General features: G+C 52.1%; 5 protein-coding genes and 1 long non-coding RNA gene across 12 annotated transcripts; 2 read left to right on the forward strand and 4 right to left on the reverse strand.

The window, feature by feature from the left end:
* Positions 1–2,120: 2,120 nt before the first annotated feature.
* Positions 2,121–7,941, reverse strand: TGFB1I1 (transforming growth factor beta 1 induced transcript 1). Of its 2 annotated transcripts, none has more exons than XM_047779977.1 (11): positions 7,792–7,941; positions 6,405–6,505; positions 6,229–6,281; positions 5,984–6,126; positions 5,733–5,820; positions 5,512–5,617; positions 5,186–5,380; positions 3,883–4,056; positions 3,520–3,601; positions 3,044–3,192; positions 2,121–2,803 (listed from the first exon to the last, which is right to left on the reverse strand). In XM_047779977.1, the coding sequence occupies exons 1-11, from the start codon at positions 7,802–7,804 to the stop codon at positions 2,537–2,539; spliced, it is 1,371 nt and encodes a 456-aa protein (XP_047635933.1). In that variant the 5' UTR covers positions 7,805–7,941; the 3' UTR covers positions 2,121–2,536. The 2 variants fall into 2 exon arrangements, with proteins under 2 accessions (XP_047635933.1, XP_047635934.1); XM_047779978.1 differs by lacking the exon at positions 7,792–7,941 and adding an exon at positions 7,186–7,427.
* A 1,478-nt stretch (positions 7,942–9,419) lies between these two features.
* ARMC5 (armadillo repeat containing 5) lies at positions 9,420–17,483 on the reverse strand. Its single transcript, XM_047779976.1, has 6 exons — positions 16,664–17,483; positions 14,054–14,161; positions 13,168–13,954; positions 11,389–11,849; positions 10,637–10,769; positions 9,420–10,529 (listed from the first exon to the last, which is right to left on the reverse strand). Exons 1-6 carry the CDS (start codon positions 17,142–17,144, stop codon positions 9,707–9,709), a joined length of 2,793 nt encoding a protein of 930 aa, XP_047635932.1. The 5' UTR covers positions 17,145–17,483; the 3' UTR covers positions 9,420–9,706.
* Positions 17,484–21,757: 4,274 nt separating this feature from the next.
* LOC125127248 (uncharacterized) lies at positions 21,758–34,186 on the forward strand. Its single transcript, XR_007134897.1, has 3 exons — positions 21,758–21,939; positions 22,930–23,099; positions 33,544–34,186. It is a non-coding gene; the product is annotated as an uncharacterized LOC125127248 (long non-coding RNA).
* A 13,825-nt stretch (positions 34,187–48,011) lies between these two features.
* On the forward strand, positions 48,012–50,633 carry LOC125127247 (cytochrome c oxidase subunit 6A2, mitochondrial). The gene is made up of 5 exons (XM_047779979.1): positions 48,012–48,121; positions 49,008–49,528; positions 49,954–50,126; positions 50,272–50,408; positions 50,509–50,633. Exons 3-5 carry the CDS (start codon positions 50,054–50,056, stop codon positions 50,590–50,592), a joined length of 294 nt encoding a protein of 97 aa, XP_047635935.1. The 5' UTR covers positions 48,012–48,121; positions 49,008–49,528; positions 49,954–50,053; the 3' UTR covers positions 50,593–50,633.
* A 1,540-nt stretch (positions 50,634–52,173) lies between these two features.
* Positions 52,174–85,013, reverse strand: ITGAD (integrin subunit alpha D). Of its 2 annotated transcripts, none has more exons than XM_047779981.1 (30): positions 84,893–85,013; positions 79,697–79,802; positions 77,849–77,952; positions 77,650–77,720; positions 77,409–77,523; positions 74,334–74,464; positions 73,069–73,214; positions 69,288–69,441; positions 69,033–69,183; positions 68,756–68,829; positions 67,183–67,312; positions 66,954–67,096; positions 66,649–66,789; positions 66,346–66,555; positions 65,113–65,243; positions 64,864–65,003; positions 63,186–63,340; positions 62,795–62,926; positions 61,950–62,023; positions 61,575–61,716; positions 58,860–58,973; positions 58,661–58,740; positions 58,470–58,553; positions 54,585–54,663; positions 54,328–54,435; positions 54,140–54,217; positions 53,635–53,748; positions 53,390–53,491; positions 53,016–53,126; positions 52,174–52,559 (listed from the first exon to the last, which is right to left on the reverse strand). In XM_047779981.1, the coding sequence occupies exons 1-30, from the start codon at positions 84,936–84,938 to the stop codon at positions 52,446–52,448; spliced, it is 3,480 nt and encodes a 1,159-aa protein (XP_047635937.1). In that variant the 5' UTR covers positions 84,939–85,013; the 3' UTR covers positions 52,174–52,445. The 2 variants fall into 2 exon arrangements, with proteins under 2 accessions (XP_047635937.1, XP_047635936.1); XM_047779980.1 differs by having other exon boundaries at positions 74,334–74,482.
* Positions 85,014–94,194: 9,181 nt separating this feature from the next.
* Positions 94,195–116,727, reverse strand: ITGAX (integrin subunit alpha X). Of its 5 annotated transcripts, none has more exons than XM_047779983.1 (31): positions 116,544–116,727; positions 115,870–115,958; positions 115,175–115,277; positions 113,799–113,902; positions 113,289–113,359; positions 113,054–113,168; positions 111,225–111,355; positions 110,950–111,095; positions 110,556–110,709; positions 110,106–110,250; positions 109,826–109,899; positions 108,754–108,883; positions 108,525–108,667; positions 108,220–108,360; positions 107,917–108,126; positions 105,579–105,709; positions 105,289–105,446; positions 104,981–105,135; positions 103,896–104,027; positions 103,748–103,821; positions 103,397–103,538; positions 100,936–101,052; positions 100,760–100,839; positions 100,585–100,668; positions 98,609–98,687; positions 98,407–98,514; positions 98,226–98,309; positions 97,419–97,532; positions 97,174–97,275; positions 96,800–96,910; positions 94,195–95,709 (listed from the first exon to the last, which is right to left on the reverse strand). In XM_047779983.1, the coding sequence occupies exons 2-31, from the start codon at positions 115,928–115,930 to the stop codon at positions 95,611–95,613; spliced, it is 3,498 nt and encodes a 1,165-aa protein (XP_047635939.1). In that variant the 5' UTR covers positions 115,931–115,958; positions 116,544–116,727; the 3' UTR covers positions 94,195–95,610. The 5 variants fall into 5 exon arrangements, 4 of the variants coding, with proteins under 4 accessions (XP_047635939.1, XP_047635938.1, XP_047635941.1 ...); XM_047779982.1 differs by having other exon boundaries at positions 116,539–116,727; XM_047779985.1 differs by lacking the exons at positions 115,175–115,277; positions 116,544–116,727 and having other exon boundaries at positions 115,870–116,006.
* Between the last annotated feature and the right edge of the window lie 913 nt (positions 116,728–117,640).

Here is a 117,640-nt window from a genome sequence, read left to right on the forward strand (position 1 = left end):
CCATGGGTGTGACCCTAAAAAGACCCCAAAAAAAGTTTACCAAGGAGCAATCCCAGTGGGACCCTCTGAGACACTGAAAACTCACCTAAGAATTGACCCCCAAGGATCTCTAACTGGTTAGAGGGTACAGAACCTCTCCACCCCCCACCCCAGGCCTGCTGGGCATGGGAGCCCCCCACCCCCCCCGGAGAGCACCCTCCGAAAGAAACACAGGGAGCAGCTGGGGAGACTGAGCATCTGGGAACCATCTAGAGAAGACTTCTCGGTGGGCCAGGGGGATACGGGCACGCACAGCAGCTGCTTCAGAGGGTGATGTATTTGAAGTGCCTGAGAGAAATCCAGGGGGCAAGTAGCAGAAGACACACTGGGGTTGCAGGCACCGATCCTTGTGACCCGCAAAGCTCTTCGTGCTGTGGCACCTGCTTCCTCTTTGACCTCCGCTCCTACTTCTCTCTCCCTTGCTGGCGCTCATCAGCCGCCCTGGCCTTCCTTCTTTTCTTCCAATACGCCAAGCTCTTTCCTACCCCCTGGCCTTTGCACTTGCTGTTGCCCCTACCTGGATGCTGTCCTCAGCTCTTTGCTTGCCTGGCTCTTTCCTCAACCTTCAAAGTTTCAACATAGACATTACACAGTCTCAGAGGCCTTCTCCGACTGTCTGGTTCAAGTACCCTCCCACCCCCCACCTTCCCCAGCTTCAGTCCTTTATTTTTTTCCTTCTCACCTTCCCTCCTTCCCTTCCCTCCTCATTCTTTCCTTCATTAACAAACTTTTCTCCCCTTTTATCTTTTTACAGCCCTGCAGCATGTGGAGGTTCCCAGGCTAGGAGTCGTATTGGAGCCGTAGCTATCAGCCTGCGCCACAACCACATCAACGCTGAATCCAAGCTACGACTGTGACCTACGCCATAGCTCGCAGCAATGCGGGATCCTTAACCCACTGAGCGAGGTCAGGGATCGGACCCATATCCTCTTGGACACTATGTCAGGTTCTTAACCCACTGAGCCACAATGGGAATTCCTCATTAATATTGATGGACTGCTTACCATGTGCTAGACAGCCTCCTAGACACAGGACACATAATGGTCTGCAAAACAAATGTGTCATCTGGCAAAGAGGCTCCCAGGAGCTTGCTTGTGTTTCAAAAATAAACAAACAACAAAGACCTATTTGCAATAGTGATAAGTGAGGGCCTAGGGGAGTGCTGAGGGTGGAAATAAGGCAGAAGATCCAGCTTTACCGAGACTGTCACCAAGTCCCCATTGCAGCATCACACTTGTCACAGTGTGCGTTTCATCTGTCTCCCCTCCTAGACCACAAGGCGATGGTCTTCCCAGGACCTGGCATGGAGCCTGGCACAGTACGTGCTCAATAATTGGTAACTTGGTAAATGAATGACCTGAGACTGGAGGTGGTTACAAGCCAAGGGGTGGACGGCGATCCCCAGGGAGAATATAAGGATGAGGAAGAGCAGGTCTAGGGAGACCCAAGGAGAGGAGACTCCAAGACAAAAGGATCTGGGGCTCTGCCTACGGCCAGAGCAGAGAACTTCACCTTTGTCCCTTGGACACACATATTCTCTTTGGCTGTTAGCTCCTCCTTGAGCTGGAAGGGTCTCTGAGGATTCACTGCTTCCAGCCTCAAAGGTCCCTATAATTAGGACCCAGGAGTCCAAGCCCTCTCCCAAGGGTACTTCAAGGTCCAAAATACCAGTTCTGGGGTTTAGAAGGGCCCTGAGGCTTCAGGCTAAAGTTCTCCTTGCCTAAGAACCTCTGGCCCCACAGTTCTCTGCTGGGGCTTGGCTCAGGTGTCACCTCCCCCAGGAAGCCGTCCTTGACTTCCAGTCTGAGTTAGAAGCTTCCCTCTGGCTCTTGAAGCCCCCATTGCTTCCTTCAGTCACTGTTCTGACCACCCCAAGGGTCATCCTCTGTCTAGGGAAAATGTTACGTGTCAAAACTAGGGTGAGCTTCATCTATAGGCGAAGGACAGCCTGCAGGGGTTGAAGCTGCAGATCCAGCTCCGGCCACAGGGCGGCGGCCTAGAACCCATAGCCGCCGCCGGAGCGAGTTCCAGGGGCGGGGTGTCGCGACGCCAGATACTCCCGCAGAGACACAGCACCGGTGTGACGTGGAATGTGTGTTTATGTAGGTAGAAAAAAGTGCACAGAACAGTGAGGGGTCGGGGAGAGGGATATCCTGGCCTGGGCTCGGATTTGTGGAAATTGCAAGGGCCCTCTTCCAGTTGGGGGGCTCCCTTAAGGCTGGGAATAAAGTGAAGGGCTCATGCGGGGTCGCTTGTCAGTGTACGACCCACTTTGGGGGACATGTGGCCTTAGGATCTGGGCCTTTTCTGAACTCGCCCACGGAGAAAGTGCCGTACCTTCGGGGCAAGTCTCTCCAGGGGATGGGGCCTCACGGAGCGGGACTGGGGGAGTCCCAAGCTCCAAGAGCCAGGCCCTGGGGTCCCGAGAGCCCAATCTATCGGGAAGGGCGAGGTCTTTGGTGCTGCGCTCTCTGGGCGGGACGAGCCCCGCAGGCGGTCAGCCGAAGAGCTTGAGAAAGCAGGGCTGGCAGTAGGGCTTGCCGGCGCGCTCCTGGAAGGAGCCCTTGGTGAGCGGGCGCAGGCAGAAGGTGCAGGTGAAGTGGTCCGGGTGGAAGCGGCGGCCTAGGGCCGACACGCATCGGCCGGTGACCGGGAGGCCACACGTGGCGCACAGCGACCCACGCCGCGCGTGGAAATGGTTCTCGCAAAGAGGACGGCCCTCGTGCTCGAAAAAGCTGCCTCCCGAGAAGGGCGCGAAGCATTCCTGGGGAAAGGCAGCCGCGAAAGGATGGATCAGCGCCAAGCTCCAAACAAAGTAACTCGCTTTACGGGCTGAATAACCCGGGAGACCCTCGCAGCCTGGCCGCCCCCTCCCCAACCTCCCGCAAAGGCGAAGCCTGGTCTCCGCAGGCTGGGTGCTGGGAATAGTCGCCCCGCCCCCAGGCCCGTAATCCCGCCCCCCGTGGGCCCGTCCCCCCCAGGCCGCGCCCCCACAGCCGCGCACCCTGCAGACGAAGCAATCTGGGTGCCAGAGCGCGCTGAGCGCCGAGATGTAGTTATCCAGAATGGGGCCTTGGCAGCCCTGGCAGCGCGGGGCGAACAACTGCAGGAAGTCCCGGCGGCAGTAGGGGCGGCCCTCCCGCTCGTGGAAACCTAGGAGCGGGAACCGAGTGGGAGGAAGGAAATGGGTGCCAGGTGGCCCTGGGAGCCTACAAGATCTGAGGCTGTGGAGCCAGAGGAGGGGCAGTCCGAGGGAGCAGTAGGCGGAGAGGGACGGGGTCGGGGCGGGGGGGGGGAGGGCCAGAGCGGGAGCGGAGGGCATGGGAACCCACAGGTGAGACAGACTGGGGCCAGGAGAAGGCAGGAGAAAATTCGTGGCCCCGAGGGCATCGAGGTCGCAGTGGGCTGGGCCAAAGGGAGTGGGGCGGGGCGGAGCGTCGTGTAGACCCGCGGCTTTCAAGGTGCGAGTCAAGCTCTCACCCTCATCTCCGAAGGGCTCCCCGCAACTGACGCAGCAGAAATGCTCCGGGTGCCAGTGGGTGCCCAAGGCAGTAACCATCTTCTGCGGGGAATGAAGGGGAACACTCAGTGTGGCCCTCCACTTCTTCACCCTGAACCCCTCCCTCCCTCTGCCGCCCTGAGCCTAGGTTCGATGGGTTGAAGTATGAGTTTAAGGTTGGGGAGACCTAAGCAGGAACTTGGGGGTCAGAGAGAGAGGGCGGAGTCCAAAAGGCCAAGGGACGGGGCTGGGGTGGGGGTGGGAGGCCTGTGAGTGGATGAGGCCCGACCCACAGGTGCCTGGGGTGAGACAGAGGCGGGGCTTGTGGGCCAGGTGGGGCTCACATGTCGGATGGGTTGATTGCAGAGGCCGCATCGTGGGGAGAAGCGTTCGAAGTAGCACTCGGGACAGAAGGGAGCTCCATCCTTCTCAAAGAAGCTGCTCCCTCCCAGGGCCGTGGAACAGCCGCCGCAAATGAAGTGCTCAGGGTGCCAAGCACGGCCAAGTGCTGTCACCACCTGCGAGTGGGGGGTGGGGGTGAGGCCTGGGTCAGAGTGGCCGTCGGGCTGCCATGTGCCCGGTGAGCTAAGGTCGACATGGCACTTTTGGAACCTTATCTCTAAGAGATCAGGGTGCAGAATCTAATGTCCAAGTAAGCGATAGAAATTCAACTCATCTTCCAGCATAATGCCTAGGGCCCTCCTACTTTTAGGAGCCCACGAAAATGTTGTAATTGCTTTTATTATTATTACTTGGGGGCCGTGCCCCTGGCCTGCAGAATTTCCCAGACCAGGGATCAAATCCACGCCGCAGCAGTGGTGGGAGCCGCAGCAGTGATAAAGCCAGATCCTTAACCTGCTGGGCCACGAGGGAATTCGTGTAATTGCTTTTAAAATTAGAACAAAATGAGCTAGAAGAAAATGACTTAATATATGATATTAATATAGACATCTTTACACAAACACAGTCATAAAATACTTATAATTTAATTATTAATATAATATATTATAGAAGTAATATATCATTAATATATTAATATATCATGTGTATAATTATGTTATAATTTTAATTTTAATATTATATAATTTTAATTTTATAATTAATATAATTATAAAATATAATTTTTTTAATGGAGGAAGGGGCCCATGAAGGTGAAAGTGCTTAGGGCCCCATGGAAGTCATGATGTCAGCCTGCTTTGCTGAGACTGAGATTCTAGGATGGCCGGAGGATCTAGGTCAACCACTGGGCACAGCTGCCCATAACATCTGCTCAGCCAATAAGCAAGACCCAGAGCTCCTAAACCAGACTCCGATGGAGGAGAAACATTCTTTGCAGGTGCCTAAGAGATGATAGGTGGAGCTGAAGAGGCTTTTGTGAAGAGTGAACCAGATAGGGGTTTGTAAAGGAGCTGGCATAGTGCCTGACACACAGGAGGACCAGAAAAAAGGATGACGGGGTTGGAATTCTCACTCTGCCACTTGCTTGCTGTGTGACTCAGAGCTTCAGTTTCCTCATCTGTAACATATGAATGACCACACTACCCACTTCCCAGAATTATGTGTTAAAAGGGAGCAGCGCAAGGGCTGGCTCTCAGTAAAGCTGGATCCATGGGTCTCTAACCCCCTTCCTTGCAGGTTTCTACTTACTTGCCCAGCAATGGGTTTATTGCAGGAGCCACAGAGGCCCTTAGCCTGGGTGGGCACGCCGCGGCGGCTGAGGTCAGACTGAAGCAACCCCAGCATGGTATCTAGGCTGCCCTGGCTAGTAGGCCCTGGTGGGGATGGGGAGCCCTCATTCATGGAGCTTGGCACTGCTGGCTGGGTTGGCCCAGAGGCTGGAAGCTGCAGCAGGGAGGACAGGAGAGCTGAGTTAGCAAGGCAGCAGATGTGGGCACGTCTAAAATGGGTTGGGAGCCACACACCCACACTGGCCTACCACCTCCTCCCCTAGCCCCCCCCGCCACCTGACTCACGTGGTTCTGGACACGGAAGTCAGAGAGTGAGGCCATCAGTCTGTCTAGCTCCAGGGTGGCCGAGGTGGCCGAAGACTTTGGGAGAACAGGGGTTGGGCTGGGAGGGCTGTGAAGAACACAACTGTGTCAGCCCAGAACCTCAGAGTCACGCTTCCTGTAGTAACGTGGGCATCCAGGACCCATCACCACTCTCCCAGCCCTGTCAACTAGGCCAAACTCACGGGCTGGGCCTTTTCTTGTCCTCAGAGGGGTCCTCCTTCTTCTCCCCTGCAGATTCCTTGCTAGATGGGAACTGGGACATTATTTCATCTGCAGAGAGGAGAGAAGGGCACTGGGCATGGGCCATGCCCTAGCCTCCCTCCCTTAAATAGGCTTGTGTCCCTTTGGCTGCTACTCTGGGAAGTCTATACCCCTTAGTCTCTGCTCTGCCCTGCCCCCATCCCATCAAATCCAGTCCCACTAACCCCGGTACCTGTGATGTTGAACTGAGTAGCATTAAGTTCCTGAAGCAATCGGTCCAGCTCACAGAGACCCGTGCCCAAGACACCACAGGAAGAGGAGAACGGAGGGGCTGCAGGAGCCGCAGGCTTCGGGGACCGGGGCTTGCATACCGTACTGGGAAACAGGGTGGTAGCCTGGGTTCAGGGGTGGGGAATCCAAGCCTCCTCACCTGGAGTCTCCATTGGCTCCCCATTCCCCAGTTCCCAGCCCCCTCACCTGTACAGATGGTCCTTGTCCCCAGAGGCTCCTGAAGACTCCCCAGAGCCCATCTGCAGAGAAGACATAGGCATGGGATGATAGGCCTGAACTTGGCTCCACTCAGGCCCAGATTCCCTTTGCCCCCGCCAAACCCAGCCCTGGTGGTTGCCCCAGTCCCCGGCATCTGATCTCACCTGTGGCAGAGGAGACGTGAGGGGCTCTGGGGGTCGCTCTTTTAGAGCGCCTGACCTTGGCATGTGTGAGGTTGTGGTCTCCAGGTCAGAGAGCAGGGCATCTGCAGGAAGAGGCCGTCAGGGTGAGAGGTTGAGAGGTCAAGGTTAGGGCAGAGACAGGGCCTTAAGAGATCAGAGAATAAGTGTTCTAAGTGGGAAGTAGTTGAGGAGGACAGAAGCCAGTTTTAAGAATAGACGTCAAGAGTCAGAAGGAAACAAAGGCCAGACCAAGGCAGAGATGTGGAAGGACAGCAAGGAATAAGTATGATCAGAAGAGCCCATATCGCTCATCCTAGGAGTCATTTACAAACTCGGCCACCTGATTCGCTTATTCTCCAAATCTTCTCTAATGCAGTCAAAATTGGCTCTTTATTGGAGTCAAATTTGGCTCCACCCCAAATTGCTCAATTGGCTGTATGCCTGGCACCAGCTTTCTGATTGGATGTCCTTTCTGCCCAACCCCCTACACCTAAAGAGGCCCCTCCCAACCCTGGCCCGTCTCCAGACCCGCTGGGCCCCACACTATACACCTCATTGGTGAGTCTGCTCGGATCTTCTTTCTGATTGGCCTATTCTTCACAGAGCCAGCGCCTGTTACCCTTGCTGAACAGCACCCCCTACTGCATGGTGCTGGAACCCCTTCTCTTCTTCTAGCCCTTCTTGCAACAGACAGGGAGGATGCAGATGCCTGGGTCATCTTTCCTTACCCCAAACAGACAGAAACACACACAAACACACACACCTCCTCATCCACAGATACAGATCCTTCGAACCTTTTGCCTTCTAGAATCTAGAAGTCTCTGGCCCTTTACTCTTCACCTCTGAATACCTTCATGAAACCCTTAACCTCTCCCTGGCATCTTGGCACCCATCTATTATACTTTCTGCCCCAAGGATCTGACCCCTTCCTTACTACTTAAGGGCCCTTAACTCTTTCCTTCCCCAAATCCTAGGGCAAGCCCATTTTCTTCTCCAGAACGTGATGTCAGATTCTCCCTTCTCTACTTTCCAAGTCCCTGGACCCGAGGTCCCTTTAACCCCTCCCTTCCCAGAGCTCCTGAGCTTAGGAGCCCACAGGCACTGCACCTCCCTGCCCATCTGTCTGCAGCCAGTGATGGAGGAGCCGAGCGGGGGGAAGAAGGGAGGGAGCGGCCAGTCTGGGAAAGGCAGGAAGGGAGAGGCAGGAAGGGGGACGTGGAATCGGAAAGGAGGCGCCGGCAGACACCAGAAGCGAGAAGACAGGAGGCAGGGATGGGGAGATGCTGGGAGTGCAGGGGGCTCCAGAACAGGAAAGCGGATCTAGGCAGTGGTGAGGGACTGGGGACAAGGGGACCCGGGCCCCACTCACCCAGGTCCTCCATGACGGGGCGCGGGCCGACCGCGCGCGGGGCGAGCAGGGCGGGGGCCGTGTCCGGTGGGGGCGGGGGTGGGGGGACGTCCGGGAGCTGGAGGCCCAGCCGTGACCATGTAAGGAAGCCGGGACCCGCTGGGATAGGGCTGCGGGGGGAGGGGGGGCAATGAACGGGAGAACCCGGGGTGGGGGCCTGGGAGGGAAGGAGGGCCCTGCCCACCCGGGCCCAGCCTGCCCGCCTCGGAGGCGGCCACACCCCAGCCTTGGCCTCAGCTGCAGGGAGCCCCAGGCGGCCAGAGCCCGAGTAAGAAAAGTGGCTCTTTTCCAGACCAAGCCCAGGATCATCTGCCCAGCGAGACTTTTAGACACAGACTGAGGCCCCCAAACTGACAGCGCTCAAAACTAGCACCCAGGGTCCTAGACAGAGCTCCCCTCCCACCCAGGCTGCTCCTGGAGGTCTACTTCAGACAGATTTTTTTGCAGGCAGAGAAGGATCAGTCAGACCCCAGGTTCAGAGGCCTTTCCTTAGAGACTGTGACAATGACATAAACAGATCCCAAAAGTCAGACACACGAGACACAAGGAAATTTTCCAGAGACAGAGACAGATGATACAACAAACCCACAGACCCCAAGCCATAGAGTTGGAAACAGACATACAGACACAGGAACACAGAAACCCAGGCCCAAGCCCTGTGCAGACTTAGGGCAAACACTTCCTGGCAACCAGACCCCAACCAGACCCCAAGCAGCCTTCCCCAGCCCTGTCCCCAAAGAGCCCTTTCCCAAGATACTGATACACATAGGAAAGCTGAACACAGCCTCCAGCAGCAAATCAGAAAAGCCTGGGAGCTTTTTCAACCTATGCCCAAGTTGCCCTGACCTCAGTTCAATTCAGTCTGAAAGGGCCTGGCATCTGTACATTTAAAAAGCTCTCTGTGTGGTTCTAAAGCTCAGCTGAAGAACAGAGATCTGGACACTCCCAGAGGCACAGGGGTGGCAAGAGGCAACCTTGGCTCCCTAGAAACTGGCGAGCAGGCCCAGTCTGGGCACTTTCTTTGAAATCAGGCTGCCGCCTAAGTGGCCAGTGAGCTGGCAGCCAGGTTACGAAGACCCCGCCTGGGCAACTAAAGCGACACGAGCCCTTCCTTCACCTGGATGTCAGCCTAGGGCTCGGGCTCCCTCTGGGCATGACTAAGGGCCTTAGGGACTTGAAGAACACAGTAGGTCTTCCCTCACCCAAACAGCAGGACAAATGGACCCAGAGACTGTAGGCCCAAGATGGGGGAATGGCACGAGGAAACAGTAAGGCCTGGGTCCGAGATGTACCCTCCCCATCCCCTCGGTACAACCCTCGTAGCTCTGATCGAGTGTCTAGCTGGATGGCTGCCTGAGCAATGAAGTAGCATGAGCTGCAAGCAGGCTTCCCCTGGGGCCCCAAACCATATCCTCAAGGAGAAGCCTGGAAACTTGACCGCATCCCAGGGCTCCAGGAACCAGTGCACAAGTATTTATTAAGTTCCTCTGAGAGCGGTCTGTATGGAGACACAGAGACCTGGAGAAGACGCTGCTCGAGGGGTGAAGGGGTCGGGGGACTCCCCTAGGAAAGTGAGCAGAGACACCACATGATGGGGGTAGTCACCTCCGAAGTTTTTAATTTCAACTCCAGAAAGCTGGGCTAAGCCAAGTGCCCGGGGCCCCGGGCTGTTGTTCTCTATCTCGTGGGCCCCACGCCCAGACCCTGGCCTTGGCCCTCTCACTCCTGAGTCTTCAGACCATCATGCGGGGGTCTGGGTCCATCCTCCCAGCAGTCCCTGATGGCCACTCCTCCTGTCAGCCTCCGCCCGTCCCGCGCCGTTCCGAGGGAGACCTCCTCACAGCCAGCTCCTCCTCGGGTCCCCTCCCAGGGGACATCAAGAGTCTAGGCTGGGACCCTTGCCCCCCAAGTCTACCCCCGTCACCACAGCCAGTAAAGCCTCAGTCAGGGGCCCCGCCTCCTCGCCTGCTGCCTCCACGAGCCCCACCAGGGCCAGGGCCCGCTTCCGTGGGCACTGCCCTGGGCCCAGTGTCCAGCGAGCGCAGTGGGCAGCCAGCCGGGGCCGGCCCAGGCGGAACACCTCGCCCACCGACTCTGGGCCACCCTGGGGTCCCAGGTGAATACGGCCCACGGCTTCTTCTAGCTCCTCCTCCAGCCCAGGCAGCAGGAAACGGCCAGCAGCCTCCAGGGCCTCCTCGGCCTCTGAGCCCAACAAGGGCTGGCCGGGTGGAGGAACAGGCCCCAGGGCCGCCCCACAGCCCCGGCAGCCATGCAAGTGATGCAGGACAGGCCAGGCTGCACTGGGGGACAGGCCTCGAAGTGGCACCAAGTCCATCTGGGCTTCGGCAAAGCTGCCGGCCAGCAAGGCCCGGAAAAAGGGGGAGGCGGTGGCTGAAGCAGCTCGGTGGGCAGGGAGCTGTAGGCCTGAGTCCAGTAGGAAGTGGAGGTCCGGGGCGGGGGTGGGGGCTGGGCCCAGCAGAGGTTCGTAGAGGCAAGGGGAGGGCGGGTCTAAATCCAGGGGTACTGCAGGTAGGAGGGCGGGGCTCACGCCGCTGGGAGACACCAGGCCTTGGAGGCAGGAAAGGGAGTCCGCGGCAAAGAAGAGGAAGAGCGGGTGTGGAGCTGGCCGAGTGAGCGCTGAGAGGAGGAGACGGAGGCCGCCCTGGTCCAGGAGTAGCCGGCGCCACAGAGAGGGCTTCCTTTGGGGAGAAAAGAGAGACTTTCAGGGAAAGGGTGGGACTGGGGAGCAGCAACCTGGCTCCCTTGACGCCCCCACCCCCGCCCAAGGCACCCACAGCTGCCTCACCGACAGATGAAGGGCAGGGTCAGTGCGCAGGCCACACGGTCCTCAGGGCTCCCAGAGAGCAGCAGGTGAGTGAGGGCACCCACTCCGAAGGGCGATTCCGCCTGCACGGTCAGGTTCTGCAGCAGCATCTCCCCTGCAGGGACGGACAGAGCGGGTCAGGCTGGGAACTCGTGTCCGAGGCTGGGATGGGAGGGGCAGGACAGGCCCCTGGACCCCGGAAAGAAAGGAAGCTATAACCTCGGGTTGAGGAAGGGGGGCATGATGGCAGGGCCTGGAGGGGTGGGGTCCTGACACTAGGAACTGGAGGTCAAAGGCAAGAACAGGAAGTGGGATGGTCCGGGGATGGCCCCACAAGGACTGAAACAGGGCCCAGAAGACGGGGCAGTCCCTGGCAGGGTTGGATGTGGGCGTGGGGGTGGGAGGATGCAGAGCCCGAGCCTGGGCTCATGAGCAGTGTGTCCAGTGGCGGTCAAGGCCAAAGCAGTAGTCAGGACGATGCAGAACCAAGAAGAGACTGGGAAAGCGGGATGCAGGCAGACACAATTCTAAGTTGCTTGGGCCAAGCCTAGTGTTGGGGGATCTGGGCCCCAAGGCTCAGGCAGAGGGCAGAGGTTGGTGAACTCCGTGTAGGGTGGGGTGGGGGTCAACGGAGCAGCAGGGAGTCTGTCCCTGCCACCACCTGGTGGCCAAGGGCTGGGGAAGGCACTGAAGGGACAGGCATTGCAGGTGGGCAGAGACAAGCAGGGACCCACCTAGCTCCCGGTGCTGGTGCTGGTGCTGGCCGCGCCGAGGGGGCCGGGCACGCAGCGTGGGCCAGTCGTCGGGGGCGACACCGAGCACGAGCCAGGCGCGCAGCAGTGCGGCCCCGTAGCTGCACACGAAGGCCTCCAGGCAGGCAGGGTTGCAGGTGAGCCGCGCCAGGATGCGCAGCGCGCGGGGACTCGGCGGGCCCGGCGAGCCCGTCACGTAGGCCAGCAGGCCGTATAGGGCCGGGCCGGTTACCAGCACCCCGCTGGGGTTAGGAGCCTGGGAGAAGCGGGACAGCAGCAGCAGTGCTGGCCCCTCGCGGCCCCAGGGCTCCTCGGTGGCAGTGGTGGGGCTGCGGCCCGATGGCAGGCGTGGGGTACGAGGTGTCCGTGGGGAGGTCGGGCTCAGGGAGGAGCTGGCTGGATCCCCAGGCGGCGAGGCGTAGCCCTCAGAGATCAGCCACGACCTGCGAGGAGAGAAAGAGGGCATGAAACCCAGCGCCGGGAAGGGAGCAGGGCCCAAAAAGCCTCATGCAAAAGGCAGTGTCTGAAGCCAGGAGAGAAGGTGAGCTGGAAGGTAGACAGGACAGAAAGAGGGGGCAGAACTCAGCTCATAAGCGAACTCAGCTCATAAGCAATTACTGATGCCGACTGTGTACTGAGCCCCATCTCCGGTGCAGGGGAGAAGCAGCGAGCAAATGTTTCCGTCCTCCTAGAGTTGATACTCCAGGGAGAGGAAATAGGCGAGGAAATAGGAAAGCACAGATATAAAAAGGTGGGGTTGGTGTGCTGCGAACTGACGCATGTGGAGGAAAGAAAGCAAAAGGGAACAGCACGGAGCCACCGGGAAGGGGGGCGCTGACCCTTGAAATCGAGTCATGGCAGCCCCCACTGAGAAGGTAAGAGCTAATCAAGGCATCACAGGGGACAAAAACCACAGAGACCCTGAGATGGGACTTATCTGTCAGGTTCCACAAGTGGCTAGAGGGCCAGTGTGTCAGAGTATAGGGGGTACCAGGAAAGTAGTGGGAGGTGAGGTCGGAGAGTCCCTAAGAAAGCTGACTTTTTTTGGGGGGGGAGTACCTGTGGCGTATGGAGGTTCCCAGGCTGGGAGCTAATCAGAGCTGCAGCTGCCGGCCTACACCACAGTCACAGCAACACCAGATACGAGCCACATCTGCGACCTACACCACAGCTCACGGCAATGCCAGATCCTTAACCCACTGAGCGTGGCCAGGGATCAAATCTGCAGCCTCATGGATATTAGTCTGGTTCGTTACTGCTGAGCCACCACAGGAACGCCCCGAGAAGGCTGACATTTCTTGGGCACTGCTCAGTGCCCGGTGAGGTGCCGCGTGCCCCATTTAAGGTTTACAATAGCTCTGTGGGGTAGGTATTACTGTCCTCCATTCTACCAACAAGGAATCCGAGGCTCAGAGAAGTTAATTAACTTTCCCGAAAAGACTCGGCTGGTAGGTGGTGGTACCGGAATAAGAACTTAGATTCCAGAACAGATGAACACAACCAGCTGGACATACTACCTTCCAGGGAACCCGTAAGGGCCCCAGAGTTCAGAGGTGCTGGGGTGGAGCCGAGATCAAAGGTGGCCCCAGGAGAGAAGAGTATTTAATGGGGATTGGAAAGCGGTCCTGATCGGTGGGAACAAGGAATTAGGAGTCAGAGTCCTACTGAGACAGAATGGGGTTGGGGGGGGGGTGGGTGAGGGTAGTGAAGAGGCCGGAGCAGACACAACTCCCCAGCCCCCGGCGCCAAGCGGGAACTCACCTGAGGCTTCGGAAGCTTCCGGCCTCTGCCCGCTCAGGGGTCCGCTCCTCAGGGAAGTCCCAGGAAGCAGCTTCTCTTCCTTCTTCTTCCTCATCACCAGGCTCCCCGCACAACTGCCCAGCCAGGAGAGGGACAAGTCCCAGAGCCTGCAGCCGGCCCAGGGCCCCAGTATCATAGAGGAAGCCCACCAGCGCGGCCACCACACGAGGATGCCAGGCGCTGGCGCGAGGATCCCGCAGCAGGCCCATCAGCAGCTCCAAACCCCCAGCATCCCGCAGCCGGGCCCGGTTGATGGCTTCCCGGCACAGAAGACACACGGCCCGCACCAGGGGCTGCTGGGAGGCTGGACTAGTCCCGTTGAGGCTCCGGCGCCGCCGGAGTTCACCTAGTAGCACCTCCACGCCACCAGCATTGCCCAGGGCAGGCCGTACCAGGCCCTGGGCACACAGGTTGGCAAGGGTCAGAATGGTGGCCTCCCGCACGGCTCTTTTGGAATCAGAGGCCAGGCTGACCAGGGGCCCTAGTCCTCCACCCAGACTAAGCTGCTCTGCACAGGCCCGGGAGCAGCCGCGACTCAGCTCCAGGAGGGCACGGACTAAGGCCAAAGTCAGCGCGGGGTCTGAGGCGGTGGCCAGAAGCTCGGCCAGCGGGCGCACCGCTCCCTGCTGTGCGAGGGCCAGGCGGTGCTGGGGGGAGTCTGCCAGGTTGCGGAGGGCGCGGACCACACTCTGCAGGCACTGTGAGTCCTGGCAGGCGGTCAGGCTCTCCACGAGCAGGGGAACAGCGCCTGGAGAGGGATGGGGAAGACAGAGGGTGAGCGAGCTCAGACACCCAAGCCCTTCCCCCAGCCCGAGCTCTAGCTGGCTGCCCCCTCGGAGCTGCTCACCAGCAGAATGGATGTCCCCACAGCTCTCAGGTTCCATGGCTAAGTTCCCCAGAGCACGGGCTGTTCGGTTCTGGATGCTGTCTGTCTTCACACACTGAAGAATAGTCACTGCAAGAGAAATTTGGCTTCTTGAGGGTTCCACCTTTTTTTTTTTAATGCACCCATGACACATTGGAGATATGGAGGGTCTCAGGCCAGGGGTTGAATCAGAGCTGTAGCTGCTGGCCTACACCACAGCCACAGCAACTCGGGATCTGAGCTGCATATGCGACCTACACCACAGCTCATGGCAACATCAGATCCTTAACCCACTGAGTGAGGCCAGGGATTGAACCCGCGTCCTTGTGGATGCTCGTCAGATTTGTTTCTGCTGTGCCACGACAGGAACTCCCGGTTCTACCCTTTCTTGTCTCTCTCATTAATCACCTCGAGAATGTGGCCTGAGAGAGTCAGGGAAGGGATCCAGAATAGGCTAACACTTTCGGGGGCTGGAAGGTTATGTAGGTAGGTATTTGCTAGAACGATGGTGGATGGGAGTGTTACAGGGCATTTCAGATTTGGAAGCAACCTTTGCAAAGACCCAGAGCTGAGACCTAGTGTTTATGCTACAGCCTCATGAAAGGGCTTGATCAGGGCAAGGGATCAGGGCTTGAATGTGAGTGACAAGAAGTTCCCTCTGTGGTGCAGTGGGTTAATGATCTGGTGTTACTGCAGCAGATGCAGCTCCGATTTGATCCCTGGCCTGGGAACTTTCATATACCATGGATTAGGCAAAAAAAAAAAGAGTTAAAAAAAAAGCCAATGTGAGTGACATGATAGAGGCTGGCAGTCATAGGGAGAATGGGTTACAGGAGAAAAGAATAAGGCAGGAGGAGCAACAGGGAGGCTGTCACAATGGCCAGAGAATTGCTTGAACCAAATCAGCTATCAGCACAGCCCAGCACAGTCTCTGGGCACATGAGGGAAGAATAGAAGAAGTGTATGGATTCAGGAGATATTTAAAATATACAACAGTGAATGAATATGGGGGTTACACACTAACAACAAAATCTACTAATTTATTGAAGACTTGTTAAAATCCCAGGCCTCTTATCAAATACATTATGATCCAGATGCATTTAATGCAAATTAATTAATTTTTTTTTTTTTTGTCTTTTGAGGGCCGCATCTGTGGCACATGGAGGTTCCCAAGCTAGGAGTCCAATCAGAACTGTTGCTGCCGGCCTACACCAGAGCCACAGCAAGGCCAGATCCGAGCTGCGCCTGTGACCTACACCACAGCGCACCGCAACAGGGATCCTCAACCCACTGAGCGAGGCCAGGGGTCGAAGCAGCAACCTCATGGTTCCTAGTTGGATTCGTTTCCACTGCGCCAGAATGGGAACTCCTTATCCAAAACAATTTTAAGATTTCATCAAAACAGGCATAATTTCCTAGGTGGCAGGCAATGACGTCTAAACTGTATTCGCAACGTTGCCACTAGGAGGCGCCAAATTAGCTGGTAAACAGAAAAGCTTGCTGTCTTTTGTTAGGATTGGTTTTTTTTTTAAATTGAAGTGTAGGTGAAGTATGATATTATATAAGCTGCAGGTGTACAATATGGTAATTCCCAATTTTTAAAGGTTACATTATATTTACATTATAGAACATTGGCTTAGGATGTGTTCTTATTGTGCTAGTTTTTAATAACTAAATACCCAATCCATCTAATTATGAGCATTTTTGTATTTCATTTTCTTCCTATTCTAATTTTTTTTCTCTTTCTTTTTTTTTTTTTTTCCTGCGGGTGGAAGTTCCCAGGCTAGGGATGGAACCCACAACACAGCAGTGATCTGAGCCACAACAGAATGCCAGATCTTTAACACATTGAGCCACCAGGGACGTCTCTCTATTCCTTTTTTTCTTTTTTCTTTTGGCTTCTTAGAGCTGAACACCCACAGAATATGGAAATTCCCAGGCTAGGGGTCTAATCAGACCTACAGCCGCCGGCCTACACCAGAGCCAGAGTAAGGGGAGATCAGAACCGCACCTGCGACCTACACCACAGCTCATAGCAACGTGGGATCCTTAATCCACTGAGCAAGCCAGGGATCGAACCTGCATCCTCGTGGATCCTAGTCAGATTCGTTAACCGCTGAAGCACGAAGGGAACTCCCTATTCCAATTTTTTGAAGTAGCTATTATTACACCATTTTACCATCCTAGCCTCGGATGAGTCTAGCTGACCGCAGAGCACACTTTCTGACCACCAGTTCATCAAATGGGACTTGCCCCTGCACAAGGCCAGACACAAGACCTTAAGTGGAGAGTAAGAATCATCTGAAAGAGTCACTACATAATCCTTTGGCCTCCACCAGCCCAGAGGCGAGAGTGGTGTTCCACAGCCAGTAAGTAACTGCTTGTAATTACCTGATCTAGGAGGGCTAGGGTCTAATTTATAGAGAGCAGTGACATCACGGGTCACGACAGCTAGAGAGCTGGGGGCGCTGTGCCGTCATAAAGCGCACTCTTCCAGGATACCACACACAGAACTCAAAGACTCTGCCCAAGCCCAGAATAGGACACAAGTTCGGGTGGAATCCTTCTAGGAAATGAGGGCGGAGCACTTACCCAATGGGAGTATGCCTCCGAGTCTGCGCACTTCAGCCCGGCACGCCCCTTCCGTACAGCAGTTGGCTAGGATGCTGAGCGCCAAGTCCAGCGTCTTGCGCAGGCGCGCTGGCGGAGAGGGCGTTGGTGATGACGAAGCTGCGGAGGGGGCGGGGCCCGGCGAGGGGGCGGGGCCAGAAGAAGCCGCTGACTCGACCGAAGAGGGGGTGGAGCCTGAGCCAGCCTGGGACAGGGCGGGACCCGCTGCAGCCGCTCGCCGTAGCAGAGCGAGAAGGGGGCGGAGCCCGCCGCGTGCCCGGAAGCGCTCGATTCCCCCCGCTGCCTTGACGTGGCGCGTGCGGAGGGCTAAGAGCGCGCGGCCCAAGGGTGTCTCGTTGGTAGCTGTGTCCTTTCCCCCACCTAGACCCTCCCCGGCCGCCGCCGTGAGCTGCGCGAGGCAGAACGAGAGCGAGTCCGTGGGGGTTGGCTTCGCGGCCGCCATCTTGGCTCAGGCTTAAGGCTCCGCCCCCCCTTCGCAGCGCATCCAAGAGAGCGGAACTGGAAGGAGGGGCGTGGCCAGGCACCTCCTCTCTGACGCTTTTTAAATAGCGCCGCCGCAGTAATTATGCCAGTCGGAAGTTGTAGTTCCCGATCCTCGGTGCTCTGACCTGCACAGTCGCAGAAGGCTCGACGAGAGTGGTGGTTATCTAATCGTTGTGCGTGCCTAAGAGGCGCGTGCGGCGCATGCTTGGATACGTAGTCCGCGCCAAGCGTAACATGCCCCGCGTAGGATAGTAGGCAAAACTCTCCCGGGTGACTCGAATGGGTCAGTGTCTCTGGAGAACCCAGACATCCGACTACGGAGTCTCAGTACTGTACTGCTCCAGGTGACTTGGCTACTCCGCCCCCAGAGTGTCCCCAGCGACAGCCTTTTCCTTCAGGCTCGCTTTGCCGTCCCCCCCCCGCCCCGCCGCCCTTCCAGCGGTGGCCGGGGCACCGAAGTCCGCGTTGATGAGCTCAGAACCCGAGCCAAGCAGAAGGTGTCACGTTCCTCACAGCGGCTACAGATGGGAGCATTTGCTCCGCCAAGTGAACAAGAGGGTTAAAGCTATCGATACCGTTCGCTGCCACTTCCTAGAGCGGCAGGAGCTAGTGGACCTTTCCGTTTCCGGTGCTGGATTCCTGGGTCCTGAGTGTCTCCACCTCTGGTTGTTCTTGTACTTAGGTTTGCCGGGCGAGGACCGGCCAAGGCCAAGTCAGTAAAGCAGGAGTGATTTATTAAGGCATCCCAAATAGATGGGCCGAGCTCAGGATGGCATCAGCAGCGATTGTGAGGAGTTGTTCTTCCCCACCCCCACCCCTTTTAGGGCCGCACCCTCGGCATATGGAAATTCCCAGGCTAGGGGTCCAATTGGAGCTGCAGCTGCTGGCCTACACCACAGCCACAGCAAGCGGGATCAAAACCGCGTCTGCGACGTACATCACAGCTCTCGGCAGGTCGGGATCCTTAACCCACTCAGCAAGGCCTGGGATCTAATCAGCATCCTCATAGACACAATGTCGGTTCGTTACCACCGGACACTACGGGAATTCCGTGGAGATCTATTTATAAAAGGCTGGTTGCCAGCAAAACGTGGAGGGAACAATGCGAGGGAGGAGGGTGGCAAAGGACTATAGCTTTCCCTCTCCATTTCTCATGTCCGGATAAGTGCTGTAACCACCCTGCCTTGGGCAGGGATTGACTTAAGCAGGCAGGGTGGTTAATCGGGCAGGGTAGTTGATTGGCTTAGCAGACAGGGTGGTTGATTCTTGGTCAGCGACTTTCTAATGTCATTGACCCGTGTTTCAAGTCCACCATCCCCCTGGGAACCTATCAACTGAGGCACTAGCAAGTGTGGAAGCACTCTTTAAACACTGAGGCCTGGGTGCGCTGGGAGGGAGGGGGAGTCAGCAACAATTCCTGGTCCTACTTTTGCCTAGTTATGTACATGAGCTTGGACTCCATCCCGTTCTCTTTTTTCCTTTCGTTCTTTTTTTTCTTTCTTTTTTGGCTGCCCCATAGCATATGGAGTTCCTGGGCCAGGGATCAGACCTGACCCATAGTTTTGACCACGCTGCAGCTGCAGCAACGCCAGATCCTTTAACCCACTGTGTCAGGCCAGGTATCCAACCCGAGTCCTGGCGCTGCAGATACCACCTATCTTGTTGCGCCACAGAGGGAACTCCTCGTTCTGCCTCTGATCTCATCCAGTTCTGGGACTCGGGTTCCTCCTCTGAGCCTGGTGGGCCACAAAGAGGCTGGTGCTGTGCAGTGGATGTGTCCATGGTCTGGCAGTTGGATTCCTGCCCACTGGGAGGCTCAGCTGTGGCTGGTGATTTGGGAGGGGCGCTGGGGATGCCAGAACAGCACCCCATCCCTCCACCCCCACCCAAGCCAAAGTCCCTCCCTTCCCTAGACATACTCCAGGAGAACTGGGACTCTGCATTGTCCCTACTGCGTCCCCAGCATTCCACATGGGGCAGGTGCAGAGCATTTTGAAGCAGGTCTGATCACTGCCTGGGTGATTCACAGCCTTTCGTCCCTGGGAGTCAAGCTTCCTTGGCCCTCTTAGTTCCTCCCAATTCAAAATGCTTACGTCTCTTAATGGCCAGCATCCTCCTGGATCCGAATTAGGCTCAACACATTCAAACCTCAGTACAATCTTTGTGAAGTCAGAAACTCTTTGGGCACCAAGAAGTTTCCTGCAGATTTTTTTCCTGCATGCAGCCCACCCATGCCAGCCTCTTTATAGTACTCTTTGCCCCCCGCCCCCCCATCACTTCCTTCCTCTGGGCCTCAGTGTCTTCAACTCTAAAATGAGCAGATAGGATGAGATGATCTTCAAGGCCCTCAGTGAGTTTAGGATTCTACTATGTGTAGGGTGCATGTTGGGGAGCATGAGTTTATACCTGCATTAAAACTTGGTTTTCCTGGAGTTTCTGTTCTGGCTCAGTGGATTAAGAACCCAAGTAGTATCCATGAGGATGCAGGTTTGATTCTTGGCCTCACTCAGTGGGTTAAGGATCAAGCCTTGCTGCAGGGTGTGGTGTAGGTCAAGATGCAGTGTGGATCTGGCATTGCTGTGGCTGTGGCATAGGCTAGCAGCTGCAACTCCAATTTGACCCCTGGCCCAGGAACTTCCATATGCTGCAGGGCCCTCAAAAGAAAAACAAAAACAAAAACTTGGTTTTCCCGTGGTTTAGGTTGTCATTTGACACCCAGAATCTATTCTCACCTCCTTCTGAAGAGGCTCTCCAGACTTTAGTTGCTAGAAAACTAAACTATATTTCCCAGCTTCCCTTGCATATTGGGTGCTTCCAGTGTCCTTGTATGAGATTTAGAAGATGGAAATGAAATCGGCCACTTTTTTTTTGACCACATCTGCATGGTCAAAAACTTTGGCATTCATAAGTTTCCAGGCCAGGGATCGAACCTGAGCCACAGCAGTGACAACACCGGATCCTTAACTGATAGGCCACCAAGGAACTCCCTTGCTGCTGTTTTCTGATGACCAATAAGGTTGGGGAGGCATGGAGGTTTTCTGCAGCAATGTTGCAGTGTCTGATCTTCGACCTGCTGGATGTCGAGGCAGTTTAGAGGCAATGAAGCAGCTTCCTAATCTCTGATTTGCAGCTATGACCCAAATCTCCTCTAGCTTATATGGCACCCCATGAGGAAAAAGGTGCCCCCTCTCTGGGAAGGCACAGTCTCGGGGGTCACCTGAGGCCAAAGTGGACATGACTGGCCCAACAGGATCAGGCAGCTGGTGGCTGAACCTAGATCAAAATCAGAGACCTTTCCAGATGTAGCCCATTTCCAGGTGCCAGGGCAGATCTGTGGCTCCCAAAGCTGAGAGAATGTGGCAGAGGGCACTAGGGTAAGAGGCACCAGCCTCCAGTGTGTAATTTAAGGGGGCAATAGAATGCAACCAAGATAAATAATACATCTATGCGGGTTTTTTTTAAAATCAGAAAACTACAGTTTGTGCTAGCCATCTGCTCCTCTAAATAAAAATTTATTGGAACCAGGGCTATGATTAGGGTGAAGTGAGACAGTGTTGTGAAAGTACAGGGATGATGCCTCTCTTTATTTAAAATTTTGATATTTAGTTCACGACGATTTTTTTTTTTTTAGGGCTGCACCTGGGCACATGGACTTTTCCAGGCTAGGAGTCCGCTGCCAGCCTACACAGCAGCCACAGTAACGCCAGATCCAAGCCACATCTTCAACGTATGCTGCACCTTGTGACCTGTTGCTGCCGCCGCAACGCTGGATCTTTAACTCACCGAGCAGAGCCAGGGATGGAACCCACATCCTCATAGATACTAGTCGGGTTTGTTACCCGCTGAGCCACAACGGTAACTCCTGTTCACCAGGATTTTTTTTTTGCATTCATTTTGAATTTTTGAACTATCACACTCCAAGGTCCTTTACATTTACCTTGAGTTTTGGTGCGCCCCCTTAAATTCTGTGCCAGAGGCCAGCGCCTCACTCGGTTCAGCGCCTACCCTAATCCTGGCCTTGCGACCCAGCCACCCTCTGCAACCTTGCCATCCAGCGCTCTGCAGCCCCGGCCCCTAGTCACAGCCTCCTGTCGGGCCCTCAGCACGCCCTACCCACCCGCTCTGAGTGCGGAGGCGCGAGGCTGCGGGCGCCGGGGGGCGGTGAGAGCGGCTCAGTAACGCGGCTGGCGCGTGTACGTGCGCCGCGGGGCTGGGTAGCCTGGGAGCGAGAGCCGGGCCCAGGTGATCGGGCCTGACGTGGTGCGGTGGCACCCAAAACTTCTCGAAAGGCCGCCGCTAGCCATTTCCTCTCATATTCTAGTCAGGGACCGGAATGCAGTTCCGACACGGCTGTTTGTGGTGTGCTCACTGCTCCGACTGTTAAGGCCTGAGACAGGTGGGTCGGTTTTTTGTTTTTTGTTTTTTTACGAGGTGAGAAGGCAGCAGGACAAGAGAATGGAGCGCCTCCTGCTGGAGGCTGCGTAAGGATGCCCCTCCTACGTAAGACTCCACATCCGGGTCTAGGGGGCTTCAGGGACTAGAGGTCACGGCACCTCCCGTTCCCAGGGCTCCTTGCGGGGACTACATTTCCCAGCAGGCCACGCGGAGGCTGAGTGCTTCCGAGCTCCGGCGGAGTGCCCTCGCTGCAGCGGCAGAGCTTTCCCTCGGGGGTCGGCCTTCGTGAGGCTAGGGCCTTCTGCCGCGCTGCCAGCGGCTTTCCTGGAACTCGGGTCTGGTCTTCTCAGGAGTGTGAGGTGAAGAAGGGTGAGGAGGGGTGGGGTGAGGTGGGAGGGTGGTGACCGGCCCTGGCTGGGCTGCACCCCCGGGTGTCATGCAGGAGACACGCGGGTGGGGGATCTCAGCGGGTAAGAGCTAGCGATGGGCAGCTGTTGGGGTCCGCTTCCTCCACCTGGAGCAGAGGGCGTTTCTGAACACAAGCCTTTGCCGAGCCCCTTTCACGTTGCGCCCCATGAGCCCCCAAAGCACTGGAGACGTAGAAAGGGCAGGACAAGTACCTACACTATCCTTTTCAGTTTTCCACCCTCCATTCTTTTTCTGGAGTCCAGTTATTCCGTCAGCCAACTCATCTAATAGTCCCACAAGCCACCCCGCCTTAAAATTAAGGCCTGGGGAGTTCCTGCTGTGGCACAGTGGGTTAAGGATCCAGCATTGCTTCAGCTGTAGCTGGTCTCAGTTGCAGCTCAGTTTCGGTTCCTGATTCGAGAACCCCAGGTGCGACCAAAAAAAAAAAAAAAGAAAAAAAAATTCAGATCTCTGCTGCTGTTCCAAAGATATCCACTGAATTCTGCCTTTACCCCCCCCCCACCACACACAGGTGTAAACACTTGGCCTTCCCTCAGGTCCAGCTTTTTCAGAACTTTTCGCTAGGCCACTGTGTTCCCCCAACCCAGAGACAGTGATTAAAGCTGAGATGGTTTGGTGAAGTTCAATTTTATCATGTGACATTGAGTCCAGCTCCCGAGAGCTGCACACACCTGCATTCAGGACCTTGATCTTAGTCTCTTGATACCCTGGGCCCATTGCTCAGAGGGGAAGCTCTGTGGTGAGAGGATAGTTGTGGAGGATGCTGAGGCTAAGCCGAGATAGTCTTTTTAGTTCAGAGAGTCTCAACCTTCGCTATAACTTAGTTGTTGTTGCTCCTGGGTGCTAGGCGAAGACTTTTGTAAAACTTCCAGGTAATTTTGATATGCAGCCAGGATTGAGATCATTGCTTTAATTCCTAGGGCAGAACACATGGGATTAAGATGGCGAAATAGAAGGACTGGAGCTCAACTTCTCTCCTAAAAACAACAAAATTCACAACTAAAGGTTGAGCATTTTTCACCCAAATGGACGAGAATCCTTAAAAAAAGATATCCTACTCCAGAAGAAAAAGAGGAGGCCACATCAAGAGGTAGGAGGGGCGATTTCGTGATATAAACAACCCCATACCTCCTGGGTGGGAAGCCCCACAGATTGGAAACTTAATTGGTTCACAGAGACTCACCTACAGGAGTGAGAGTTCTGAGCCCCACATCAAACTCTCACGTGTGGGGATCTGGCACAGGGAGAAAGAGCCCCTGGAGCATCTGGCATTGAAGGCCAGTGGGGCTTGTGCGCAGGAGCTCCACGGGACTGGGGGAAACGGAGACCCCATTCTTAAAAGACGCACACAGACTTTTACGTGCACTGGGTCCCAGGGCAAAGCAAAGTCTCCATAGGAATCTGGGTCAAACCTGACTGCACTTCTTGGAGGACGTCCTGGGAAAATAGGGGTGAATGTGACTTGTGAGGGAAGGACATTGAAAGTAAAGCTCTCGGGAATATTCAGCAGGTGCCTTTCTCTGGAGGGGGCCATTTTGGGAAAAATCTGGCCCCACCCGTCAGTCGGGCTGAGAAGCTCCAGGGCAAACAAGACCCAGGTGGGATCACAGCCTGGCCCCTCAGTAAACAGGCTACCTAAAGACCCCTCAGGCACACAGCTGCCTCTAATCCCATCCAGAGACTAAGCCCCACCCACCAGAGGGATTAGAATCAGCTCCACCTACCAGTGGGCAGGCATCAGCCCCTCCCATCAGGAAACCTACAGCAAGTCCCCCATACCGACTTCAGCCACAGGGGGGCAGACATCAGAAGTAAGAGAGGCTACAACTCTTATCTGTAAAAAAGGTCACCACACCAAAAACCTATAAAAATGAAAAGACGAGTTCCTGTTGTGGCGCAGTGGTTAACGAATCCGACTAGGAACCATGAGGTTGCGGGTTCGGTCCCTGCCCTTGCTCAGTGGGTTAACAATACGGCGTTGCCGTGAGCTGTGGTGTAGGTTGCAGACGCGGCTCAGATCCTGCATTGCTGTGGCTGTGGTGTAGGCCGGCGGCTACAGCTCCGATTAGACCCCTAGCCTGGGAACCTCCATATGCCGTGGGAGCGGCCCAAGAAAAGGCAAAAAAAAAGACCAAAAAAAAATGAAAAGACAGAGAACTATAACTCATGAGGGAGAAAGGAAAAACCTCAGAAAATCAGCTAAGCAATGGGGAGATTCTCAGCCTCCAGGAAAAAGACTTTAGACTCTTGATGCTGAAGATGATGCAAGACATTGGAAATAAACTGGAGGCAAAGATGGAAACTTACAGAAACACTGAGCAAAGAGCTAGAAGATATAAAACTTAAGAAGAGATGCAAAATACAATAACTGAAATAATTCCTAGGGCAGATGGGGGTGGCGCTGGGATGGCCAGAAGCACTGGGCCAGGCCCCTCCAGCCAGAAGCAGCCTCAGCCCTTTTCCCAGTGAGCTAGACAAATCATTTTTAACATTTTCTCTGTGCTGTGAAAGCAGGAAGCTCTGCTCTACAGTATCTGACAGCCTTGGGAAGAAAGACCAAGTAGGAAACGCATAATTTCAGGAAGAGATAAGGAAGGCCTGGGCTTGATGGTGCTTGTAGGAGGGAACAGCTGTGATAGTCACAGAGAGAGAGATGGATTTTGGTGGCTAACTAGATCCAAGTTTTTGGCAACCAGCGGCACTTTTAATTGACTGCACTGATGGTGTCCCAACCAACTCAGAGGAGAGTTGCAGAACCGCTGTGCTTCTCCTAGGGCCCCCAGGTCCCTGAATGGGCCGGGGACATTATGGCTGGTCCAGTCCCAGACGCTAGCAAATCGAACAGCAGCCATTCAGACTGTTAGAAGGGCTTCTACTTTATGAAGCCAAAGGCCCTTTTTTACACAGGGCAGCAGCTGCACTCCTGAGAGTGATGGCTACTGCCGAGACCAGCTCAGCAGGATGGGGCTGAAGAACGGGTGCTGTGAAACTTAAGGGAAAAAGTTAACATCAAACAACACACAGAGACATTTATCTTAAGTAAAGGTGGGAACCAGGGGACTCAAGGTCTCAGGAACCAAGAGCGCCGCCTCAAGAAACCACACTGCTTTTAGTGTGTTTTTTAGGATTACCGTCAAGTGAGAAGGGGGTTGTAGGTGCAGGATATAGGTTTTTTTAAGTTATTTTAAAAGTCACATAGCCGGTGGCTGATTAAGCTTTTACTCTGACCTTTAGGCATTTAACAATCACTAGCATTTGAGGAAGCTTGGCGTCAGCTATCTATGCATAACCTCTAGAGAATCACCATTGTGCTTCTGCAGACGGCTTGCTGGGGTGCCTAGGTTTGCACCTCGGTTCTTCTTTGCTAATGTATATCCAGCTAAGGACCCCTCATGAACCCCTTGGGGCTATGGGGCTCCTCTTTTATTCCTAAGAGGACGTATCATGCTGTGCAAACGGGCGTGCCTAGACCAACGCATTAAGTCCTCTTTGTTCAGCTGGCCCTATGAATAGCTTATGCCTTTAGGTCTTTGTTCTTAAGCTTAAGTCATTCACCTGTTTTCAAGCAAGAAGATGGGGTAAAGTAAAGCAGGACAAGATGAGAGTTTTCAGCAGAGAGGCTAAGAAAACATTGTAGAAACATGTCTTGTGACATCTCCCCCTTTTTGTTTTTGTGAGAGGACAAAAGTAGATCTTGTAACTTCTTTCTTCATTACTTCTTGGATTGTTCGCTTTGTGCATCTATAGACTAAATGGAAAATTATTAAGAATCCTAGAAATGCAATTAATGATCAGATTATTCCTCCACCAAAATCTTTAAACCATTTTGAAGGATTATTTTAAAGTCTTTTTTTTTTTTTTTTGTATTTTTGCCATTTCTAGGGCCGCTTCTGCAGCATATGGAGATTCCCAGGCTAGGGGTCTAATCGGAGCCTTAGCCACTGGCCTACGCCAGAGCCACAGCAACGCTGGATCTGAGCCGCATCTGCAACCTACACCACAGCTCACAGCAACACTGGATTGTTAACCCACTGAGCAAGGGCAGGGATCGAACCCGCAACCTCATGGTTCCTAGTCGGATTCGTTAACCACTGCGCCATGACGGGAACTCCTATTTTAAAATCTTTTAGAATAATATCTAATACCTCTTTATGAGGTATATTTTGTAGAGAGGCCTTCTGAATACTCAGGACTCTTGGCTGCAGTTTTTTATATATCCAGAGTCAGCTTAACCGAGTGACCTCTTAAATGTCTCTTAATTTGTTTCAATGATGTTACGCTGGAATTGTACTCATAGGGAGTAACACAATAAGAAGTAAAAGATTAATTGATTTTCCTTTTTGACTTTTTATAAGTATAATTTTCATCCCAGGTTTGAGTATTTTTAAAGTTAAGAGTGCTCTTCCACAAGTCAATTTGAGACTTGCTATTATCAAATTGAGAATAGGGAGGCACAAGGCCTGAATCTTTCCAACGTGTGGGGCTTTTGGCTTTAATTATTATTTTTTGTTGGTCTGATTGGCTGGAGACCATCCGAGAGAGTAATTCATTAACAGAACACAGAGGTTGATGGCCCATACAGCCAGGAATCGGCTTCCCCTTAGGGGACCAATCCCATACAGTTCCATAGGAACCATTAAGCAGTATGACCTCCCTCCATTGCCCTGCATATATTCCAGTGAATTTGATTTTTCATTCTCTTGAAGGTATCTGTCCTTTTTAAGGGACATAAAGTCCTATCAGGCATCCCCATATTAACTGGTTTCACCTGACGGTAAGCGAAACTCCAGCCTGTAACTAAATGTAAATCTTCACTAGTGTGAATATTTAAATTTCCTGAAAGCCACATTTGAGGTTCAGGAATTAAACATATAAGTTTTCTTTTCTAATACAAATCAGCCAATTTTTAAACTTTAAAATTTGATTAAAAGGTATCCCTTCTTTTTTTAAAAAATAGGACAGTTTGTCATCCTCCAGCTCCAGGGACCCAGGGGAAATCATTAATAGATAAATATATGCACTGGAGCCTCGCCCCATTCCACAGGTCTCAATAAATGAGGATTGGGGCCATAGGCCCAGTAGGTATGATTAATTTCTCCCGATGCTGCTAAGGGAATACTCACTGCAATAGAAACCAAAGTAAAGACAGCTAGGACCAAATTATTTGGTGTGAAAGGCTTTCCTTCTCAGTAGATTTTCGGCTTCTTGGGTTAGATGTTTGATCTGACCCCAAGTGGGAAGATGAGCCCTTCGGGTCTGTGGCAGCGACACACGAGTTGGTGTCACAGACATCGTTGCTATATCCCTGGTGGGCAGCTCTGGATCCCAAATCATGAATTGGGGTCTCTTCAGTATGTTCTTGTCCATCATCCTTCTTCTGGGGTCTGGAGTCAGGGATGCTTCACAGGCTCGTTCATGATATGGTTTGATTCTTCTTGATGGAATCCAAACAGGTTGTAATCCATGACCTGGTGAAATACAAGCATATCCCCTGGGGACCAGACATTTGTTAATGGATCCTGCCACCAAATCAAGGGCTGTTCAGCCTGAGGAAAGTTAATCTTATTTCATTTTGTATTAAAATGTTTTCTTGAAGCCTTTTTTCGTCAGAGGCCAAATTTAAAAAATTTAAAGTGAATAAGGTTTGAAAGGATGAAAATGCAGCCTAACCCTCCAAGACCCCAAGAAGGTAGTAAAGAGCCCTAACTCCAGCTTCCTAAAAAGCCCTAGATGCCCTCAAATTCCAGACCCTGCTCCCTGCCAGTAAATAGGTAGGAGGTCACACTTCTTGCTGTTCCAGGGTCTGCTCTCTGTGTGAAACTAGGTGAAAGGATGTAAAATAGGCCCTTGAGTGCGTGATCCTGGCCTAAGTAAGATAACAGGAAATGAGTTGACCAATCGCTTATCTGGATTCTGTAAGACTGCTGGTGCCATGGAAGAAATGATTACACATTGAAAGCCCTAGTGGCCTATCTCAACTGCAATCTGTCGCTGTGCCCAGGAGCCCGCGCAAATGCGGACCTCCGGAACTGTGGAAAAAGGATTGGACCACGGAGCGCGGGCTCTCGATGTTTTAAAATGATTGGTTTGCGAAGCGCGGGCTTTGTTGTGAACCCCATAGAAGCTGTCCCGATTCCGCACTCGGGGCCACAGTCCTCTACCCCTGCGTGGTGTACGACTGTGGGCCCCAGCGCGCTCAGAATAAAAATCCTCTTGCTGTTTGCATCAAGACCGCTTCTCGTGAGTGATTTGGGGTGTCGCCTCTTCCGAGTCCAGACGAGGGGGATTTTCCTTCTACTGGCCTTTTCATTTGGTACGTTGGCCGGGAAACCCCGCGACCACCCCTCACACCCGAGAACCGACTTGGAGGTAAAGGGAGCCCCTTTGGAACGTGTGTACCGGCCGGCGTCTCTGTTCTGAGTGTCTGTTTTCTGTGATGTGCGCTTTCGGTTTGTAGTTGTCCTCTCAGACCGTAAGGACTGGAGGACTGTGATCAGCAGACGTGCTAGGAGGGTCACAGGCTGCTGCCCTGGGGGACGCCCCGGGAGGTGGGGAGAGCCAGGGATGCCTGGTGGTCTCCTACTGTCGGTCAGAGGACCGAGTTCTGTTGTTGAAGCGAAAGCTTCCCCCTCCGCGGCCGTCCGACTCTTTTGCCTGCTTGTGGAAGGCGCGGACGGGTCGCGTGTGTCTGGATCTGTTGGTTTCTGTTTCGTGTGTCTTTGTCTTGTGCGTCCTTGTCTACAGTTTTAATATGGGACAGACGGTGACGACCCCCCTTAGTTTGACTCTCGACCATTGGACTGAAGTTAAATCCAGGGCTCATAATTTGTCAGTTCAGGTTAAGAAGGGACCTTGGCAGACTTTCTGTGCCTCTGAATGGCCGACATTCGATGTTGGATGGCTATCAGAGGGGACCTTTAATTCTGAGATTATCCTGGCTGTTAAAGCAATTATTTTTCAGACTGGACCCGGCTCTCATCCTGATGAGGAGCCCTATATCCTTACGTGGCAAGATTTGGCAGAAGATCCTCCGCCATGGGTTAAACCATGGCTAAATAAACCAAGAAAGCCAGGTCCCTGAGTTCTGGCTCTTGGAGAGAAAAACAAACACTCGGCCGAAAAAGTCAAGCCCTCTCCTCGTATCTACCCCAAGATTGAGGAGCCGCCGACTTGGCCGGAACCCCAACCTGTTCCCCCACCCCCGTATCCGGCACACGGTGCTGCGAGGGGACCCTCTGCCCCTCCTGGAGCTCCGGCGGCGGAGGGACCTGCTGCCGGGACTCGGAGCCGGAGGGGCACCACCCCGGAGCGGACAGACGAGATCGTGACATTACCACTGCGCACCTTTGGCCCTCCCATGCCGGGGGGCCAATTGCAGCCCCTCCAGTGTTGGCCCTTTTCTTCTGCAGATTTCTATAATTGGAAAACTAACCATCCCCCTTTCTCGGAGGATCCCCAACGCCTCACGGGGTTGGTGGAGTCCCTTAGGTTCTCTCACCAGCCTACTTGGGATGATTTCAACAGCTGCTGCAGACATTCTTCACAATCGAGGAGCGAGAGAGAATTCTGTTAGAGGCTAGAAAAAATGTTTCTGGGGCTGACGGGTGACCCACGCAGTTGCAAAGTGAGATTGACATGGGATTTCCCTTGACTTGCCCCGGTTGGGACTACAACACGGCTGAAGGTAGGGAGAGCTTGAAAATCTATCGCCAGGCTCTGGTGGCGGGTCTCCGGGGCGCCTCAAGACAGCCCACTAATTTGGCTAAGGTAAGAGAGGTGATGCAGGGACCGAACGAACCTCCCTCGGTATTTCTTGAGAGGCTCATGGAAGCCTTCAGGCGGTTCACCCCTTTTGATCCTACCTCGGAGGCCCAGAAAGCCTCAGTGGCCCTGGCCTTCATAGGGCAGTCGGCTCTGGATATCAGAAAGAAACTTCAGAGACTGGAAGGGTTACAGGAGGCTGAGTTACGTGATCTAGTGAAAGAGGCAGAGAAGGTGTATTACAGAAGGGAGACAGAAGAGGAGAAGGAACAGAGAAAAGAAAAGGAGAGAGAAGAAAGGGAGGAAAGACGTGATAGACGGCAAGAGAAGAATTTGACTAAGATCTTGGCCGCAGTGGTTGAAGGGAAGAGCAGCAGGGAGAGAGAGAGAGATTTTAGGAAAATTAGGTCAGGCCCTAGACAGTCTGGGAACCTGGGCAATAGGACCCCACTCGACAAGGACCAGTGTGCGTATTGTAAAGAAAAAGGACACTGGGCAAGGGACTGCCCCAAGAAGGGAAACAAAGGACCGAAGGTCCTAGCTCTGGAAGAAGATAAAGATTAGGGGAGACGGGGTTCGGACCCCCTCCCCGAGCCCAGGGTAACTTTGAAAGTGGAGGGGCAACCAGTTGAGTTCCTGGTTGATACCGGAGCGGAGCATTCAGTGCTGCTACAGCCATTAGGAAAACTAAAAGATAAAAAATCCTGGGTGATGGGTGCCACAGGGCAACAGCAGTATCCATGGACTACCCGAAGAACCGTTGACTTGGGAGTGGGACGGGTAACCCACTCGTTTCTGGTCATCCCTGAGTGCCCAATACCCCTCCAAGATGGGAGCTCAAATTTCTTTTGAACAAGGAAAACCAGAAGTGTCTGCGAATAACAAACCCATCACTGTGTTGACCCTCCAATTAGATGATGAATATCGACTATATTCTCCCCTAGTAAAGCCTGATCAAGATATACAGTCCTGGTTGGAGCAGTTTCCCCAAGCCTGGGCAGAAACCGCAGGGATGGGTTTGGCAAAGCAAGTTCCCCCGCAGGTTATTCAGCTGAAGGCCAGTGCTACACCAGTATCAGTCAGACAGTACCCCTTGAGTAGAGAGGCTCGAGAAGGAATTTGGCCGCATGTTCAAAGATTAATCCAACAGGGCATCCTAGTTCCTGTCCGATCCCCTTGGAATACTCCCCTGCTACCGGTTAGGAAGCCTGGGACCAATGATTATCGACCAGTACAGGACTTGAGACAGGTCAATAAACGGGTGCAGGACATACACCCAACGGTCCCGAACCCTTATAACCTCTTGAGCGCTCTCCCGCCCTAACGGAACTGGTACACAGTATTGGACTTAAAAGATGCCTTCTTCTGCCTGAGATTACACCCCACTAGCCAACCACTTTTTGCCTTTGAGTGGAGGGATCCAGGTACGGGAAGAACCGGACAGCTCACCTGGACCCGACTGCCCCAAGGGTTCAAAAACTCCCCGACCATCTTTGATGAAGCCCTACATAGAGATCTGGCCAACTCCAGGATCCAACACCCCCAGGTGACCCTCCTCCAGTACGTGGATGACCTGCTTCTAGCGGGAGCCACCAAACAGGACTGCTTAGAAGGTACGGAGGCACTACTACTGGAATTGTCTGACCTAGGCTACCGAGCCTCAGCTAAAAAGGCCCAGATTTGCAGGAGAGAGGTAACATACTTGGGGTACAGTCTGCGGGACGGGCAGCGATGGCTGACGGAGGCACGGAAGAGAACTGTAATCCAGATACCGGCCCCAACCACAGCCAAGCGAGTGAGAGAGTTTTTGGGGACAGCTGGATTTTGCAGACTGGATCCCGGGGTTTGCGACCTTAGCAGCCCCACTCTACCCGCTAACCAAAGAAAAAGGGGAGTTCTCCTGGGCTCCTGAGCACCAGAAGGCATTTGATGTTATCAAAAAGGCCCTGCTGAGCGCACCTGCTCTGGCCCTCCCTGATGTAACTAAACCCTTTACCCTTTATGTGGATGAGCATAAGGGGTAGCCCGGGGAGTTTTAACCCAATCCCTAGGACCATGGAGGAGATCTGTTGCCTACCTGTCAAAGAAGCTCGATCCTGCAGCCAGTGGTTGGCCCGTATGCCTGAAGGCTATCGCAGCTGTGGCCATACTGGTCAAGGACGCTGACAAATTGACTTTGGGACAGAATATAACTATAATAGCCCCCCATGCGTTGGAGAACATCGTCCGGCAGCCCCCAGACCGATGGATGACCAACGCCCGCATGACCCACTATCAAAGCCTGCTTCTCACAGAAAGGATCACGTTCGCTCCACCCGCCGCCCTCAACCCTGCCACTCTTCTGCCTGAAGAGACTGATGAACCAGTGACTCATGATTGCCATCAACTGTTGATCGAGGAGACTGGGGTCCACAAGGACCTTACAGACATACCGCTGACTGGAGAAGTGCTGACCTGGTTCACTGATGGGAGCAGCTATGTGGTGGAAGGTAAGAGGATGGCTGGGGCGGCGGTGGTGGACGGGACCCACACGATCTGGGCCAGCAGCCTGCCGGAAGGGACTTCAGCACAAAAGGCTGAGCTCGTGGCCCTCACGCAAGCTTTGCGGCTGGCCGAAGGGAAATCCATAAACATTTATACGGACAGCAGGTATGCCTTTGCGACTGCGCACGTGCACGGGGCCATCTATAAACAAAGGGGGTTGCTTACCTCAGTAGGGAGGGAAGTCAAGAACAAAGAAGAAATTCTAAGCTTGTTGGAGGCCTTACATTTGCCAGAAAGGCTAGCCATTATACATTGCCTTGGGCATCAGAAAGCCAAAGATCTCATCTCGAAAGGAAACCAGATGGCCGACCAGGTCGCCAAGCAGGCAGCCCAGGGTGTTAACCTTCTGCCTATAATAGAGACGTCCAAAGCCCCAGAACCCGGGTGGCAGTACACCCTAGAAGACTGGCAGGAGATAAAGAAGATAGGCCAGTTCTCTAGGATCCCAGAGGGGACCTGCTATACCTCAGATGGGAAGGAGATCCTACCCCACAAAGAAGGGTTAGAGTATGTCCAACAGATGCATCGTCTAACCCACCTAGGAGCTCAACATCTGCAACAGTTGGTCAGAACATCCCCTTATCATGTTCTGAGACTACCGGGAGTGGCTGACTCGGTGGTCAAACATTGTGTGCCTTGCCAGCTGGTTAATGCTAATCCTTCCAGAATGCCTCTGGGAAAGAGACTAAGGGGAAGCCACCCAGGCGCTCACTGGGAAGTGGACTTCACTGAGGTAAAGCCAGCTAAATACGGAAACAAATATCTATTGGTTTTTGTAGACACCTTTTCAGGATGGGTAGAGGCTTATCCTACTAAGAAGGAGACTTCAACCGTGGTGGCTAAGAAAATATTGGAGGAAATTTTTCCAAGATTTGGAATACCTAAAGTAATAGGGTCAGACAATGGTCCAGCTTTTGTTGCCCAGGTAAGTCAGGGACTGGCCAAGACATTGGGGATTGATTGGAAACTGCATTGTGCATACAGACCCCAAAGCTCAGGACAGGTAGAGAGGATGAATAGAACCATTAAAGAGACCCTCACCAAATTGACTACAGAGACTGGCATTAATGATTGGATAGCTCTCCTGCCCTTTGTGCTCTTCAGGGTTAGGAACACCCCTGGACAGTTTGGGCTGACCCCCTATGAATTGCTCTATGGGCCCCCCCCCCCCCCCCCCCCCGTTGGTAGAAATTGCCTCTGTACATAGTGCTGATGTGCTGCTTTCCCAGCCTTTGTTCTCTAGGCTCAAGGCGCTCGAGTGGGTGAGGCAGCGAGCGTGGAAGCAGCTCCAGGAGGCCTACTCAGGAGAAGGAGACTTGCAAGTTCCACATCGCTTCCAAGTTGGAGATTCAGTCTATGTTAGACGCCACCGGGCAGGAAACCTCGAGACTCAGTGGAAGGGCCCTTATCTCGTACTTTTGACCACACCAACGGCTGTGAAAGTCGAAGGAATCTCCACCTGGATCCATGCGTCCCACGTCAAGCCCGCGCCACCTCCCGACTCGGGGTGGAGAGCTGAAAAGACTGAGAATCCCCTTAAGCTTCGCCTCCATCGCCTGGTTCCTTACTCTAACAATAACTCCCCAGGCCAGTAGTAAACGCCTTATAGACAGCTCGAACCCCCATAGACCCTTATCCCTTACCTGGCTGATTATTGACCCTGATACGGGTGTCACTGTTAATAGCACTCAAGGTGTCGCTCCTATAGGCACCTGGTGGCCTGAACTGCATTTCTGCCTCCGAATGATTAACCCCGCTGCTAAAAGCACACCTCCCAACCTAGTCCGTAGTTATGGGTTCTATTGCTGCCCAGGCACAGAGAATGAGAAATACTGTGGGGGTTCCAGGGAATCCTTCTGTAGGAGATGGAGCTGCGTCACCTCCAACGATGGAGACTGGAAATGGCCGATCTCTCTCCAGGACCGGGTAAAATTCTCCTTTGTCAATTCCGGCCCGGGCAAGTACAAAGTGATGGAACTATATAAAGATAAGAGCTGTTCCCCATCAGACTTAGATTATCTAAAGATAAGTTTCACTGAAAAAGGAAAGCAGGAAAATATTCAAAAGTGGATAGATGGTATGAGCTGGGGAATAGTTTTTTATAAATATGGAGGGGGAGCAGGGTCCACTTTAACCATTCGCCTTAGGATAGAGACGGGGACGGAACCCCCTGTGGCAGTGGGACCCAACAAAGTACTGGCTGAACAGGGGCCCCCGGCCCTGGAGCCACCACACAACTTGCCGGTGCCCCAATTAACCTCGCTGCGGCCTGACATAACACAGCCGCCTGACAACGGTACCACTGGATTGATTCCTACCAACACGCCTAGAAACTCCCCCATCCCACCAACACCTTTGCAATAGCACTATGGTTTATGAGCAGGCCTCAGAAAATCAGTATTTAGTACCTGGTTATAACAGGTGGTGGGCATGCAATACTGGGTTAACTCTCTGTGTTTCTACCACAATCTTTAACCAATCCAAAGATTTCTGTGTCATGGTCCAGCTCGTCCCCCGGGTATACTACCATCCTGAGGAAGTAGTCATCGATGAGTATGACTATCGGCCTACCCGCTCAAAAAGAGAGCCCGTGACCCTTACCCTAGCCGTTATACTTGGATTAGGGATGGCCGGTGTGGGGACAGGGACAGCTGCCCTGATCACAGGACCACAGCAGCTAGAAAAAGGACTTGGTGAGCTACACGCGGCCATGACAGAAGATCTCCGAACCTTAGAGGAATCTGTTAGGAACTTAGAAGAATCCCTGACTTCTTTGTCTGAAGTGGTTCTACAGAACCGGAGGGGATTAGATCTGCTGTTTCTAAAAGAAGGTGGGTTATGTGCAGCCTTAAAAGAAGAATGTTGCTTCTATGTGGATCACTCCGGAGCCATCAGAGACTCCATGAGCAAGCTTAGAGAAAGGTTAGACGTCGAAGAGAAAGAGAGGCTGACCGGGGGTGGTTTGAAGGATGGTTCAACAGGTCTCCTTGGATGACCACGCTGCTTTCTGCTCTGATGGGACCCCTAGTGGTCCTGCTCCTGTTGCTTACAGTTGGGCCTTGCTTAATTAATAGGTTTGTTGCCTTTGTTAGAGAACGAGTGAGTGCAGTCCAGATCATGGTACTTAGGCAACAGTACCAAGGCCTTCCGAGCCAAGGAGAAACTGGCCTTTAGCCTTCCCAGTTCTAAGATTAGAACTATTAAGGGAAGAAGTGGGGAATGAAAGGATGAAAATGCAGCCTAACCCTCCAAGACCCCAAGAAGGTAGTAAAGAGCCCTAACTCCAGCTTCCTAAAAAGCCCTAGATGCCCTCGAATTCCAGACCCTGCTCCCTGCCAGTAAATAGGAGGTCACACTTCTTGCTGTTCCAGGGCCTGCTCTCTGTATGAAACTAGGTGAAAGGACGTAAAATAGGCCCTTGAGTGCGTGATCCCGGCCTAAGTAAGATAACAGGAAATGAGTTGACCAATCGCTTATCTGGATTCTGTAAGACTGCTGGCGCCATAGAAGAAATGATTACACATTGAAAGCCCTAGTGGCCTATCTCAACTGCAATCTGTCACTGTGCCCAGGAGCCCGCGCAAATGCGGACCTCCGGAACTGTGGAAAAAGGATTGGTCCACGGAGCGCGGGCTCTCGATGTTTTAAAATGATTGGTTTGCGAAGCGCGGGCTTTGTTGTGAACCCCATAGAAGCTGTCCCGATTCCGCACTCGGGGCCGCAGTCCTCTACCCCTGCGTGGCGTACGACTGTGGGCCCCAGCGCGCTTGGAATAAAAATCCCTCTTGCTGTTTGCATCAAGATCACTTCTCGTGAGTGATTTGGGGTGTCGCCTCTTCCGAGTCCGGACGAGGGGGATTTTCCTTCTACTGGCCTTTTCAGGTTTTGTTTAAAAGTGTTTGTTGTGACTTAACTATTTCTGTGTCTCCCCCCTTTTTGTTTTTGAAGAGGCTGTTTTACATACAAATTGGCTCGATCCACAATAGCCTGTCCTTGGGGGTTGTAAGGGGGGCCAGTGGAGTGAGCAATATGCCAGGTATCCAGGAATATTTTAAATTGAGAACTGATATAAGCTGGACCATTATCAGTTTTAATTGCTTGTGGCAGGCCCATAACTGCAAAACGCATACAATTGACAAATAACATGTTTAGCAAATTCACCAGATTGGGCAGTAGCCCAAATAAATTTACAGCAAGTGTCAATACACACATGAACAAATGACGATTTCCACAAGATGAATAATGAGTAACATCCATTTGCCAGAGAGCATTTGGGACAAGTGCCCTAGGATTAACTCCAGGCTCAGATTGAGAAGGATTGTTAATAATTTGACATGTAGGACATTGATGGACAATTGTCTTAGCTTTAGTCCATGTTATTCCAAATCTCTTTTTAAGGTCTCAAACATTTACATGTGTTAAATCATGAAAACGTTGAGCTTCCTGTAACACACGTGTCACCAAGTGGTCAATTTCTTTATTTCCTGCAACTAGAGGCCCAGGTAAGTTAGTATGTGCTCTAATATGAGTAATATAAAATGGATATCTTCTTTCCCTTACAACAGTTTGTAATCCTGCAAACAAGTCAAATAACAAGTTAGGTAAATTTTGTTTAATGGTAGCGGTTTCAGTCATTTTGGCAGCATGAACTACATATGCCGAATCAGAAAGAATATTGATTGGCTCAGGATAGTCCCTCAAGGCATGGATTTACAGCAGTTAGTTCAGCCTGTTGGGTGGAAAGGCCAGGCGGTTTTTATAGTTTTAGATCGATTAGCCACATATCCAGCCTTCCCTTTAGTAGTCCCATCAGTAAAGATCACAGGGGCTTTAATGATGGGTCAATCCTTCACTTTTTTGCGAAGAATCCATTGAGTTCGCTTTATAAATTGTAAAATAGGGTTTTTTGGATAATGATTATCTATTGATCCTACATAATCTGCAAAGGCAATTTGCCAACCTATATGGTTTTGAAAAAAATTTTGGATTTCCTTAACAGTTAAACTAACAATTACATGATTTAAATCTTTTCCGGACATTTGTACACAACGAGTATGACCTTTTAGAATAAGTTGTGCCATCAGGTCCAGGTATGGAGACAAAGGTTTTGTGACATTTTTGGGAAGAAAAAGCCACTCGAGAATATTTTCTTTTTTCTTTTTTTTTCTTTTTTTTTTGTCTTTTTGCTATTTCTTGGGCCGCTCCCATGGCATATGGAGGTTCCCAGGCTAGGGGTCCAATCGGAGCTGTAGCCACTGGCCTATGCCAGAGCCACAGCAACGCGGGATCCAAGCCGCATCTGCAACCTACACCGCAGCTCATGGCAACGCCGGATCGTTAACCCACTGAGCAAGAGCAGGGACCGAACCCTCAACCTCATGGTTCCTGGTTGGATTCGTTAACCACTGTGCCACGACAGAACTCCTTTTTTTTTTTTTTTTAATCTGAGAATATTTTCTAATTGCATCAATATTCCCACGGGAGAAGGTATAATTACTAACTGAAGGGGCTGTTTTAGATTGATCCGAAGTAGTTAGGAGTTTTGTATTTTACTTTCAACCTTTTTTAGTTGCGCTTCCGCAGTTAGAGAGTGGGGGCTGTTTAATTTAGAATCTCCCCTAAGTAGAAAAGATTTAACAAGTCATAGGTGGGAATCCCCAAACCGGGTCGGAGCCAATTAATATCTCCTAACAGTTTTTGTAAATCATTTAATGTAGAAATTTGATCTCTTCTTAATTCTACCTTTTGAGGGTGAACAGTGGTACGTTCAACCACAGTTCCCAGATATTGATATGGACTTTTCATTGGAATCTTTTCAGGAGCAATAATCAATCCTGCTCCCTTTAGACAGGATTGTAAGCATTGGAAAACCTCAGCCAGCTGCTCCTGAGAGGGTGCAGCACAAAGTATATCATCCATATAATGAACAATATAGCATCTAGGAAATTGTTGTCGGACTGGCTCAGCAACTGAAGCCGCATAATACTGACCCAAGGTAGGGCTGTTTAACATATCTTGAGGCAGGACCTTCCATTGATTATGCTTTCTAGGGGCTATACTGTTTATCACTGGCACTGAAAAGGCAGATTTTTCCCCTATCTTCTGGGTGTAAAGGAATTGTGAAAAAGCAGTCTTTTAAGTCCACGATAATTAACAGCCAGTCAGCTGGTGTCCTACTAGGAGATGGGAGGCCTGGTTGAAGGGCACCCACAGGCTCAATTACAGCATTTACACCTCTTAAATCTGTTGACAGTCTCCATTTTCCTGATTTTTTTTTGTATAACAAACACTGGCGAATTTCAAGGACAAAAGGATTCTTCTAGATGGCCCTTCTCTAATTGTTCTTGGACGAGATCATTTAAAACCTTTAATTTTTCTGAAGAAAGAGGCCACTGCTCAGCCCAAACCGGTTTTTCCGTAGTCCATCGTAATCGAATAGGTTTAGGAGAAGCATAATTATTTTTACAAGCAGTGGCCACTAATGAAAAGGCCGATGTCCCAAACCGGATTTATCCATTTTACCCTCAGATGCGACAGGTTCCACTCTCCCCTGATGATGTCACCCTAACCCCCGTCCGGGAATGTAACCCTGCTTCTGTAACATTTTTTGGCTTTGATGACTATATTGATCTACTGGTGGTATGTAAATTTCTGCATGCCACTGTTGTAATAAATCTCTCCCCCATAGATTGATAGGGAGTTGAGCAACATAAGGTTTCAGTCTAGCTGGCTGCCCATCGGGTCCTTCACATTTAGGCCCTTGGGCACCCTTTTTGAGACCCTCTGCTTTTCCTAACCCAGTGACTTCAATATCGGCTGGCTGAAGAGCCCAGGTTGTCTGGCCAATGTAAATGGCTAATGATTGAAACATCAGCCCCAGTGTCAATCAGTCCTCTAAAAGACTTCCCCTTTATGGTAACTTGACAAGTGGGTCTTTCCTCTAGGACCTTTTCTGATAAAAAACACTCCTGCCCCTCCTGTGGTATTGAATTCCCTTCTGTCTAAAATTATTCCTCTTTATTTATTTGTACTCTAGGTAAAATTAAGATCTGGGCAATCTGACCCCCTTTTTTAACTTTCCAAGGAATCGCAGTGGAAACCATCTCCTATGTTATCCAGTATCCTGGTATGAACTCGAACTCCTTGTTCTGTCAGCCCTGCCCTTCCTGTTATCCATCCTACTGTATCTGTTGGTAATGGCTTTTCCAGTTTGGTTGTAATAGAAGTAGGAGTTTCACTAGGGTGGAGAATTAAATCCTGTAAACTAGGGAGATCTACTGTGATGTTGAAATCTCCTGCAGAGCATAGTCCCAGGGAATCTCCCATCGGTTGAGAGAGAGTTTGGCTCTTGTTATGGATAGGGAGAGCTTCTTGCCCCGAGGAGAGTTTCCCGACAAAGGGGGTTCCATCTTTATGAAAGATGGACCGGCACTGACTAGCCCAGTGATTTCCTTTATTACATCTCAGACATAGTCTGGGCTGTTTATTATTCCTAGAAGGTGCCGAAGCTCCATGAAAAGAGGGTCGGACTCGTGGAGGAGCGCGCCATTGTTTTTTAGTATGTCCTGTCTTGCCACAATTAAAACATTTTTCTGAAAATTTATCTTTAACCTTTAAATTAGCCATGGCTTGGGCTAGCATTGAGGCCTTAAAGGACTCCGTCCCCACTCCCTGACAGGCCTTAATATATTCAGCAATGTTAGCTTTTCCTTTTAAAAATCCTGTGGCCTTTTTGCAATCAGTATTTGCATTTTCATATGCTAACAATTGAAAAATAGTATCAGACACTTCAGAGTTAGCAATTTGTTTTTTTAATGCCTCTTGTAAACGAGCTAGAAATTCAGTATAAGGTTCCTTGGGCCTTGTAGGATCTTTTGAAAAGAAGTATTTATTTGACCCTTAGATTCAGTTTTATCCCATGCCATTAAGCAACATTGTCTAATCTGTTCAATAGCCAAATCATTCATTCTCATTTGATCTTGAAGATTACTCCAAGGGCCAATCCCTAACAGTTGTTCCATTGTAATTGGAAGATTTTGAGCCTGATTGCAATTAGCAGTAATTTGGGCATGATCTTGCCACCATGACTTAAATTACAAATATCCACTAGGCGATAGCACAGCACGGGTTAAGTTATGCCCATCAGCAGGAATCATACGATTTCCTTCAGCTACTCCCTGCACGATTCCTTTTGTAAAGGGAGAATTAACACCATAGATTTGAACGGCCTGTTTTAATTCTTTAAGAATTTTAAAAGGAAAGGGCTCATGAATGAACTCACAAACTCCATCAGGGTTGATGGGATCAATGCCTGGAGCCACTGTCTCCCTGACAGTTACTAGAAAGGCTAAATGTATGGCGTCCAAATCGCCTTCCCTTTGAGCCTGTGATTTCCCCTGTTGAAGGGATGATAGGTGGTGTTCAGGGATAGCGCTCATTTTCTTTACAACCCTGGAAGTAGAAGCTTGATGAGTCCTTGTCACCTCGCTCCTAATAGGAGGCAATGGAGGAATGTCAAAATCAAAACTTGGAGCCAAAGGCTCAGGAGCCAAATACTCTCTATGATAATTTTGTTCAGGGACTGTATGTTTAGGTTCCTCCAACAAAGGTGTAAACTCCCCTTCTTCTTCCTCCCCTAAGTCCTCCGTGGTCTCTAGAGGTTCTAAAACTGATTTAATTAAGCTCCAAGTACACCAAATGGACACAGGAATTGGAACGCCCTCATCATGCAATATCCTAAGTTCCTTTCCTACTGTTTCCCATATCCTTAAATCTAACATTTCTGATGTAAGAAACCCATCACAATCGTTTCTCAATCGTCTGAAAAAATTCCAAAAGCTTTCTTTCACTTGTTTTTGTATCCCCTTTTTTAAGGAGTTGTCCCAACAAATAAATGTAAGGACTATAGTTTCCTGCAATTCCCTTATTTCCCATGTTACCCCGTAAATACCTGAGAGAGGGAACACATCCACAGGATTTTTTTTTAGCGTGGCCACGCAAAATTCCTCCCTTCTTCTCAGGGCTCCACAGCACTTCCAGTGAATAAAAATTCCGCTGTAATAGTGGCCCTTTGTTCCTCGTGCCTGCCTGTCTGCCCCACGTTGGGTGCCACTTGCCAAGACCAGCTCAGCAGGATGGGGCTGAAGAACGGGTGCTGTGAAACTTAAGGGAAAAAGTTAACATCAAACAAAACACAGAGACATTTATCTTAAGTAAAGGTGGGAACCAGGGGACCGCCTTAAGAAACCACACTGCTTTTTGTTTGTTTGTTTGTTTGTTTTTTGTCTTTTTGCTATTTCTTGGGCCGCTCCTGCGGCATACGGAGGTTCCCAGGTTAGGGGTCGAATTGGAGCTGTAGCTGCCAGCCTACGCCAGAGCCACAGCAACTCTGGACCCAAGCCACGTCTGCAACCTACACCACAGCTCACGGCAATGCCGGATCCTTGACCCACTGAGCAAGGGCAGGGACCGAACCCACAACCTCATGGTTCCTAGTCAGATTCGTTAACCACTGCGCCACGACGGGAACTCCCACACTGCTTTTATTTTGTTTTTTAGGATTACCGTCAAGTGAGAAGGGGGTTGTGGGTGAAGGATATAGGTTTTTTTAAGTTATTTTTATTATTATTTTTTATTACTCAAATGAATTTATCACATTTGTAGTTGTATAATGATCATAACAATCTGATCCCACAGGATTTCCATCCCACAGTCCAAGCACATCCCCCCACCCCCCAAACTGTCTCCTCCGGAGACCATAAATTTTTCAGTGTCTGTGCATCAGCATCTGTTCTGCAAAGAAGTTCAGTCTGTCCTTTCTTCAGATTCCACATGTCAGTGAAAGCATTTGATGTTGGTGTCTCTCACTGTATGGCTGACTTCACTTAGCATGATAGTTTCTAGGTCCATCCATGTTGCAAAAAATGCTGGTATTTCATTCTTTTTAATGGCCGAGTAATATTCCATTGTGTATATGTACCCCATCTTCTTGATCCACTCCTCTGTCGATGGACATTTAGGTTGTTTCCATGTCTTGACTGTTGCAGATAGTGCTGCAGTGAACATCGGAGTCCATGTGTCTTTGCGAGTCATGGTTTTTTCTGGGTAGATGCCCAGGAGTGGATTGCTGGATCAAATGGTAGTTCTATGTTTAGTTTTCTGAGGAATCTCCATACTGCTTTCCACCAGTTTACAATCCCACCAACAGTGTGCTAGGGTTCCTTTTTCTCCACACCCTCTCTAGCACTTACTGTTTGTAGACTTTTGGATGATGGCCATTCTGGCTGGTGTAAGGTGGTACCTCAGAGAGGTTTTGATTTGCATTTCTCTAATAATGAGTGATGTTGAACATCTTTTCATGTGCTTCTCAGCCATCTGTATGTCTTCTTTGGAGAACTGTCTGTTTAGATCTTCTGCCCATTTTTGGATGGGGTTGTTTGTTTTTTTGGTATGGAGCTGCAGAAGTTGTTTATAAATTTTGGAGATTAATCCCTTGTCAGTCGATTCACTTGCAAAGATTTTCTCCCATTCTGTGGGTTGTCTTTTTGTGTTATTTAGGGATTCCTTTGCTGGGCAGAAACTTTGAAGTTTGATTAGGTCCCATTTGTTTTTGTTTTTGTTGTCAATACTCCAAGAGGTGGATCTGAGAAGATGTTGCTGTTGTTTATGTAAGTTATTTTAAAAGTCACATAGCCGGTGGCTGATTAAGCTTTTACTCTGACCTTTAGGCATTTAACAATCACTAGCATTTGAGGAAGCTTGGCGTCAGCTATCTATGCATAAACTCTAGAGAATCACCATTGTGCTTCTGCAGACAGCGTGCTGGGGTGCCTAGGTTTGCACCTCGGTTCTTCTTTGCTAATGTATATCCAGCTAAGGACCCCTCATAAACCCCTTGGGGCTATGGGGCTCCTCTTTTATTCCTAAGAGGACGTATCATGCTGTGCAAATGGCGTGCCTAGACCAACGCATTAAGTCCTCTTTGTTCAGCTGGCCCTATGAATAGCTTATGCCTTTAGGTCTTTGTTCTTAAGCTTAAGTCATTCACCGTCACTGCGACTGTTTTCAAGCAAGAAGATGGGGTAAAGTAAAGCAGGACAAGATAAGAGTTTTCAGCAAAAGAGGCTAAGAAAACATTGTAGAAACATGTCTCGTGACAGGCTACATAAGAGATTCAAAAAATAAAGCTCTGTGCCTGGCAGGAAGATGCTCATGACAGCATTTTCTGTAGTAATGACCTATTCCATAATAAAGATGAATAAAATGTGGTATTTTAAATAAAATAATTACATGTAGCCATTAAAATATGATCATTCAGTCATGAGTGCATAAAGGCACATATTTTTTTTTCCAGAAAGCAATTAGACTCATCTTTGTAAAAATTTTTATTTATTGATTTTTGCTTCTTAAAGTTCCCCAGGCTAGGAGTTGAGTCAGAGCTGCAGCTGCAGCTCCAGTGGCAGCTGCTGCTGCCACAGCCATGCAGAATCCAAGCCATGTCTGCAACCCATACCACAGCTCAAGGCAACACCAGATCCTTAATCCACTGAGCAAGGCCAGGGATCAAACCTGCGTCCTCATGGATACTAGTCGGGTTCGTTACTCGCTAGAGTCATCCTTTGCTTGCAGTAGCTTCTCTTGGGCAGTAGCTAAGCTGTGATTAGAGTGGTCAAAATATGGAGACGTGTTGGCAAAGCCTGAAGAAAGCATTTCATGCAAACATGATATTTTTCTTAAGAGGTGGTGGAATTATGGAGAAAAGGGAGTTTCTTGTCCTAATGAGAAAGTCACTGTAGTAGAGAAATTAGGAGGATGCTACTCAAGCCAGACCCTTTGGGTCCTGGTTCTGCCACTTATCCTATGGATTTAAGGCCTTTCAGAGCCTCAGTTTCTTCATCTGTAAAATGGGTAATAGTCCCTCTCTTAGATAGTTGTCATGAGGTTTAATCCATGTGTGGAACCTCTTAGAACAACACCTGGCAGATGGCAAGTACTCTGTAAGTGCTAGCTATTAAAGTGTTTATTGCTTTATTTATAATTTAATCTTTTAAAACTATTTGGCCAATCAACACTGATACAATCCTGTTCACCCTCTACGTCTCAGAAAAAGCTCAACATATCTGCGCTGATAGCTTTATTGACATTACATCAAATAAAACGTGGGCAGTCTGGGCGTTCCCGTCGTGGCTCAGCAGTAACGGACCCAACTAGTATCCATGAGGACTTGGGTTTGATCCCTGGGCTCGCTCAGTGGGTTAAGGGTCCGGTGTTGTCATGAGCTGTGGTGTAGGTTGCAGAGGCGGCTCAGATCCCACATTGCTGTGACTGTAGCATAGGCCGATTTGACCCCTAGTCTGGGAACTTCCATATGCTGCAGGTATGGGGCCCTAAAACGACAAAAAATGTGGACAGTCTGATGATCATTGGTAAGTGTATACACTGGCATAACTACCATCACACTCATGATAGAGAACTTTCCCATCACCCATCAAGCTGCTTTCGTGCCCCTGTTCAGTTGGCTGATCTTCCCTGCTCCCAGCCCCAGATAACCCTCATCAGCTTTGTGCCCCTATAAATGAGCTTTCCCTGTTGTACATTTTCATATAAACGTAATCATATATTCTATATTCTTTTGTGTCTGGCTCACATCATTTTGTGTCTTACATCATTTTGAGATTCATCTGTTTGTTGTGTATCACAATAGTTGTATCTTTTGTTGCTGAGTAGTATTCTGTTACATAGGTATCCCACAATTTTTTTTTAATCCCTTCACCTGTTGATGGACATTTGGATTGTTCCCTCCTTTTACCTATTATAACTAAAGCTGCTATGCAGATTTGTAAAAAAAAAAAACTCTTTGTGTGGACATGTTTTCATTTTTCTTAGGTCGTATCATAAGAAGTTCCACCACTTCAAGCTTAGATGTCCAAGAGAATGTGAATGAATGCCAGTGACTAAGTACAGTGAAACTGGGAGTCAGCGATTTTTTGGCATAGGGACATCACGCTGAAGTGATGGCAGGGTATGAAGGGGGAAGCCTCTGGGTGGCATGCCTGAGTTGCAAGCTTGGAGCTCAGGTGAGGAGTCAAGGCCAGATATCAGTAGGGCTGTGAGGTGAAGTACAAGTAGGGGAGCCCAGAGAGTGATCTGAGAGCCAAGCATCAAGTCTTGGGGCTCAGAGGAACCAGAAGCAGTAGCCCCCAGTCCTCATTTCCAGTTCTCAATTTGGAAGTCTAAACTGATAGGCCTAAAAAGAGAAAATTAGCAAGCTTATATGGGAACCACTGGAATGTTTACTAGTTCTATTGCAAACTCAGCTCCTGGACAATATGTTATTGGGATTTTAAGTTACACAGAAGCAGTTAAGACAAAACCACTCTCAGCCTAGGAAAGCTCAGACCACCTGAATGGCAGTCTTTGGGTACTGGCACAGGTGCGCCACAAGAGGGCGACAACAGCAGAGGCTGCAACAGCCCTCAGGCCACTGACCAAGTAACAACCGGAAAAGCCCTTAGTGGGCACAATCAAGCTGAGACAAAAGGTTGGGGATCCTGGGGCAATGATTTGGCCGTTTCTAGTAAAACTCTGAGGGGAGAGAAGGGCACTTAGAACCTTTTCAGCTGTAAATACCCTTCTACATTCCTGTTTTCTCCAAGAGCCATAATTATAAAGTAGGGAGGGGGTTTGAGGGAACCGTGTGTGGACAGAGAAGGTCAGGTAACCTCAGCTGGAATAAAGCCTCATCTCAGCAGCATTTCCAAAGTCCAACTGGGAAAAAGCAACTGTAGGAAGAATTCCACTATAGCTCAGTAAGAGCTCAGGGATAATTTAGCTATATAACATTTGACAGTTCAACAGAGTTACTAAAAACAAACAAAAAAGCTGAAAGAAGGCAAATAGAGCCAGTTTAGAACAACCAGGAGGAACAAGTATGGAGCCCCTTCTTTAAAATATAGCTTCCTGGAGTTCCCGTCGTGGCACAGTGGTTAACGAATCCACCTAGGAACCATGAGGTTGCAGGTTCGATCCCTGCCCTTGCGCAGTGGGTTAACGATCTGGCGTTGCCGTGAGCTGAGGTGTAGGTCACAGACGTGGCTCGGATCCTGCGTTGCTGTGGCTCTGGCATAGGCTGGTGGCTACAGCTCCGATTCAACCCCTAGCCTGGGAACCTCCATATGCCGCGGGAGCGGCCCAAGAAATAGCAAAAAAAAAAAAAAAAAAAGATTGCCTTAAAATATAGCTTCCTCATTTTTCTTTCACATATTTAGATTAGGTACATAAAACTTACTCTTCTTGGAGGCTCCTATGTGATGCAGTTAAGGCTGTGGTGTTGCCACAACTACAGTGAGGGTTTGATCCCTGGCTAGGGAGTTTCCACATGCCATGGGTGTAGTAACAAAACAAAACAAAACAAAAAAATCTTATTTTTCTTTTGTCTATTAAGTTCATATCGGGTACATCAGCTTTTGATCAACGTTGGAGGCATCCTGTTTGACCACAGTTCTGAAAAGGCATTTCTATAGCTCTGTCCAAAGCAACACAATTCAAACATGCATTAAACACACCTCTTAATTTATTTACTTATTTATTTATTTAGGCCACCCCTGTGGCATGCAGAAGTTCCCCAGCCTGGGATCAAACCCATGCCACAGGAGTGACCCAAGCCACAGGAGTGACAATCGCTGGACCCTTAACTCACTGAGCCACCAGGGAATGCCTAGATACAGCTTTTTAGAACACCCACTTCAGGCCGGGTTCTGGCTGGTGCTGGGGACAGAACCACGGACAAGGCAGACATCAGCCTTGTCTTCTTGCACCTTTCTAGAGCCTCTGGAGTTCATTCAGGCCTGCCTATGCTTTCTTCTTTTTTTTTTCCCAAGTAGTTAGAGTTTTCAGACTGAAATAGCTTATGTAGCAGTAGACATTTGCCATGCCTGTGGCTGTCCAGCATCTCTGGAATACACATGGAGGTTCCCAGGCTAGGGGTCAAATTGGAGCTGTAGCCACCGGCCTACGCCAGAGCCACAGCAATGCGGGATCCGAGCCGCGTCTGCAACCTACACCACAGCTCATGGCAACACCGGATCATTAACTCACTGAGCAAGGGCAGGGATCGAACCCACAACCTCATGGTTCCTAGTCGGATTCGTTAACCACTGTGCCACGACGGGAACTCCTCAGCTATTATTTCTTCAAATATTTTCTCTGGCCCTTTATCTCTCTCTTCTCCTTCTCGCATCCCTATAATTCGAAAGTTGGGACGTTTAAAGTTGTCCCAGAGTTCTTTTAGACTGTCCTCAATTCTTTTCATTCTTTTTTCTTTATTCTATTCCACTTGAGTGATTTCCACCAGTCTGTCTGCCACCTCGCTTTTTTGTTCTTCTGCCTCCTGTATTATGCTATTGTTTTCTTCTAGTGAATTTTTATTTCAGCTATTGTGTTGATCATCTCTGCTTGTTGAATCTTTAAATCTTTATTCCTTTCTTAAATGTTTTTTTCTAGTTCATCGATCTTTGCCTCTATTTTTTTCCCAAAATCTTGGATCCCCCTTACTAGAATTACTCTAAAGTATTTTTTTCAGACAGGTGTCCTATCTCCACTTCATTTAGCTATTCTTCTGGGGTTTTGTCTTGTTCCTTCATCTGACTCATGTTTCTCTGATTTTTCATTTTGTATAACCTTTTGTGTGGTCTCTTTTCTGCAGGTTAGAGGGTTGTAACCTCTCTGTCTTCTGGTGTCTGCCTCTTTGTGGGTGAAGTTGATTGATACAGGGGCTTCCTGATGGCAGGGACTGGTGCCTGCCCACTGGTAGGTGGAGCTGATTCTTATCCCTCTGGTGGGTGGGGCTTTGTCTCTGGGTGTGATTGGGGGCAGCCTATTTGCTGATGTGTGGAGCTGTGTTCCCACCCTGTTTGTTGTCTGGCCTGGGGCTTCTCAGCCCTGATGGGTGTAGCCAGATTTTTCCAAAATGGCAGCCTCAGGGGAGCTCACACAGATTATTCCTGGGACCCCTGCCTCCAATGTCCTGCCCCCACAGTGAGCAATGGCCACCCCTACCCTCCCAGGAGACACTCTAAGACCTCCCAGTGGGCTTGATCCAGATTCCTATAGAGTCCCTGCTTTGTCCTGTGATCTAGAGCTAAGTCTCTGTCTCTCCACCCTGAGTCTTGTGGAGCTCCTGTGCTTAAGCCTCACTGGCCTTCAATGCCAAATGCTCCAGGGGATCCTCCTCCCAATGCCAGACCCCCAGGCGTGGAAACCCGATGTGGAGCTCCAAATTGTCACTCCTGTGGAAGAGCCTTTGCAATGTAGTTATTTTCCAGTCTGTGGGTCACCCACCAGGCAGTTATGGGATTGCTTATATCATGAAAGCACCCCTCTTACTATCTTGATATGACTTCTTTGTCTTTGGATATAGGATATCTTGTTTGGTAGCTTCCAGTCTATTTTGTTGCTGGTTGTTCAACAGTTAGTTGTAATTTTGGTATTTTTGTGAGAGGAGGTGATCTTGAGTCCTACTCTGGAATCTTGTTTCTGTCAATTATGCTCAATTTCCCATGTTCCCTTGCAGTCCTGTCCACACATAACAATTTCGGGATGGTCTTTTGCAGGATGCCATTGTTTGCTCTGGATTAGTGACCAATAAATTGTTCTTCCTTCCCTGCTTATGTCTTGTGCTCTGTGCCGAGTCTAGTCTCACTGGCTCACAGGCACCCAATGGAGAGCTCACGCGCCTGGCCCTTCAGACCACGTTCCAGGAGCCGGAGAGCCCCGCCCACCGTGCAGAAGCCCCGCCCACCACGCGTATTCCCAGCTGGCGGCGGGCCGTGCGCAGAGAGGCTGCACCTGGCTCTCGTCCCAGCCTTTCTGGAAGCTTTGGCACAGGCAGTGACCTAGGTGTTGCCAAGTGGTGGCCACGTTCTCTTTTGATTCAGAAGAGAGCAGCTCAAGGATGCCAGCTTCATGAAGAATACATTTTCAATACTGGGGGACAGTGGAAGAAGCTGGCGTTTGATGAAATGAAATTAAGTCAGGACAAGAACAATTTGAGGTATGAAATTCTCTGCTCTGTGAGCCACTGCCCCCTCCCCTTTAACGTCCATTGTGTATTTGCTTTATCCACTAAGTAGATCCCCTTAGAAGACACAGCAATGCCTACTCACAAAAAAAAAAGAAGAAAAAGAAGGAGGGCAATTTTCTTCTGGGACCGGCAAGGTAATACCTTAGGAAATAACAACATTTCCTCAGTCCCATAAGGGGTCACAATAACCCACTCCAGCTGTGAGCTGTGGTGTAGGTCGCAGGTGTAGCTCGAATCTGGTGTTGCTGTGGCTGTGGTGAAGGCTGGCAGCTGCAGCTCTGATTTGACCCTCTAGCCTGGGAACTTCCATACACTGCACATGCGGCCCTAAAAAACCAATAATACAATAATTAAGGTCTACTGTGTGCAGCCACTGGGAATAAAGTATTGAACAAAATTATTCCCTGCAACTATAAAAAGAATGGCATATTGTATGGTAAGTGTCTCCTTACCAAAATAAGAGGCACAGTACAGCAGTTGTCTGGGCAGAAGGACCTCCTGCCAGTCAGGCCTCATTTTAAATATAGAAACTCCCTAAAAATAGCCATACATGCTGCAGACTCAACAGATGATTGGCCGGAACAGAGGGGAAGGGAGCCTGGGCCTCTGTGAAGGAGAGTGAAAGGACAGTGCTGTTGTCCCCAGCTTCTCCCACGGACATGGCTTTGCCTCTGAGGTCCCTCAGTAGGGGCTTGGCCAGTGCGGCCAAGGGAGACCATGGCGGGACAGGAGGTGAGTGCAGCTGGGGTCTGACCCTGTGGCTTCCCGACCTTGTCCATCAGTTCCCCCCACCGCCATGACCTCTGGGGCCTTCCAGCCTCCTGGTGACACCTCCCCGCAATCCATCTCTCTCACCCCTGCCCTTCCCCGGCTGCAGCCCGCACCTGGCGCTTCCTGACCTTCGGGCTGGCGCTCCCCAGCGTGGCCCTCTGCACCCTCAACTCCTGGCTCCACTCAGGCCACCACCATCGTCCGGAGTTCATCCCCTACCATCACCTCCGGATCCGCACCAAGGTACACCGGCCTCTGCGGGCACGAGCGAGCGGGCTGGCGGGCGAGGAGATGCGGGGGGACCCCCAGGCTGACTTCTCGCTCCCTCTCCCTCTCTCCACAGCCCTACTCGTGGGGAGACGGCAATCACACTCTTTTCCACAATCCCCGGGTCAACCCTCTGCCCACAGGCTATGAACAGCCCTGAGGCCTTGCTGATGACTCTAGACAATAAAAGTGTGGAAGCTGTGTGGCAGACTCCATGGGGACCGTGGGGCGGGGCATCTGACAGCTCGTGCTGGGCGCCTGCGCACAGCGGTGGCGTCGCAAGGGGCAGCCACGTGCTCTACGGGAGACCTTGCCTTGGGAGCGATTCTGGGGCACGTCTTCTATGGACAGGTAGGCGATGGCTGCTTCTCTCTCGTCTATTAATAATTGGGGCTCTACGGAGTTCCCATTGTGGCTCAGTAGGTTAAGAACCTAACATAGGGTCAATGAGGATGCGATTTGATCCCTGGCCTCACTCAGTGGGTTAAGGATCCCGTGTTGCCGCAAGCTCCAGCATAGGTAGCAGATGCTGCTGGGATCTGGCCTTCCGGCAGCCGCAGCTCCTATTTGACCCCTAGTCTGGGAACTTTCATATGCTGCAGGTGCTGCAGTAAAAAGGAAAAAAAGAAAAAATTAGGGCTCTAGGCTGTAAAGGACTTTTGTATACTCTTGAATTCTCACAGTAACTCAGAGAACAAGGTAAATGGTTCCCCCTTCCCCAGAGGAGGAATCTGAGATTCTCACAGAGTAAATGACTTAAATTCAGGCAGCTCATTGGAGGCTCAGGGCTGCAGATGCTTAAGTATACCACTTTTTACCTGACACACCTTGAGGGCCTCTGTGAATTCCAGGTGTCTGGAGACAACAGTGATTTCAAACGGCGGGTCTACAGCCTTGTGTGTGCGGCTTCATGACCTCATTCTGGACTTGGAATGTTTCCGTCATTCTCTCTGAGCACCTTCAGTGGGTCTTCTGTATTATTTGGGGGAAACTAGATGCTCCCTTTCTGGAAGCCTGGTCCTCCCGGCTTCTGGGGACCCCATTCAAGGGGTGTGTTGGTTTAAACACTCTCTGGACATTTCATTCCCCCCCAGGACAGTTAGTCACTTGCCATTCCCAAGAAGCCTGAAACCTGAGCTGGAACCCATGACCAACACACACATACCCCTCTTCTTTTGGCTTCCTCTCCCAACTCTACTCACAGCACTATTAAGAAGAGATGCTTACAGCCCTCAGTCACCTGAGGAGGTGAGAGAACACTTTCTTTTCTTTTTTCTTTTCTTTTTATTTTACCACTGTACAGCAAGGGGATCAAGTTATCCTTACATGTATACATTACATTTTTTTTTCCCCCACCCTTTGCTCTGTTGCAACATGAGTTCTTTTTTCTTTTTTTGTCTTTTTAGGGTTGCATCCGAGGCATATGGAGGTTCCCAGGCCAGGGGTTGAATTGGAGCTACAGCTGCCGGCCTACACCACGGCCACAGCCATGCAGGATCCAAGCCGAGTCTTCGACCTACACCACAGCTCACGGCAATGCAGGATCCTTAACCCACTGAGCGAGGCCAGGGATCGAACCCACGTCCTCATGGATACTAGTCGGATTCATTACCGCTGAGCCACAACGGGAACTCTGAGAGAACATTTTCTACCCACAAGCAGGTCTTCTTCTTATCCCCTGCCCCAGTCTTACTAAAACAGCATTCAGGTCCCTGGATTAGAGCTCTTTCATCCAAGGAAATCGTGTTATAATCACCCTCATTTAATGGGACAATTCCTGTATAAATGAGAGTTCATGCTGGCATTGTGCTGGCTTCTGTAAAAAGTAGGTCATCACTGAAGAAGTCTGTTTGCAGATGTGTAAAAATGTAAAAATCTTTCACCTGACTGAGTACCTGGTTGAGCTGCTCTAGGCCAGCCCAGATTCATGCCGACGTTATTCCCACAGAAGTCGATTTGTAGGTTAAGCCAGGATGAGCCCGTGGGAGTGGAGATAAATGGGAAAGTGGATTATTAGGACGAAGGTTTATTGGGGGCTTCACTGCTGAAATCCTCCCCACTGAGTGTGGCAGCGTCTTGAGGCTGGTCACCCATCATTTCTTTGTACTGGCGTTTGAAGAAGCCACACTGTGAGGGGAAATAAATCCGAACATCTGGCTAAGAGGGCAGGTAGAAAGCTGGGCACAGGAACAAGTTGAGACGGAGAAGGGAACTAAGCTGACTTGTATTTCTGTGCCAGATCACTTAGGTGAACAACAGCTATTATGTATTACCTACTGGGTGCCAAGCTCAGTGGTTATACACACAGTCCACAGCAGAAAAGCATAAATTCTGCCTACACCGGCTTCATGCCTGCCCATTTCAGCCAGGATGTGATGTGGGCATTATCCCGATTTTAAAAATAAGGAAACAGGCTCATAGAGGCTGAGCAACTTGCCTGACGTTAAACGGTCAATAAGAGCCAAAATATGTCCCCAGACCTGCCCGACTCCATTGTCTGGAGTTCTCCCTGCTGTTCCATCCTGTCTATGCGGGGGCAGGGGCTGGATGGTGGTGGCATCAGGAATGGGGTGGAACCCTCACCTTGTACAGCAGGGCTGTGATGAGAACCAGCAGCAGCAGTCCTCCCACGGAGCTGCCCACGATCAGGGGGACGGGGTTGTAGACCTCATACTCTTCCAGCACCATCTCCATCTGAGGGGGGGATCGGAAGCTCTCAGGCCTTTGCTGTCCCAGACCCCTCCCGGATCCCCCAGCCTTTCACGCCCTCCCCTCCTTCCTCGGCCCGGCTCCCAGGGGCGCCACACAGAGGCTCTCGTGGGCTCAGGGACCTGCGTCCTGCCCAGGGACCTCCGCCCTTCCACTGTCCGGGCTCGCAAGCCCCCCACCCCGCAGCCCAGATTTGGCAGCGGGAGCGCTCTCGCCAGCCCGGCCGCTGCCCGTCACACGGCCACTACCTGGGCTCTCAAGAACGCCTCCTGTCCTGGAAGCTGGGAATACACGGATCTGTCAAAGGCGATCTCGGCCACGCTGACGACCAGCACCTTCTTCTGCGCCGTCTGCGGAAGAGAAGGGGGGCGGAGAGCCGAGAGCGAGGCTGGAGAGGACGCAGGGTCAGAGGGCAGCCCGGCTGGAGGGGACCCAGGCACCACCTCGGGCCCCCCTGAGTCTGGGAAGGGGCTCTGCTGTTGGGCCCACGCACCTGGCTGATCCAGTCAAAGCTGAGGTTGCCCCGCAGGCTGAAGTCAAGTTCCTCCTGGACGCCGAAGGAGGGGACGTCACAGCGGAACCTCAGGCAGTCGGCCATGGAGCAGTCCTGGGGGCGGGAGAGGAATGAAGTTGAGGTGGGTTTTCATTTAAGGAGGAACCAAGGGAGTTCCCGTTGTGGCTCAGTGGGTTAAGAACCCAACTAGTATCCATGAGGATGCTGGTTCAATCCCTGGCCTCACTCAGTGGGTTAAGCATCTGGCATGGCTGTGGCTGTGGTGGAGGCCAGCAGCTGTGGCTCCGACTTGACCCCTAGCCTGGGATCTTCCTTCTGCCCCAGGTGCGACACTAAAAAAAAAACAGGCATCGCGAGAAAATCTGTCAGATTCAAGAGAGGCAGAATTGCAGCACGTGAATATGTCGCCGCCACCTAGCAGCATCTTCCTGGATCCCCCCAGGGTGCGGCTGGTCCTGCAATGGGAGTCCAGGGCCTTTCTCACCAGCACGGAGGTCCCTGGCATCTGGGTCTGGAAGTCAGGATGCCGGGGAGGTTCCCTCTCTGACACACAGGGGAGACTCTAGGGAGAGAGAGAAAAAAAAAACCACGGAATGCTCAGCGGTTCCCTGGTAAGAGGGTATGAGGCACTGTGGGGTCAGACCCTGGACAGGGAAGGGAGGCAGGTGGCACCTGTGAAGGGGCCACCATGGCCACGTCCCACACAGCCACACTGTTCAGCTGGACAGGGACCCGGAAATGAACGCTGATGGCCAGACTTCGCTGACTCAGGTTATTCACCTGCAGAAAATTGAGAAAGAAGGTCACTGTGGGCCCCAGAGCACCCCCAACTCCTCCCTTTTCCTCCTCCAGCCCCCGGCCCCTCTCCATCTCCCCCACCGGCTTCCCCGCCAGGGGCAGGACAATCTTGATCCCCCCTGGCCTCTCACACGGTATCGATGCTCAGCTGCTTTTTTGCTCTTCTTGTCATAGACTGAAAAATTGAAGTATTTTGTAGATTCTTCCTGCCTGCAGAGAGAGAAGGCTTGTTGGTGCAAAACAGCCATGGGACCACCCTCAGTCGCACCCCAGCCCAGTGCCAGGGCTCGGTTGGACCCAGGATACGCCCCAGGGGAGTCACGATGGCTCCACGTGCCTGTGTGGCCTCAGCTTCAGCTCCTCCCCTTCCATGGCCTTTGCCTGGTCACCCAGGGTAGCTTAGCCCTTGAGTCCCCTGCTCTTTCCTAGCCCTGTGACTTTGCGCAAGATCTTTTTTGTTTTTTGTTTTTGTCCTGCTTTGAACGTCCTTACCCACTCCCCTTCTGGAAATTTCCACTTAAAGGCTCAACACAAAATATTTCGCCTATGCAGTTCCTGTGGTGGCTCAGCAGTAATGAACCCGACTAGTCTCCATGAGGACTCAGGTTCGATCCCTGGCCGCGCTCAGTGGGTTAAGGATCTGGCATCACCATGAGCTGTGGTGTAGGTTGCAGACGCGGCTTCAATCCTGCCATTGCTGTGGCTGTATCGTAGGCCTGTTTGACTCCTAGTCCGGGAACCTCCATATACTGCACGTTCAGCCCTAAAAAAAAAAAAAAAAAAAAAAAAAAAGGAAAGGAAAATTTCCCATAGGAAAAAGGCCTTCCCTGTGCTTTCTCTAGTAGGCCTCCCATCATGCTTGCAGGGGCAGCTGCCAGAGCAGATAAGTCTAAGGGCACTTGAAGGAAGCATGGCCTGGAACACTCAGTAAAAGATGGGGTGCGAGCCCTCCCATGATGGGGTAAAGAAAATAGACGTGGCTATCCTGGGGCAGTTAAGTAGACGTGAGGGAAGACGGTGTGTGAACACAAGCCCATGGAGTGGACATAAATGTTCCAGGCTGCAGGTGGCTTCCTGTCCATCCATCCATCCACCCAGGGCCTCCTTCAGTAAACATTTACCATGTCCCAGGCCGTGTGCTTGACCCCACTCTTAACAAGCTATCATCCCTCCCTTCCCAGAGCTTAACACCTAAGGGCTCAGAGAATTCAGGCAAACAGGCAGAGGGACCTGCATGTTTCACCGGTAACCAGCATCTAGAAGCCAGGCCAGCCCCCAAAGCAGCCCACCCCCCGACTTTTCCCAGGCATGTGACTATCAGCTTGATTATTGAGTGTGTGGGCTCTGGAGTCAGACCACCTGGGCTCCCACCTCAGGTACCCGAGTAACTTAAGGCACATTCCTTAACCTCCCTGGACCCCAGTAGTTTTTCCCTCTTGAAAATGGAGAAGCTAATAAGAGTGCCTGTAAGAGACTTTTTTCTTTTCTTTTTAAGCTTCATAGGGCCGAACCTGCAACATATGGAAGTTTCCAGGCTGGGGGTTGAATCAGAGCTCACATCAACACCAGATTCGAGCCACACCTGCAGCCTATACCACACTTTGTGGCAACATCACTGCGTGAGGCCAGGAATCAAACCTGCATCCTCGTGGATACTAGTCGGGTCCTTAACCTGCAGAGCCACAGTGGGAACTCCATGCACTGGACTTGTGATGAGGTTTGTAGCAGTGCCATGAATGTTAAAATCTATTTTTTTCTTAGTGTGCTAGCCTTCCTCTCTACTCCCCATTCCACCCTTTTCTCTCTCTGCTTCAGTTTTCTCACCTTAACATCTTCCAGTTCTAAACCTCTTTTCAAATTTGAGTAAATCCCTCCGCTTCGCCAATCCTCGGAGAGACATGTCATCTATGGCCATGGGCACAGCTCTGGAGCCGGACCATCTGGGTCTGATTCCTGGTCCTGTCACTTACCAGCTGAATGACAGAGGTTAAGTCATTCAACCTCTGGACTTTCTGTGTTGGCGAAAAGGGCTAGAACAATAACTGTAAGAGCTAACAGGAGGGGTAGATGAATGCAAATACATGTAAAGTACTTAAAACAATGCCTGGCCTATCATAAGTACATGGAACTGAAAGCTAATGAGTTTCAGTGTTTTCCCATGGATAAAAGGGGAAATTCACACGTGGAGTTTGGAAGGGCAATGACCTGTGACCCCCTTCTCTAGTTCCCTAAAAATTGGCACATCAGCAGCAAACTCTGACCCATGAAAATACATATACATATATATATATTTGTTTGTTTTTTCAGGACTGCACCCATAGTGTATGGAAGTTCCCATACTAGGGGTCCAATCAGAGCTGTAGATCTGAGCTTTGTCTGTGACCTACACCACTGCTCACAGCAACGCTGGATCCTTAACCCACTGAGCGAGGCCTGGGATTGAACCCACATCCTCATGGATACGGTCGGGTTCACTACCACTGAGCCACGATGGGAACACCCTACGGCAATATTTTAAGCTTTCCGATCAACTCTAAAACCTCTGGGAAACAGCCAGGTGGGTGGGGCTTCTTGTGTGTCCCCATCCTGGCCCGCCCCGCTCCCTCCCCCACCTCCAGGACCCAGAGCACAGCCCTCCCCTCCCCTTTCCTGTGGCTTGCCTAGGCCTTGCCAGCAGTTTCTCATATTTCTGCTCTCCTCTGAGTTTTGTGAAAACCTGACCTTTTCCCTGCTCTGTGTGGTGACAGACCATATCTTGCTGGGGACAAACTCAACCACTACAAAGTGCTCAGAAAAGCCTCAGTCTTATTAATCTAGTAGTTTCAATTCAGCACCTTTGTGTTTAGCACAAAGGACAGCATTGGCTTCATGTTAAAAGGAGCCTGCATCTTGGAGAGAGAGGAGGGGATGCTGGGTGGTGGCAAGATATATGTGTCCCACTAGCAGGGCGCTTCATCAGAGAAGGACCAGGAGTTATGGGGTATGGTATTATGGCATAAATGTGTGGTTGCTCACAAGAATTCCCATGTGAGGGTGGAAATGTAAATTGATACAACCACTATGGAGAACAGTATGGAGGTTCCTCAGAACACTCAATACAGAACTACTGTATGATCAGCATTCCCACTCCTGGGCATGTATCTGGACGAAACTACAATTCAACAAGATGCATGCACCTGTATGTTCCAAGCAGCACTATTCACAATAGCCAAGACTCAGACTTCCCATGTGGCTCACAACACAACAGCCAAGACATGGAAACAACCAACAGATGAATGGATTAAGAAGATGTGGTCATATAGACAATGAAATACTGCTCAGCCGTAAAAAAGAATGAAATAATGCCATTTGCAGCCACATGGATATGACCAGAGATTCTCATATTGAGTGAAGTAAGTGAGAAAGAGCAGGATAAATACCACATGGCATCACTGATATGTGGAATCTAAAACATGTCCCAAATGAACCTATCTACAAAACAGAAACTGACTCACAGACATGGAGAACCAACTTGTGGTTGCCAAAGGGGAAGGGGGAGGGAGTGGGATGGACTGGGAGTTTGGGGTTAGTAGATGCAAACTATTCCATTTAGAATGGATAAGCGACGTGGTCCTACTGTACAGCACAGGGAACTATATCCAGTCTCTTGGGATAAACCATGATGGAAGGTAATATAAGGGAGTGTATTTATATGTATGACTGTGCCACTTTGCTGTACAGCAGAAATTGGCACAATGCTATAAATCAAAATACTTAAAAAAAAATAATTCCCATGTGAGGAATCAGAGGGGCTAGCTTGGATACCCATCCTGAAAAGAGCAGACTGAGAGTTCCCTGGTAGCTCATCAGGTGAAGGATCCAGTGTTGTTGCTGCTGTGGTGAGGGTTTGATCCCAGGCCCCCGAGCTTCTACATGCCACAAATGGGCCAAAAAAAAAAAAAAAAAAAAAAAAAGGCAGGCTGTTGTACTCTAGGCTTAGATAGTAGGCTTAGAGGAAGGGCCAAGGGATTAAGTACCTGCTGATGACTGTGTAGATAGCATATTTCACTGGGAGCTCCAACTGGGAGGTAGTCTTGTTGGCTGTAGGCTTATTATTTTCACTGGAGAGAGAAGGGGGCACCTGGTTGGGGAGGAATCCAGGAAAGGATTCCTGGCTGGGGCAGGAGGTGGGAGGGTGAGGGACACACCATACCTGGCCTGGGCTCACCTGCTTACATTGGCCCTCAGAAGCAACCTGTCTCCCAGAGTGGCCTTATAGGAGACATCAAATGTGACTATGAAGGTGCCCTGAGGGAGGAAGAAAGAAGGGATGGGGATAGGAAAGGCTATGGCAGAGCAAGGGAAGGAAACAGATCAGGACAAGGGAGAAGAGTGACAAGGACTGGCATTAAGTGGGCGATACCAACCTTAACGCCCCCTTGGAAGATGGGGTGGTTGATGCTACAGCTGCTGCTCCTCAGGCTCTTGTTCTCACTGGTCACCGCCTCACATGCCAGGCGCAGGGGACGCTGCGGGGGTTGCTTCCAGAGGAGGGGAGTGAATTTTTAAAAACTTACCCACATGCCTATATGAGCTTGATATGTAACAGTGGTGGCATTGCCAAGCAGTAGGGGAGATGACAGTGTTTTCAGTAAATGGTCCTGGGAAAGTTGGCCCATACAAACACTGGATCCCTACCTCACTCCATACATTAGAATCCCAACTAGATTAAAGACTTAAATGTGAAAAGGAAAAATGATAAATCTTTTTTTTTTTTTTAATTTTTAGGGCTGCACCTGAGGCATGTGGAAGCTCGCGGGCTAAGGGTTGAATCAGAGCTGCAGCTTCCCGCCTACACCACAGCTCATGGCAACCCCAGATCCTTAACTCACTCAGCAGGGCCAGGGATCAAGCCCACATCCTCATGGATACTAGTCAGGTTCATTACCACTAACCACAACGGGAACTCCAAAATGATCAATCTTTTAGAAGATGATGCGGGGGGAATTTTTTTTTTTTTTTGTATTCTCTAGGGATGCTCCCGTGGCATATGGAGGTTCCCAGGCTAGGGGTCTAATCGGAGCTGTAGCCACCAGCCTACACCAGAGCCACAGCAACACAGGATCTGAGCCGTGTCTGCAACCTACACCACAACTCATGGCAATGCCGGATCCTTAACCCACTGAGCAAGGCCAGCAATCGAACTCAAAACCTCATGGTTCCTAGTCAGATTGTTAACCACTGAGTCACGATTGGCAACTCGGGAACTCTGACCAGGGAACTATTTCTTAAAATGATACACACATAACACACTAAATAGAAAAGAAATGTTCAATAAAAATCAGCCACAATCAAATTAAGACTATCCATTCAGTAAAAGACACTACACAGAGACTGAAAAAAAACAAGCAAAAGGATTAGAAAAGATATTTGAACACATATAACTGGAAAAGGACTAGTAACCAGAATATGTAAAGAGCTCTTATGATGCAGAAGAAAAAGATAGACAAGTCAACAGAAAAATAAGAGAGATGGGGGAAGAGGGGTGGGAAGAAGGATAACTAGGAGTTTAGGATTAACATATACACACCACATAGATAAAATAGATAACCAGGAGCTCCTATCATGGTGCAGTGGAAATGAATCCGACTAGGAACCATGAGGTTGCAGGTTCGATCCCTGGCCTCGCTCAGTGGGTTAAGGATCTGGCGTTGTGTGGCTGTGGCATAGGCTGGCCGCTGTAGCTCCGATTAGACCCCTAGCCTGGGAACCTCCATATGCCATGTTGCGGCCCTAAACAGACATAAACAAAAACACAGACAAAGAAAGCGTACAGGTATGTTATTGGGGTAAGAGGTATGTTCATTATCACAATTCAGGTAATGGTTGCAGTGTCTGTACATCTTTCAAAGAAATAAAATAAAAATAGATAACCAACCAGAACCTACTAACAAGGCTGAAACACACTCACGGATCTGGAGTACAAACTAGTGGTTACCAGTGGAGAGAAGAATGGGGAGGGGGCAAGATTCACTTGGGGTTAAGAGGTACAAACTACATATGAAATAAATATGATACGAGAGTATACTACACAGCACAGGGAATACGGTCAATATTTTATAATCATTTAAAATGGAGTATAATCTATAAAATATTGAATCACTGTGTTGTACACCTGAAACTAACATAATATTGTAAATCAACCATACTTTCAAAATTGCAGAAGGAGTTCCCACTGTGGCACAGTGTTTTAAGAATCCAACCATGGCAGCTCAGGTCACTGCGGTGGAGCAGATTTGATCCCTGGCCTGGCATAGTGGGTTAAAGGAACCAGCGTTGCCACAGCTGTGGTGTAGGCCACAGCTGTGGCTCGGATTCCATTCAGTCCCTGGCCTGGGAACTTCCGTATGCCATGGGTGTGGCCTTAAAAAAATTGCAGGAAACAAATCTGACTAGGAACTATGAGGTTGCAGTTTGATCCCTGGCCTTGCTCAATGGGTTAAGGATCTGGTGTTGCCGTGAGCTGTGGTGTGGGTCACAGACATGGCTCGGATCTGGTGTTGCTGTGGCTGTGGCGTAGGCTGGCAGCTACAGCTCTGATTCGACCCCTAGCCTGGGAACCTCCATATGCTGCAGGTGCAGCCCTAAAAAGACAAAAAGACCAAAAAAAAAAAAATTGCAGGAAAAAAGGAACATATGACATGTTTCCATGCACATACTGACAAAACCCAACAGTATTATCTAGGAATAAAGAAATACAAGGTACTAATTATCACAAAGTCAGAATAGTGACTGCCTTTGGGGAGAGTGTGAGATTATGACGAAGAAAGGCACAGATTGAAAGGGCTTCTGGAGGTACTAGCAGTGCTTTATTTCTTGACCCAAATATTAATTTTTTTTTCTTTTTGCCTTTTCTAGGGCCACTCCCTAGAAAAGGCAAAAAGAACCACTTTGCCACGACGGGAACTCCCTTGACCCAAATATTAATTACCTAGACTTTTGCTTAATATTATTCATTAAACTATACATACGCCTCATGCGCTTGTGTGTGTTTGTATTTCAACATAGAAGAATTCAAAGGAAGGTGCTGTAACTCAAGGCAGAGGAGGTCCCAGGCACTAGAGCTCAAGGGTACTGTTTACCTGGATTCCTATCACTCGCCGATAGGACAGCCCTGCTGGATAGTAGAAGCTGATCACCGTTTGGTAGGAATCTTCGCCCTCATTCCACACAGTCACTGTCATATTGAGCTCCAGGGCGCTCCCCACCATCAGGGTCTGCAGGCTGAACAAGGAAGGACAAGGCTGCCCTGGAGAAAGTTTCCACTGGAAATAGGCTGGACCTGAATCAGGGGCAGGGGCAGGGCTCTGGGAACTCAGCTCTGGGCTGATAACCTTCCCATCAAAAGCATTCTTCGTTAGAACAAGAGCCAAAGGGAAACGCGTGGCCTTCTCATCCTGTGAGGACGGGACACTCAAAAGCTTGAGCGTCTGGATGGGAGAGGAGAGAGAACTCACCCTGAGAAGCTGAGGTTGACACTCAGGTCCCCTTCACACAGGTGATCTTGCCCACAGTTCTTCTCAAAGGGGAGCTGCAACAAAACAGGAGGTCTTACGCCAACTCAATTCCGTCCTTAGGAGCCCTCATCAACACTGCCTATTTACTGAGCACCCACCTTGCACCCAGCGCCGCCACGCTAGATGCTGGCAAGGAGTGGGGCAATGGGGGCAGGCAGTTCGAATATATAAAAAAAAGATAAGACAAGATCCTTGGCTTCAAGGAACATGAAGTTGAGTTGAGGAATCAAATCCAACCCATGCTGGAACATGAACGTGATTAGTTGTCAGTAACGGGGCAGGTTGCAGGTTAGTAAAGGTGAGTAGACCTGGTTCTTGCACTCAAGGAACCTACAATTCCAAGAGATCACAGAAGTAGACGCGGATGGCTGTGACTCCAGTCATGTGATTTTTGGCTTGGTTTCACCCTGATGCAACAGAAGGTCAGAGAAGTGACAGATGCCAAGAGTGGTTTTCAAAAGCGGGGAGATAAGACTGGGGCTTTGGAGGTAAGAGGAGATCTTGGAGGTGGAGAGGAGGAGAGGTTCACCACATAAGAGAGAGGACATGGCCCAAGGCACAGAGGGAGAGAGGAGAAAAGCTGGGAAGGGACTGCAGGATGAGGACCAGAGGGTGCGTGTTGGCGTGACGTGGAGCCCCAGCTGGGATCCAAGCTGGGCAGGCAACTGGGAGGAAGCCTCTTAGATTTGATATCGTTGCTGGGCAGCTGGGAGCCATGTAGGTTCCTAAGCACGTGGAGACACAGCCAAAGTCAGCGCATCCCTGGACATCCTCGGAAGACTCACAGAAGCCGTGAAGAGGTCCTGTGAGCCCACGGCCAGCACAGGGCGAAGGTTCCGCGATGAGGGGATGGGCTCCCCCACCAGGGAGAAGTTGAGTCGCAGTATAATGGGGTTCACCACGTCCTCCACGGAGTTCTGAGGGAGAAGGAGTTTTCAGGAACTCTTGCTACCACTGGGGCTTCTCCTCCACCGCCTCCATTCCCGTCATCCAGAAGCACCTTGTTCAAGCTGCGGAGCCAGGCTCCCCGGCCCCAGCATCATCCCCCGACCTCCCACTGTGGCCTGGAGCCCCAGGTTTCCTGCCCTTCCTCCCTCATCAGGGATGGGAGGTGCCAGAGGCTCCCCTAGGGCTCCCCCTACCCCCAATCCCTCTTCCAGACGCCAAAGTCCTCACTGGTAAAAGCAGCTTCAGGGTTTCACAGTGCTCTCCCAGCCCCAGGGTTTTTCTTTGAGTCAGAGTCCAGTTCTGGGTCTCAGCAAACACAGCACGAGAAATCAGACGGCCTGGGTCCAAGGCCAGATCGTACCTGACGGAGCTCTGGACATCACCTGAAGCGGAAGCGGGGACGGAAGATAGAACGTTAAAGAGAAACTCGACTGTTCTGTTTCCGTTTTTTCCTAAAGTAGAGCCTTGCCTGGGCTCGCTGTGAGCCCTGAGCTGTGTACCAGATGCTGGCGATGCATGTGGAGAAGATGGAGAAATGTGGTCCCAGCCCCCGTAAGCACACAGTCTAGAAAGGGAGACCAGCACACAGGACATGACATCATGGCACGACCCTCGAAAGGGCGGGACCCTCAGGGGGTACCAAGGGGGGCTTGCTAACTCAACCTGGGGGGCAGGGATGCCTTCCTGGATGGGTTCTATCTGAGCTCCATCCGACCTGGAGGATGGGCAGGTGTCAGGTGGGGAGCGGGAGGGAGAAAGCCCAGACTGGGAACAGTGGCTATGATCAGAAGGGAGACAGAACACTGTAAATCAACTATAATGGAAAAAATAAAAATCATAAAAAAAGAAATACATAAAAAAAGAAAAGGACTGTAGCAAGGTGTTCCCGTTGTGGCTCAACGGTAACAAACCCAGCTAGTATCCATGAAGATGCAGGTTGGATCCATGGCCTCACTCAGTGGGTTAAAGGATCCCACATTGCTGTGGCTGTGGTGTAGGCCGGTGGCTACAGCTCCGATTGGACACCTAGCCCGAGAACATCCATATGTGTGGCCCTAAAAAGACCAAAATAAAATAAATAAAAGATCAGAAGGGAGAGGGAGGTTGGAGGTGTATGGAGGGAGTTCCCGTTGTGGCTCAGTGGAAATGAACCTGACTAGTATCCATGAGTACTCGGATTTGATCCCTGACCCCGCTCAGTGGATTAAAAATCTGGCCTTGCTGTGAACTGTAGTGTAGGTCAAAGACACGGCTCGGATCCTGCGTTGCTGTGGCATCGGGCAGCAGCAGCTACAGCTCCGATTCGCCCCTGGCCTGGGAACCCCTATATGCTGTGGGTTCGGCCATAAGAAGACAAAAAAAAAAAAAAAGTACGGAGCAGTTGAGTTCCCTGGTGGCTCAATGAGGTTAAGGATCTGGCATTGTCACTGTTGTGACTCGGGTTCCATCCCTGGCCGGGGGACTTCCACATGCTGTGGGCATTGCCAAAAAAAAAAAAAAAGTGTATGGAGCAAGGGAAGGGGAATGAGGAGAGGCTGGAGAGGCCCCCGCAGCAGGGCATTGTGGGTCTTTATAAATGCAAGAAGGGGGTGGGCCAGGGGTGTTAAGCAGTGTTTAGGACCAATCGCTGCAGTTCTCTATGGAGAGGGGATGGGAGGCACAAGAATAGCCGTGGGCGGAGCTCAAAGTGGGCCGGAAGGAGGGCCCCGCTGGGGCAGTGGAGAGGAAGGGGCAGACCTCAGGTGTCTCCTGAGACAGAACCCAGAGACCTGGGTGTGGGAAGAGAGAGGGAGAAGGGCAGCTGGGTGGATGGTCCAGTTTGGGTGCCTGGACTCGTTCTGTCCTGAGGACAGGGCTGGGGACCTCTAGCGGGGTGAGGGTCTGGGTCTCCCTGGAAGAGACTCACGCAGCTGGTCCTTGGAGCTTCTGTGGATGGTGAGACAGACTGTGGCATTCAGGGCAATGGGCAGCTGTTCCCAGTTCTGGGATGCCACCTCCAGGGGCAGGAATCTCATAGCCACGTCCACAGTTAGCACCGGCCGGCTCCTGGGGGTGCACACAGGGGCTGAGGACTGGCCTCTGGTCCCGGAAGGGGAACAGAGGAGGGGGCAGCTTGGTGAATCGGACATAAGGAGGGGAGGTGGGGAGCTGTCACCTGAACAGGAGCACATGTCCCTGGGCCCCCACGGCCAGGTCCACCAATCCATCCTGGGTGAGGTCCTGACCCCCGCTCAGCGAACGCCCGAAGTACTGGAGACTGAGGGAGAGCTGGGAGCCTGCAACCCGCTGGCCAGAGAGGGGAAAACAAAGACGTGGGAGTCAAGAAGAGGGGACTGGGGAGGTTCGAGAAGGCAGAGATGGGAAGGACACGGAATGGAGAAGTTGAAAAGGAGAGGGGAGGGGTGGAGAGCTGGCCAAGTGAGGAGCCCAGAGTCCCAGGCTGGGAGGGGGGCACTTGGGGTCCAATGAGGATCATGAGGCTGTAGGTTAGTAACAAAATTAAAGTGTAATAGATTCTTTTTCTCATTATTTGCATGCTCATCCCTAAATGTTTGAGGAATGGCGTGCTTAGCGCTCGCATTGATTATTGTTATAAGAAACCAGTGGATTACGGTACAGCCCGGGGAGCTATGTCCAATCTCTTGGCAGAGAACATGATGGAAGAGAGTGTGAGAAAAAGAATGTAGACATATGTATGACTGGGTCACTATGCTGTACGGCAGAAATAGACACAACACTGGGAGTTCCCGATGTGGCTCAGTGGTTAAGGAACCCCACTAGGATCCCTGAGGATGGGGGTTTGATCCCTGGCTTCGCTCAGTGTGTGAAGGATCCGGTGTTGCCGTGAGCTGTGGCGTAGGTCGCAGACGCAGCTCGGATCCCACGTTGCTTTTGGCGGTGGTGTAGGCCCGCGACTGTGGCTTTGGTTCGGGCCCCTAGCCTGGGAACTTCCATATGCCGATGATTTGGCGTTAAAAAGACACATAAATAAATAAATAGAAGAACTAGACACAGCATTGTAAATCAGCTATACTCTAAAAAGAAGCAGCAGCCAATGCAATTCGTTCATCCTTTAATGTTTCATAGAAGGACGCTAAAGCTAAGTCAGTCATGTGCCTAACGCCACGCAGCTCACAGGGCTAGGCAGGCATTTGACATGGGGCCTGGGATCTCTTAACCACTAAGCTGTTCACACAGTTTGAAGGCTGTTTGGAGCCGAAGGAGAGAAGAATTTGTCCTTAGCCATGCCTGCTGCACTTCAGGGAAATAAACCACTAAAAGGAGGAGGGGAATGGTCACAGCTGAGGTGGTGATGAGAGGTGGAATCAGGTGAATCTAAGATGGGGAAAGGAGGTGAACAGGAGAGGTGGAGGCAGGGAGCCCTCACCTGGCTGTGGGAGGGGCTGATGCCCAGCTCCGAGGTTCCGTGAAACAGGTAGACAGCACCCCGGTTGTCCTGCTCCCCCGGGGCCCCGATGGCCACGTCCGTCAGCCCGTCCCCATTCACATCCCCCAGCGCTGTCAGGGCTGCCCCAAAGCGGCTCCAGGGGTGGCCTTGCTCCCCTCGGAGGATGACCCGGCACCGCCACTTAGCCCTCTGCAGGACGAAACCAGGGTCAGGCCCCAAGCCAGGCAACCTCCCCCACACACACCCAGACCCCACCCAGCCCGGGGCTCAGCAGCCACTCACCCGCCTGGGCAAGGGACACACGGACACCTGGCCCCCCCGGGTCTGCTCGTAGTAATGGGGGGCCCCGATGAGGACCAGGTCGGAGTTGCCATCTCTGTTCACGTCCACAGAGCAGAGGGAGGCCCCAAAGTAGGAGCCGACCTGGAGGGCGGAGCCTGCGGTCACCCCACCTGCCCCCCCTCCCAGAGGCGCCCCCTTCTGGGCTGGGTCCCGCCTCTCCCCAGACACCAGCACCTCCCCCAGGGGCCCCACGCCCCCTTCATCTCCTGGCCCTCTGCCCCTGGAGACCCTCCTCCACACCCGACCTGGGTCCCTGCGACTGCAGCCTTCGGCTTCCACTGTCTGGACACCTGGGTGAAGATGACCGCCTTCCCGGTGTGCTGATGGCGCGGGGCCCCCAGGACCAGGCTCTGTACCCCTTTCCAGATGACCAGCTCCGCCGAGTAACCTGTGGGGGGGGGGGACCAGGCCTCAGCACGGAAGCTTCTCCCGACCCCAGCCCCTGCCCGTCCCCCAGCCGCAGCCTGGCCTCACCCAGGTACGAGTCCCTCATGTCCACGTCCTCCTGAGACATGTTGATGAAGGCGGGGCTCCTATGTGCGGGGTACAGGAAGGCACCTCCGGACCAGCTGAAGCTCCCCACAGCCCCCAGAACCGGTCCGTCCTGGGAGGAAAGGATTCCAGGGCTGAGCAGGTGGGAAGAAGACGACGACAGCCTATTTCAAAGCAACGCCTCCCTGACTCCTTTATCTCTCAGCGCGTCGCCACAGGCTCAGCCCCAGCGTCTCTCACCCGCTGCCCTTTCTGCCTCCTCGCTTGCCCTCCTTTGCTTCACCTACTGCCCCAGGGTTGGGTTTCTTCCAACCCAGATGTGCAGCGACCGCCCTGCTGGCAAACCAATGGCTCCTGTGACCACGCCCCTGGGCGTGGCATCTGGGATCCTCCCCAGTCAAGCCTGCGGAGTCGCCCTCTGTTGCCAAATGTGCCAAACCTCTGGCCTGGCCCCTTCTCTCTTCTCTTTCTGGGGCTCAACTCCTCCCTCCGGAAGAGTCAACACCTCAAAGTCCCCTCTGTGGGGTCTTCCTTGGCTCCCTCAGGAGGTGATAGGCATTTCCTCCTCTGAATGCTCTAGTGCCTTTTCCAACTTTTGATCATGGATAGACCCAATACAAAAATCCAAAGAAATATGTGATGAACCTGTAGGTGCCCATGACCCAGCGTCAGGAACAGACTCATGACCACGCTTGTTCCATTTCTATGTCCCCCTCAATATTAGGCTGATATTTTGAACACACAGGTACTTTCAGACAAGTCAGGCTTCGGTCTGCACGGTCTGGTCATTCCCATCTCTCTGGCTCTCTCTTTCCAGGCTGCCTTGGTGCTGGCCTTTCTGTCTCCCTAGTGCAGCAAGCTTGTTCCTGCCTCAGGACCTTTGCACTTGCTTTTCCCACAGTCTCTCCAGATTTTTCCAGGCCTAGCCCTTTCTCATCATTTAGCCTCAGTTGTTATTCCTCAGGCCTCCTCTGATCTCCTCTCAATCTGAAAGTCCTTTTTTTTTTTTTTCTTGTCTTTTTGCCTTTTCTAGAGCCACACCCCCGGCATATGGAGGTTCCCAGACTACAGGTCTAGTTGGAGCTGTAGCTGCCGGCCACAGCCACAGCCACAGCCACACCAGATCCGAGTCGCATCTGCAACCTACACCACAGCTCACAGCAACGCCAGATATTTAACCTACTGAGCAAGGCCAGGGATCGAACCCGCAACCTCATGGTTCCTAGTCGGATTCATTAGCCACTGAGCCACGATGGGAACTCCTCAATCTGAAAGTCTTTTGTTTGTTTTGTGTGTGTGTGTATGTATGTGTGTTTGTTGTCCCCTCTTCTCCACTAGTTTGCACTCCGGGAGAGCGGGAACCTTGGCTCTTCTCTGCTGTGCTTCCAGCACCTACACACACTGCCTGTGTGTCTTTCCCAGACTAGGTGGCGGATGGTGAGCTTGAGGACAGGGTCCACTTTCTTGTTTATTCTGGGTCCCAGTTCCCAGCCCAGGGCTGGCCCAGAGTGGGTGCCTGAGTCTTGTCTGGCAAGCACGCTGTGGTTCCACCCACCGCTGTGAGGACGGAACTGAAGCCTTCCTGTGACATCTCGTGCTGGAAGGAGCTGCTGGTCCTGGACTGTGTTCCTGTGGGGAAACAGGTCACTCGGACCCCCGGAGACCTCGAGACCACGAGGATTCAGAGCAGAGAGAGGAGAAGGCGGTCTGGGGCTGGGGTTCTGGGGAACCATTTGGGGGGAACTACGAGCAGGGATGGGTCCCCAGGACTGTGGGGGACAATGGGGTGGGGACTCATTCAATGCCAAGACCCAAGCGCACATGCTCCCTACCCTCCACCGCAAAGATCTTCTCCTGCAGCTTCTTCTGGATGCTGCTGAGGGCCGCGAAGTTGTCTACCTTGAATACGTGGTCCTTCGAAGGCAAAGAGCCAATGATGCTGAGCTCCTGCTTGGCACTGTGTTCCTGGAAAGCATCTCCCACCTGCAACAGACAGGCAGCTGAGGAGGAGGAGCCGGCAGCCCTTCCACATGGGGAGGTGCAGGCTGCGTCTGGGTGGTGGTGGGGTCACCAGGAACCGGACGCACCCCAATGGCGTAGCGGATGACGTTGGCCTTCTCTGCCTGGGGGATGACATCCTCGTATTCCAGGGGGTCTTTGTACTTCTGCCCATCTGTGATGACAATGAGGATTTTCTTGGCACTGCTACGGGCCCCATTCTTACTGTGAAATAGTTCTTTCCTGTCAAGGAAGAAAAGGGGGGGGGGTGCGGCGTGACTCTATTGAGATGCTGGAAAGAAATCATTCATGGCACTAGAAGCCTATCTGAAGAGACTGGCGAGTCCTGGTACCCTGAAACGCTGTCAGACATGTTCAGAAATGGATTTGGTCTTTTCTGAAAGTCATACTGACCATTTATGAGGCCCATGACAAAAGTACAGAGGCCCTGTGCCAAAACTCCATCCACTATGGAACCTCCTTCCCGTGGGTCAGACACACTTGGGCACGCTATCTGACCTCTCTGAGCCTCTGTTTCTCTCCATGCAAGATGAGAGCAATAAGTGTGCCATAGCCAGGCTCCAAAGATGCCCCCCAGTAAGCTGCACCTGGTTCCCTTATCATATTGAATCTGATCTGTGCTCCTTAAGCAGCAGCCTGCCATGGAAGGGGACCCTGTGCCAGCTACGGGCCTAAGAAGCCTCGGTGGCTTTTGCACTTTGGGGGGCCCTGAGCCACCAGGAGAGAGGTCTGGCCAACCTGTGAGAGGCACCCCATGGTGTGGCCGCATGAGGAGAGAAACCCAGCTCTTGCAGGTGAGCCCAGCCTTCCCGCCAGTCCTGCCGAGGCAGCAGCCATGGGAATGAAGCTCTCGTATTCCAGGCTCAGATGCCACCTGGCCACAGCCACACGAGAGACTCCATGTGGGAGCAGCTGAGCCCCGTGATCATGAAAAATAGCGACAGAAGAGGTGTTTAAACCACTAAATTTGGCAGTGTTTTGTTAGGCAACCATAAGCAATGGAGACAAATAATATCAGGTTATTCTGAGGATCCAATGAGGTCAAGCTTCTACAACCATCACTGAACTACAAGTAAATATTAATTCTATGGTGACTGTTGCAAATGATGAAAAACTCTAACTATATGGTCATGTTCTACAAACTCAGAACACACATACACACATACACACGCACGCACCAAAAACATACACATACCCAATATAATACTGAAACAACCTAAATGTCAACATTAGGGAAGGGGCTTAGCAAATCACGACCCAGCCCCTTGGTGAAAAAGTACACAGCCATTTCAAAGGAAAATAATACAAGCTGTAGAGAAACATGGAGCAGGGGGGAGGGGAAACAGAAAGAAAATAGTTTCTGCCCTGATTGTGACTCTATAAAATACATCTGGGAGTTCCCGTCGTGGCTCAGCTGAAATGAATCCAACTAGGAACCATAAGGTTGCAGGTTCGATCCCTGGCCTTGCTCGTGGGGTTAAGGATCTGGCATTGCCGTGAGCTGTGGTGCAGGTTGCAGACATGGCTCGGGTCTGGCATTGCCGTGGCTATGGCATAAGCCAGCAGCTGTAGCTCCAATAAGACCCCTCACCTGAGAGTCTCCATATGCCGCGGGTGCGGCCCTAAAAAGACAAGACAAAAAAATAAATAAAATAAAATAAAATAAAGTATGTCTGAATAAAGACAAGGATGGAAATAACATTGCACTTTTTTTTTTTTGTCACAACCGAGGCGTGTGGAAATTCCCCGGGGTGGAGAGAGGGATTGAACTGGCGCCACGGCAGTGTCAATGCTGGATCGGGAACCCACTGCATCTCAGGGCAACTGTGACACTGTGCTTTTTGAGAGTAGGGTTTATTTATTCATTTGTACTTATCCTTTCTTGTTGCTAAAATACTGGGAGGTGGTTGATTAGAGAGAACATAAGTAACTTTTTTTCAAAAATGTTCTTTTTTTTTTTTTTGTCTATTTTCTAGGGCCACACCCGAGGCATATGGAGGTTCCCAGACTAGGGGTTCAATCAGAGCTTTGGAGCCACTGGCCTACACCACAGCCACAGCACTGCCAGATCCGAACCGTGTCTGCGACCTACACCACGGCTCATGGCAACGCCAGATCCTTAACCCACTGAGCGAGGCCAGGGATCGAACCTGCAACCTCATGGTTCCTAGTCGCATTTGATAACCACTGAGCCACGACAGGAACTCCCCAAAAATGTTCTTAATGCTATTTCCTTTCTCTTTTTTTGTAGTAAATTTTTTTTTTTTTTAGGGCTGCACCTGTGGCATATGGAAGTTCCCAGGCTAGGGGTCAAATCAGAGCTGCAGGTGCTGGCCTACACCACAGCCACAGCCAAACGTGGGATCTTTAACCCACTGAGCAAGGCCAGGGATTGAACCCATGTCCTCATGGATACCAGTTGGGCTGGTTACTGCTGAGCCACAGTGGGAACTCCCTGTAATAGAACTTCTAAAAAAAAACCAAAAAACAAAAACTCCAGTCAGTGGCAGAGTTGGGCTCGGCTCTGGGGAGTGGGTATGAGATGGAGACCGGATGGATATTGAAAATCACACCATGGCTCCGCTACTGGCAGGTCCTTTAGGGGCCAGGAAGGGACACTACTCCTGGGTGACTTTCAACTCAAAGGCCAGAGGCATTCCTCCTGGTTGTTCCCTTCCAGAGGGGGGTCAGTGTTCAGGGCAGAAAAGCCACCCAGAAGCAAAGAGGGTGTCTCTAGAGAGATCACGTCTTTTTTTTTTTTTTTTTTTTTTTTTTTGCTTTTTAGGGCTGCACACATGGCATATGGAAATTCCCTGTCTGGGGTCAAATCAGAGCTACCGCTGCTGGCCTACACCACAGCCACTGCAATGCTGGGATCCAAGCCGAGCCTTTGACCTACACCTCAGCTCACGGCAACGCCAGATCCCTGACCCACTGAGTGAGGCCCGGGATCGAACCCGCATCCTCATGGATCCCAGTTGGATTCGTTTCCACTGTGCCACAGTGGGAACTCCTGGAGAGATCATGTCTTTTTCAGCATTTCTCCAGCACCACTTCCAGGGCAGCACCCCAAGAAGTCAGGAAGTCAAGGGTCCCAGACATTCTGCCCTATTCTTTCCCGTAAGAACCACACATTCTGTTCGGGCCTCACCACCTAAGCCATTTTCTTCCTGGACCACCTCGTCCTCAGTGCTGGGCAGACACATGGCATGTGCCCAGCTTAACATAGCAGACTGGAAGGGACGAGGGTTAGGGGGTGGACAAAGGTGAGCAGGGAGAAAGGCACAAAGACGACACTTGGCAATAATTCCTGAGTCCCTCTGGGGAAGGAAGCGGGGGCTATATCATTTTAGGCATAAAATCCTCAACCCGTGATCTTGCATTTCACAAGAAAGGTGGAATCCCCTCACCCACACGATCTCGTTTAATCCTTACAACCACAATGTGAGTTTATCCTCATTTGACAGGTGCCAGAGACTTAGAAAGCATCAGTTACTCCAGAGGTAGCCCAAGGAGCAAGCGGGAAGCTGGGCTGGGAACCCGGAAGCAATTCTGCCCCCCCCCCCCCACCGCCGCCACCTGCCCTGGTGGGCTCAGGGTCCAGCCAATCCAAAGCCAGGAAAAGGAGAGACTGCAGAGGAATCCCATCCCAGATCCCCGGATTAGGGGAACCCGATGAGACAGGGCACTAGAAACACTCCAGGGAGGACCCCGCCTGCAGCCCCCTCCCTTCCCCGTGGGCCCCCTTCTCCCACGATGCCCTCAGCCTCTGAGCAGGGCTGTGCAGACCCAGCACCAGGAAGCAGTGGGACAGCAGCGTTTCCCCAGACAACGGGAGGGGGAGCTTACACCACTGTCTGGATGCCCGTGGCCGTGTACGTCAGGCCTTTCAGCTGGACGATGGGATCCACCAGGCTCTGAGGGCTCCGGTGGGTCTGAAATTGGCTGAAGGTGAAGTGGGTCTTCAGAAGGTTTGAGTATTGCATCAGTGAGAACTGTGAAGGTCAAGAAGAGGGCACTCAGGAGGTGCTTTTTGGTTGGTTGGTCTGATTTTTTTGGCCATGCCCATGGTCTGTGGAAGTTCCCCAGTGAGGGATCGAACCCATGCCACAGCAGCCACCTGAGCTGCTGCAGTGACGACGCTGGATCCCTATTCTGCTGTGCCAGAAGGGAACTCCCAGGAGCTGCTTTTTAATACATTTTTTATTTGGGGATAATGTATTTACAAGCCATGTTCCATGTGGTTTTGAGGCCCAACAAATATCTATGGGAACTCAGAAAAAAATAAACTGCCCCCAAAGAAAGAAACTGCAAAATCAAAGCCAAATCACACTTCTGTCATAGTTTATAAAGAATATCCTTGGCGTTCCCATTGAGGCTCAGCGGAAACGAATCTAACTAGCATCCATGAGGATGCAGGTTTGATCCCTGGCCTCACTCAGTGGGTTAAGGATCCAGCATTACCGTGAGCTGTGGTGTAGGTCGCAGACGAGGCTGGGATCTGGCATTGCTGTGGCTGTGGTGTAGGCTGGCCACTGCAGCTCCAATTCGACCCCTAGCCTGGGAACCTCCACATGCAGCAGGTGAAGCCCTTAAAAAAAAAAAAAAAAAAGACAAAAAATGAATAACTTTGCCCGCCACAATATCTGTTAAACTTTGACTTTAAAAAAATGTTATAATACATGAAATCAATTTGTAGGCTATGCTTGCTCGCTTCTCAAGAGTTTTTGCATGCACATACACTAACTACTGGGAAATAAAATAACAAGATAAAGAAATCATGAGTTACGTGGAAAGTATAATAAAGAAAGCATCAATTCTTTGGTCAAATTACCATCAATCAAATTTCACAGCAAAATTATTTGACAATCCTTTCAATGTATTTAACCAGCAAAAACACTGTCTTCCCTGTGACCTGGGGACATAGTAAATGGGATGAAGCCACTTCCTCGGGTCAGGGCTCACATCGATTGGCCCTACTCTGGGACTATAACTTGACCTTGGACCCTAGCCTCCTCCTGGCTCAGGTCCACCTAGCCAGCCCCCAGCGATGCCAGACCCTCCTCCACCCTGCTCCCCAGGCCTTCGGGGAGGTGGGGGGGGGCAGTCTTCACCAGGATGCTGGTGTCCATGAACTGGTCCATCACAGCTCTGACAAAGTTCTTCATCTGCTTGAAGTCATTTTGGTCAATGCTGCCAGAGCCATCAATCAGGAAGGCGATGTCAATCTCTTGTTTGGGACACTCTGCAGGGAGGGAGAGATCTGAGATGCACGTGTGGTCCCAGCCACCTCCAGGAGCCCAGAAGCCCTTCCTGCTCCACAGTCAGGGGGCCATTCGTGGCATAGGGCTCGAGCCCCACCCAGTTTCTGGCACCTTCCACTGAGGAGGTCCCAATCCATCGCCCCAGCTACTTCCCCTTCAGTGGAGTCCTTGTGGCTCCCCTCCTCCTACAAGGCCTGGAAAAGTGGAGAAAGGAGGACAGGATGGGGGCCCCGGGGGCTCCTCATTCACTGAGTCAACAAATACTTAATACACACTCCGGGGCTCCTGTAGGGCACAGGGGAAGGCAATTTAGCTAGCATGCATTTGGGAGCCTGGGCTCAAAGCCCAGCTCCGGCCCCTATTAGTAGTACATTGGGGCAAGTTACATAATTTCATGGGGCTTTGGTCTTTCCCATCAGTAAAATGAGTAATAATAGTGCCTACCACATTGTTGTTATTGTTATTGGATTGTTGCAAGGATAAAAAGAATGAATATGCACATAAAGTACCTAAGACGGGGTCTGGCCTCCCATTAACAGGTACCTGTTACTACTGTCCGCACCATGTGCCAGGCATGTTTTGGGCCCCAGGATACACCTGCAGCAGAGGCTACGAGGTGCTGCCAAGACTGCCCCCTAGAGGGCTGGAGGACCTCCTTCCCAGCTGCAGGGAGTTGGCTGTCAAAGGCTCCTAGCAACGTCCCTCCCTCCGTGTCACTGGGTGTCCAAGGTTACACCGCCTGCTCTTGGGGGTGAGCCCTATGTGGCCATGCTCCCAGCTCCCCGAGGGTCAGCTGAAGCCCCTTCCTAGTCCACCCTCTCCATCGGCCCAGTCCTGCTTCCTTCTCATTGTTGTGAGGCTTGTTCCCAAGAACACTCCCAAGAGAGCCTCGGAGTCTGTTTCTGGGAAGGTCCGACGTGTTTACAGACCACTGCTGTAAAAAAGGGCTCGCCTTAGCCCAGGTGGAGTGCACACTGCAGTGAAAAGACACATCATCCACACATCAACAAATGAGACATTTCAAGAAGGAGTTGTGGCCTGGGTGCCAAACGCAGTCGGGGCCCCCATCAGCACCCTACATCCTGTATCGGGCCCAGGGCGCTGGGCCATCAGGCCTCTGTGGTGCTGAGGTGTGACCCTGGCAAGCAGCCTCAGGCCACTGATGCACAAATGCCTTCGTCGGGTCCCTGCTTCTCCTCCCCCATTCCACCTACACAACCAGTGGGTGCACTGATGCCAAGAAGAAGGGGCAGGTCACTTCCTTACCTGCTTCCGTGAAGCCCAGGAAACCCAGCCCTCAGGTGCCCCCCTTCTCACCACAGCGGGGTGCCTGGCACTCCTTATCACCACAGCTTGTGTTTAAAGGCACCTCCCCTGCCCACAGGTACCCCAGGGTGGGGCATGGTAACCGCAAGAGGTTTTTCCACTCTCTCTGTCCCCTCTGCCTACTCTCTTCTCACAATTTGGTCTGGATGGTATTTCTGTCTCTGGTTCACCTTTGGCTAAAAGGCCACCCTGGGTGGCATTATGGTTTCTGTGGTTCAAAGCATGGCTCTCAAGTCAGCGCCTTGAGAGGCCCCTGGCACTCGCTTGAAGCCCGCTATTTCCTCTGATGCCACAGACGGGGCAGTTTATCTGCATTTTCCTCTTCATCTGAACACATGGTCTTCAGCTAGAAAATCACTCACCATGGCTACCTCTGGGCACCTGCATGTGCTGGGCAGGAATCTAAGAGCTTTATGTGTCTCACATCTTAGCCTTTTTTTTTTTTTGCCTTTTTCTAGGGCCGCTCCCATGGCATACGGAGGTTCCCAGTCTAGGGGGTCTAATCAGAGCTATAGCCACCAGCCGACGCCAGAGCCACAGCAAGGAGAGATCGAAGCCACTTCTTCGACCTACACCACAGCTCAGGGCAATGCCGGATCCTTAACCCACTGAGCAAGACCAGGGATGGAACCCGCAACCTCATGGTTCCTAGTCGGATTCATTAACCACTTCGCCACAATGGGAAACACCATGTGTATCATATCTTTGAATCCTAATAAACACTTGGATTTTTTTTTCCTTTTTAGGGCTGCACCTGCAGCATATGGAGGTTCCCAGGCTAGGGGTCGGATTAGAGCTGCAGCTGCCGGCCTATGTCACAGCCACATTACAGCGGGATCAGAACCGAGTCTGCGACCTACACCACAGTTCACGGCAGCACCAGATCCGGGACCCACTGAGCGAGGCCAGAGATTGAATCTGTGTCCTCATGGGTATCCGTTGGGTTCTTAACCCGCTGAACTGCAATGGGAACTCCCAGCATTTTGATTATTAAGCTCCGTTTTACCAATGAGGAAACTAAGGCCCAGGCAACGGAGCCACTTGCTCAAGGACAGAGAAGATGAACTTGCAGGCACTGACTCTTAGAGAGAAGCCTCGGTGGGGCCTCCAGGCCCCTTCTCTGTGGAAGACATCCGTGCTGGCAAACTTGTGCCTCACTCTCCCCACGGTCAGACCATGTGGCCCCCCCTTGGCAGGGGATGGGTGGGTCCGGGGAGCCCCAGGCGGGTCCATTGTGAATGACCCAGAACTGCCTCCCTCTGGGATCTCTTGTCCTCACATTTTCACCACCCAAGGCCCTTCCTCTGGAAACTAGGACACGTCTCTGCCCCTGTTGGCAAGCCCCTCAGGCCTCCTGCAGCAGCGGCATCACCCTAGGGCCCCCTCCTTTCCCATCAGAGCTGTCACAGCTCACCCAGCGTGGGGCTGCTGCCGTGAGTCACCCATCCTGCCAGGCCAGACAGCGCTCCCGGCCCCTCCTGTCCTTGCTGGGGCTTCTGGGAAGGGGCTGTGTGCAGGGAGGCCTGGGCTTCATGCTCTGTGCGCAGGAGCAGCGCCAGCGTGTGCTCTGCGCAGAACTGCCAGCTCTAGGGGACCTACCTGGCAGGGCGGTGGGGACCGTCCCGAGGGTCTGCAGGCGGGAGTCCAGCAGGAGGCAGGAGCCTTTGGCGTACATGTTCTCCCCACAGGCTTTGGGAATGGTTGGGCCGCAGGCCTGCGGGCAGAGGCCGGTGTGGACGAGGGGGTCCCCAGAACGCTCCTCCCACCTCCACCCCCAGCCCCAGCTCCTTCTGGCCCCTGTTCCTCCCTTAAGAGGCTCCTGAGCCCCAGAAAAACTCACCAGCAATGAGGAGAGGTTGGTGGAGGCCGCCAGGGACAGGCCCAGGGACATATTCACGGCCTCTGGGGGCGCTGGGAGGGCAGACACAGAGGGTCACATGCATGGCACACCCTTCCCGGGGTGGGGTGGGGGGGAGTCCAGGCTGGAGGCTGAGGAGGGGACAGCCTGGTATAGGAGGGTTGGAGGATCAGTCACTCACTATTCAGCGAGATGGGCTGACAGAGGCCGTTGGCCGCCTCGCAGTCGTACAGCTGTCCTGTTTTGTTGACCGCGACCACCTCCAGGGGGGCTGCCACCATGAGTCTGAGGGCACAACCATGACAGATAGTCTCAGGAGGGGTGGGGGCACAAGGTGCTTTGGGTGAAGAAGTGTCATGGGGAAGTGAGACTTGGCAAGGGGAGCTCTTGGCATCAGCCACTTATGAGGCCATTCAAAAATCAGGGCCCAGGAGTTCCCATCATGGCATAGCGGAAACAAATCTGACTCGGAACCGTGAGGTTGCAGGTTCGATCCCTGACCTCACTCAGTGGGTTAAGGATCCGGCATTGCCGTGAGCTGTGGTATAGGTCGCAGACATGGCTTGGATCTGACGTGGCTGTGGCTGTGGTGTAGGCTGGCAGCTACAGCTCCAATTAGACCCCTAGCCTGGGAACCTCCACGTGCCACGGGTGTGGCCCAAGAAAAGACAGAAAGACAAAACAAATAAATAAATAAAAATAAAAAAGCAGCTTTATCAGAATCCACATCTGGGAGTTCCCGTCGTGGCGCAGTGGTTAACGAATCCGACTAGGAACCATGAGGTTGCGGGTTCAGTCCCTGCCCTTGCTCAGTGGGTTAAGGATCCGGCGTTGCCGTGAGCTGTGGTGTAGGTTGCAGACACGGTTCGGATCCCGCGTTGCTGTGGCTCTGGCGTAGGCCGGTGGCTACAGCTCCGATTCAACCCCTAGCCTGGGAACCTCCATATGCCGCGGAAGCGGCCCAAAGAAATAGCAAAAAGGCAAAAAAAAAAAAAAAAGAATCCACATCTCTACAGTTGAAGAGATGCAACCGTGCATTTGCAAAACTTGAAAGAATTTTTTTTCTTTTTGTCTTCTTAGGGCCACACCCACGGCGTATGGAGGTTCCCAGGCTAGGGGTCCAATTGGAGCTACAGCTGCCAGCCTATGCCAGAGCCACAGCAACATGGGATCCAAGCCGCGTCTGTGACCTACACCACAGCTCAGGGCAACGCCAGATCCTTAACCCACTGAGCGAGGCCGGGGATCGAACACGCAACCTCACGGTTCCTAGTCAGATTTGTTAACCACTGAGCCATGACGGGAATGCCTGTGTGCTACATTTCAAAGTAGAGCAAAATAAAATGCTGGCGCCTGGCACTTGCTTCCTTGTTCCCAAGCCTGCCAGTGGGATGAGGAAGGAGCAGGAATGTGCATTTAGAATTCAGGGACTTCTGTACGCTCCTTTCTGGCCAAATGAACCATCTTGTGCTCTCAGGCTCATTGCCAGTGCCACCGCCTCTGTGAAGTCTTCCTGGAATTCCCTCCTGGGTTTGATCTCTCCCTTCCTGGGCCTCCCAGACTTTGGTTATGTCTGCATCACATTGTGACTTCAATTTCTTGAGTCCCTGTCTCTGGGACCCAAGCATGTGCACTTCTGGAGGCAGGGCCAGGGACATAATTTGCCAGTCCTGATGCAAAATAAAAATGCAGGGCCTCTTGTTCTGGGGGAAAAGATGGGTTTCCCCCCTTTTCTTCTACAGTGCCTCCCTGTCTACCTGCTCTGGTGTTTCCCCTTTGCTATTTAGTGTCATACTCCTTCACGCACGGGGATGGTCACAGGACCAGCCCAGACCCTTAGAGGACTAGGTAAGCCAGGCGCAGCTGACCCTGACCTTGCCCAGCTTGTACCTGGGGCCAATAGTCAGTGGGCAAGCTTCTCACCCATGCTGCCCTTCCTCCAGGGCACCTCCTAAGCACACACAGCCACCTGCCTGCAGGCTGAGGGGGCCAAGGTGGGGGAAGTTGCGGGGGGGGGGGTGCCGCCTACCTAGATCTGCCAAACTGGGCCACGCTCTGCCCAAAACTGGCTCCATCCCCTCGAAAGACCATGGGCTCCTCCACATCCAAGTTGAATCCATGATAAGAAGCCAGGACTGGGGAATAGAAGGAGGAGAATGTGAGAGAGACAGTCAGAAAGACCCCTTCCCCTCTGGACCCCTGACTTCTTGGGGGTCCTGCTGGCCACTGGTTCCCCATCTGCCCAGGAGAATGGAATTTCTTCCTCCTTGGCTGCCTGATTGCCATCGCTGGGTTCCCGTCTCTCGCTCTCCTGCAGAAAGAGTCAAATAACAATGCAAAGGGCAACCATCCAGAGAAAGGCCCCCTTAATGACCCTTCAAACACTCTCACAGTCTGAAATTAGGCCAGCCACCTCGGATGGGTTAGATCAGCAACATCCCTTAAAGCTAAAGTGACTGTACAACCTCTGATAAATGACACCAGGGACACTGGGACTGTCTCAGGCAAAGCAGGGCATACATTCATACCACTTAAAAACTGTCCTTGGAGTTCCCGTCGTGGCGCAGTGGTTAACGAATCCAACTAGGAACCATGAGGTTGCGGGTTCGATCCCTGGCCTTGCTCAGTGGGTTAAGGATCAGCGTTGCTGTGAGCTGTGGTGTAGGCTGCAGACACAGCTAGGATCCCGCGTTGCTGTGACTCTGGGGTAGGTCAGTGACTACAGCTCTGATTTGACCCCTAGCTTGGGAACCTCCAAATGCCGAGGGAGCAACCCAAGAAATGGCAAAACAAAACCAAACCAAAAAACTGCCCTACTCTGTCTTCTCATCATGCAGAGAACCTAAGGTCCAGACGGAGGAACACATTTAGAATTCTGCAATTCATTATTTGCCTATTACCAACACAAAAACTACTCGAACTGATCAACGAATTCAGAAAGTAGCAGGATACAGGGTTAACATTCAGAGATCAGTTGCACTTTTGTATACTAACAATGAAATATTAGAAAAGGAATATGAGGAGTTCCCATCGTGGCGCAGTGGTTAACGAATCCAACTAGGAACCATAAGGTTGCGGGTTCGATCCCTGCCCTTGCTCAGTGGGTTAAGGATCCGGTGTTGCCGTCAGCTGTGGTGTAGGTCACAGATGTGGCTCGGCTCCTGCGTTGCTGTGGCTCTGGCGTAGGCCAGCAGCTACAGCTCCGATTTGACCCCTAGCCTGGGAACCTCCGTATGCCACGGGAGTGGCCCAAGAAATGGCAAAAAAAAAAAGAAAAGAAAGAAAAGGAATATGAAAATACAATAGCTTTTAAAATAAAAATTAAATACCTGGGAATAAACCTGACCAAGGAGGTGAAAGACTTATATGCTGAGTACATTAAAATATTAATCAAGGAAATTAAAGAGGATTCAAAAACATGGAAAGATATGCCATGTTCCTGGGTTGGAAAAATTAATATTATAAAAATGGCCATACTACCCAAAAGCAATCTACACATTCAGTGCAATCCTTATCAAATTACCCATGACATTTTTCACAGAACTAGAACAAACAATCCAACATTTTATATGGAGCCATAAAAGACCCCAAACTGCCACAGCAATCCTGAGGAACAAAAACCAAGCAGGAGGCATCTCTCTCCCAGACTTTAAGCAATATTACAAATATGCTGTAATCAAAACAAGGTGGTACTGGTACCAAAACAGACACACAGACCTATGGAACAGAACAGAGAACTGAAAAATAAACCCAGACACCCATGGTCAATCAAGCTTTGACAAAGCAAGAAATATAAAAACGGGAAAAAGTCAGTCTTTTTAGGAGGTGGTGCTGAGAAAACTGGATAGCTGTATGTAAATCAATGAAACTGGAACACCCCCTCACACCATGCACAAAAATAAACTCAAAATGGCTTAAAGACTTAAATGTAAGACAAGACACCATCAAACTCCCAGAAGAGAACATAGGCAAAACATTCTCTGACATCAGCCTTACAGATGTTTTCTTAGGTCGGTCTCCCAAGGGAACAGAAATAAAAGCAAAAATAAACAAATGGGACCTAATCAAACTGACGTTTCGCACAGCAAAGGAAACCATTAAAAAAAAAAAAAAAGACAGAAGTTCCTGTCGTGGCTCAGTGGTTAACGAATCCAACTAGGAACCATGAGGTTGCAGATTCGATCCCTGGCCTTGCTCAGTGGGTGAAGGATCCAGTGTTGCCGTGAGCTGTGGTGTAGGTCACAGATCCAGCTCAGATCCCAAATTGCTGTGGCTCTGGCGTAGGCCAGCAGCTACAGCTCTGATTAGACACCTAGCCTGGGAACCTCCATATGCTGTGGGAGCAGCCCTAGAAAAGGCAAAAAAACAACAAAACAAACAAACAAAAAAAGACAATTTACAGAATGGGAGAAAATAGTTTCAAACGATGCAATAGACAAGGGCTTAAGCTCTAAAATATACAAACAACTTAAAAAACTCAATAGCAAAAAAGCCAACAACCCAATGGAAAAATGGGCAAAAGACCTAAACAGACATTTCTTCAAAGAAGATATACAGATGGCCAACAAGCACATGAAAAAATGTTCAACATCACAGATTATTAGAGAAATGCAAATCAAAACTACTATGAGGTACCATCTCACACCTGTCAGAATGGCCATCATTATTAAGTCCACAAGTAACAAATGCTGGAGAGGGTGTGGAGAAAAAGGAACCCTCCTACAATATTGGTGGGAAGGTAAATTGGTACAACCACTATGGAAAACAGTATGGAGGTACCTCAGAAAACTAAATATAGAACTACCATATGACTCAGCAATCCCACTCTTGGGCATATATCTGGACGAAACTTTCCTTAAAAAAGACACATGCAGAAACGAATCTAGGAACTATGAGGTTGTGGATTCGATCCCTGGCCTTGCTCAATGAGTAAAAGATCTGGCGTTGCCCTGAGCTGTAGGTGTAGGTGGCAGATTTGGCTCGGATCCTCTGTTGCTCGGGCATAGGCCAGCAGCTGTAGCTCTGATTGCACCCCTAGCCTGGGAACCTCCATATGCTGCAGATGTGGCCTAAAAGGACAAAAGACAAAAGACAAAAAAAAAAAAAAAAGACACATGCGGAGTTCCCGTCGTGGCGCAGTGATTAATGAATCCGACTAGGAACCATGAGGTTGCGGGTTCAGTCCCTGCCCTTGCTCAGTGGGTTAACGATCTGGCGTTGCCATGAGCTGTGGTGTAGGTTGCAGACGCGGCTCGGATCCCGCGTTGCTGTGGCTCTGGCGTAGGCCAGGGTTGCAGCTCCGATTTGACCCCTAGCCTGGGAACCTCCATATGCCCAAAGAAATAGCAAAAAGACAACAAAAAAACAAAGACACATGCACCCGAATGTTCTTTGCAGCACTATTCACAATAGCCAAGACATGGAAACAAATATCCATCGACAGATGATTGGATTAGGAAAATGTAGTACATATACACAATGGAGTATTACTCAGCCATAAAAAAGAATGACACAATGCCATTTGCAGCAACATGGATGGAACTAGAGACCCTCATACTAAGTGAACTAAGTCAGCAAGAGAAAAACAAATACCATATGATATCACTTATATCCATAATCTAATATAGGAACAAATGAACCTTTCCACAGAAAAGAAACTCATAGACTTGGAGAACAGACTTGTGGTTCCCAAGGGGGAGGGGCAGGGGGAGAAATTGACTGGGAATCTGGGGTTAATAGATGCAAACTACAGCCTTTGGAATGGATAAGCAATGAGATCCTGCTGTATAGCACTGAGAACGGTATCTAGTCACTTGTGATGGGGCACGATAATGTGAGAACAAATAATGTATATATGTGTGACTGGGTCACTTTGCTGTACAGTAGAAAACTGACAGAACACTGTAAACCAATGATAATGGAAAAACTAAACATCATTTAAAAAATTATGCCATCACAAATAAATATTTTTGATGACAAATTGTGTTGCCCTTGTCCCCCTCCCGAGGTACCAGGCTCTAGGAGGACCAGGACTATGGCATCTGTCTTGTCTTGGTGCCTGGGACAGTGCCAGGCCCTTAGCAGATGGCCCAGAAATGTTGTCTGACCCAAAACTCGGAGCAAGTCACCGGCACAGTCAGAATTCCAACTCACTCTCTCCATCCTTGCCTTTCATCCGTTCCCTGTTCCAGGGGCTAAGCTAGACAGCCTCAGGGGAAGACCCCCTACCTTTCAAGGGCTTTTTCCAAACCCCCACTCCCCACCCAAAAAATCACCCTTTCCTTCCACATTACTCCTAGAACGCCAAGCTGTCTCGGGATGGAGGAGTCGACTCCAAACCCAAGATGGGGGAAGCTTTAAGGAGGTCAGGCATCAAGCCAGGCAGAGACTGGGAGGGTCCAGACCCCTGAATCCTGGGATTTGGGGAAGAGGCCAGATATGCTGGGACCCGCCTACGGCCACGTGCAGGGGAGCCTCACGTCCCCTGTCTTCCTCACAAAGGGTGATTCTGTGCCCGAGTCTGAAAGCAGCCCCTATGATCTGACAAGGAGCAGGATATGATGGGACTCAAATTCAAGTGCCTTAGGCGCCAGGTGGGGGGCATTAAGGGGTGAAGTGGGCGGGTGTGAGCACCAGGGGGTAAAGTGGGGTCAGCTGCTCCGGGGCTCTGGTCCGCAGAATAGCCAGACTTTCCCATTTCTCCAGGGAAGCCCGAAATCTGGATTTTTAACTGATGCAACACATTTCTAAATGACACTCAAATGTGGTCCTGACACAGCTGTCAACCTCTGGGTTAGTCTCTCGGCTGCAGTGGGAGAGCCTCCCTGAAGTCAAGGACACGGGGGACATGCAGGACCCAGAGGGCCCACCCAACGCTCCCCCCTCCCCAGAGGCTTCCGAGGCCGTGGTCTTCCCCTCCCAAGGCTGGTGGGGCAGATGCGCCTCATGGCACAGCACCCACGCCTGGGCCCCCACGGGGGAGAGGCCGCGGGGAATGTGGACAGTAGCTCACCCTCCAGCCAAGCATAACCCACGGGCCCCCTGCCCTCGGCCTCGTTCAGCCCGAGCCCAGGTGGCCGGCCGTGCGTCCTTGCACCCCAGCACCAACATGAGGCCTCTCCCCTGCCTCGAGTTTCCCTTGAGAGCTGCAGGAGCCCCCCCTAGCAGACAGAGACACCCCCCTCCACGCACAAGGCTTCTCCCTGCCCTGAGGGCCCCTACTCACCACCCAGGAGCAGCACAACGTGAAAGGCCATTAGTGAGCAGCGCATCAGAGGAGCAGAGGAGGGGTGGGGAGCAGAGCACAGAAGGACGCTTCGTGTCTTTGGGGGGATTAAAATAATGACTCAGGCATTGACGTGGCAGGAGGAAGGCCCATGGAGGAAGTACTCAGTTAATTATAGAAAGGCAGGGCCAGAGACCCAACACATGTAGGTGAAAAGCCCCATGCTTTTTCACCACCACCAGCTCTAGGGCTTCTGGCTTCCTTCTCTATGGCCTGGCTTCCCCAGAAGACCTTCCCCAGCCTTTGAGACCCAGCTGGTGCCCAGGGTCCTGACAGCTCTCTGGGGCCTCAGGAACCAGGCTGCCTCTGAGTGGAAGGGGCAGAAGAGAGAGCAGAGAGGCCCCAGGACACGGGTATGAAGCTGAAAAGGAGCGGACCACCGCCTCTGGGGGCTCGTGGAGGCAGGGGTGGTGGGTGAGAACACGCTGGGTTAAACGATCCCACGTGGCCGCAGAGCGGGTCTCAGCTGTGGCTCAGATTCAATCCCCGGCCCGGGAACTTCTACCTGCTGCAGGTGTGACCATCAAGCAACACCCCCCCCCCAAATAGGAAATAGGAATCTCAGAAATAAACAATTCCTACATTTCTGACCGTTCTTTCTGAGCAAGAGGACAATACTTCCACCATCTACTCCAACCCACGCAGGATGTGAATCGTTGATTTGTCCTGCAAATCTCGCCTGTTGGTCACTTAATAGGGAGCTGGGTTCTCAGACTGACTGCTGAGGTGTCCCAGCGCTTGTGTCCGGTGACCTTAATTTTACTCGATCATGGCCCCCCATCGCAAGAGCAATTTGCAAATCACAAATCGAAAATTTGCAAGAGCAAATCGCAAGAGCAGCACTGGCAATTCGAATATGCCAAAAAGAAGCTGTAAAGTGCTTCCTTTCAGGGAAAAGGTACAAGTTCCCAACTCAGTGAGGAAGGAGAAAAGGAAAAACCCTATGCTGAGGTTGCTAAGCTCGATGATAAGAACGCATCTTCTACTCCTGAAATTGTGAAGAAGGAAAAAGAAACGTGCGCTTGTTTTGCCATCTCACCTAAAACCACAAAAGTTACGGCCACGATGTGTGATAAATGCGTCGTTAAGACGGAAAAGGCATTAAATTTGTGCAATAAGACATTTTGAGAGAGAGACCACATTCACCTAATTTTATTATGGTAAACTGTTCGAATGGCTCTATTTTATTACTGGTTACTGTTGTTAACCTCTGACTGGGCCCGGTTTATAAATTAGGTTTTATCATAGATGCGTATATATAGGAAAGATATGTATATATAGGGTTCAGAACTATCTGAGGTTTTAGGGGTCAACTGGGGGTCTTGGAACGTAGCCCTCACAGAAAAGGGGGAGGGGGGACTCCTGTACAGACCACATAAAAGAGTTATCTCGGAGTTCCTGTCGTGGAGCAGCGGAAACGAATCCCACTAGGAACCATGAGGTTGCAGGTTTGATCCCTGGCCTTGCTCAGTGGGTTAAGGATCCGGTGTTGCCGGGAGCTGTGGTGTAGATCGAAGATGTGGCTCGGATCTGGTGTTGCTGTGGCTGTGGTGTAGGCCGGCAGCAACAGCTCCAATTGGACCCCTAGCCTGGGAACCTCCATATGCCACAGGTGTGGCCCTAAAAAGACAAAAGACAAAAAAAAAAAGAATATTGGGTCTTGAATGTGTGGGTGTTGGGGGGTATTTTCCTTTCAGTTTATGTGAAAGTCACACTTTACTTGATATTTTTTTTTATATAACTTTTCTCTTAGGGGTATAAGATGCCTATGTCATTACAGGTGTGTCCCTTGAGAGGGAACAAGGACCCTGCCCCAAGGCTGGACTCTTCTTCTGTTGTCTTTGCATCCCCTTTCTTCCCTGATCAGCAACTGTCTGAGCCTGTCCCTGGGAGGGCACAGAAGGCTGTGGAGGCTGAGTAGGGCCCATGTCCTAAAAATAAAAATGAGGGACACAGAAAGGCTTTCGTGCCCGGGAGCCCCACAGGGCCCTGCTTGCTGACAATCTCTTCATTTCCTCCCTCTTCACTGAACCTCAACTTTTAGAAACAATCTCAAATGATATTGCGTTTCATACATAATCTTCAATTTTGGACTTCTCTTCACAAACAAGCAAAATAACTTTTGGCTGTTTCAGCAACTATGAAGATGTCCAATTTTGTCTCACTTGCGTTATCACTTGCATCAGCAGAAATTTTTGTTTTCCACTCATTTTTCAAGCATAAAATACCCCGAGGTCCCATTGTAGCACAGGGGAAATGAGTCCAACTAGGAATCCTGAGGTTGCAGGTTTGATCCCCGGCCTCACTCAATGGGTTAAGGATCTGGCATTGCCATGAGCTGTGGTGTAGGTCGCAGATGTGGCTTGGATCCCATGTTGCTGTGGCCGTGGTGTAGGCCAGCAGCTGTAGCTCTGTTTGGACCCCTAGTCTGGGGACCTCCATGTGCGGTGGGTACACACCTAAAAAGCAAAAAAAAAAAAAAAAAAAAAAGAGAGACTAAAGGACGCATTACAAAAGATACTCAAATATTTGTGAAAACCACAAGTTGCCATGACACTGTCTTTCTTCCAAGCTAAGATGGTGAGAGATAAATTGATCTTTTGTTATGTCAACATGGTGACTTTTGGAAAGCTCCTCAATATGGGGCTTGGTGGCCAGTAAAGCCAACCCACCCGATTAGGGGGTTGGAACTTTCAGCCCCACGCCTCCACCCCTTGGGAGAGCAGAAGGGCTGGAGATGGAGGTTAACCATCAATGGCCAATGATATAATCAGTTATGCCCAAGTAATGAAACCTCCATAAAACCCCACATGGATGGGGTTCAGAGAGCAGAGCAGCACTCTCTGGAAGGTCATGCCCTTTCCCCCACCTTGCATCTCTTCCATCTACTAAGTAAAATGTTTCTCTGAGTTCTGTGAGCTGTTCTAGCAAATTAATGGAACCAAAGAAGGGGGATGTTGAAACCTGCCATCTATAGACGGTCAGAAGCACAGATGATAACCTGAGCTTGCAATTGCTATCTCATGTAGGGGTAGGAGGCAGACTTGTAGGACTGAACACTCTACTGGTGGAATCTGATGCTATCTTGGGGTAGACAGTGTCAGAAATGAGTTGAATCGTAGGACACCCAGGTGGTGTCAGAAAATTGCTTGGTGCTGGGGAAAAGCCCAAACACAATCCATTGCTTGGAACTGGGATGCTCAGAACCATTAACTGGTGTCAAAGTTGGGTTTGCTAAGGAGTTCGTTCCCGTTGCAACTTAGCAGGTTATGAACCAGATTAGTATCCTCAGCTCCGGCCCAGCCTCAGTCCCTGGCCTGGGAACTTCCATGTGCCCTGGGTGCAGCCACTAAAAAAAAAAAATTAGGAAAAGGGAGTCTTGAAAAGGAATTTTATGTGTGGTCAGGAAGGACAAAGATTGGAACAAATGAAATAAATAAGGCCCAGGTCAGCCTGGCTTCTGCCCACGCCTGCCCCCCTCTCCCGGTCACCTCCCCCTGGTCCTTCCTCTTCCTCAGGTCACCTTCGTGGTCACCTTTGATGTCAACCCCAAGGCCCAGCTGGGAGACCGGCTGCTCCTGACGGCCAACGTGAGCAGGTGAGCAGGGCCAGGCCTGGGCCCACGCCCCCTCCCGCCCAGCCTCCTCCTCCGGGGCCCCTGCCCACCGGCATCCTCCTCTTTTGCCAGTGAGAACAACACCCCCAGGACGAGCAAGACCACCTCCCGGCTGGAGCTCCCGGTGAAGTATGCCGTCTACACCGTGATCAGCAGGTGCCACACCACGGCCCCCGGAGGGTCCCCCTCCGTCACTCCGCTGGGGCTCGGGGAATTCTCACCCTCCGCAGCAGCTGAGCGTGTGCCGTGTTTAAGGTTTATGCCACCCTTTCAACTGGCAGGTGACACAGCCAGCAGCACGTGCCCATCGCACCCAGAGGGTTTATGGCGGGCTGCCTGGGCTGACAGCAATTGTGGTGGGGGTGTCCTGACAGCCTCCACTAGAGAGAGGCTGCAGTTCTCAGAAGCCTTCCTTAAAAGCCCCCGAGGCTGTCCAGGACTCCCTAAGACCTACAAGCTGTGGCCCCTGAATTCTGGTTCTGACAGCCTCGGTGGGGGCCAGGGTACCCTGCCTGATGAGAGGCAGAAGCTCAGCAAGGCTGTCCCCGGGGTCCCGCACCCGAGGCTGCGTGAGTTGCCCAAGGAGGCAGGGGCCGCTAGAGCCCCCTGTCGGGGGCGGCCTCAGCCAGACGGTCAAGGGTCCGTGGCCTTGGCCTGAGCCCTTGGCATTTGGGCAGGACAGGTCCTCATCGGCAGGAGCAGGTGTACAGCGTGCGGGGCTTTGGAAGCCCCCTCCTCTTCCCCGTCTCCCTGGGGAAGGACGGGGAAAGGCCCTGCTGGCTGCAGAGGCTGGTACCAGGGAAAAGCTGGGGGGGTGAGAGGAAACGCCCCTCAGTGCTGCCCAAGGAGGGGCGGGCGAGCTGTTTGACCCGAAGGAGTGGGGAGTCAAGGGCCTGAGCGGGTCCCTTCCTTGGCAGACAGCTTCCCAGCCTCTGGCGTGTTCCAGGCACAGCGCTGTGGTCACTCTCCGTGTGGACACATGTGACAGTCCGCCAAGGTTTATTGAGCCTTATCATGTGTACTCCTCAGCAGACAGAAGCCGCTGCCTCTGTGAGATCTAGGCACTCGGTGACGTGACACAGGCCCCTGGGGCTTCGCCTGGGCCCCCTCCCCTGCTGGTTCTGCCCAGGGGCCTCTTTGGATCTCCTCCTCCTGCCCGGGGCTGCACACTTGCATTCACACCTGCCGGCAGGGGCTCTGGGCGGCCCAGGCAGGGGCAGGCTGGGGGCTGGCTCGTGGCTGTGAGCTCTGGGTTATCACACCTGCCTGCGGGGGCCACAAGCAGGACACAGCCATCGAGGTGTGTGTGACTCGACAGCCCAGCTGTGCTCAGCAGTGGTGATTCTGTGGGTGGGGACCCTCGGGGGGCCCCCCGCCCCCGTAGACGAGGGGTGAGAGTGCAGAGTGAGGGTGGGGGTTAGAGTTTGGACGGCACAGGCAAAGGACAGGTGTGCGAGGAGTGGAGTGGAAGTGAGGGGCCAGGCTGGTGGCCATGGCATCTCAGATGGGCCTGGGCTGCCTCAGGAGGGGTTCTGACACAGACGCCCAGCCAATTTCTCCTCCTGCCTCCCCAACAGGTTGGCTTCTTCAAACGTCAGTACAAGGAAATGATGGAAGGAGCAAATGGACAGACTGTCTCACCAAATGGGACAGGAGACCCCCAAATGGCCCAATAAGAAACTCCCTGTTTGCCTTTGCACCTGCTCTCCCCTGAGAGCCTTCTTGGCCTCTTACTCTCCCCCAAGTCAAGCCTGACGGGAAGGAAGCGCTCCCCCCGGAGGGAGGCCACCATCAGGCTGCCTTCTCTCTTGGGAGGATGTGGTGTGTTTGCACGAAGCACCTGCCTGGGAAGAGCCTTGTCAAGGCTTCAACTGGAAACCCCAGGACAGGGACCTGGTATTAAAAATAAGATCTCTATGGACGTGAGTCCTGGACAATGGTTCCCATGAGGTCCCCTAAGCCTGGTGCACCCTGGCCAGCCCTGCGGACCGGCGCCAGGACAAGACAAACAGAATGGGGGCTGTGAACACCTCTGATTGGGGGTAACCGGGCCTCTTAATCTGCCCCCTCCATGTCAGGGCTGTCGAGGATGGGAAGCTGATGGGGATGGTGGGTGGGGACGGGAGGCAAACTACTGTTCCTGCTGGAAAAGTCCTTGGGGCTGTGGTGTCGGCCAGCAGCTACAGCTCCGATTCACCCCTAACCTGAGAACCTCCATATGCTGCAGGTGCGGCCCTTAAAAAAGAAAAAAAGAAAAAAAAACGAAAAACCAAAAAACGGAAGGGGAGGCAGTTGACCGTGGGATCTGAGGGGAAAACTAGACATTGATCCTTCAGCTCCATCCAAATAGCTCCCTGACCCCCAGAGGGTCACAAACCCATTCAAACTTGGAAGCTTTGGAATCTCCAGAAGGACCACCCCTGATGAAACTGCCTCAAGCAGGGCTCCAGGTTAGATTTTATGAGAATCAGACTTCAGAGTTTTGTTTTGCAAACTGTGGAACCCCTGGTGGGCTCCAGGCGGCTCCTAATTGCTCCGTTTGGGGAACAAAAGCAAGTGACAGTTTTAATCCCATGCGTCTCACACATTTGAACCCCGTGACTTTCACAGAAATCCTGTCATATCCTCCCTGATTGTGTCCCAAAAGCTGGTCCACAGGCTCCAAGCACTGCAGTGGGCCCTTGTCTAACACACAAGCACCGGTGCTATTTTCACATAATTTTCCTTTGTGTATTATGGCTTACCTTCGTTATATTTGCATTTTTCAGAATTGCTCTTCACGTGCTCTATCCCCAGACCACAAGAATGGGTATGACTCAAAATTTATTCACTGAGGCATAAAAGTTGTGAAAAAAAATATATATGGTTGTTGCAACTTAGAGTAACGGCAGCCACCCAAAGGGGTCCTGAATGAGTTCCCCTGCACATGCTATAGACGTGTGTGAGCGCTGGGATAAGTGATGGGAAACCAAGAAATTGAAATGTATCTGGGACATATTATACTGTCTGAAAATTGGATTTTATTGGGGCAGATATCTATGTGTTCTCAGGCTGTTGTCCATTATGAAACTTTGTCAGATTGGGCCATGAAACTATCAAGACACTTGTGTCATTTTCAAACAAAGCCTCATAGTCTTTCACATAAACAACAGAGATTTCTTAGAACAAGGGCGGGAGTTCCCATCGTGGCGCAGTGGTTAACGAATCCGACTAGGAACCATGAGGTTGCGGGTTCGGTCCCTGCCCTTGCTCAGTGGGTTAAGGATCCAGCGTTGCCATGAGCTGTGGTGTAGGTTGCAGACACGGCTCGGTTCCTGCGTTGCTGTGGCTCTGGTGTAGGCCGGTGGCTGCAGCTCCAATTCAACCCCAAGCCTGGGAACCTCCATATGCCGCGGAAGCGGCCCAAAGAAATAGCAAAAAGACAAAAGAAAAAAAAAAAGAACAAGGGCGACGTAGCCCTTTCCCGTCTACAATCAGTTAATTTTATCACTGAATACAGAGAAGACAGAGAAACTACTGTGGCATAAATCAGTGTTGCTTTTATAGGAGTTCCCGTTGTGGCTCAGTGGAAACGAATCTGGCTAGTATCCATGAGGATGCAGGTTCCATCTCTGGCCTCAGGGAGCTAAGGATCCAGCATTGCCGTGAGCTGTGGTGTAGGTCGCAGATGTGGCTCAGATCCGATGTTGCTGTGGCTGTGGTGTAGGCTGGCAGCTGTAGCTCCAATCCGAGTTTCCATATGCCGTGGGTGCTGCCCTAAAGAGACAAAAAAAAAAAAAGGGGGTTGCTTATATACCCAAAGGAGACACACAAATGGCCAAAAAAAAAAAAAAAAATGATCAACACCACCAATTATTAGAGAAATGCAAATCAAAACTGCTATGAGGTACCACCTGACACCCACCAGAAGGCCATCATCAGAAAGTCTACAAGCAATAAATGCTGGAGAGGGTGCGGACAAAAGGGAACCCTCTTACACTGCTGATGGGAATGTAAGCTGGTGAAACCACTATGGAAAACAGCATGGAGATTCCTCAAAAAGCTAAAAATAGAATTACTATATGATCCAGCAATCCCACTCCTGGGCCATGACTGCAAAAGACACATGTACCCCAGTGTTCACTGCAGCACTATATACAATAGCCAAGACATGGAAACAATCTAAATGTCCACTGACAGAGGAATGGATAAAGATGTGATGCATATACACAATAGAATATTACTCAGTCATAAAAAAGAAGGAAATAATGGCATCTGCAGCACCATGGATGGACTTGGAAATTATCATACTAAATGAAGTTAAGCAGTGAGGGACAGACACCATGTGATGTCACTTATACGTAGAGTCTAAAAAAGGGGTATGAATGAACTTATTTGCAGAACAGAAACAGATGCACAGATTTTGAAAAACTTACAGTTACCAAAGGAGACAGGTGGGAGGAATGGAGGGTGAACTGGGGGTTGGGGATGGAAATGCTTCAAAATTAGGTTGTGATGATGGCTGCATATACACTATATTTTATATGAATGATACATATAAAACATTTAAAAAAAAAGAAATTAAGTTGCTTTTATAGCAAAGTATGTGCAGGCCACATAATTTCTAAGAACCTTACAGAACTAGCATTGAGATTCACATCTGTACCAGACGGTTGTCTTTGGCTGCAAGTAACAGGAGTAACAAAGTGTAGAAAGGCATAAACAGGCCTTCACCCAGAGGGCCAGGAGCCTGAGTCAGAAGATCAGTATTCCTTCGGGTGGGCGGAAATGGGCCTTGCAAGTGATCCCCAAGCCTCCCCGCACAGCTCCACCACGTGTCACCGACGGCAGCCCAGATCAGTCCCTCTCCTTCCCCACATCCAGAAGATGGGCCCATTGGTGATGTCATGTTAACATATGGAGACTTAGAGTTCCTGCCGCGGCTCAGCAGTAACAAACCCAACTAGTGTCCATGAGGAAGCGGGTTCGATCCCTGGCCTCGTTCAGTGGGTTAAGGATCTGATGTTGCTGTGGCTGTGGTATAGGCTAACCCCTAGCCTGGGAACCTCCATATGCCAGGGGAGCAGGCCTGAAAAAAAAAAAGAGAAAACATAGTTATCCCAATCTGTCTGTTTGATATGAAAGCCCTTACTTTCAGGTGTACTTCTTTTTTTTTTTTTCCTCTCTCTCTCTCTTTTTTTTTTTTGCCACACCTGAAGCATAGGGAAGTTCCCCAGCCAGGGACTGAACTGGAGCAGAGCTGCAGCCTATGCCACAGCTACAGCAACACCAGATCCTCAATCCACTGCGCCACAGCAGGAACTCCTCAGGCATACTTCAAGTAAACAACCCTGTATCATTTAATTTTCAGAAGATATAATACATCTGGGAGTTTCCATTGTGGCTCAGTGGTTAACGAATCCGACTAGGAACCATGAGGTTGCGGGTTCGATCCCTGGCCTTGCTCAGTGGGTTAAGGATCCAGCGTTGCTGTGAGCTGTGGTGTAGGTCTCAGACACAGCTCGGATCCTGAGTTGCTCTGGCTGCAGTGTAGGGGGGTGGCTACAGCTCCAATTAGAACCCTAGACTGGGAACCTACATATGCCACCGGTGCAGTCCTAGAAAAGACCAAAAAAAAAAGGTATAATACATTTGAATTATAGATACAGTTTAATTTCTTGGCTCACAGTCACTCATCTCAGCATTCAGATATTTCTATAGAAAATGCGCACTGGAATTTCATTCAGTATTAATTTTGATGACCTTCGGCTAAGCTGCCCCAATTAGGTTTTAATTTTTTATTCACAACATTTATGTTTAATCACAAAAATTAATTTTTGTGCGTTGATCCATTTTTGTGATTTGGGGACATACGCAACATGATATAATACAATGCTTTAATTTAAAAAATAGAACATGATAGCATTCATGAAAAATGCAAGTATGATGAAGGTAAGCAATAGTGTACAAAGGAAAATTGTGTGTCAAAATAGCACTGTTACCTGAATGTTATTGTCCAAGACTCATCTCCACAAAAGGCCTTAATTTTTTTTCCCCACCCATGATACACGGAAGTTCCTGGGTCAGGGATGGAACCCGTGCCACAGCAGTGACAGACAACACCAGGTCCTTAACCTGCTGAGCCACCAGGGAACTCCAAGGCCTTCATGTTAGACTTTTGATGAATCACCAGTAAATGTGCATGCATGTGTTGTGTGTGTGTACAGTTATTCATTTGTTGATGCAAACATTTAAAATACAGAATTATCAGCATGTTCTGGCATTTCTCATTTACTGTATTTGACGCCTCAAAATTGAAAGTGGTCTGCGAGAGACCCTGGAGCTGGCTGGGCAAAGGGGCATCAGGATAGCGCCCCTTTTGGCGTGGCGGGGGCGAGGGGGAGGCCACTCTTACCTCCCAGCCAGCAATATTGACCATATTAGAAGCCAAATGTACAAGTTCCAATGTGCAGGCGTTTCATCCCCACACCCGTGTGTGCAACAGGAGCCCAGATGCAGAGGGCCAACCTAGGAGCCATAGTATTCTACCAGAAATGGGGGTGACAGAGCGGCCCAGCCCATCTCGTGCTGTGTGTCCAGAGCCAGCCTCTGGAAATGGCATTGCATTCCTAAAATCAAGCTAGAGGGGGGCAGAAGTTACCCTGCGAGGAATGGGGGAGCCGCTGAAGATGGCTGAGGATGAGGCCCTTGTTCAGTCCTGTGCTGCGCAAAGACCACGGGTGGCTGGTGGAGGAGGAGAGACTAGTGCCTGAGGCTATGGCGCATGTCCTTCTAGGTGGAAATTCCAAGTTAAGTCCTGGGGGGTGGGGTGGGGGGGGCCACAGCTGGGCGCCTGTCCTGGAGTTTCCAGTTGGAGCCTTGATGAGACCAATGGCCCTTCCTAGGCAAGGTGCTTCGTGCAAACACACCGCATCCTCCCAAGAGAGAAGGCAGCCTGATGGTGGCCTCCCTCCGGGTGGAGCGCCTGCTCCCCATCAGGCTTGACTTGGGGGAGAGTAAGAGGCCAGGAATGTAGGTGCAAAGGCAAACAGGAGGGAGATTCTTATTGGGCCACTTGGGGGTCTCCTGTCCCACTTGGTGGGACGGTCTGTCCATTTGCTCCTTCCATCATTTCCTTGTACTGACGTTTGAAGAAGCCAACCTGTTGGGGAGGCAGGAGGAGAAAATCAGGATGCCCCGTGGAGGAGAGGAGAAGAGATGAGGGGGAGGGGGAGCCATCACCCCTCCGGACCCCCTTCTGTGTTCCAGCACCGCGCTCGGAACTTCACAGAAATTGCAACATTCAGACTTTGCTGCAATTCTGTGAGCTGGGTAGAATCACCTTCAGAATGAGAAACCCAGACCCAGCAGAGACCAGGCACTTGCCAAAAGTCAGGGAAAGAGTCAGTGGAGGGGTCCACACCAAATCCAGGGCTGGGATGTTCTGTTCTAATCTGCCATCAAGGAAGCCTGTAGAGATGGAGTTCCCGTCGTGGCTCAGTGGTTAACAAATCCGACTAGGAACCATGAGGTTGCAGGTTCGACCCCTGGCTTCGCTCAGTGGGTTAAGGATCTGGCGTTGCTGTGAGCTGTGGTGTAGGTTGCAGACTTTGGCTCGGATCCTGCGTTGCTGTGGCTGTGGTGTAGGCCGGCAGCAATAGCTCCGATTAGACCCCTCGCCTGGGAACCTCCATATGCTGTGGGTGCGGCCCTAGAAAAGGCAAAAAGACAAAAAAAAAAAAAGGAAACATGTAGAGAGGTGACGACACGTGGGAAAGAAAGAGAGACAGATTAGAGGAGGCCGGAGAATCCGATAGGAAGGCACAAACATGGGCACAGCAGGGGACTGGTAATGTCACAGGTGGCAAGGGGTCTCTCACATGCAGTGACTCAGGAAGAAGGTATGTACCTGACTCCTTGGTGAGCTTCTTTCTCACTTTTTAGGGCCACACCTGTGGTGTATGTGTTCCCAGGCTAGGGGTCTAACTGGAGCTGCAGCTGCCGGCCTACAGCACAGCCACAGCAGGGCTGGATCCAGGCCCACATCTCTGACCTATGCCGCAGCTTACAGCCCTCTTGGATCCTTACACCACGGAGCGAGGTCGGAGATCGAACGCACACCCTCATGGGTACCAGTGAGGTTCATAACGCACTGAGCCACACTGGGAATGGCTCACACGGCGCTCTTTCTTCCACTGTAGAAAGGGCGGGATCCAAGGCTGGCGGCGTCAGGCATGGGGTGGAACCCTCACCTTGTACAGCAGGGCTGTGATGAGAACCAGCAGCAGCAGTCCTCCCACGGAGCTGCCCACGATCAGGGGGACGGGGTTATAGACCTCATACTCTTCCAGCACCATCTCCATCTGAGGGGGGGATCGGAAGCTCTCAGGCCTTTGCTGTCCCAGACCCCTCCCGGATCCCCCAGCCTTTCACGCCCTCCCCTCCTTCCTCGGCCCGGCTCCCAGGGGCGCCACACAGAGGCTCTCGTGGGCTCAGGGACCTGCGTCCTGCCCAGGGACCTCCGCCCTTCCACTGTCCGGGCTCGCAAGCCCCCCACCCCGCAGCCCAGATTTGGCAGCGGGAGCGCTCTCGCCAGCCCGGCCGCTGCCCGTCACACGGCCACTACCTGGGCTCTCAAGAACGCCTCCTGTCCTGGAAGCTGGGAATACACGGATCTGTCAAAGGCGATCTCGGCCACGCTGACGACCAGCACCTTCTTCTGCGCCGTCTGCGGAAGAGAAGGGGGGCGGAGAGCCGAGAGCGAGGCTGGAGAGGACGCGGGGTCAGAGGGCAGCCCGGCTGGAGGGGACCCAGGCACCACCTCGGGCCCCCCTGAGTCTGGGAAGGGGCTCTGCTGTTGGGCCCACGCACCTGGCTGATCCAGTCAAAGCTGAGGTTGCCCCGCAGGCTGAAGTCAAGTTCCTCCTGGACGCCGAAGGAGGGGACGTCACAGCGGAACCTCAGGCAGTCGGCCATGGAGCAGTTCTGGGGGTGGGAGAAGTCGCTTCAGGCCAGAGAAAGATGGGTTTGAAGGCAGGAGACAGCCTTCAACGGTCTGATTGGAGGGGAGCAGCCATATCTGCCCCCAAGCAGCCTGTTCAGCAGACATCCATCTGATGCTGGAATTCTCCTGTGATGCAGCAAAGTTATGGATCTGGCTTTGTCACTGCAGCGGCTTGGGTCGCCACTGTGGTGTGCGTTAGACCCCTGGACTGGGAACTTCCACATGCTGCCAGGGCGACCAAAAAAATTAAAAAAAAAAACAACCTGGCAGTTCCCACTGTGACGCAGTGGGTTAAGAACCCGATTAGGATCCATGAGGATGCAGGTTCGATCCCTGGCCTCGCTCAGTGGGTTAAGGATCCAGTGGTGCCCCAAGCTGCAGTGTAGGTTGCAGACGGGGCTCGGAACCAGCGTGGCTGTGGCTGTGGCTGTGGTGTAGGCCGGCAGCTGCAGCTCCGATTCGACCCCTGGCTGGGAACTTCCAGATGCTGCGGTGTGGCCTTAAAAATAAAAGAAGAGGAAGAAAATAAACATAGATAAATAAATAAAACAATAACGACAAGAAAGAAAGAGAGGGAGGAAAGAAGACAGTCATCTGATGTCATACAGATTTCGGAATTCAAGTCCTCTGAAGCTCGGCTTCCAGTTGGGAGACAGCAGGGGGGGCCCCCTCACCAGCACAGGATTCTTCTTAAAGTGGGTCAGGACGTCGGACTCCGTGGCTGAGGTCCTCTCTGAAGAGCACTGAACGGACAGGTTCTAGGAAAAGTCCCAGGGAGAGAGCATCTCCTGGGTCATCAGGGCCTCGGGTCCGGGTGGAGGGCACGAGCGGGGAGCCGGACACAGCTCTGGGTACCTGGGGGTGGAAGATCTCCACGTCTGTCCACACGGCCACCCGGTTCAGCTCCACGGGCACTGAGAAGGCGATGATGACAGGCAGGTCCCTCTGTCCCAGGTTGTTCACCTGCCCAGAGGCCAGGGAGGGGCAAAGCTTGAGCCCCACAGCCCTCCTGAATCCCGCCCCGGCCCGTGCTTCTGAGTCACCCACTGGCACCTGCCTGGTATCTGTGCTGGGCCTGGCTCCTGCGCCCCTCCTCTGAGGCCGAGAAGTTGAGATACTTGGTGGATTGTTCGTGGCTGGGGAGAGAAGAGGCGAGGGTGGACGGGAAGGTCCCTGAGGGCCTCTTGGGGACGTTCTGGTTGGGAGCCCAATAGGACGGTGGCCAGTGGGCCCTCGGGGTGGTCTGGGGCGAGGTCTTGGGGGTAATGCGAGGGTCGGGGCGTGGGGCTGGGCTTCAAGCTGGGTGCAAGGTACTGGCAGAGGAAACTGCCCAGGGGGCTGGGCAGGGGTGCAGTGAAAGGGACCGAGAGCTATGCCACCAACTCAGGGCCAGGGGGCCGGGGTTGCCCCTCTCAGCACAGAGGATGCTGGATGGACATGTGGGATGCGACAGAGGCTTCCAGAGGCTCCAGCTGGTGTTGTTGGCAAGTGTCTAGGGACGCGCCCTGTGTGGTCTCTGCAGGGTCTCCCTAGGACCCTGCTCTCTGGTTTCCTGGCCTTTTTCTGGGCCTGGGGCTTGGAGGTGTGGGGGCTCCTATCACAGGCTCTTCGCTGGGTCTCAGTGTAAAACCCCTCCTGAGGCGGCCCAGGCCCATCTGAGATGCCATGGCCACCAGCCTGGCCCCTCACTTCCACTCCACTCCTCGCACACCAGTCCTTTGCCTGTGCCGTCCAAACTCTAACCCCTACCCTCACTCTGCACTCTCACCCCTCGTCTACGGGGGCGGGGGGCTCCCCACAACACCCTAGCCTTGTCCCAGGGCCCCCCGAGGGTCCCCACCCACAGAATCACCACTGCCGAGCACAGCTGGGCTGTCGAGTCACACACACCTCGACGGCTGTGTCCTGCTTGTGGCCCCCGCAGGCAGGTGTGATAACCCAGAGCTCACAGCCACGAGCCAGCCCCCAGCCTGCCCCTGCCTGGGCCGCCCAGAGCCCCTGCTGGCAGGTGTGAATGCAAGTGTGCAGCCCCGGGCAGGAGGAGGAGATCCAAAGAGGCCCCTGGGCAGAACCAGCAGGGGAGGGCGCCCAGGCGAAGCCCCAGGGGCCTGTGTCACGTCACCGAGTGCCTAGATCTCACAGAGGCAGCGGCTTCTGTCTGCTGAGGATTACACGTGATAAGGCTCAATAAACCTTGGCGGACTGTCACATGTGTCCACACGGAGAGTGACCACAGCGCTGTGCCTGGAACACGCCAGAGGCTGGGAAGCTGTCTGCCAAGGAAGGGACCCGCTCAGGCCCTTGACTCCCCACTCCTTCGGGTCAAACAGCTCGCCCGCCCCTCCTTGGGCAGCACTGAGGGGCGTTTCCTCTCACCCCCCCAGCTTGTCCCTGGTACCAGCCTCTGCAGCCAGCAGGGCCTTTCCCCGTCCTTCCCCAGGGAGACGGGGAAGAGGAGGGGGCTTCCAAAGCCCCGCACGCTGTACACCTGCTCCTGCCGATGAGGACCTGTCCTGCCCAAATGCCAAGGGCTCAGGCCAAGGCCACGGACCCTTGACCGTCTGGCTGAGGCCGCCCCCGACAGGGGGCTCTAGCGGCCCCTGCCTCCTTGGGCAACTCACGCAGCCTCGGGTGCGGGACCCCGGGCACAGCCTTGCTGAGCTTCTGCCTCTCATCAGGCAGGGTACCCTGGCCCCCACCGAGGCTGTCAGAACCAGAATTCAGGGGCCACAGCTTGTAGGTCTTAGGGAGTCCTGGACAGCCTCGGGGCTTTTAAGGAAGGCTTCTGAGAACTGCAGCCTCTCTCGAGTGGAGGCTGTCAGGACACCCCCACCACAATTGCTGTCAGCCCAGGCAGCCCGCCATAAACCCTCTGGGTGCGATGGGCACGTGCTGCTGGCTGTGTCACCTGCCAGTTGAAAGGGTGGCATAAACCTTAAACACGGCACACGCTCAGCTGCTGCGGAGGGTGAGAATTCCCCGAGCCCCAGCGGAGTGACGGAGGGGGACCCTCCGGGGGCCGTGGTGTGGCACCTGCTGATCACGGTGTAGACGGCATACTTCACCGGGAGCTCCAGCCGGGAGGTGGTCTTGCTCGTCCTGGGGGTGTTGTTCTCACTGGCAAAAGAGGAGGATGCCCGGTGGGCAGGGGCCCCGGAGGAGGAGGCTGGGCGGGAGGGGGCGCGGGCCCAGGCCTGGCCCTGCTCACCTGCTCACGTTGGCCGTCAGGAGCAGCCGGTCTCCCAGCTGGGCCTTGGGGTTGACATCAAAGGTGACCACGAAGGTGACCTGAGGAAGAGGAAGGACCAGGGGGAGGTGACCGGGAGAGGGGGCGTGAGACGGGGCGGGGGCAGGCGGGCAGGCGTGGGCAGAAGCCAGGCTGACCTGGGCGCCCTCCCGGAAGATGAAGTGGTTGAGGCCACAGCGAGTGCTTCGGGGGCCCTGGCTCTGGGTGGGGGTGCTGTCACAGTTCACGAGCAGGGAGCGTGGCTGCCGCTGGTTCTAGGGACACACAGATGAGCAAAGGCAGGTGAGCATTTGTTCATGTTGCAAAGACACTCCGTCAAGTAGTGGCAGCTTCCTGGAATCTACCTTAAGGTTAGGGTTTTTTTTTTAATATCCTTAAACACCATCTAGACAAAGTTTCTCCTAAGGAAGAAATCCCAGAGTTATTAGCATATTTCTCTCTTTTATTTATAGTTATGTTTTAGGGGTGGGGCGGGTACAAGTGTGGGATGCATAAGTTCAAGGGCCAGGGATCAAACGTCACAGCAGTGACCTTAGCTGCAGCTGTGACAAAGCTGGATCCCTAACCCACCACGCCACCAAATAACTCCATTTATTGTTCTTTTTAGAAGGTTTCTACCATTTGATCCAGCAATCCCACTCCTGGGCATCTACTCAGAGAAAACCACGATTCACAAAGACACATGTACTCTGATGTTCATTGCAGCACTTTTTGCAATAGCCAAGACATGGAAACAACCTAAATGCCCATCAACAGAGGAGTGGATCCAGAAGATGGGGTACATCTACACAATGGAATATGACTCAGCCATTAAAAGGAACGAAATACTGGCATTTTTAGCAACATGGATGGACCTAGAAATTATCATGCTAAGTGAAGTCAGCCATACAATGAGACACCAACATCAAATGCTCTCACTGACATGGGGAATCTGAAAAAAGGACAGACTGAACTTACTTGCAGAACAGATACTGACTCACAGACTTTGAAAAACTTATGGTTTCCAAAGGAGACAGTTCGGGGGGTGGGGGGATGCGCTGGGGTTGTGGGATGGAAATCCTACAAAATTGGATTGGGATGATCATTGTACAACTATAAATGTAATAAATTCATTAATTTAAAAAATAAATTAATTTTAAAAAATTTAAAAAATAAAAGGTTTCTATTATGAAAATTTTGAATCTACTCAAAAGGAGAGAGACTCGGAGCTCCTGCTGTGGCTCAGTAGGTTAAGAACCCGACTAGTATCTGTGAGGATTTGGATCTGATCTCTGGCATCACTCAGTGGGTTAAGGATCCGGCGTAGCCACAAACCTTGGTATAGGTCACAGATGTGGCTCAGATCTGGTGTTGCTGTGGCTGTGATGCAGGCTGGCAGCTTCAGCGCCAATGTGACCCCAGCCTGGGAACTTCCATATGCCTCAGATGGGGCCCTAAAAAAAAAAAAAAAAAAATCTGTTTCTTTGACTCTTCATGGGCCTGGTTCTGTCTTTTAGAACAGGGATTGCCATGTGACTGCCTGGGACTAATTTTTATAAATAAAGTTTTATTGGAACACAGCCATAATCATTCATGTACACGTCATCCATGGCTGTTTTCACTCCATCAGCAGAGCTGAATAAATATGAAGACACTGTATGGCGGACAAAGCCAAAATATTTACTATCTAGCCCTTTAGAGATAAACTATGCCAAGCTCCGTACTAGAGTAACCAATAAATTCAACTCCTTCTACAGAACAGTGTTTTAAAATATTCGAAGGCTGAGATACATTTTCTTCTAAAAGAGGGATATCAATACAACATGGAATCCAGAGAAATGTAAGGCAGAGTCTCTGCTCTCCTCACATTAGCAGCCTCCTGGGACCCCACTCCTGAAGGTGGGTTTAGAATGCCAAGCCCAGGGATGAACACAGAAAGAGCTGAGGCAAGCCCCAGCCAGCCCAACCACATCCATCCAACGACAGTCAGCCCAGCCCTCTTGGCCTGCAAAAGTCTGCTAATCAAGAGCAGCCCCAGAGGTCCCGCTGTGGCACAGTGGGTTAAGAATCCAACTGCAGGAGTTCCTGTCGTGGCGCAGTGGTTAACGAATCCGACTAGGAACCATGAGGATGCAGGTTTGATCTCTGGCCTCACTCAGTGGGTTAAGGATCCCGCGTTGCCGTGAGCTATGGTGTAGGTCAAAGAAGCAGCTTGGATCCAGCGTTGCTGTGGCTGTGGCGTAGGCTGGCAGCTGCAGCTCCAATTCAACCCCTAGCCTGGGAACTTCCATAGGCTGCAGGTACAGCCCTAGAAATGGCAAAAAGACAAAAAAAAAAAGTCTAACTGAAGGAACTCAGGTTACTGTGAAGGTACGGGTTTGATCCCCAGCCCTGAGCTGTGGGTTAAAAGATCTGGTGCTGCCACAGCTGCGACCTATGCTGCAGCTGCAGCTCAGATTCAATCCTTGGCCCTGGAACTTCCATATGCAGCTGATGCAGCCATAAAATTAAAAACAAAAACAAAACCAAAAAACCAGTGGGGGCCCCACTTGAGCCTTGAACCTAGCCCACAGGAGTCTGCTGATCCCCAGCCACCAGCCACTCCAGAGGGGACAATACCTGGGCCTCTGTCACACGTCGGTAAGACAACCCTGGCGGGTAGAAGAAGGTGATTGTGGTTCCATAGGAGTCCTCGCCATCATTCCGCACTGTCACTTCCAAGTTCAGCTCAAGGTTACTCCCCACCACCAGGGTCTTCAAGCTGGGCATTGGGGTGGAGGATGGGAGATGACGGAGGCTAGAAATGGTGTGGGGACGAAACACCGAGTGGGGAGGCGGGGGAGAGATGGGGACAGGATGTCTGGGTCCTGAGCACCGGGCGGAGATGCTAGGGACAGCCAGGAGCAGGAGCTCTGGGTTCCAAGAAGGGGGCTGGAGGACCAGGGCAGGTCTAAGGGGCTGGATGCTCACCCCGAGACCCCAAAGGTGATGCTCAGGTCGTCCTGGCAGACGTGGTCAGCGCCACAGTTCTTCTCGAAGGGGAGCTGAGAGGGAAGGCCAAGCAGGGTTGGAATGCACCCCCGCCACCCTGTTCGGAAAAGCCAACCCCGGGACTCACCAAGGCCGTGAAGTATCTCTCAGCGTCCACTGCCAGCATGGGCTGGAGCTTTCCGAAGCCAGGGATGGGCTTGCCCACCAGGGAGTAGTTGAGACGCAGGACGACAGGGGCCATTGAGTCCTCCACGCAGGCCTGAGGCACAGATGTTGGAGGGAGCAGCTGGCTAAGAAACGCAACCACTCGCTGTGTCCCATCTTCTCATTCACAAAATGGGGTAACGACGGTCCCAACCTGCCCCGATCAACGATCTGTGCCAGGATTCCTCCTGCAGGATCTGCGCTGTGGTCGCCCTTCGTCCTGAACTCCTTCCCCCCGCCTCCCCCCTGGCTCACTCCCTCTGCTCGGCATCTTCCCAAACTTCATCTGTTCCCGGAGGCCTCCCGACACCCTCTCTGTTCTCACCCTGGCTTTATCTTGCTTCATACCCTTCACCACCACCTGACATCTATTATTTAAGAGCTTGATTGTTTTTGCCTTATTTTTCATTATTATTATTAGTTTTAGGGCCGCACCCTGCGGTATAGGGAAGTTCCCAGGCTAGGGTTCGAATTGGAGCTACAGCTGCTGGTTTAATGCCACGGCCACAGCAACGCCGGATCCGAGCTGCTTCTGCAACCTGCACTGCAGCTCACAGCAATGCCAGGTCCTTAACCCACTGAGCAAGGCCAGGGATCGGACCCGCGTCCTCATGAATGCTTGGCAAGCTCTTAACCCACTGAGCCACAGGGGAACTCCAATTGTTTTGGATCGTCCCCTGAGCTCCCCATGGACACAACTGTTTTGGCCCCTGCTGGCTCCCTGGCACCAAGAAAGGGGCTTCTCTGAGAGCAGCAGAACCCCAGCCCACTGCCCCATGGCTCTCTGATGCAGTTGTCCTCTTTTCCCTGAAATCCAGCGTCGTAGCCTCTGGCAGGTGCAGCCAACCTCATCCATCCGTCCCCTCACGCACGGGCTCACGGGCTGGCCTTCTGCCTGCCACGTGCTGGGCCTGCGCCACGAGGACCAGAGCACCCCTGTGCTCTCCCTGCCCAGCCCGCTGCCGGCCTCAGAATCGCCTCCATCCCCAGGCCCGAGGCCCCCCTCACCGGAAGGAGCAACCTCACAGTCTCGCAGTGCTCTGACAGCCCCAGGACTTGAACACGAGTCAGATTCCGAGTTTTTGTCTCCTTGAAGACGGCACGAGGACTCAGGCGGCCAGGGTCGAGGGTCAGGTCAAGGGTCACAGAGCTCTGGAGGTCACCTGGAGGGGGACGCAGGGGATGGGAAAGGCTGAGAGAGGGAGGAGCTCCCCGGTGGGCAAGGGATGAGGCAGGAGGAGATGGGCGGCCCGGGCTTGGGGACTCCCAGGGTCAGGCTGTCCTGGGAGGGGTGAGGGGTGGGGGAAGCAACTCACCCAGACGGGTCTTAGGACTTTCATAAATCTGGAGGCAGACAGTGGCGTTCCCCAGATCCTGGACGGAGCTCGTGTGCCACGGACACTCAAACAGCGACCTGGCGATCTCTTTGGGTAGGATGCGGATGTTTGCCCAAACCCTGAGCACGGGTCTGCTCCTGCAGGCAGAACGCTGAGCTGGGGACCGGCCCTTCGTCCTGGGAGGACAACCCGGGACGGAGGAAGGGAGGCTGGTGCCCTAGGCAGACCTGGGGCCCCCCCCGGGCAGTGTCTGGGAAGGCTGTTGTCACCTGAGCAGCAGTGCATGCCCCTGCGCCCCCACGGCCAAGTCCACCAGTCCATCCATGGTGAGGTCCTGGCCCCCACTCAGCGAACGGCCGAAATACTGGAGCCTGGGGGAGAGCTGGGAGCCTGCGACCCGCTGGCCACAGAGGGAGAGGCAAGTTAGATTTGGGGGCGGGGGTGAGAAAAACAGAAGCCACAAGGTGAACAGGGAGGTAGGGATGTGGGAGACAGGAGGAAAGAGTGAGTAGTAAAAAGACGACTCTGAGAGTGACCCACACGTGGGTGGCAGCCGCAGCTTGGATCTCGCATTGCTGTGGCACAGACCAGCGGCTGCAGCTCCAATTGGACCCCTAGCCTGGGAATCTCCATATGCCGCGGGTGCAGCCCTAAAAAACAAAAAACAAACCAACAGAAAAGACGCACCTTCAAAGAGGAGGCGGGGGCGGGAAAACGGTGACTAGAGACAAGAGACGATTTCTGGGACACAAATGAAGAAGGGCAGATGGACAGACTGGCCTGTTTCCTCATCCACTCAGCTAGGTAGTCTCAGTTCCAATGCTGGCTCCTCCACTTAAGCGCCATGAGGCCAGAGGCCAGGCGTCAGTCTTTCGGTGCCCCAATTTCCTCATCCCCCTCTTCCCGGAGCATTAAATGAATTACTTCACAGAGGGTTTTTTTGTTTGTTTGTTTTTTGTCTTTTTGCCGTTTCTAGGGCCGCTCCTGCGGCATATGGAGGTTCCCAGGCTAGGGGTCGAATTGGAGCCGTAGCCACTGGCCTACACCAGAGCCACAGCAATGCAGGATCTGAGCTGCACCTTCAACCTATACCACAGCTCACGGCAACCTTGGATCCTTAACCCACTAAGCAAGGCCAGGGATCGAACCCACAACCTCATGGTTCCTAGTCAGACTGGTTAACCACTGAGCCACGACGGGAATTCCTTCATAGGGTTCTAAGAACAGCACTTGGCATAAGGAATGAGCAGCAGGGCTGGAAGGACCCTCAGAGCTCATCCAGCCCCACCTCCCACTGCCTACAGAGCAGTCAATGCCAAGGCCACACAACCTTTAAGAGGCAGGCCCCAGACCTTGAAATCAGACCCTCTGATCCTGCGTCCAAGGCCCTCCTTTTGCTCCTGTAGCCACCCTGTCTCTTCAGAAGACAAAGGGAGACCAGTTCGGGATGGGGAGTGGCTGTATCTGTAGGCAGCAGATTCTTCTTTTTTTTTTTTTTCTTTGCTTTTTAGGGCTGCACCCATGGCATATGGAGGTTCCCAGGCTAGGGGTCAAATCAGAGCTACAGCTGCCGGCCTACACCAGAGCCACAGCCACGCCAGTTCCGAGCCGCGTCTGCGACGTACACCACAGCTCACGGAAACACCGGATCCTTAACCCATTGAGAGAGACCAGGGATCGAACCCACAGCCTCATGGTTGCCAGTCAGATTCGTTTCCACTGCGCCACGATAGGAACTCCCTGTTTATTTTTTAAAGTGGAGCTTCCTTAACTTTTGCCAGGGGACGCTTCCCTCACTTCTCAGGGAATCCTGCCCCATGAGGGGCTCCTGCCTATAGGCATTTGGCAGGATTACTGATGGCAGGAGAGAATAAAGTCAGGGCGTCCAGGGAGTGAAGGGGTGAGTGGACGGGCAGACTGAGGCCACCAGAACTAAACCAACTGGCATCAGGGAGGGTCCAAGACATGGAGCACTGGGTTAGAGTCAGGAGATCGAAACCTCTCTCATCATCGTTCCTGATGCACTATACACCCTGGAATGTCTCTTATCTTCCCCACACCCTAGATTTCATCTTTAAAATGGCTTTTTTTGGTCTTTTTTAGGGTGCATATGCAAGTTCCCAGGCTAGGGGTCGAATTGGAGCTGGAGCTGCCGGCCTACGCCAGAGCCACAGCAATGTGGGATCCAAGCCGCGTCCGTGACCTACACCACAGCACACGGCAACGCCGGATCCTTAACCCACTGAGCGAAGCCAGGGATCGAACCTGCAACCTCATGGTTCCTAGTCGGATTCATTAACCACTGAGCTATGACGGGAACGCCTAAAATGGCTTTGTTAATGCCTGGCCTATGTACCTTGTAAAACTGCTGGGGGATTAAAAGCCTTCAATGGAGAGCTTACTCAAGTATCAGGTCCCCATACAAAGCAGGGAACATAGCAGGTAATGCTACCATTTCTCAAATTCCACAGATTTTCTTACTGACTACAAGGTGCCCAGGGCCGGATGAAAGAGGTAGGATGAAGAAAAGGATGATGTTCCAGGTGACAGACAGGGAGAAGCCAGAAAGAGGTTGTGACAGGGACAGGGACAGGGACCAGGCCTCACCTGGCTGTGGGAGGGGCTGATGCCCAGCTCCGAGGTTCCGTGAAACAGGTAGACAGCACCCCGGTTGTCCTGCTCCCCCGGGGCCCCGATGGCCACGTCCGTCAGCCTGTCCCCATTCACATCCCCCAGCGCTGTCAGGGCTGCCCCAAAGCGGCTCCAGGGGTGGCCTTGCTCCCCGCGGAGAACGACCCGGCACTGCCACTTAGCCCTCTGCAGGACGAAACCAGGGTCAGGCCCCAAGCCAGGCAACCTCCCCCACACACACCCAGACCCCACCCAGCCCGGGGCTCAGCAGCCACTCACCCCCTGGGGCAAGGGACACACGGACACCTGGCCCCCCCGGGTCTGCTCGTAGTAATGGGGGGCCCCGATGAGGACCAGGTCGGAGCTGCCATCTCTGTTCACGTCCACGGAGCAGAGGGAGGCCCCAAAGTAGGAGCCGACCTGGAGGGCGGAGCCTGCGGTCACCCCACCTGCCCCCCCTCCCAGAGGCGCCCCCTTCTGGGCTGGGTCCCGCCTCTCCCCAGACACCAGCACCTCCCCCAGGGGCCCCACGCCCCCTTCATCTCCTGGCCCTCTGCCCCTGGAGACCCTCCTCCACACCCGACCTGGGTCCCTGCGACTGCAGCCTTCGGCTTCCACTGTCTGGACACCTGGGTGAAGATGACCGCCTTCCCGGTGTGCTGATGGCGCGGGGCCCCCAGGACCAGGCTCTGTACCCCTTTCCAGATGACCAGCTCCGCCGAGTAACCTGGGGGGGGGGGGGACCAGGCCTCAGCACGGAAGCTTCTCCCGACCCCAGCCCCTGCCCGTCCCCCAGCCGCAGCCTGGCCTCACCCAGGTACGAGTCCCTCATGTCCACGTCCTCCTGAGACATGTTGATGAAGGCGGGTCTCCTATGTGCGGGGTACAGGAAGGCACCTCCGGACCAGCTGAAGCTCCCCACAGCCCCCAGAACCGGTCCGTCCTGGGAGGAAAGGATTCCAGGGCTGAGCAGGTGGGAAGAATTAGAAGACAGCCTATTCCAAAGCAACACCTGCTCTCGACTCCACCATTCGTCTTTCATCTTTTTTTTTTTTTTTTTTTTTTTGGCCACATCTGCGGCATATGGAGGTTCCCAGGCTAGGGGTCTAATTGGAGCTACAGCTGCTGGCCTACACCCCAGCCACAGCAACGCTGGATCCCCAACCCACTGATCGGGCCAAGGATCAAACCTGCATCCTTTATGGATACTAGTCAGATTCATTAACCACTGAACCACAATGGGAACTCCTAAAAAAATATTTAAAGTATAGCTGATCTACTACATTCTTTTTTTAAAAAAAACACACTATAGTCTTTATTATCTTCATTTTACTTTATTTATTTTCTTTTTAGGGCCACACTAGTGGCATATGGAAGCTCCAAGGCTAGGGGTCGAATGGGAGCTGTAGCTGCTGGCCTACGCCACAGCCGCAGCCACACCAGATCTGAGCCCTGTCTTCAACCTGCACCACAGCTCACAGCAACACTGAGCAAAGCCAGGGATTGAACCCACATCCTCATGGATACTAGCTGGGTTCTTAACCTGCTGAGCCACCACGGGAACGCCCTACATTCTTTTTTATAATCTTTTCCAGTAAGGCTTATCCCATGATACTGAATATGGTTCCCCATGCTGGACACTAGGGCCTTGCTGCTTATTTGTTCTCTGTGTAATAGTTTGCATCGACTAACCCCAAACTCCCAACCCATCCCTTTCCCACCCACCTTGGCAACCACGAATCTGTTCTCTGTGAGTCTGTGTCTGCTTTCCCGTGGGCCATATTTTAGATTCCACATACAAGTGATATCACATTGATATCCTCTCTTGCCTTCCCTCCCACGCCTCCCTCCCCTACGTCAGTGGCCTGAAAGGGGCCCCACTCACAGGCATGAACACAGCACTGAAGCCCTCCTGGGACATCTCCAACTCGAAGGAGCTACTGCTGATCGTCTGAGTCCCTGGGGAAAAGCATGACACCTAGGTTCCCGGGGGAAAGACAGGCTTTGTCCAATCCAAGAAGGAACTCGGTTTTAAGAGGATCTGATGTTGGAAACGAATACCCAAAGGGAAGGGTTGGTGTCCATGACATGGGGGTCCAGGGTCTAGAAGGAGAAGCATTTACAGGTAAGAGTGAATGAAGTGAGTTGTGCCATCGTTGTCTTACCCTCAATGGCAAAGATCTTCTCTTTCAGTTGGTTTTGAACATCTCTCAAAGCATCAAAGTTGTCCACTTTAAATATATGCGAGGGCTTCGATGCAATGTCCTTTAATTCTTCCAAGGATTTTGGCTGTCGAAAAGCGGATCCCACCTGCCCCCAACAAAGATGAACTCAGTGAAAATAATCATAGCTATAATATGCCTGCTGGATGCTGGCATACACCAATAACCCTGAAAAGTTAATACTATTACACCGAGTGTACAGGCAAGAAAAATGAGGCTCAGACAGCAACAAGGGGTTTATGGAAGAGGATCAGGGTCGCCCAGGCTGGAACAGAGTTTTCATCCAGAAGGTAGTTAGGAGCTGAGAAGGCTGGGGTTTCCATCCTTGAAAGGGAAGTCGCCTTAAGAGGATGTGAGGATAGGAAGCCGTGGAAGCCCACCCACCCATCCTACCCCAATTGCATAGCGGATGATGCCAGCGGCCTCAGCCTCGGGGATGACATCCTTGTAACCCAAGGGGTCGCCTATTTTCTGCCCGTCCGTGATAACGATGAGGATTTTGGAGGCATCTTTTCGGGCTCCCTTTGCAGCAATGAACAGTTCCCTTCTGTCAGGGAAGATGAGCATCCAGAAACCGGTGAACCGAGCCGCGGCTGGCCCCCGATGTCTTTATGAGCACGAGATGCCCCTTCCTTTGGGAGGGCCGCGTCCCACCCAGAGGCCCCGGGCTCGGGGACCACAGGCTGAATTCCAGTTGCCCATCTCTCCCTTCCTCTTGGAGACGGACGAGGCCCGAGGGCCGAGCCAGAGGCTTTAGGGGGAGGACCTGGGAGCAGTCAGGACTCACGTGACCTTCCTGATGGCTGAGGCCGTGTGCGTGTACCCTTGTAGCTGCTGTACAGAACTCAGTAGTCTTAGGGGGTTTGAGCTGGCTGCAAAGTCTCTGAAAGTGAAGTGCTCCTTGAACTTGCTGGAGAACTGCACCAGGGCGAACTGGGAGAAACACGGCAGGGCTGCGGCCGGGCCAAGACGCCAGAATGCCGAAGCTCCGCCCACAAGCCTCAGGGGCGGGGCGGGGCGGGGCGGGGCTGTGCACGCGCCTTCCTTCCCCTGAGGGCACACCTGGGCGTTGGAAGTCTGGAACTGCGAAATCACAGCCCTCACGAAGTTTAGCATTTTGGTAAAATCTTCGTTATCGATGCTGCCTGAGCCGTCGATCAGGAAGGCGATGTCCTGCTCCTGCCTTGGGCACTCTGGGGAAGGAAGTGCATCAGTCCCCCAGGGGGACACTCTCAAAGCCCAGGCTGAGCCAGGAGTGCCCACCCTCCCAGGGGCTGTCCTAACAGCTGCCTAGAACAGGGCCCCTCGGGCTCCTAAAAGTCTCTGAAGAGGCCACGTCTGTGATTTAGCTGCTCACACCCGGTTGATTTAAAAAAAAAAAAAAAGTGACAAGTCCTCCAATCCAGGTGGTGAGAAGCTGGGAGCCCCTCCATCTTCCTCCTCTGTCCTTGCTGCCCCGGGCCCTACCCTATCTTCTTCCCCAATATTCCTGCCATCCAGCAATAAAAGGACCCTGCTCCAGCCCCTGGACCAGGTCTGCCCTCGTTGGTCAGTGCAAAGCTGTTTTTGTTTTTTGGTATTTTGGGTTTGTTTGTTTGTTTGTTTTGCTTTTTAGGGCCTCACTCATGGCATATGGAAATTTCCAGGCCAGGGGTCCAAACAGAGCTGCACCTGCCCGCCTATGCCACAGCCACCAGGAGGATCCAAGCCCCGACTGCAACCTACACCACAACTCAGGGCAACGCTGGGTCCTTAACCCAATGAGGAAGGCCAGGGATCAACCCGGCATCCTCATGGATACTTGTCAGATTCATTTCCACTGCGCCACAAAGGGAACTCCCCAAACTGTACTTTTGTTAAATATTTTTACTGCCACTCCTGGCAACGGCCACACACTGATCCTATGCTGTTCTCAGCTTCATTCTGGGCCCCATTCTCTTCCTGGGCGAGTGCAGAATCTGTCCTCAGAAGCAGCAGCTCTCCAGGCTCTCAGAAATTCCTCTCCAGCTCCCAGCTTCCCCTTTCTGCCCCTGAGGCTTCCCACCAGAGAGAGGGGTGTCCTGGGTGTCCTGATGGGAGCCCAGGGGTCTGTGGGTGAATATAGAGCCTAGGAGGTGCTGGATGTCATTCAGGACCCTGGGTGTCAGTCTCCCCAAGGGCCTGAGTGTGAATGTGAGACAGGAGAGGGCTCTGGGTCTGCCCTGGGCTGGGTCTGAAAAACTCACTATTCTACCTTTTGGTCTCCCATCTGAGTCAGCACCAGGGAAGCAGGGCCCTGTGCCTCAACCTACACACACACACACACACACACACACACACGCGTACACCCTCACACATATATGCACATGTATACTCATATACACATCTGCATACACACACACATACCCATATACACACATATATTCATTCACACACATGTATATACATGACTCAGACTGTCCACGCCCTTCTCGCCTTCTCCCAGCCTGCTTCACAAACCAGTTGGTTATACCTCAGGATGCACTGGGTGAAAATAAGTGCCCTTCTCTTTAAAAATTATAAAGCAGCTGGCATTAACTGTGCCCTCACACACAGAAGGCATTGTGCCAAACCCTCGCCATGGATCATCGTGTGTTAATCTCAGAGGTGGGTGTGTTTTATCCCCATCAGACAGATGAAGAAACTGAGGCTCAGCGAAGGAAAGGCCATGGGAAAGGTCCTGCGCCGGGACAGTGATGGAGCAGGTGTAAAAGCTGGCGGTGACCCTTCCGGTCCATCTGGTCAGCTTTTCTTTTTTTCTGGGTCCCTCTTTTTTTATTCCCTTTGGTCAGAGTGTCTCTTTTCCCCACTGCCCTACCCCAGTCGGAAGTGTGGAGGTTTCCTCAAAGGACCCAGGGGCCCCAAACACTCACCCTGCAGGGCAGCTGGGATCCTCTGGGCCTGCTGAGACTGGGAGACGAGCAGGAAGCAGAACCCGGTCAGGTGCATGTTCTCCTGGCATGCATGCTGCACGGTGGGGCCGCAGGCCTGGGGGTGGAGGGGCCTGATGGGAGGAGTCGCCCCTGCTTCTGTCCCACCCTCCTGTCCCAGCGCCTCCAGGTCCCCATCTCCTCTCTCAGGATGTTCCAGTGACCCAGGGCAACTCACCAGCAGCTGAAAGGGCTTGGTGGTGGCCGCCATGGACAGGCCCAGGGACATGTTCACAGCCTCTGGGGGTACTGAGAGGACAGGCAGGTTCATGGTCACCCGTAGGAAGAGGTGGCTGTAAGATCTGGGCAGGGGCCACCTCAACTCTGGGAGATTAGTTCTCATGGGTGAAGGGGGCTTGTAGATCTTTTTTTTTTTTTTTTTTCCCTTGGCCACGCCTGCAGCCTGTGAAGTTCCCAGGCCAGGGACCGAACTTTCACCACGGCAGTGACCACACCAGATCCTTAGCCCACTAGGCCAATAGGGAACTCCAAGAGCTTTCAGATCTTGATGGAGCTATAGGGGTGCAAGAGTGTGGTGGGTGGGACAGTTTGAGGGGGTCAGGAAACCAGTCAGAGGGTGAGGGTCTGCAGACCAAGCTGAAGCTGAGAAATGGGTCTCCTGTGCTCCCCGCAGGCTCCCAGAGCAGGGGAGCCTGGACCTGGGTCCCAGCCAGGAGCAGTGACTCACCCTGCAGGTGGATGGCCTCACACAGGCTCGTACTATAGTCACACCGGTAGAGACCACCTGTTTGGTTGGCAGCCCTTACCTCCTGGGGGGCTCCAACCACCAGCCTGGCAGGGGGAGAAGACAAGAACACAGCAGCTAAGAGTGTGGGCACTGGAGCCAGACTGCCCCTTGGCAAGTTTGTGTCCCCTCTCTGAGCCTCAGTTTCCTCATCTGTAAAGTGGAGGTTAATAACAATTCTTTTTTAATTTTTGCTTCCTTTTTTTTTTAAAGGGCTGCACGCACGGCATATGGAAGTTCCCACTCTAGGGGTTGAATCTGAGCTGTTGCCAGCCACAGCAACGCTGGATCTGAGCCCTGTCTGCGACCTACACCACCGTTCACAGCCATGCGGGATCCTTAACCCACTGAGTGAGGCCAGGGATCGAACCCGTGTCCTCATGGGTATGAGTCGGGTTCGTAACCTGCAGAGCCATGGTGGGAACTCCTAATGACAATTTAAGTTCTGCATGGACGAGATGTTTGTCATCTTTATTCCCAGGTGTGTGCCTGGCTCCTGAGACGTAGTAATAGATGCTCAATAAACATATGTTGAATGGTTGATCCCCACCTTGTAAATTTGTTGCGAGGACTAAATCAGTGCCCACACAGATGATCCTATTTACAGAGCAGAAACAGACTCACAGGCATGGAGAGCAGACCTGTGGTTGCCAAGGGGGAGGAGGAGGAGGGAGTGGGATGGACGTGGAGTTTGGAGTTAATAGATGCAAACTATTACGTATAGAATGGATAAGCAATGAGGTCCTGCTACACAGTGCAGGGAACTCTATCCCATCACCTGTTTCTAAATTTTTTTTATTATAGCTGGTTTACAGTGTTCTGTTCATTTCGGCTGTACAGCAAAGTGGCCCAGTGATACACATAGATATACACGTTGTTTTTCTCATATTATCTTCCATCGTGTTCTGCCACACGTGATTGGCGAGAGTTCCCTGTGCTGGACACCAGGACCTCATTGCCTATCTCCTCCAAATGCAATAGTTTGCATCCTCTAACTCCAGACTCCCAGTCCATCCCACTCCCTCCCCGCCCTTAGCAACCACAAGTCTGTTCTCCATGTCCATGAGCCAATCATTTGCGATAGAACATGATGGAAAGGAACGGTAGTAGGAGTACAGTGCCCCAGAAATACACAAAGTCAGCTGTGGTTGTCAAGATGGCACAATGGCCTTTCTTTGGTCCAGCTTATCAGAGCCCTGGGGGAACTGCCACCGGCAGACCGAGGAGAGTTTGTACATAAGGAGAGGGATGAGCCGAGAGACAGACCCTGGGCAGGGGAGGAGCTGAGAGCCAAAGGTCAGACACCACTCAGTCCTCACCAGTTGGCATACTGGACCACGCTGTGTCCAAACCCAGCACTGTCCACACGGAAGATTGTCGGCTGGTCTGTGTCCAAGTTGAAGCAGAGAGAGGAAGCTAGCGCTGGGGAGGAGGGCGAGAGGACAAGCTTCGGAGAAGAGTCTTCCTCCTGCTCCATCCCCCCCAGCCCCCAGCCACCCCCGTCTCCCACCAGCTCTCCCCTCCTGGCACAACACCCTACCATCTCCTGGTCTTCCAGACCCTCAGGCTCAAGCTTGCCAGCCCTGCTTCTCTCCCTCCCTTGATCCAGAGATAGCTCTGCATCCACCAGTCTTCCAGCAGGTTTCAGTTCTCCATTTCCACAGAGCAACAGCCAAGCTCCAAAGACACTCCTTCCCCACCCCTACACCTGGGCTCCTATGAGAAGGAGTCCAGGAAAACTTGGGGCCAAAGGGATGCTGTGGATGGGTTGACTTATTCTGCCTGCTTGAGAAACCTTTGGATTGTGCCGGCACCTAGCCTCTCTTCCAGCATCTTTTGAACACCCCCCAAATAGATTCCTCAGTATCTTCTCAACCTCCTTGAACTTCAGATCCCAACCCGAGATAACTCAAGATCCCTCCCTTAATTGCTGAGTCCAAAACGTGTGTCCTCAGCCCTCTCTCTCTCTGCACCCCCATCCCCTCCTCCCCCTTCATGGAGATCCCCGGCTTACCCAGCACCAGGAGGAGGCCTATCCTGGTTCCCATCATGATTGGAAGGTCAGATGTGGGCATCAGGGCGCCTGAGCCACCAGAAGAAGAGCTGGACCAAGGTACCAAGGAAGCAAGTGAGTAGAGAGGGGGTCAGGAGGCTTGAGGCAGGGAGGGAAGTTGCCTGCATGACTCAGAGGTGGAGGGCGGAGAATACAAGCAAGCCAAGCAGAGAAGGGGGCCCGGCAGCCCACACATGCTGCATCCAGGAGTCTCTCTAACCAGCTCTCTTGCTCTAAAGCGGCTTCTCTTGTCTCACCATAAACTCGGGCAGATGCAAATCTCCTGCCCTGCGCCCCCTCTCCCAGGATCCCTCATCCTACCGGTGAAAGCTTCCCCCTGACCTTGAAACTTCGGTTAACCTGGGGAGGGGAAGGGGCAGATGCTGGGGGCCGGGCGGGGGTGGGGGGATGTCAGAACCCTAATGGAGACCCCTCCCCCACCTCGGACCCTGGACCCATGGTGTTTTGCTTGTATGTTCATCATTTAAGCAATAAGCCTCATTTGAGGCTGATTATGCAAGCCTTCTGTTGGCAGAGGGAGAAAAGACAAACCACAGGGCCCCAGCCCTAGGGTCAGTGGGGAAGGCAAATAGGTAAACAGTAAGCCATTGCTGTGAGAGGAGAGGGTACCTGACCCAGGTTGGAAGGGTGTGGATTTCCACGAAGCCTTCTTGGCAAGCAGTGGCCCTTGATCAGCGTCTTGAAGGCAACCCGCTCTAGGGGAGCCTATTTCGGAAGGGGCAGCCGAACCGGGAAGAGGCTTGAGACAGGAGGGCAGGGTGTCTTAGGAAACCAGCCATAGGAACAGAGAGCCGGAAGCGGGAAGTGGTGAAAGATGAGGTCAGTTTGGGAGGAGAGCAACCAGCAGCGGGCCTCAGGGCCTGGAAAGTCCCCTGAAGATCTATTCATCTTCTCTTGAGCACAGAGGGAAGCAGAGGAGCAAATGCAGAAGAGCAACTGAGATCAGCAAACATACTTGTTAGAAAGCTCATTCCTTGTGCCACAGCAGGAATGCCCCAATGAAAAAGAGATTAGGCTGGAATTCCCACTGTAGCACAACCGCAACAAATCCGACTAGGATCCATGAGGAGGCGGGTTCGATCGCTGGCCTTGCTCAGTGGGTTGAGGATCCGGCGTTGCCATGAGCTGTGATGTAGGTCGCAGACGTGGCTCGGATCTTGCGTGGCTGTGGCTGTGCTGTAGGCTGGCGGCTACAGCTCCAATTCAACCCCTAGCCTGGAAACCTCCCTATGCCAAAGGTGTGGCTCTAAAAAGCCAAAAAAAAAAAAAAAATTGAGTTCTTTCAAGTTCTCTATGCCTGAGTTTCCTCTTCTGCAAAGTGGGGGTGATACAAACACACACCTCCTATTGCTGCTGGGAAGGTTGCTAGAAAGAGGGACCCGATGGGGCCTGAGTTCCTTGGGAGCTAGCTGGAGACAGATGAGTCAGGAGGGAGGTGAGGGGGGCCTGTAGGTGGCCTTGGGGACAAACTGAAGGCTGACTGGTCACTGGGGCATGGACAGTGGTGATCGTCCTTGAGCTAGAGGGCACGGGAGGGGAAGGCGTGGCGGGCTGGGCCAACTTCAGGGTTGAGGTGTTTAAGAGTATAAGCATTTGGTGTCACATTCTAAATCAAATGCACTCCAGTAAAATAAATGCGTTTCTTCTGTTTTGGCCCCCCCCCACCCCACCCCACCCCCGCAGCCTATCGAGTTCCCAGGCCAGGGATCGA

Source organism: Phacochoerus africanus, chromosome 5 (genome assembly GCF_016906955.1).
Source record: "Phacochoerus africanus isolate WHEZ1 chromosome 5, ROS_Pafr_v1, whole genome shotgun sequence".
Classification (NCBI taxonomy): Eukaryota; Metazoa; Chordata; class Mammalia; order Artiodactyla; family Suidae; genus Phacochoerus; species Phacochoerus africanus.

Excerpts from the sequence above, each read along its gene's own strand:
- TGFB1I1 (XM_047779977.1), bottom strand. Across the intron at positions 5,618-5,732 it reads GACAAGAAAAGGCCCAGCCC|CCCTCCCAGCCCAACCCCTG; the intron begins GTGAGTTTGGCC and ends TGTTCTTCACAG. Across the intron at positions 3,602-3,882 it reads GCAATCAACCCATCCGACAT|AAGATGGTTACTGCCTTGGG; the intron begins GTGAGCCCCACC and ends CATTCCCCGCAG.
- ARMC5 (XM_047779976.1), bottom strand. The coding sequence starts at position 17,144 with ATGGCGGCCGCGAAGCCAACCCCCACGGACTCGCTCTCGTTCTGCCTC. Across the intron at positions 14,162-16,663 it reads CGGAGGCATACTCCCATTGG|TGACTATTCTTCAGTGTGTG; the intron begins GTAAGTGCTCCG and ends TTTCTCTTGCAG. Across the intron at positions 13,955-14,053 it reads TGGGGACATCCATTCTGCTG|GCGCTGTTCCCCTGCTCGTG; the intron begins GTGAGCAGCTCC and ends ATCCCTCTCCAG.
- LOC125127247 (XM_047779979.1), top strand. The coding sequence starts at position 50,054 with ATGGCTTTGCCTCTGAGGTCCCTCAGTAGGGGCTTGGCCAGTGCGGCC. Across the intron at positions 50,127-50,271 it reads AGACCATGGCGGGACAGGAG|CCCGCACCTGGCGCTTCCTG; the intron begins GTGAGTGCAGCT and ends CCCCGGCTGCAG. Across the intron at positions 50,409-50,508 it reads ACCTCCGGATCCGCACCAAG|CCCTACTCGTGGGGAGACGG; the intron begins GTACACCGGCCT and ends CTCTCTCCACAG.
- ITGAD (XM_047779980.1), bottom strand. The coding sequence starts at position 84,938 with ATGCGCTGCTCACTAATGGCCTTTCACGTTGTGCTGCTCCTGGGTG. Across the intron at positions 77,524-77,649 it reads CCAACCTCTCCTCATTGCTG|GCCTGCGGCCCAACCATTCC; the intron begins GTGAGTTTTTCT and ends CTCTGCCCGCAG. Across the intron at positions 52,560-53,015 it reads TCACAGCCCTGCTGTACAAG|TGTGGCTTCTTCAAACGCCA; the intron begins GTGAGGGTTCCA and ends TTCCCCTCACAG.
- ITGAX (XM_047779983.1), bottom strand. The coding sequence starts at position 115,930 with ATGCCCACATCTGACCTTCCAATCATGATGGGAACCAGGATAGGCCTC. Across the intron at positions 105,136-105,288 it reads AAGTCCTAAGACCCGTCTGG|GTGACCTCCAGAGCTCTGTG; the intron begins GTGAGTTGCTTC and ends GTCCCCCTCCAG. Across the intron at positions 97,276-97,418 it reads GCTTTGACTGGATCAGCCAG|ACGGCGCAGAAGAAGGTGCT; the intron begins GTGCGTGGGCCC and ends TCTCTTCCGCAG.